The 112835-nt window shown below is 40.7% G+C and overlaps 3 protein-coding genes across 3 annotated transcripts; all 3 read left to right on the top strand.

The window, feature by feature from the left end:
* Positions 1-24185: 24185 nt before the first annotated feature.
* LOC117298712 (E3 SUMO-protein ligase RanBP2-like) lies at positions 24186-65335 on the top strand. Its single transcript, XM_033782029.1, has 35 exons — positions 24186-24349; positions 26145-26370; positions 27285-27391; positions 27830-27892; positions 28261-28422; positions 29018-29166; positions 29854-30001; positions 30444-30612; positions 31310-31392; positions 32541-32685; positions 35618-35805; positions 36274-36443; positions 37112-37235; positions 38242-38360; positions 39608-39668; positions 41222-41359; positions 42317-42463; positions 43682-43855; positions 45548-45760; positions 47509-47976; positions 48937-49669; positions 50497-50661; positions 51311-51475; positions 52237-52557; positions 53240-53338; positions 54249-54370; positions 54775-54948; positions 55687-55896; positions 58827-58958; positions 59833-61633; positions 62288-62514; positions 63021-63200; positions 63738-63966; positions 64650-64735; positions 65157-65335. The coding sequence occupies exons 1-35, from the start codon at positions 24266-24268 to the stop codon at positions 65244-65246; spliced, it is 7872 nt and encodes a 2623-aa protein (XP_033637920.1). The 5' UTR covers positions 24186-24265; the 3' UTR covers positions 65247-65335.
* Positions 65336-67261: 1926 nt separating this feature from the next.
* LOC117298711 (L-cysteine desulfhydrase-like) lies at positions 67262-70361 on the top strand. The gene is made up of 4 exons (XM_033782028.1): positions 67262-67280; positions 67390-67934; positions 68458-68664; positions 69298-70361. Exons 1-4 carry the CDS (start codon positions 67262-67264, stop codon positions 69622-69624), a joined length of 1098 nt encoding a protein of 365 aa, XP_033637919.1. The 3' UTR covers positions 69625-70361.
* A 1607-nt stretch (positions 70362-71968) lies between these two features.
* Positions 71969-110262, top strand: LOC117298710 (E3 SUMO-protein ligase RanBP2-like; the record flags this gene model as incomplete). Its single annotated transcript, XM_033782027.1, has 19 exons — positions 71969-72120; positions 72401-72470; positions 85772-87010; positions 87585-87617; positions 88277-89407; positions 90759-90923; positions 91573-91737; positions 92498-92674; positions 93357-93455; positions 96284-96405; positions 96763-96936; positions 97659-97868; positions 101927-102058; positions 102944-106702; positions 106742-107000; positions 107653-107879; positions 108577-108756; positions 109291-109519; positions 110207-110262. Coding segments are annotated over exons 3-19 (8256 nt in total), but the record flags the coding sequence as incomplete, so codon positions are not given.
* Positions 110263-112835: the final 2573 nt, after the last annotated feature.

The following is a 112835-nucleotide window of genomic DNA, read 5'->3' as shown; positions in this document are numbered from 1 at the left end:
ATCATAATTATTCCCTTTACCTTAAAGGCACTGGACACTACTCAAAATAATTATAAGCATAACAAATTACTTGGTAATGAGCGATGGAGAGCTGTTGATAGTATAAAACATTGTTTTCTCACTAAATAATTTGGATTGATTTCAAGAGCTCGACTGAGGTCTCGAAATCAAGTATCTGAAAGCACACAAGGGTGTTTTTTCTTCCATTATTTACTTGCAACTTCGACGACCAATTGAGTTCAAATTTTCACCGGTTTGTCATTTTATGCATGTTGAGATAAACCAAGTGAGAAGACTTGTCTTTGACAATTACCATAGGTGTCCAGTGTCTTTAATAACTGAACGATTGGGTGAATGTACATTTATTTTATCCGCAGAAAAAAAAGTAAACTAATTGTGTTTCCACTTTGTGGTAATTACCATCGCTGATTGTCCTTGTTGTAGCTGATCCCCAGACTAAGAATTGTTACATAAATCTAAAAGGGAAAGTCCCATACCATTACGAGACAAGCAGGTAATAAGGAAACAGACTTGAAAGTATTTAGTTACCAGTTAATGTTTGAATGCTGCATAATAAAAATCTCATTCTTCCTTTGTGTTGTAACTTCATTACTGTTTGGTATATTGTTACAAAATAACAAAATCTAATGTCGAGACATCATTGCTTGGTTTGGTTTTGGTTTTGGGGGGGGGGTTTTCCCTGCACTATTTTTAAACCTGAAGGAAAAGTTTCTATCCACTGATAACAAAGTGGGAATTTCTTTGCCTATAAATGTACATTGAAGCTGCTTTCACACGAGAAGCTAACTTCACTGCTACACATCTTTCTTCAAAGAAGCTGTTATTGTACTAAGAAAAAAAAATACACAATCCAGTAAATAATACACAATACTAATATTGTTCCCTTTTTCACCTTTTGCTATTCAGCTTGAAAATGTACCAAATGCTTACAAAGTAAAGCAAACTCGTGAACATAACAACTGTCCATGGATGTATTTATTTAATATTACAACAACAACAACAACAAATAAAAAAATAAAAAATAAAACCTCGACAGCTAAACTCTGTTAACAAAAACGGCGACATACATGGGTAACAGGGAACTATGCATGTTTTCAAATGAATGCATTCTTTGTGCATACTCTAAAATCCATTGCTGTCAAATTCAATTCCAATCCAGACCCAAAGTTATAACTTCCCAGGCAACATTTATAGTACATTATGTTTGGCCTAAACATTCAAGATGCCTTTGCAGGAGCACGCACAGCACCCAACAAAAAACCCACTGTGTGATGTCGAGATATGTCGCCCCATCCCTTTTTGATGGGCCACAAAGCTGCTCCACTCTGCACAGTAGGTACCTGGACCCAATCCAACTGCACCACATTCAAATACAATGTGCCAAAACTTATTGACATGCACCAGACTACCTGTGGTGTCCAGATGAATAAATGTATGCCTGGTATTAACCCATACACATCGCAATGTTTACAGCAAAAACACAAATCGGTCCCGTTAAAAACCATAGAGCTACATGTACACTTGAAGCTACAGACCTTTCCACGTGATTTTCAGGATAATCAAACAACAGCTGAATACAAGTACCAAGCAATAATCAACAAATGTAAATTTTGGTGGTAATCCTGTTTTTATCAAGGAAGAAATTTCATGCTAAGCAAATTTTCGTGCTTAGCAGCTCTATGAAATTGAGCCCAGGCCTGCGTTCAGAAAAAGCCCAGCAGCTCCAGGAAACTAGAACGAGGAGGTCTTGGGGTGACAGGTCTTTCTCTGCAGCAGCCCCACTTTTGTGGAAAGCACTTCCCACATACATCAAATATAGCAAAACTACAGAATTGTTCCACAAGCATCTGAAAACATACTCATGAAGGAATTCAGCGATTAACTGCCATTTCCATACTTGTCATTATTTCGCTAATTCTGTTTCTAGTTTCCAGGAAACTAGAACGAGGAGGTCTTGGGGTGACAGGTCTTTCTCTGCAGCAGCCCCACTTTTGTGGAAAGCACTTCCCACATACATCAAATCTAGCAAAACTACAGAATTGTTCCACAAGCATCTGAAAACATACTCATGAAGGAATTCAGCGATTAACTGTCATTTCCATACTTGTCATTATTTCGCTAATTCTGTTTCTAGTTTTTTTCTTCTGTGCCTTGGGTGCCATTTTAGGCAGATATGTGCACATTATAAATCTCTAATTATTATTATTATTATTATTATTACATACACATCAATAGCACCACTTTTCAAAACGTGGTTTGAAAGTGAAAGGATGGTCTATCTCAAGACATGTTCATTCTTTGCAGGGATTTGGGGTTTTTCCTTGAAGAGAAGGGGTCAGTTATTAAAGAAATTCCTGAAAAATTCTGAACATTTTCACGGGACATTGAGAATTCAAATACAAAGTCAAGAGACACAATTCAACAATTTATGAACAAAAATAGTATATAAATAGAATGTTAATTAAAAGAACAAAGTTCAATTCCGAAATTAATATTAATCTTCTCGGACCTTGTTTCTCTTTCTTTGATACTGTACCAGCAAGACTTGCACAGTCTGTTAAATCTTCTCATCTAAAGAACACAGTTCATCTAAAGAACGCAGTTCATTTACATTACACACAAGAATTGACATCATAAATGTGTCGTTACACTACAAGGTGTACAAAGTCTGTGCAAGGTGTGAAAGTTCACCTTGTTGGTTTACAACAGAAACAAGGTGGCAACAAATTTATGCATTCGTGAGGTTACACTTCACAAAGCTTGAAATTTTAAAGGATAATGTACACAACAATCGAAAGTATGAATTATACGTCCACAGAATAATGAGATGGTCAGGAGGAAACATGAATCTGGTTTGCCTGGAATGCTATAGAACAAATAGGGTCCAATTTTATGGCTCTGCTTACCGTAAGCAGGTTGAATCAGGCGCTTGCAAAAGCAGGGAATTCCACGCTTACGCCAAGCGCATTTCACGGGTGAGCAGTGAATTTTGGCTTATGTGTGCGTGTACTCTATGTTGGCACTCTTGGCTTACACAGCTAGCGCAGAAATCAAGGCTTGCCCTGCAAGCGGAGAATGGTGTGATCGTAAGCGCAGAATTCGTCGGTAAGCAGGGTCATGAAATTAGACCCTGGTGAAATCTGCTGAAAACAGTGAAAATATTGACTGGGGTTACTCGCTGTTTTCTTGTCACGTTAATGACCAATTGAACTTTATTCACACATTTCAAATGTGGGGAATGTTACAATTGTTAGGTCACACAAAGTCTTTATCCTGGTCTTTGACAATACATTGTACCAAGTTGGCCCCTGGGCTTGTTTTCAAGTTTTTCAAAATCATCCAATATAAAGGATTTTATCACATTGAAGGGTAGAGGCACACTTGGCTACAGTACACTGTACCAGCATGTATACTTTATCAGGTGTACATTGATTGTAAACAAATGTCTTTTCATGATATAGTTGAGATGATGGTCACACTACGCAATGCATTCCTTCAACACTACCAGAGTCTTTCCAATCATCTGACATAATGCGCACTACAAATATTCTCTCAGTCTGTACGGAATTCTTCAGTATGATCCTGTTATTTCATGGTATGTTCTGGGAATTTAAGAGTCATCTGGAGTTCAAAGTCATGAATATGAATTCAGTGCGCTGTTCATGAATCTTTGTTTTCTTTATAAAGGCACTAGACACCTTCAGTAATTGTCAAAGACCAGTATTCTCACTTGGTGTATCCCAACATATGCATAAAATAACAACTCTGTGAAATTTTAGATCGAAGTTGCAAGAGATTAATGAAAGAAAAAAACACCAAAAGTTGAGCTGAAACAATTATCTCTATCATTATAAACAGGCTGGGCCCAATTTCATGGCTCTGCTTACCGCCAAATCCTGTGCTTACCATAACGATTCCCCGCTTAAGTGCTAGCCTTGTAAGCGTAGAATGCCTAGTAACGTAAAGTACGCACGCGCAGAAGCCAAAATTCGCCGCTAACCCGTGAAATACGCTTGCCGTAAGCACAGATTTTCCTGCTTCCGTAAGCGCCGATTCTGTGCTTTAGGTAAGCAGAGCCATGAAATTGGGCCCTGATCATTGCCTTGGTGCCCCTTAACTTTTCTTTTTTATTGCCCTCCTTCAGATGCCCCTTACAGAAGAAAATTGCTGGACAAAGAATCGGGCCTAACTGTTATTCTTCATCCCAGAGGCAATCATTACATCAATTGAACTTCTTGAGATTGTTAAATGTTTTGTTTTATAATTTGTTAACAATGACTGCATTTTTAAAGCCATTGGACACTTTCGGTAAACAGTATTGTCCAAGGCCCATACTTCGTGTATCACAACTTATATATAAAATAACAAACCTGTGAAAATTTAAGCTCAATTGGTCATCGGAGTCGGGAGAAAATAACGGGAAAACCCACCCTTGCTTCCGCACGTTTCGCTGAGTCATGACATGTCTCGATATCGAGAATTGATATTGTTTCAATGTTTTCTCAATAAGTAAAGCATTTCAGGGAATAATATTTCAAGAGAAGTCTTTCAGCATTACCTTCTGCAAACCCTGTAAGTTATTTGTAAATCTGTGAACTTTTAACTTTTTTTCTGTTCCTGTTCTAATAATATTGATGTTTAGTCTACCACTCAACCCAAGAACAACATACATGTACGCATTCATACGCATTTAAAATGTACGCATCGCATCTGTATTGAGCCTAGATGTTCACATTCATTGTGACTATACAATGCATTCCCTACACATGTAAGAAGTAGATCGTGACAACCAGATGGTAGTGGTTACTGGTACATGTAAATGATGCAAATGAGCATGGCATTTACTACACAAGAGATAAAAATGCGATTGACCTTGATAAAGTCTGTCACAAGATGTACGTATTAAGGCTTAGTCAACTACGTAATTAAGATGTGCATCTTCAATCCTATTTGGATCCTTTTGCGGCTTGGAGATTTATATACATTTAAAATATTTGTTAATGCTGTATTATATAAATTTGGTTTTGCGATAACACCTACTTGCTAGGTAGATAATTTTTATTTTTGAGAACTTGTCTTGCTTTATATTCTACTACCACGGAGTAGATTTTCGGAATTCGGGAGTCTTCTCAGTTCTTCAAAAAAAGAACTGCCCTGCTTTTAACTACTACCTGGGCATAAGGTAGAAAATCGGCCAAGACTACTACATGTACTTTTGTTATATAAATACTTGGAAAGAAGTAAACATTAACGCTTTAAAGGTTTGACACTCAGTTACTAAGTCTTGCAGGGAAAAATAAATGCACACTAATATTGCCCTTAATTTATAATCACAACTGAACTGACTGATGTTTCAGGCAGTACAGGTCATATTTAACCTTAATATTCAAGTCCAAATCAAGTCCAAAATTACTTCTTTGGCCTGCAAGGCAAACTGTCCACAAGGTGAAAGGAAGAAAAAACGAGTGCTCGACAATCTGGGGGAGCAATCTCTGACATTCAAAACACACTCTGGGACAGGATTTAATTCCAGTTTGAATGCAGGTTGGCTAAAGCATTGTGGTTAACAGCCCACTTATGTAGGTGTTTATGGTACAAGCAGATCTTTTTCCCCCCCCCCGTTATGCGGGCATTTCATCTCAAAAGGCCAGTTTCTATTTCACTGTGGAGGCGACTAGGCTAGACGCGGGACGAGCCACGATTCATGCGTAGGACCAAGCACCCCCCCCCAACCCCCGGTGTGTATGCGTACTCGTTGCTCATTTTATACAATGGTCCACTTGGACTTCTCAAATCTGATTATTGTAGAGTAATCGAGTCGTTATCTCAATATTTAACCTTCCTCAGAATCACCCAAATGCTATGGATATGTGTGTAATCGTAGTAGTCGGCCTATCAGATGAATGAATTCAAGCGAGGATGTGTTGAAGACGAGTTGTTCATATTTTAAAATATCGCCTGAAAAGCTATAGTAGACAATAATTGGGTGAATTTTGTTGAGGTAAAATATAATGTGGGACAAAGTACAGGAAAGCATTGGACTTACATAACATGTCATTTCTCCCTTGGTAATTGACAAAGATGAATTATCAATGTGTAACTATGTTTTGTATTTTAGATTTTAGAACCAATTGCATTTTTAATACATGTGTTGTACTTCTGGATTTCTAATTATTTAGCTTGTTTACTAAGTGGTTAAATGTTTTTAAGAATTTTTACTCCCGTTGCTCTAATTAGTATTTTCTCATTTTTTAGTTTGTCTATATATCCATGTTCAGCACCCTAGAGCATATTTACATGAATAGGGCGCAGCCCCCGCTATATAAGTTTTGGTATTGTTATTAATATCAATGTTTCTGACTTAGTGAGTTGGGCGAGTTCTACAAGCCTTCAGTTACCTTTCAAAATGGCCATTATTACGTAAAAATTGGTGCGACTGGGAACCAGTAATGTTACTACATACTATTTTAGACTGGTCACTTGTCCTGCTAAGCAGTGTTTGCTTTTTTAGCTGAGCAACTGTTCTGTGCTTAACAGCTTCATTGAATTGCGTCCTCGCTGATACAAAATATTTCAAGAACACTGACATTGAACCAAGTGCAAACCAACGTCAAAACACAAACAAAACATCCCAGACTGCACAGTGGGAGTACATCATATGTACTGCTATCATTTGAAGGACACTCTAAAAGAAAGACAAGTCACACAATGACGCGCCCAACTCTCTAATCTCATTGAGAACCTCTTCCAAGAATTTTCAAATATCATGCCCTTAGGAAGATGATGTAGTGCATACTAGCAGAATGCACAGTGATGTAAAAAACAGACACAAGCTCACTGTGGGGGTTGGTTGTGCTTCATCTGCTACATTGGGATGTTCAGTGCACAGTTCATTTCAGCAGTTTGACCTTGAGCCTAAGCCTCACACAAGCACTCATTTATCATATTGTAACAGCTAACCATTTCAATTGGTTGACTATTATGAAGAAGTGGCATACATGTACATGGGTCCGATTCCATCACATCCAACATTATAGCGTTTACACTAAAAACTAGTTTGAAATGAACGTTGGTACACATTTGTGCATAAATGTTAATCCTGTTACGGTTACACGGTTTTTAACCAACCCAACATTTGGTTACACTTTAATCAATATTTGCCACCATCATCCAAGAAAGTCTGAAGGCCTGATACTTCAAGGAAGGCAACTAAGGCAATTGCTTCCATGACCCCCTGATCATTGCCTAAGTGCCCTTGAAATGATCTAGTAGAAATGTTCAATTTCCTCATAGGGTGCCCTTTACCAACAAAAAAAATGCCTCGCTGCCCTTGCCCTTTCAAAATCGAAGCATCCTGCTTTTGCCGACACTATCTGGAAAAGTTTTGAGGGACTTCAGTTTCAGATCCACAATCAGCATCCAGCTGTAATTTCACAATGACATGAGGTGCAGCACCACATAGGAGAGGTCATGGACCTGATACAGGCAGCACTCTGGGGTGCTTCCTGTAGTTCCAAAAAAAAGTACATCAGGGCCACCCGGTAATACAGAGTAACAGAGTGCGGGCCCCTCAACAGGGGTAACATGTACCATGCACATTGATTAGTTCACCTACGGTTCACTGAAAGATTTTAAAATATGTAGCGCTGGTGATCAGGTTCTGGTTTCACAGAATTGTAAGCGCGGAGTTCGGAGAGAGTCGGTGCAGGCTTGAAAAAAAACATGCATGATGTATGTACGGAAGCCATGGCCTCTGCTGCCCCTAGTCTTGGCCTTGGTGCCCCTTCAAAAGTTTCCCATTGATTTTAAGATTTTCCAATGGAAGTGCCCTTTGCAAAATGAAACTGGACTTGCCCTTTCAAAGATGAAATTCAAGGCCTGTCATTCCTGACAGAAAGGTCAAAAACTAAGATCCAAGTCTCAAGAGGTGGCATTTTGAAACAAAGCAAGGAAACTTTTAAGTGGCTCCATGAACAATAGATTTCCAGGAGCTTTTTAGGAATGGTATCTTCAGCTAAAATTAAGTGCCATCTGTAGTTCTAAATCATTGATTAAGTGCCATCTGTAGTTCTAAATCATTCCTCCTGTCTTGGTTTTTTTGTTTGTTTTTTTTATTTTTCAAGGCAGACATAAACATTTCTGAATTCTTTCAAATAAATTTCTGAAATTTCTCATCCACGAAAATTGTGATTTACCAAATTTCCTGCCATGCAATCAACTCGTTCAGTGCCCCTTCTTTTTGTATTTTGAACCTATGTCCAACTTTTTGCATGGTTTTTCAAAATTTTGCACAAACAAAATAAAGATCTCATCAAACATGCCTTGGTACATCTCAAAGTCAATAGTGTTTCTCGTTAAAGTGATAATGCCCTCGTTATGTATAATGGGTAGTATCTGTATGTACGATAATGACGTTTTCGGATACATCGCTACGACCTTGGCAGTGAAACTGAAAGAGTTAACAGGAAACCAGTCACATTATGAACAGGTGGAATATTTTCTCATGGCAACGGCTGTGTCCGGACTGGCGGGGGCTGCAGTGGCGTAGCCAAGGGAAGGTGCCCCCCCCCCCAAGATGCCACCCCACAAAAAAAGTAGAAAAGAAGAGAGACAAAAAGAGGAAAAATGTGTGTTTGTAAAAGAAAACAATGTAATAAAAGATTGCAATCGAGATTGCTCTTGAGGCCCAAAAATTCTCTTTGAGGATTTGGCCCCTTCAGCGTTTTAAAACATTTCACATGTTAAAAAAATAATTAAAGTACAACTTACACAAACTTGTATTCTATTTCTACCCACTTTTATCCCAAAAGGACTGGCAGTATGAGTCACATACCATGCGGTTGTGAACGTACATGTACATAAACCGGTGTGTGCACAATGATTCATCTGAACAAAACAGTTTGCTCTTACGTACATTATCTTTAAGTTTACTTTTTAAGGTCTTATGTTAACTTAAAGTTTTAAGCCACTTTTGACCACCTTTTGGGAGCCACATCCTTTTTTTCTTTTCTTTTATATATTGTCAATTTTATTTTTTTCCCCAAAAGGCAAAATTATTCAAGTACTTTTCGCTTTATCAGGGCACCATTCTTTTGACAATTGATCTTACATGGACATGTATGTACTCATATTCCAGACATCGAAGTTCTAAAAAGTCAGCAAATTTTGTATCCTGGCTCTTTCCTCCTTGATAGAAATAATACAAAAAAAAAAAAAAAAGTCCCTCATCCTCCTCTTTGGGAAAAAAAACCAAGACAATCAACTGGTGAATTTTATTACTTCAACGGCCTCATGTCAGCCTCTAAAGGGAAGAGTATGTTTATAGCCAGCCCCCAAGAGGAAACCAAAATCTAACCAAATTATCGTGTGAACATTTCATAGATCATTGGTTTCCTGGGCCCGATTTCATAAAGCTGTGAAGCAGAAAATACTGCTTGAGTGGGGAACCAGTCACAACAATGTAAACTTAAACAGTTTTGGCTGGTAAACTGTCTCTGTTAAGAGATACTTGTCTTTGCTAAGCAAAGTTTTGTGCTTACAGGATGTGCTTACAATATGAAATTGGACTTATTTCTCAAGAAAAAACCTGTATGAGTGTATGAATGTTTTTGTATATTTTGTCAAATTCTCTTGCATTTTGTTGGGGCAACAAAGAAGTGTGTCCAAGTGTAAAATAACAGAGAACGATTTCCCTTGTATAGCAGAGCAAAATGCTACACAAAATGTGCTACTCAAAAATCAAAATTTTTCTACTCAGTATCAGCATTCAGTGTGCAGAAAATAAGTTCACTCTAAATTGTTTTGCTACGCAAAATTGCTGAATGAAATCCTTCCCTGCAAACCTTCATGTACGTGTATGTCATTAGTTCTTTGCAGTATTTTATCTTTTTTATAATCCCTTTATTGTATAAACACAATAAAGGCTTGTGTAATTCACAGTCATTCGACTTCATCTTAGGGCAAGGTCGTTTTTAGTTTGAAATGGGCGCTCAGATTGGAAAACATCTTGTATGTTTTGTCAATTTCGTTTGCAACTTGTTTGGGGCAACAAAGAAGTGTGTCCAAGTGTTACATACATTGTACATTATCTTCATGTCTGTCATTAGTTCTTGCCAGGATTTGGTCTTTTTTTTATAATCCCTTTATTGTATAAACACTGGCTTACAAGTGTAATCCACAGCCATTGAATTCATCTTTGAGAGGGCAAGGTTGCTTTTTATTCTGAATAGAGGCGCTTTCATTGAGAAAATATCTTTGGGAAAAGTCACCAAACTGTTTGATTCCTAACTAGAATTAATCTTAGGACTTAGGACAAGTTCAGTTCCGTATTCATAGACATTAAGACGTATTGAACCCATCCTAAGTTAGGACGAGTTACTAGGCCTAACTTGAGATAGGATTAATCCTAGCGTTTCGTGAAATAGTCTCCAACAGAGGCCACACAGCCTGTATTCGGACATGATGTTCCCCCCAATTAACATCTCACTTTGGAGCAATTCTGTCTACTTAGCTGGAACTTTGCACCCAGACGAGAAATTGACGTTTGTGAGCCTTTAAAAGAATCTCAAGTCATGTCTCGGGGGCAAAGATCACTCTGACGAAATGTTGCCGGTAAAATAAAAAATGAGTTCCTAGTTTTTTAAGTGGTTCATCAATCATCCGATCAAACTGTCATTTAAATGGCACCTTCCCCGCTAGAATCTTGCAAAAAGGGGATGAGGCTCATCTTTTACTCTGCGACTGTCTAATTACACTGTGGGGATCAGGAAAGCAAAAATTAACAGGGTCGGAAACCAGATTCTTTGATGATCACTGTGATATGGAGGAGGATCGGAAGGCCTGAACATACACACTATTTTTTTTAAGCAAGTTCGTCCTAAACAAGGCTTAAAAACAACCACTCTTGGTATGGGGCTAGATGCACACGAAGAACAATTATTTAATGTGAAAAGAACTCAGGGGAGCTGAATAGTAGGAATTTATATATTCCTCTTAAAACAGTCTAAAGATTGTATGTGAACATACGCACCAAGCACAACTCTCAGCCAATGATACTTGGATTGTCCTTTGACTTCAGTGATGAAGGAGCGTCCTTTGACTTCAGTGATGAAGGAGCTTTTTAAGCTTCTAACGTCATGCAAGGATTCGCCACAGATTTTAGAGTTTTCTCCTAAACTAATGACCATCTGCCATCACAAAGAGCGATGTTTACAAAAAGTCTTTAAAAAAACACAGCCCTAGGGAAAGGTATACATTACGATGTAATGAACAGTCTTAGGCTGTGTCCGAAACAACGACTTCGGCTACAGCTACGTCTAGATCAGCGCGTCTACCAGTGTTGAAGAATAGCAGACACGCGCGATCTAGCCGTAGCTGTAGCCGAAGTCGCCGTTTCGGACACAGCCTTACTTGCATAAATACAAAACCTTTTTTTTTGACATGTTCAATTCATGTATTTGGCGCATATGGTTTGGAACAGCAGTTCAGCCATTCTCAAAGCTACCTACGCAAAGGGGGAAGCAGCAAGTTACATTGTCCCAAGGGCAAATAAAAACCTGTGAATCACTCAAAAGTATGACAGAAATCACTCTTATAATATGCAAACATTTTTTTGGAAATTTTGGTCTGGACGTACACATGTACGTGCCAAGCCTGGAGTTTCATCTTTGAAAAGGCAAATTGGCCATTTTCATTTTTTAAAGGGAACTTTCATTAGAAAATCTTAAAGTCAATGGGAAACTTTTGAGGGGGCACCAAGGCCAAGACCAGGGGCAATGGAGGCATTGCTTCTTTGAAGTGCCCATATCAGTACATGGAGGTTGTGTAACACTTTATGATTCAACAAGTGTTTCCTTTTCTCATTTCAATAAAGTATTTTTTTTAATAAAAAATACCAGAGCCAAGATGTGACTGAATTGCAACTCCAGTGGAAATATCTAATAAAAAAACACAAACTGTCTTGTTTGTACCCAGCAACTCACATTGGATTTGAGAAACAATGTTTAATTTTACACCTAGGAATTCTTTTTTAACAGGGGGGACACCTTGGGTAAAGACTGAACATTTTGTTTTCAAATAAATGTGAATCGTGAGACTCTATTCTGTGGCAGGATTTAAAGACACTGGACACCTTTGGTAATTGTCAAACACCAGTCTTCACACTTGGTGTATCCATAGAGCTAAACCTAGCTCTATGGTGTATCTCTACATATGTACAAAAATAACAAACCTGTGAAAATTTGAACTTAAATGGTCGTTGAAGTTGCGAGATAAATAATGGAAGAAAAAACATCCTTGTCACACGAAGTTGTGTGCTTTGAGATGCTTGATTTCGGGACCTCAAAATCTAATTCTGAGGTCTCAAAATCAAATATGGGAAAATTACTTCTTTCTCAAAAACTACGTTACTTCAGAGGGAGCCATCTCTCACAATGTTTTATACTATCAACAGCTCTCCATTGCTTGTTACCAAGTAAGTTTTTATGCTAACAATTATTTTGAGTAATTACAAAAGTGTCCACTGCCTTTATTAACCAAGGGTCTGCAATGAATGCTAAAAAAGGCTGAGCCAATCTCAGTAAAAATTAGCAAGTAATTTCCCTAATCACACACTACTGTACTACTGTACACATTTTGCCAACACACAGCCACTTGATTACTTAATTACTAATTACACTCCATTAATCCACTCACTGTGCTATTAATTACCCACAAGTTTCAGTCTGCCTAGCTGTGAACTTTAATTGAACTCTTCCGGACAGGATTTCCACAACAGCTTAAAAAATGCACACCACAAACGGAGCTTGGAAAATAAACAATGACATAATAGTGAAGACTTTCAAAGCTCCAGTACAAAGGGGCTTTAAAGTGTTTTACTCCGGATAAACTTTCCATTGTGGTCAAACGTCATTGCTGAAAATAGCATTCCTGGGGTATTGTGTACAGAAGGGCAGTACCACCAAGTGATAGTCATTTCAATCAGTTGTGGGTCTGTGTTTACTTTTGTCTCTGAGCTACAGCCCCAGGAAGTGGGGACTTCCTCAACAGATGACAGCTCTCCCACTGGCTCCAACCTCGAATATATTCTGCTAAGCAGTAAGCTTGGCAAATAGTTACCAGCTTTGATCAGGCCCCGAGTGATACTTCATGGAGGCAATGAAGGCCATTACCTCCATGCCCCCTAGTCATTGCCTTGGTGCCCTTGAAATGCCCTGAAATTAGATTACAATAAGCTTGGAAAACAGTTTGGATGAGTGCTTCAATAGGATGTGTGTTCTTTCCCCTTTAATTTTCTTCATCCTATTTAAAAATGCTATTTTGTAGTTTATGTGTGCTTGGTTCTAGTGTTTTTTAAATGAATGTGCAATGTTTTACTGCGTAAATTTTTAATCTTTTATCTTAAGTGCACTTCTATAGGTTGTTATTAGCTGGGATCCATGGGAGATAGGTGAGTTTTTCTGACTGAAAGGATTTCCCTGGATAAACAAGAAATAAATAAATAAATAAATAGTTACAAGCTTTGATCAGGCCCGATACTTCATCATGGAGGCAATGAAGGCAATTACCTCCATGCGCTCTAGTAATTGCCTTGGTGCCCTTGAAATGCCCTGACAGGAGAAGATTAAAATTTCCTCATAGGGTGCCATTTACCAAGGAAAAAATGCCTTGATGCCCTTGTCCTTTCAAAAACAAAACATACAGGCCTGTTTGAAGCTTTTGTTCCCACTCACAGTCACAAGCGGTGGTAGCCAGTGGGATGTCTTGGCATCTTCTGGACAACCTTTTTTCAATTCAATTTGAACAACCATGTGCTATCTTTCATCTTCAAAAACCTTTTAAACTATGTAGGACTAGTACTGGCGTGATTTTCAAGAAATATCTAAGAGACCACAGGGCAAAACTTTCAAAACCAGATGTGTTTTTACAAGAGAACCCCCCCCCCCCCCCCGAAAAAACAATAAGTATATCATATATGAAATAAATAAATAAATATACATTTAAATGAAACAAATAAATAAATATGACAATTGCACTGAAGAGTATGAATGTGCATTAAGTAAAACTTAGGCAGCTTCTTTGCTGAAAACGACCGGGAAAACCTACGTAAAATGTGAGTTTAAAATACTGAATCTGATTGAAAACCTTTTAATTATAAAGCAACTTCCATCCATTGTCCTTTTAAATCACAACAGATAGACAAACTTCTGTGCTCTCACATGCCGTTTTATTTTTCGTGATAAATTATTATAAAGGCTCTTTGCCGAATGTGATTTCAGAAACACAAAGATTGGTTTACAGGAAATGCATTAATCTAGATGAGTAAAATATCGGGTTACCACATTACGAGAACCAGTGAGCTTACCATGTCCTTAAATATTACTAGTTCGTTTATTTCAAGCCAGACATACTTGTTTATGTCAAACACAATTTCAGTCTACTTGTTGCTTGGCTCTACTACAGTATATTATAATGTGTACATTAATAGCACTTTGTAAATGGCTCAATGCATCATCACAGAAAACAACGTTTCCAACTGCTTGAAATACTGATTCACCAGATTAAAAACCTTCTTTAATCAAAATAAAAAAAATTAAAAAATTAATTACAAAGCAACTTCCATCCATTGTCCTTTAAATCACAACAGATAGACAAAACTCTGTGCTCTTATCATGGTGTTTTATTTTTCCTGATAAATTATTAAAAAGGCTCTTTGCCAGATGTGATTTCAGAAACACAAGGATTGGTTTACAGGAAATGCATTAATCTAGATGAGTAAAATATCAGGTTACCACATTACGAGAACCAGTGAGCTAACCATGTACTTAAATATTACTAGTTCGTTTATTTCAAGCCAGACATTATAATTTGTTTATGTCAAACACAATTTCGGTCTACAACACTTGTTGCTTGGCTCTACTACAGACATAATGTATACAATAATAGCACTCTGTAAATGGCTCAATACATCATCACAGAAAACAACGTGTCCAACTGCATTATGTATTATACTAAATTTCCCTTTTTTTCGCAGACAAAATTGTCAACACATAAGCAGCAAGCAATGAACCATATGGAGCCTGTACGTAGTAGAGTACGTGTAGTCTGTAGGCATAAAGTGTACGTGTAAATGTACATTCATAATGCAACCATAAGGTCATACATGCTATACACAATACACTCATCGTACACACACTTCCACAGTATGGTGCGAATATTTTCCTCTTGCGGTGTGCAATTAAATTCATATAATCATCTATACTCTACTTTAGTACACCAGCCATATGTTTGAGTTCTGGTTGTTGATGGCAAACTCAACCAGAAATGATTAAAAAATATTACTTGGGCTTTTCATTAGACTGGAAAGTTTGATGTTCGACCTGCCTGTATTTGAAGTCAACTGTATGATAATTGAAAAGACGTGGCTACCCTCATTTCTGTGCACACTCAATTTATCATGTGAGCCAATCTCTTTTTAGAGGGAGCGCTATTGTGTGTGGATGAGGTTTCCTGATAAAATTTATGATGATGACAGCTCATTAAATAAAAACCAACATATGGATCTCATATTGATATCAATATTGAAAAGTGTATAGACAAAACTTGATTGCATTCTACAGGTACAATGAACAAAAAATGGGAGTGTCACTGTTTTTTTTACCAAAATGAAAAGAAGGCTATCCTGATCACAATGACAGGAATTACAATTGTCCGCGGGATAATTACAGCAAAGAAAATAACATAAAGTGTCTTTGTAAAAAAATAAATTAAACTATGCTAGTTTTCAGTGATTTTTCACATCTAGGTTTACATACGGTAAATTTCTGTTTAATGCGTGTATTTAAGACTGACGAAGTCCAAACATGCAGTGCATTATTTCTACTTTCTAGACTTTTCTCTTTTTCTGATTATAATAAAGAAAAGGGTGGCTTTTCGAACTACATTGTTAATTTTTACTTTTGTTAATCCTGGCCATCACATTACGGTTGTTTTGTAAAAAGTTGTTGTGCCTTTATGGTTTGCTATTTGATTACTTAAAAATAATTTTCTATTTGTGTATTTATTAATTTTACTTACAAACTGTAGTGCGTATTTAATGGCAAAATAAAGAATAAGAATGTTGCCTCCAACTGTAAATCATTGTAACCATGCTACAGACATCTTGGTCATGTTCCCCGTTTCCATAACAAACATGAACGCTAACATTCATTGCGCCATAGAGTTATATATAAGAACTAGAGGGCGCACTGGCCTATATACGCGCCCCGTATGCGCGCAGGCGGCCATTTTCTAAGTTGAACAAACAGGCATTGCTTAGCCTGTGTTTGTGCGGCCAGTTTGTAAGTTGACAAAACAGCATCGCGTCAGCGTTCAATAAACACAAACTCCAACGTATTCTTCATATTCAACGCGCGTGCAGAAAGGCGCGCGTGTCTCCTTACGGTCCCGTCACGTCGCGTCGTTGTGCAAGAAGCATCACCAGTGCACCCTCCAGTTCTTATATATAACTCAAATGCATTGCGCAAACATGGCACCAGACTATTATTTCGTCCAGCCTCAGTTTGGTTACAATGAGTTGGAATGGATCAAAATCAAGATGGCCACACCGACACCGTGATAAAGGTCTATTACTGTACTAAATGAAACTGAATCTTTTATCAAACTTGGCCAAAAACTAATTTTGAAGCCAGTGTGGGGATTTTTGCTCACTTTTCACAGGGATTACTAATTCTGTGGTTACAGATTTGTGTTTACACGTAGAAAGTGTGCTTAAACCATATGGGGATAAATCCACAGCTAAAGCAAAGTTAGAAAGTGTTTAATCCGTTCGGAACACTTCAAACATGAATTACATGCTAATTTATTTGTACTTGAGTACATGAACGCACAGTGAAGCTTTCTCCTAGAGAGTAACACTTTATGTTCAATAAGTACACGAACATGAAAAATGCACGAACCAGGTACATTTATACAAAAAATGTAGACACAAACAACACACAAACAATGTGCGTACACGAACAATGTACGTACACGTAAAATGTACAATGTACATGTACAAACACAAACACATTACACTGTGCATACATCCAATTCCACATCTGGATCATTTTGACATAGCAAAAACAAAGGAGGAAAGAAATCAAAAACTCAAGTTGTTTACAGTTAATTCAGTTTCTATATGACTTGCTTAAGTGAAGAAATCTGAGCTGAGGAGTTGTGAGACATTGTACAACTGCTCTAGTGAAAAATCTTCTAAATATACGTATAGGCCTATAATATGTACAATGTGCATAATATAGAAAATTCTGAACAACTGCAGTGGTTTGATCTTATGACTTAAAATGTTCCCTTTGAGTACATTCCCTTTGAGGCAATTTGTTTTATTTTGTTTGGGGTGATTTAAAGTTATAAAATTGCTAATCAGATTGCTTGTTGTTGCCAAATGTCTGAAAGAAAAAGGTTTCCTGCTTGCATTTATATTTTGATTAAATACCTGATTGTTTCTTTTAAACACAGGGTCATTGAACCTACGTAGATTGTTATCGGTTTCGAACAAGCAGCACTGACTGATTTCCCTTGTAAAGCACAGGAAAATGATACACAGTATTAACAAACTATTATCCGCTGCTCAATACTAGCATTCAGCGTGCACAAAACAAGTTCAGTCTAAATACTTTCCTTGATGCAAAATTGCTGGGCGAAAATGTTAACTGAGCAGGATCTGCTATCCCCTAGCACCACTAAACCAACTGGTCATGCCCCCTGCACTTAGACCCACCGGTCATCGCCCTTTCCACATTGAATCCGCTTTGGACTTATAGGCTAAGCCCTTTTCATAAATCTTGGTAAACCGGAACAATCCATAGCAGAAACCTAAACTCTGACAAATGAAATCTCATGTAGTTTCAGTTCCAAAACTCAATACTGTTTGGATACAATTTCAAAACAATTGAATAATATTATGTTCAGTTTCAAAACCTAAGTTTGGGCAGGCAGTTTTATAATCTTGCATTTTTAATCCTATGAATAAGAACAGGAACCAGTCTAGACACAAATCTATTTGAAAGTAACGAAGATCAGTGTTGCAGCTAGACCAATTTTAGTGGTGGGCTCTAAATCCAATTCAGTCCACAAAGGGCTAGCAGTTCAACAACATTATTAATTTTTAGGTACGGGGCCATCATTTCTGAAGCGCAATCTGGGGGAAACCATGCTGGGCAGCACAGTGTATTTTGCTCAGAGTGTTGGGCGAAATGTGTTCGTTTTGACATAGCTGTACATGGTTCTGAGAAGGCCCTGCCTGGCACTGCCCACCGTGGCTATTACACTGACAAAGTTATAGTTAGGCCTAATGCATGAAGGACTTAATGTATCCCATGATACTGTCTTTAGGAAAAATCAGTAAAGTTTTGTACACTGATTGGTCCTTATAAAAACCATTCAGCAACTAAACAAAATTTATACAAATGAAAAATTTCAAGCCCCCTTCAAAACACCTGTCACAAAAAAATAAGAAATGTGTGCAGAGGAAATGCCCTGCATGGGATGGTTGCATATGGTGACCAGTCTGAAGTCTAAATGGAGGACCCCACTATGGAATCTCCAGCAGACCACTTTAGCAAAACGCAACCTGTGCAACCTGTTCTGTTTTCACAGGGATTCAACAGTTGATTAATTGATTCTGGAGACCTTGAATCTCACTCTCATTGTGCTCTATTTGAAAGATCCTTTTTGAGTTGATATAGTCCTTGTGTAGGGTCAAACAATGATCATCATTACTATATAATTTTACCACCAGTTTAGTTATCAAATGTACTGATGTGCAATGAAAAAGGTAATGAATGCTACATGATGATAGCCCACCTTGTTGAGCTGTTAATGGCTCCGCTTTTAACATCGGTCTCATCACTGTGGCCATTATTGTAATGGCGACAGTGATGAGACCGCGCCCCCCAGCAAAAAGCAACAAAAACAGCATTACCAAACAAACAAAATATTTATTTTAAAAAACAGAGAGAGAGGGAATTAAAAAGGGTTTCCAAACCAATTAAATGGTGATTCTACTAAAATACACTAAGCCACTTGGTAGGCCCTCATTTGATCACTAACTAATTGACTGTGTCAGTGTCAACTAATGACAGAGACAAGCTATTTCAATTCAATAATAAGAAATCCGAAGTAAAATTGTTTCAACAGTTTTACTTTATTTTATAAATTAAGCCTCACAAATTCACACGACACATTTGTCACCGACTGTTTGATTAGCCCTTGTATCTGATAACAACACCAATCTGGAACTCACTCCCGCCACAAGTTAAATCAGCCCCCGATGCCATACACCAAGCAATAAGTTTAAGTCGCTCCTTAAAATAAAATAAAATATTAAGTAGGGATAGCTGAGGAGCTTGTTGGATCCATGACAAGACAATATAGACTGCAAACTCCCTTTCATAACTAATTTTATTTCACTTTAGGTCCTTTCTTTCATCAGTGTCCAGTGAATCAGTGTTCCCCAAAATGCGATGTTTTTCAAATTAAAATTGTGAAATAAATTATAACCCTAACTAAAGTTTAGGGAGGCTAAACTCAACGAACTGTCAATGAAACCATAAAAAATATTAACGCTCTTTGAGGGCCAGACATTAGCTTTTATGTCGCTTATATAAAACAATAATATAAACACCAGTCATTAATTTATTTATAACATTGCACAAACTAGTCTGTACGAACTTCCGACGGACAAGGCCTGGGGCCAGCTGGAAACAAAATTGGTCCGTGTGTATACTGCTGTGTCTCTGCAGTCAGTCTACGTGCAAGACGGGCTGCGTAAAAAGAGCAAAACTGACACGTTTCACTTTTTAAAACTCAAGCGTTTGCCTGCATTTAGGGAATAACAACTTCAAGAACATCTGGGATACGTCGAAGTATATCAGAAACTATGCTAAAACAGTGAAAAGCTTACCCTTGTCTTCATCAAAAGTAAAAAATCTGGCCATTTTCTCGACGATCCTCAATGTTTATGCAGGAGGCGACAGCCATTTTCGTCTAAGTACGCATGAGCAAATGTTTTTGACGTCTTTAGGAGAAACTGGTCCCGAGTTTTTAGGAACATCGGAAAACGCGTGTATATCGGATACCAGTGAACTAGCCTGCGGTTGTTTCATAACACAACGTGTACTTGGTGGTGATCTGGATTTGATTAATTTAAAGGGTGATTGCCCCTGAAAAAAAATATCAATTATTTTCGAAACTTGAATCAAGTTGAAGTTAACAAATCACCTTTGTTCCAAAAAAAATAGAAAATCTGTGGGACAAATGTTTTTCTTCACAATAATACTATGGCGTTGATAGTGCTAGAGTGGGACATGATGGGAGGAGGCACGAAGGGATTGGCTGGGTGGGAATGAAAGGATTACAGGTGCTTGGAGGCGGGGTCACTGGGTACGGGCAGAGGGTAACATGCATGGACATCACCAGGTTGTGCGGAGATCTGTAATAGTAATTATTAAGAGATATACTTCAATCTTCATCGGATTTGACACACCACCTTGCATGTTTAGAGCATGAGGGGGAGGTACGGAAAATTATCTTGTTCCTGTACCTTTTCCACTACCAGCCTCTCCGATGAAGAACTATAGGCCTACGATGCTCGATCCCCGAATGTTTTTAATTTTAGGGACACTTGATCTGGAAAAAAAATATACTAAAAGTATGAACCACCCCTATTCAGGCAAGTTGAATTTGCAATAAATAAAATAACTTGGTGCAGAACTTTTTATATGGCGCATTAGTTGATAGCGCATCTGTCCATCGTTGAATTTGACAGCAGCACACATTCATGCGCCAAGAGAGTAGAGAAGACAAGTGACACTACATGTACACACGTCACGTACACACATGCATGCGAAGTGTAAACTAGTCTGGTTCCCAGACCCAAAAATCTCCGACTAGGCTCTGTCGAAAAGGCGCCCTCTATTTCAAAACGATAGATTTATTATACGCGTCGATTTACACGCATAGAAAGATGGACACAGTCGGTTATACCACAGACATCTTTATGTCTGTGGTTATTACTCCAACTTAATTATTATTAGCATAAAAACTTACTTTTTAATGAGCAATGGAGAACTAGTGAATAGCATATAACTTACTCCAACTTAATTATTGTTAGCATAAAAACTTACTTTGTAATGAGCAGTGGAGAACTAATAGCATAAAACTTACTCCAACTTAATTATTGTTAGCATAAAAACTTACTTTGTAATGAGCAATGGAGAACTAGTGAATAGCATAAAACTTACTCCAACTTAATTATTGTTAGCATAAAAACTTACTTTGTAATGAGCAATGGAGAACTAGTGAATAACATATAACTTACTCCAACTTAATTATTGTTAGCATAAAAACTTACTTTGTAATGAGCAATGGAGAACTAATAGCATAAAACTTACTCCAACTTAATTATTGTTAGCATAAAAACTTACTTTGTAATGAGCAATGGAGAACTAGTGAATAGCATAAAACTTACTCCAACTTAATTATTGTTAGCATAAAAACTTACTTTGTAATGAGCAATGGAGAACTAGTGAATAACATAAAACTTACTCCAACTTAATTATTTACTAGCATAAAAACTTACTTTGCAATGAGCAATGGAGAAATAGTGAATAGCATATAACTTACTCCAACTTAATTATTGTTAGCATAAAAACTTACTTTGTAATGAGCAATGGAGAACTAGTGAATAGCATAAAACTTACTCCAACTTAATTATTGTTAGCATAAAAACTTACTTTGTAATGAGCAATGGAGAACTAGTGAATAACATATAACTTACTCCAACTTAATTATTGTTAGCATAAAAACTTACTTTGTAATGAGCAATGGAGAACTAATAGCATAAAACTTACTCCAACTTAATTATTGTTAGCATAAAAACTTACTTTGTAATGAGCAATGGAGAACTAGTGAATAGCATAAAACTTACTCCAACTTAATTATTGTTAGCATAAAAACTTACTTTGTAATGAGCAATGGAGAACTAGTGAATAGCATAAAACTTACTCCAACTTAATTATTGTTAGCATAAAAACTTACTTTGTAATGAGCAATGGAGAACTAGTGAATAACATATAACTTACTCCAACTTAATTATTGTTAGCATAAAAACTTACTTTGTAATGAGCAGTGGAGAACTAATAGCATAAAACTTACTCCAACTTAATTATTGTTAGCATAAAAACTTACTTTGTAATGAGCAATGGAGAACTAGTGAATAGCATAAAACTTACTCCAACTTAATTATTGTTAGCATAAAAACTTACTTTGTAATGAGCAATGGAGAACTAGTGAATAACATATAACTTACTCCAACTTAATTATTGTTAGCATAAAAACTTACTTTGTAATGAGCAATGGAGAACTAATAGCATAAAACTTACTCCAACTTAATTATTGTTAGCATAAAAACTTACTTTGTAATGAGCAATGGAGAACTAGTGAATAGCATAAAACTTACTCCAACTTAATTATTGTTAGCATAAAAACTTACTTTGTAATGAGCAATGGAGAACTAGTGAATAACATAAAACTTACTCCAACTTAATTATTTACTAGCATAAAAACTTACTTTGCAATGAGCAATGGAGAAATAGTGAATAGCATATAACTTACTCCAACTTAATTATTGTTAGCATAAAAACTTACTATGTAATGAGCAATGGAGAACTAGTGAATAGCATAAAACATTGTTAGAAAGGACTCTATAAAATATATCACTGTCCTTATAAAAAACGGTACTTTTCAGACTTGGGCCTCTCTTTTATGGGCATCTGCTGAGAGCACACACTGGTTTTGCGCAACAAGGATGTTTTTGCAACTCCATGACCAAACCTGAGTAAAACAATTGCAGATTTTTTATTTTATGCACTTTGGGATGAAGCTGTTAAAAAAGGAAAAATTAAAATCATTGCTTTTGCATAACACAACTTTTGCATTATGCAACGGGCAATGCACGAAATACTTTTAAAGCCCTACAAAATAATTGGCATTTTAACAAAATGCAAACTATTATGTAGGGCTATAGTAGTCCAACATAGCTAGTGGACGTGACCTAACTAGTTTTAGCTGTTGTGCAAGTAGAAGACGGTCTCGAAATTTGGATTGAGCAGGATTCAAGGGCAGGGTGCTATCGTAAGAAGTTTGTATACAGTTTGCCGTAGGCCAGGGTGGGGGGCGGGGACACTGTGTCTACTTTTCTGGTTAGAATAGCAGAAAAGCAGAGTTTATGTTTTTTTTTTAACGCATTTTCTATTTTTCTGATTTTCTGTTAACTGGAAAGCAGGTTTTACAATTATCTCCTCTAATAATAATAATAATAATATACCGTTTTTTTATATAGCGCTTTCCATGCCCGAGGGGTGTCTTAAAGCGCTTCAGACAGTATTACCCCTGGTCACTGGGCCTTAATTCATTCCTTAAACTATGGAGGCTATTTCTACCTCCACGTTTAAACCAACTCAGCTCCCTGGGGATTATACAATCTGTGCGCAATAATATATGCGCTACTTTCTCGGCTAAATCAATCACAAGTACCATCTCTGCCCTCACACATACCAATTTACTCCTGGGTGGAGAGAAGCAAATAATAAGTGTGTCTTGCTGAGGGACACAAGTGTCACTCTAGCTGGCAGGCTGACGCTGATGCACTTGCTTTTTTGCCCCCTATCACCTCATAGCAGTAAACGTTTTGGAAAGCCACCTGACTGAAGCAGATAAATATTGTTTTCCTCGTTGTCTTGCAGTTGCTCAACCCCCCTCTCTCTTTTCCATCCTTTTTCTTCAAACTGCGTTTTGTATTATACAATTTTTTTTCAATAAATAATATCAAATTAATATTTTATTTCCAATTTTGATTTGTTTTCATATGCTAGTTTTCCTGAATCTGTTAACTTGTAGTATATACTGTATTTTTCTGTGAACGTTATTGTCTTGTATCTTGGCCGAATAAATAATAACAATAACAATATATTACTCTGCCGTTAGGCGGCCGAAAAGTGGCCATTTTGCTTTTTGCTTTCAAGGACCCGGACCTTTCTTTTTACGCGGGTGTGTAGCGCGCGCTCAGTCTACCGCCCTCTTTCTTTGAAATTTGACTGGCACGCAATATCGTGATGATTTTGAATTTCTACATATCCGTCAACCAAATGAATTACATTTTACAGTGTGAAAATCTATAAATCTCATCATGAGTCAGACGAATCGGAAGAAGTTCGAGGCCGATAAACTTCTGGAATCTGTTCGACAGAAGGCGCGAGACAACCCCCGAGAGGTAATTCTGAATTTCAGTGTTGAAAACAAAAATTCGATTCGGGAAGATTGGTTTTGCATTCTAAGTAATCAATAAAGCGTGTAATTTCGACACATGACTTTCTGCCTGTCTGTCAGATCAGATTGTGTCATTTTTTGTTGTGCTTTACCATGTTTACCACCACCATACCTTACTTACTGGGGAAAAGTTTCCGTATGGCGCCACCACTTTTTCATTCGATATGAAATAACAAAGAGTGTCATGGCCGAGTGGTTAAGAGCATCGAATTCAAGTTCTGGTGCTGATTCACCGGAGTGTGGGTTCGAATCCCGGTCGTGACACTTGTGTCCTTGAGCAAGACACTTTACTATAATTGCTTCTCTTCACCCAGGGGTATAAATGGGTACCTGCGAGGGTAGAGGTTGTTATTGTGTATGAAAAAGCCACAAGCGCCTTACAGGCAGCTCAGGGCTGTATACTCCCAAGGGAGCTGAGAAACATTACAGGGATGTTATTGGCCCCATGACCAGGGTACTAATGTAAAGAGCATTGATACGGTTATTGTGAAATGCGCTATATAAGAATTTGTTATTATTATTATTATTATCTATTAAATTTACCTCAATAAAAATGAGATATCCCTTTTTGTAAAAATGAGTGAAAAGGTGGTGACACCATATGGAAATGTATACCTTACTGGTAGGCCTACCTTAGATATTAATTTGTGTATCCCATGGTCCACTGAAACAAATCTCCCTTTTGTTTGCGAGGGTTTATCGCTCACGATCGAGTTTTTGCAAGTTAGGCTGAAGGAATCTCATAATTTTCTCAGTTTTAGACAAAAGACAAAACAAAAGAGAACAATGATTGAAATTGACGGCAGATCCAAAAATAAAGTATTATTCCACCAGTGATACAGCCACTGGTGGAATTTTTGATACAAATTTGTAATACCTAAGTCGTGGCATGGTACATCATACTTGAGAACTCCATTATTCGAGGACAATTCAAAATTAATTTCAGATTTAACATAGGCCTAATTGTTTTTTACAGTCAAGAGCAGGATTTTAACCTGCAGTTTTTAGATTTACATGCTGGCGCTCTGCCAATATCATGTTAATCCAAAGGCTCAGGTGCGAATCCCGCTGTAGTTTAATTACTTGATAATTGAGAAGTAACGGAAAAACATGGCCAGACTTGTCAGGTTTTGAGTTTACTAGCCCAAGGCTAAAATCACTGGCCTCTGGCTGGAAGTCCAGTGTCAAATTTAAGCCATGAAACAAAATATATTGTTTAATACCTCGGTAACAAGTTGTGGAGTTTGATTGGTCGAGAACCAATCATGTGCCATGCAACAAATACGCATGTACCATGGCTGCACAGCGCGGCGGGTAACATGAGTGATATTAACCGGTGTACATCAACTTGATCATTCCCACCGTTAGTCGATATCCAGCGCTTAGTACCGAAACGGCCGCGGGTTCGAGGGAACAGTGAAGAATGGTTTCTTATTTGAAGAACTGTTCGTCTGCTTATTAAACTAGATGCATATTCCGTCATTATAATGTTTGAATTTGAAGATGACAACATAACTTTGAAAAGAGGAATAATCATGTTACCAAGGTATAACAAAACAATTGTTGCACGCTGCGATTTGGGGTCCATGGGTTTTGTACACCCTCGGGGGAAAATGGCAACCTCGGCTTTGCCTTGGGTGCCATTTTCCCCCTCGGTGCCATTTTCCCCCTCGGGTGTACAAAACGCCATGGACCCCGTCACAACGTGCAACAATTGTATAATGTTTTTCTAACAACAGATCCAATTAAAGGGGTTCCACATTGCGAGTGCATTTGTTCAGGCCCAGGAGTACGGAACAGCCCTCCAGCATGCACAAAACTATATTAGCATCAAACCTAGTGATGGAAGAGCTCACAGACTTCTCGGCGAGATCCATGAAGCCCTGAAGAATGTGCAGAAAGCCATTGAGAGTTATCGTCGCAGCCTGGAACTCAATAAGACCCAGAAAGATCTTGTTTTAAAAGGTAATAATTTTCAGAAATGTTTAATCTCATCTCTTTGATCGAGAGGGACACAGTTTTTTTTTTTTTTTTTTTTTTTTTTTTCAATTGCCGGCTGGACGAGTCAGCCAAAATTGTGGATTGCCTGCAATTTTTTTGTCAATAGCCCACATGTAATTTACACACACATAATTTTCAAAACGTAAAAAAAGGAGAAAAAATTTGAAAGTGAACTTCACAAATATTGCCTTTTGGAACCATTTTATAACCTTAAAGACAGTGGACACTATTGGTAATTGTCAAAGACCAGTCTTCTCACTTGGTGTATCAATCAGTTGAGCTCAATCAGTTGTAGAAGTTGCGAGATAATAATGAAAGAAAAAAACACCCTTGTCACACGAAGGTGGATGGAGCTTTAGCCCGAGCCTAAGCCAGAGTGTAAGCCAGAGCCTAAGCCCTAGCTGTGGTTTAAAAAATTATCTTTGTGAAATTTCTCCCAATGTTTTTCACAAATTTCCAATGTCTTAAAGGCAGTGGACACTATTGGTAATTACTCAAAATAATTATTAGCATAAAACCTTTCTTGGTGACGAGTAATAGGGAGAGGTTGATGGTATAAAACATTGTGAGAAACGGCTCCCTCTGAAGTGCCATAGTTTTCGAGAAAGAAGTTATCCATGAATTTGATTTCGAGACCTCAGATTTAGAACTTGAGGTCTCGAAATCAACCATCTAAACGCACACACCTTCGTGTGACAAGGGTGTTCTTTTCTTTCATTCATATCTTGCAAGTTCGATGACCGATTGAGCTCAAATTTTCACAGGTTTGTTATTTTATGCATATGTTGAGGTACACCAACTGTGAAGGCTAGTCAGTGACAATTACCAATAGTGTCCACTGCCTTTAATGTCCTGTTTGATTTACATTGTATACACAGTTGCAGAGTTGTACTGCCGCGTGGAGTTTGAGCCCGACAGGCACCGATACTGGGCGGAGCGGGCAGAGAAATTATTCCCTGGACATCCCAAGATTTATAACATCATGGTAATTTTGCTCTAAATTTTTTGTGGGTTTACTTGGTAGTAATTAACATGTAATACTTGGAATTTGTTTTGTTTGCATTTTGTTCCAAATAATTCAGGGGTCGAAACTAAGTGTATCTTGATGGTAGTCGGAAGGGCTAGTAACCAAGAATTGCTAGTAGCCCTGATGAGATTTCCGTAGCCTGAAAAGTACATAACATCTTGAGTCACGGAACAAATTGGTCATCGAAAATATTTCATTTAACTATACCATCAGCACAGTTCATTATCGTATGTGATGTTGATTTTTGCATTATTTTTCCACTAGCCTGCCGGGTTATCAAACTGGATAAATGAGTAGCCCGGCTGTAAATCTGGTAGTCCTAGGCTAACGGCCAAGTGGCAATTTTGACCCCTGTAATTGTTGTACCTCTTATATTTTTGTCTGCTTGTTTAACAGGAGTATATATACAGGAAGAGTGGGAAGTTAGCTGAATTTAAAATGTACCTGCGGCAGAAGCTGGTGAGATGTGTTTAATTTCTGTACTTATAATGTGATCTTGTGTCTTGATTTTGTCACATTATATGGTAGACAAATCAGAGCTCTGTAGCTTGTTGCAAATTTTCTGAAAGTACCTGCTGAATGCAGTTGCTACAACGGGGATGCCAGTTGTCCGGTTATAAACCTTTATCACGGTGTGGCCATCTTGATTTTACTCCAATCCAACTCATTGTAACCAAACGAAACAATAATCTGGTGCCATGTTTGCAAAATGAATGTTATTTTATGTAATTTAATGTTTTTATCCATCCTGTCATTGTCATTGATGTGCTGAAATAATAAAAAAAGCACTTTATAAGAAAGCCACTATTTATTATCGTTATCATCAGAAATCCAATCCCAATGACCTTAAGCTGAACCTGCAACTGCTGAAAGTCTTGACCATTCTCGGAAAGCTGAAGGAAGCGCAGGAACTGTGTCTGCAGGTAGAGGGCGCCAGACTGTTTGATCACGAGACCCAGTGGTGGGAGCAAACCGTTGAGTTGTATCAGGTATGGAGTATAGATAAAAAGAAAATTGTATTACTTCACTGTAGCATCCAATTATCACATAATAATAATGAAAATAAGAACACTTACAACACGTTGGTATAGATCTGTCATGTCTTGGCGCTCATAGCGCGGAGCAAAATACAAACTAGAAACTAATAATATAGCAACATTTCAAAAACAGCATATAAACAACCACCAATTCAAAAACAATACTGTAAACTAAACCAAACTACTGTTCTGGAAGAGAGAGCAATTTGAAAGAGGGGATAGGCTACGTATGACTGCGGTTAGCGGCTTACAGTTCCTTATCAAGCCTCTTGTCTAGATAACAGCTGTTCTAATAACACTCATGAGCGAATGAATGAATTGGTTTCGATCCAAAAGTTAGATGCGGCTAATTATTCAAAGCAGAAGTACCCAAGAGTGGAATCGTCCAAACAAACTAAGAAACAAACAAACAAAGAAACAAACATGGATTTACAGAATGAGTTTATACAAAAGGGAGTTTTGCTCATTTAACCTTCCCACCCCCTCCCCTGTAAGTTAATAATCTTTCTCCCTTTTTTTCCCCTTTGGGACTTCCGGACACTGTCAGATGTTATTGGGTAATGTGAATGAGGCTGAACCATCTAACCATCACATCGGTACGTTCAGTCACCTTCTGATCAGCCTCAACAAACTAGTCACGATCAGCCTGGACACGCCTGCTACACGCGTAGATCACTCAGCTATGATTCTCAAACAGTAAGTTGACATGAGGTGGGGTGCTAGACTGTTACTTGTTTGTTTGTATGTTTGTTGGGATCTGTTTGTTTGTCTTTTTGTCTTGACAAGCTTGTCGCCATCAGCCTGGATACGCCTGCTACACGTGTGGATCACTCGGCTATGATTCTCTTACAGTAAGTGGACATGAGGTGGTGTGCTAGACTGGTACTTAAGTTTGTTTTTTGTTGTTCGTTTGTTGGAGATCTGTTTGTTTGTCCTTTTGGTCTTAACAAGCTCGTCACTATCGGACTTGACACGGCTACTACACGCGTTGGTCACTCAGCTATGATTCTTAAAACAGTAAGTAGACATGAGATGGTGCGAGGTCTCTTTTGGTCAGTTGTGGAATGTCATGGCCGAGCGGTTAAGATTACTAAATTCAAACTCTGGTGTTTCTGATCAACAGAGTGTGGGTTGAATCTCCAGCCGTGACACTTGTGTCCTTAAGCAAGACACTTAACCATTGCAGTGTCCTCAGATAGGGCGTAAAGCCGTTGGTCCCATGTGTTGTGGAACGCATGTAAAAGAACCCAGTGCACTTATCGAAAAGAGAAGGGGTTCGCCCTGGTGTTCCTGGCTGTGGCTGCTGAATGCTTTTGGTTACCCCCCAAAAAAAACATTTGTTGGATTTTTAAACACAATTCATTGATTGTCTTTTCTCCCTAGGATGGATGTAGAGATGTTACGAGCGAGTGACTACATCTTAGCCAGTCAGCAAAGCCAGGAGCAGGAACTCGCTGTTAACGTGATCCAAGAGCTGAAGGCCCAACTCTACACCCATCTGGCCACACTGATCACCAAGATGGCTGCTACAGTAAGTGTCATGTCCATGTTTAAAGGGTCTTGATACTTTTTGTATATCAAGTTTTTTTGCCATGACATGAATCCCCACCCACTGTGAATAAAGATGGATAATATGATTTAACTGTAGAAGTTTCAGCGACATTAATCGTCAAAATTTCGGTGAAAAAAAAGGTGAAAATCACAGAGCAATGTTTTCGAGAGAGTCGCGTAAATTCGTGGGACATGAGACGAAACTTTTTATTTTTGGGGGGTCTCACTTCTCAAAAACTACATCACCTCAGCAAGTAATATTTATCTGTAAAGCATGTACGTATGGACGAATGTGTTTTATCTCGTACAAAAAGTACCAAAACCCTTCAAGTGCCTTGTTAATGTTTCAGTTTTCACACTGAAACGGAAGTGTTATTGTCTGTGCCCATTGTAACAGTAATTCATGATAATTACATCCATAGAGTGTTGCCCGTTGGTCCGATGTTGTTGGCATGGTGACTGCATGCTACCTTGTCAGCGCCCACATTCCACCTTGCCGAGAGTCGACGACGACGTCTACCACCAGAGGGCAGAAGGGTAGCCTCAATGGCCGCCTGTTCAGCATGAGTCAGTGTCGCCTCAGTGAAGTTTGTAAGTATCGATCAAATAGTCTTTTTGGGGGATCTGGGCTCGATGGAAGTGGACCAACTTAGCTGAAAGATTTACTCACTCCATACACTGCTACTAGAAACCTCCGTTCTGCTAACAAAGACACCCTTGTTATCCGTACTGTTGCCACCAAAGTGTATGGTCAACGTAGTTTTCAGTTTGCTGCATCTTATTTATGGAACAATCTCCCTCTACAAATCAAACAAGCCATCACTATCTCAAGTTTCAAGACTCTTCTCAAAACATATCTCTTCAATTCATCATATACATGATTTTTCTTTTGTTCCTCTGAGCGCTTAGAGACTTTCTTTTGGAGGTGTTGGGCGCTTTAGAAAAACAGTTTGTATTATTATTATTATTACCAGTATGTTAAAAAGCAATAAAATTCAACATAAGACAAATTTTCAGTATCACCATAGTAATTTTCTTTGTGACATCACACTTCGCTTAGCAACTACGATTGATTTGCAGTTCCCAAGATGATTTTTAGACCTTTGTGAAATCGGCCCCAGGGCCCGATTTCATACAGCTGCTTAAGCAGAAAGTATTACTTAACAATTTTCTGCTACTAAGTAGAAGTGAGAAGGGCTCAATTTCATATGTAGACAGTAAACCCTCCTCTTGTCCTGCTGTTAGTTTAAAACACAATTTTCAAGTTTTGTTCTCAAAATCTCTTCAGGTCATATTTTGAATAGCATCGTGAAGCAGCAGAAACAGATCAATTGGTTGAAACAGTGTCAAGGCAAATGGTGTTCACAAGAGGTAAGCTATCCGTCTTACGGCAACATTATCTGAGTCCAATTTCATGACTCTGCTTACCACCTAAATATGCACCTACGATCACCGCTTACTGTGCAAGCGCCAAATAAGCGAAGAATGCCTAGTAACGTGGAGTATGCAGGCGCACATGGCCACATTTTCCCTGCTTAAAAAAAAAGAAGGAAAATCCAGGCCTGCCTACTCGCCATGGTTTTGTTGCAGTTTACAAGTGGGCAAGATAAGTGCCTAGACCAAACTGATTAAGGACGTTGTTGCACCGACGCGATGAAACGGCATACTGTTTAAATGATGCTAGATCAAACCACACAGCGATTCAAGAGAAAAAAACATCCAATGCGCCATATTTTTGCCTGCGTGAGGGCGCTCTCAATCACTTCCAGGGGTATATTCCGTCATACCAAAATGAGTAATTAAAGACTGGAACACATTACCACCACAGACTTCATAACCATAACGGACATTAAAGGAGCCGTTATAATCCACCTCTATAGCAACTAACAACTCGGCACAACAAAAGTGACAGAAGGCCTAATAAAAGTTTGCAAGACGAATCGTGTATACCCCCGGAAGTGATAAAAAACACTATTGACAGCGCCCTCATGCGGTCAAAAATATGGTGGATTATGAATTGATTTCAGGGCCAGCAGCAGCTTATCAACCAGGCATTTGGGTATCAGGGTATTGACCCAACCTCATCATTCCTCAGCATGGATGATAGTTTGCTTAAAGGAACTTGTTGCCTTGGATCGGTTGAGTTGGTCTTTTAAAAGCGTTTGTAACCGTTTGTTATAAAGTGCATATGAGTAGCAAGATGTTTTAAAAGTAGAATACAATGATCCACACAAGTTTGCCTCAAAATTGCGTGGTTTTCCTTTTACCTCGTTGAGTAACACCGTCGGCCAAAAACCACGCAATTTCGAGGCAAACTTGTGTGAATCATTGTATTCTACTTTTAAAACATCTTTCTAACCATATACATTTTATAACAAATGGTTACAAACGTTTGTTATTGACCAATTTGTCCGATCCAAGGCAACGTGTTCCTTTAATGTGCTATATAAAAACTGAATATTATTATTATTATTATTATTATTAAGAGAAAAAACTTCCAATTGTCAATTTGATTTCAGGGCCAGCAGCAACTTATCAACCAGGCATTTGGGTATCGGGGCATTGACCCAACCTCGTCATTCCTCAGCATGGATGATAGTCTGCTGAACGTAAAGCACAGTGAGCTGCCCAGCCTCATCAAGACGGTGTTTACGTATGATCAAGGTAGGTATTCATTTTTTTTAAATTATTTTTTTAAAGATCATATTCCAAATGAAATGGTAATATAACCATACAATAACACCACAGATTGCTGAGTAGGGTTTTTAAAACCAAAGATAATTGTTAATAATTGGGGTTCATGCTCGGAAGTTTTCGAGCTCGCATGCTTGATTTGTAAATCAGTTGGGTTGAGCGACCTAGCAATTAAAGGAACACGTTGCCTTGGATTGGACAAGTTGGTCTATAAAAAAGCGTTTGTAACCGTTTGTTATAAAATGCATGGTTAGAAAGATGTTGTAAAAGTAGAATAAAATGATCCACACAAATCGGCCTCTAAATTGAGTGGTTTTCCTTTTACTGTGTAAATTAACACGGTCGGCCATTTATGGCAGTCAAAAATTTGACTCCCATAAATGGCCGACCGTGTTAGTCGGCGAGGTAAAAGGAAAACCGTGCAATTTCAAATCGTGTTTGCATGAATCATTGTATTCAACTTTTACAACATCTTTCTAACCACATGCATTTGATAACAAACGGTTACAAACGCTTTTCAAAGACCAACTCGACCGATCCAAGGCAACGTGTTCCTTTAAGAGCACCAGACTCTAGCTCTGGTGTTTTTCTGATCAGCAGAGTGTGGGTTCGAGTCCCGGTCATGACACCCGTGTCCTTAACAAGAACTCATCCATGATGCTTTGTCCTTCAGATGGGATTAAAGCCGTAGGTCTCGTGTATTGTGTAACGTTTGAAAAGAACCCAGTACACTTATCGAAAAGAGAAGGGGCTCGCCCTAGCGTTCCTGGTCTGATCGGCAACAAATTGCGCCACCCCCACCTTGTAAACCATGACATGGCGCTATAAAGGGAATAGGTCTCATATTTCAAAACATAGCTCCATTTAACCTTGCAGGAAAATAATGCTGAGCACTTTGATATGATAAAGCCCTATACAGGCATGAGAATCTTCCGGTTTAAACCGGAATTCCGTTTTTTTTTCCTTTCAAAATTGTGGTCTCCGAGTTCGATGTGAATTTGCTATAAAATTCGGGGGGTAGGTTTTTGGGGGTATACATTTGGATTTCTCTAATCCCTCTTCTCTAGTCAGACAATGTAAGTTTACCTTTGTAATTGTTATTATCGCGGATCCCCACACGTCGTTCATGAAATACCGGCACCTAAACAATAAATTGCCGTCCAGCAGCTGGCCCAATTTACGGCTTGTTGTCTTCCTGGCATCGCGCATGCATCCATGCAGCAGCAGCGACAGATGTATAAACTTGCCTCATTCCTTGCTTCATTTATAGTGGTACGGTTCAATAATGTTGGCGTGTAATGCGCTTGCTGCTGCAGCAAAGATAACACGTGTGGAGACTTTTGAAAGTCTACTGAAAAAACAATGCACTTGTTTGCACCATGTACTGTGTACTGTGTACTGTGTACGCGCGGGTTTGCACACGAACCAATGAGCGGCGCTGCACGAATCTCAGATCGCCGGCAGGCCATGGTAAACTGGTACCTGCTATTGCCTCACAACGAAAGATACATTGGGAACCAGCGAACACACTGTACGTCCGGACGACGTGCTTTCTTCATTGGTTCTATTTCTATGTTGGGGTCTAATCTCAACCTCGTTCCAGTTATACCCTATGCTGAATAACAACCTCTTTCACAAAAACACATCGCTCTCGCCAAATATATAGGCCTATATATATTTTAAAATGTGCGTCGCCGACGGATCGTTAAAATCACAAACATTTCATTGCAAAAGAATTTCTTTTACACAACCGAATTTCAAATCAAGGACCTATAAAAATGGTTGTTGGTGAGAAAAAAAGCATTTTCAAGGGCAGAAATAAGGGATAAGATCGTCAACAAAATAAAAATATTATTACTATTATTTGTTTCCCCCTTTCTTTTTCCGGAATTGTAACAAAATCGCAGGCTAACCCAAAATTGTTTGAATTGTTTGAGCTTTACATTCCTTATTTTCCCTTAGACCTATTATAAAAAAAAGAGAGGAAAAATCACACAAAAGTAGCTCTCTTCTACCTGGAAAAATAGGTGTCAGAAATGCATCAGAGACCACCACAGAGCTTCTAAAATACCCAGAGCTCCCAGGGCCCTTAAGCGGGCACTGGACCCCGGCCGTAAGGGACTTCGCGCTGCGCGCTCGTATTGTGTGCTTTGCACACAAAAATGATGGAATATTGACATTTCCAATCAACTGAATTTTTTCCTGTTTTTTTATCATCACCCATTCTCATGCCTGCCTATATAACAACCTAGCATTATTATTATTGGCTTCCGGTGCTGCACAGACCAAACAATGCTGTGTCAAACGTTCAAGAGATTCCATCACTCCCCTTCTAAAGAAACTTCATTGGTTGGCCCGTAGAAAAACGTGTTGTATTTAAGATTCTTATCATGTGTTTTAAAGCCCAGAATAATCTTGCTCCATCTTATATGTCAGATCTCATTCATAAGCACAATCCAGTGCATACACTTCGATCATCGTCATAACACCTCCTTGCAGTACACCCTGTTAATATGCATACCTATGGAGACCGTTCCTTTGTGGCTTTGGCTCCAACTCTGTGGAATTCTCTGCCCTTGACGATCAGGAATACATCTTCCCTTGATGATTTCAAGAGTGCCTTAAAGGCATACCTTTTCTTACAATAGTTAACCATTCTTGTATTGTTGTGTCGTTATGCATGTAGTGGTGTTATTTGTCCCCTTATATTTATGTTGTTGTAGATTGTATAGTGTACTTCTTTGTAAAGTGCTTAGAGAATTAAGTGATAATAATTAGGCGCTATATAAATCGAAAGTTATTATTATTAGTATAAACATTGGTGTTGTGCAAAAACTTCAGTCGTCTCATTTTTTCCCCACAACTGTAAGAATAACACCCTATAACTTGATCGTTTTTACAGAGTCGGTGAAGGCCCAGCCCCAGAGCCTGCAGAGATTGATCTGGCTTGGTCTCCAGTGGGACCTCAGACTGGACGGTGTCTTGCCAGACCTCGGTCAGTTCCTTCAGCCGATCTTCCCTCGCCTCCTATTCAGCACACAGCGTCTTGAGAATACATCGGTAGACAACATCAGGCTGCTGGACATAGAGGTAAGCTGGACTACAGAGGGCGATAGAAGGAAATCACCCACACGATTTTTATGAACTTGCCTTTCGAGTCTTAAAAGGCACTGGACAGTCAAAATATAATACGATATTTGTGAAATTACTCAAAATATTTGTAAGCATAAAAACAACTCGGTAACAAGCAATGGAGAGCATTGTGAGAAATGGCTCCCTCTGAAGTAGCGTAAACTATGTTACTTCAGAGGGAGAGTTAATTTCTTTTGCAACTTTGATGACAAATTGAGTACAAATTTTCACAGATTTGTTATGTTATGCATATTTTGGGATACACCAAGTGAAAATACGGGTCATTGACAATTGCCAAATGTGTCAAGTGCCTTTAACCTCATTTTTGAATTATCATTTTCTGTTCTAAGACATGCATTGGACCGGGAAAAATGAATGATTTCAAGAGAAATTTTACTTGTTTTTTTTTAATACTTATTACTGTAGGCATTTTTGTACTGCTGTGTACATGTGGCCAAGACGCAGCAAGGAGCCAAAGGTCAAGGTTCACAATCCCTGCCCCAGACACTTCCACTGGGACTGTGTCGTGGCCTGTGCAGCCAGCAACAGCTAGACTGGTATAGCGCCCTCTATTGTCTCTATACTGCCAAGGCAAGGTAAATCAGCCGTTCATTCTTTGTATAAATATTGACATTAATAGTAAGAAAGACGGAGGAGGGTACATTATCATAATTATATCAAGCGATTTTCAAAATTATATTTTTGATAAAGATTTTGCCTGGTGCTGTCACCCCCCCCCCCCTCCAAAAAAAAGAGCATCAAATTCAAGTTCTGGTGGTAAAGTTAATCGGAGAGTGGGTCTGAATCCCAGTCGTGACACTTGTGTCCTTGAGCAAGATGCTTTACTCTATTTGCTTCTCTTCACCCAGGGATATTAATGGGTACCTGCGAGGGTAGAGGTTGACATTGTGCTTTAAAAAAGCCTTCTGAGCGCACGGCAGCTCGGGCTGTAAATATTACTCCCTAGGGAGCTGAAAAAGATTAAAGGAATGTTATGAGTCCAATGACCAGGGGTCGATTTCACAAAGAGTTCGTAGGACTAGTCCTAACTTAGGATGAGTCCTAGGAGATATACAAACTTGGGTTAGTCCAGTTAAGACGAGTTAAGACGAGTAACTCGTCCTACCTCAAGATAAGACAAGACTTAACTCTTTGTGAAATCCACACCAGGGGACTTACGTGAAGCGTATTGATACGGTTATAAGAATTATTATTATTATTATTAATTTCCCCTACATGGTTACTAATGTTTGTTTTTATGTAGTTCCAATGAGAGAGCTAAGCTTCGTCTGACTGTGCAAAGAGGTTTGGAGGTCATTCGCTGCAGGATGAACCACGGCATGGAGACATCGTTGCTGATACGTCTGGGCCGATCATTCAGAGAAAGGGTACGTTGAGGGCGCTATTTCACATTGTCTGAACACCATTTTGGAGACTGTCTTATCCCGTGCGGCCACGAGCGGCTGCAAGGTTTGGCCTACTTCTGGCCACAAAGAGGTCAAAGTAAAGGTCATATCTAAATTGGTCTCGGTGATTCGAGTAGCTTGCTCTGGTTTCCCCTGATGACGACTAGAGTATACTGTTGGAAACGCCGAGACTACACCGGCTCTTCTCAGAGCCAACACTCCCTCAAAATAGATATTATACATGGTTGTACCCGCAAGTTTACTATTCGGTATAGATGGGTTAGATAGATACGAGTTACTTACCACCATCTTTGATGTATTTTACATGTGAAAAGTGCACTAGAGTCACGCGCAGCGCGTACACGCGTGCACTTTTCACTTGTAAAATACATCAAACATGGCGGTTGATGACCCGTAGTGCAATCAATCTATTTATAGTTTTTTTGTTCACACCATGCGTAGAAGTGCCCCTTGCCAGAGAGAAATTGCTCTGCCCGTTCAAGAGCGAAAATCAGATGAGACGTAAAGCTGTTGGTCCCATGTGTTGTGTAACCATGTGAAAGAATCCAGCGCACTTATTGAAGAGAGAAGGGGTTCGCCCCAGTGTTCCCGGTTGTGGCTGCCGAATGCGCCATAGCACCTTGTAAAGGCCAATTAATAGTCGGTCGCGCAGTGGTCGAGCGATGGAAATCTTGTAGCGCGATAAAAAAAATACACAGTTTTTAGGCCTCAGCGATGACTATAAACTATGTCGCGCATCAAAATTTCCATCGTGCGACCATCGCGCGACCGACTATAAATCAGCCTTATCAGGTGCTACGTAACTGGGTCTCGGAATTCATCACTGCAGTAACCTATCTTTCTGAAAGTGTTTTTATACTCTGCGCCTTGAGTACCTTGTTGGTGAATCTGTGCGCTGTATAAGACTTCACTATTATTATTATTATTATTATTTTCAAGAATTACCTTTCTTGTATTGATCTTTCAGATGCAAGAAGTGAAGAAGATTAGCGCTGGGGATGAGAACAGGGAACAGTGGAATGCCTTCCAGCAGATGAGTGTCATGTACTGGCAGGCAGCCCTGGAGCACCTGCAGCTACTGGCCAGGTCAGTACCCTCGGAACAATAACTTAATTTAAAGGCCTTGACACTATTGGTAGTTACTCAAAGTAATTATAAGCATAAAACCTTACTTGGTAACGAGTAATGGGGAAAGGTTGATGGTATAAAACATTGTGAAGTAAGGTATTTTTTTTTTAGAAAGAAGTAATTTTTCGCGAATTTGATTTTGATACCTCAGAATTAGATTTTGAGGTCTCGAAATCAAGCATCTGGAAGCACGCAACTTCATGTGACAAGTGTGTTTTTTTCTTTCGCTATTATCTTGCAACTTCGACGACCAGTTGAGTTCAAATTTTTACAGGTTTGTTATTTTATGCATATGTTGAGATACAACAAGTGAGAAGACTGGTTTTTGACATTTACCAATTGTGTCCAGTGTCTTTAAAGGGTCTGGGAACTTTTTGTTGGACACAAAACTCAATTTCCATAGATTTGCATTAAACTCGCACAATTTGAAGATAATGATAGTAGAAAGCTTCCCTTAAAATATAACTTGCCGAGTTACTGTAGTTTTTGAGAAATGAGTAAAACAAGTCACACAAATAATTTCCGTCACAGGAGACAAATACTATTTCAGCATGTAAAACGTTTTTTTTTCAAAACATTGTTTTACTCATTTCTCAAAAACTACAACTCCTCAGCAACTAATATTTGAAGGTAAGCTTTATACTATCACTATCTTCAAATGTTGTAAGTTTGATTTGTCCTTCGTCAAACTTTGTTAACCAGTCTTAAAAAACAAATGGAGGCTTTTGGATGGTGCCTTTTCACAGTTCTCGCCAGTAGTGTGTGTGCTCTGACCTATGCGGGCAAAACTGAGCGTGTGCGCGCACGCTTAGATCCACCAATAAGGACTGTTATATGTGCTTCGTCAGCGACTCAAAAGTCTCCAATCGCTGGTAACTTATTTCTTCACATTTTAATTACATGTATGTAATGCTTTTTAGTTTCTGGCTTTCAAATTTGTGAAACTTGCTAGGTTCTATTTATGGCGAAACTGACCCTATAATTTAAACTTAAGATTTAAAAAGTAATTTCTTTTATAGATATTTGAAAGTTATAAGCTTTTATTTAGGGTGTTGCTGTCAATGTTAAGTTGTAGTTAATTGCAAACTATTGATCAATTATTCAAACTATTCCATTGTTATCTCACACCTAGCAGCCATGTAAAGCATTTTTGCATGAAACAAATATTTATTAGAATTCAAATAATTGTTGTTGTTACTTTTCAGGAACCAAGCTGTCCCCACACAGCAGAAGCCATTTTTTCCATACAGCGCTAAACTCATTCAGGTAAGACCACACTTTTAGAACTGGGCCTCTGACCCCAAAACCAGTCCTCGGGGGCAGATTTCACAAAGATCTTAAATAAGTCTTAAAGGCAATGGACACTATTGGTAATTGTCAAAGACTAGCCTTCACAGTTGGTGTATCTCAACATATGCATAAAATAACAAACCTGTGAAGAGTTGAGCTCAATCGGTAATCGAACTTGCGAGATAATAATGAAAGAAAAAAACACCCATGTCACATGAAGTTGTGTGCGTTTAGATGGTTGATTTCGAGACCTCAATTTTTAAATCTGAGGTCTCGAAATCAAATTCGTGGAAAATTACTTCTTTCTCGAAAACTATGGCACTTCAGAGGGAGCCGTTTCTCACAATGTTTTATACAATCAACCTCTCCCCATTACTCGTCACCAAGAAAGGTTTTATGATAATAATTATTTTGAGTAATTACCAATAATGTCCACTGCCTTTAACTATGTTTCAATCTTGTTCAATCTTAATTGCTAAGCAAAGTGTGATGTCACAACACAAATCACTATGGTGAAATTGACATCTCGTCTTAAGATGAATCTTAGTGGTTTGTGAAATCAAGCCCAGCCGTCGATTTCACAAAACTCTTCCTAACTTAAGACTAATCTTAGGACTTAGGATGAGTCCCAACCCTGCACTGTAGCATGCAGACCTTAAGATTAATCCTAAGTTAGGAAGAGTTACTCGTCCTAACTCGAGATAAGACGAGTCCTAACTCTTTGTGAAATCGACGGCAGATCCAGTAATACTACTACATGGTTTCAAGGATTGTGGTACTTTTTGTAACACAAAACACAATGTCCAAAGATTTACATTAAACTTACACTGTTTGAAGATAATGATAGTAGAAAGCGTACCTTAAAATATTAGTTGCTGAGGTGCTGTAGTTTTTGAGAAATGAGTGAAACAATGTCATGAAAATACGTTTTTACATGCTACAATAATTTTCGTCTCATGAACACTGAGACGGAAAATATTTTCATGACATTGTTTTACTCATTTCGCAAAAAACTACAGCACCTCAGCATGTAATATTTTCAGGGAAGCTTTTTACTATCATTATCTTCAAACTGTGTAAGTTTAATGTAAATCTGTGGACATTGTCACTTGTGTGTTTTGTCCTACAAAAAGTACATAGATCCTTTAATGACGCAGAGTCGGAGGTTGAGCGCAGGTCATCTTTTGGGGAAATCTGTTTGAACAGTTAATGAAGACATAGCTGGAGCGTGTTTGGTGCGCAACCTCATGTCCAACGATTTACTTCGGCAGAACGCAATATAGCTATCAGTACAAGCGCGTAATCTATCTCTACACGCGTATATACACAACCCATTGCGCACCAAACACAATTTTTAAACAGGTTCATGAAAATGTACAAACTTAAAAAATTCGCTGAAGTTACAGATTGTCTTTTATTGTACAAAATGTTTGCCTACGGCTCGGCTTTTATCGCACGGCCACAACCCCGCTTGTCGCCACTCTTTTGTTGAAAGAATCTTTCGTTTACAAAACTCTGGATCTGTATAGGAGAGTGAGATCCAGGCGTACCAGGATGACGGTACAGTGGCCGTAGCGGAGTGTAAATTTCAACAGGGTCAATTCCAGCAAGCTGTCACCATGCTGGACAAAGTGAAATCAGCAGAGGGACTCTTCCTCAAGGCTCAGGTGAATTGGAATTTCTTTGAAAATATTTCAATGGGGCACTTAAAGGTTTTTGATACAATTTGTAGATCAAGCTTTTCGGCCATGACATGAATCCCTACTCACTGTGAATGAAGATGTATGTAATATAATATGATATCAATATAAACCACAAAATAGGGAGATCGCCAACATAGATAGCTCAGTTGGTAGAGCGCCAGCACGTTAAACCGGAGGTCGTTGGTTCGAATTCCACTCTAGTCAATATTTTTTGGCTCAACCCCAAAAATAATTTAGCATGATTTAGACAAAAAAGTGAAATTCACTGAGCAATGACTTCAGTCAGGAGAGTCGCATAAATTCAATGTACATTATGCTAAAATAATTTTTGTCTCACTGAGATGAAACGTTATTTTTCTCTTTTTTGAGTAGTGTTGGTTCCCAAAAGACCCTGTGGTTTTCAGAACCAACACTATTCAAAAGAAGATTTTCTGTTACCACAAACCTCTCTTAGTTATACTTCCACCATGCAAAGTTTCAAATCCTACTTTAATTAATGCTCTTTATTCTTTTTCAAATGTTGGTGTTTTTAGATGTACGTGATGAAATCTCAAATCTCATCTTTCGGCCACAACATCCCATTGAAACAACCACTAAATTAAAACCGTTTTTTTTTCTTTTTTCTTTTTTTCAAATGCTGATGTTTTTAGATGTACCCGATGAAATCCAAATGGAGTCCAAGGAATTAGTCCGATGCTCTTATCCGCTCGGACACAACACCCCATTGAGACAATCCACTAAATTGATGCAGTTTTTTCTTCTTTTTGTTAAAATGTTGGTGTTTTCAGATGTACCCGATGAAATCTCAAATGGAGTCCAAGGAATTAGTCCGATGCTCTTATCCGCTCGGACACAACACCCCATTGAAACAATTACTAAATTAATTTCTTTTTCTTCAAACGCTGATGTGTTTTTTTTTAGATGTACTTGACGAAATCTCAAATGGAGTCCAAGGAATTAGACGTGAGCCTGAACTGCAGCTTACTGAGCCGGCAGGGTGACCTACTGGACAAAGCCAAGTGTGCACTGTTTGATACCATGGACAGCATCCAGCACCAACCCGATCATGTAAGTTCCATGGTTTGTTCGTGGCCGAGCGGATAAGAGCACCGAACTCAAGCTCTGCTGTTTCTGTTCAGCAGAGTGTGGGTTTGCTTGTGTCCTTGAGCGTGACACTTAAAGGCAGTGGACACTATTGGTAATTACTCAAAATAATTATCATCATAAAACCTTACTTGGTGACAAGTAATGGGGAGGGATTGATGGTATAAAACATTTTGTGAAACAGCTCCCTCTGAAGTGACGTAGTTTTCGAGAAAGAAGTAATCTTTCACGAATTTGATTTCGAGACCTCAAGTTTAGAATTTGAGGTCTCGAAATCAAGCATCAGAAAGCACACAACTTCGTGTGACAAGGGTGTTTTTTCTTTCATTATTATCTCGCAAGTTCGACGCTTGATTTAGCTCAAATTTTCACAGGTTTGTTATTCTATGCATATGTTGAGATACACCAAGTGAGAAGACTGGTCTTTGACAATTACCAATAGTGTCTAGTGTCTTTAACGTTAATTGCGTCTCTCCACCCAGGGGTAACTGGGTACCTGTGAGGGCAGAGACGGTTCTTGTGATTGATTTAGCTTAGTGCGCTACATATTTGGCAGCACAGGCTGTATACTCCCCAGGGAGCTGAGATGGTTTAAGGAATGAAAAGGCCCAGTGATCAGGGGTAATAATGTTGGAAGCGCTTTAAGACATGGTGTAGAAAAGCGCTATATAAAAAACCAATTATTATTATTGTTGGTGTTATTTGAGATGCTTTGTCGTGTCATGGCCAAGCGGTCTAGCGCACGGAACTCAAGTTCTGGGCCCAATTTTATATACAAAAATATACTTACCCGAATAAGGTTACCAGACAAACTATCATTCCACGTGTAGAATCTATGACTGGTATCCTGCTCATTTCTGCTTAGCAGACAATTGTTGGGGATAATTATTGGGCCCAATTCCATAAAACTGCTTTTAGCACAGAGCATTGCTTAACAAATTGCTGTTGAGATGAAAACTATTTGTGTGAAATTGTTTTACTCATTTCTCGAAAAACTTGAGCAAACTACAAACTACTTATTGTTTCTCAAAAACTACAGCACCTCAGCGACTACTATTTTAATGGAAGCTGTCGACCATCATTATCTTAAGCTGTGTAAGTTCAGTGTAAATCTATAGATGTTTGTGTTTTTGTGTCGTTACAAAAAGTACTCAAACTCTTTATTCTGATTTGTAAACTTAGCCCCTTCATGAAGAGGTACAGAAAAACCTGAAGGAGATTGACGAACAGCAAGCAGCTCTGGCCGTCAAAATTGCCGACCTCGAGGAGGAGCAAGAGGCAGCTTGTGATAACTCCCTCAACGCACTTGATACCAGTCGCAACATTAGCACCATCAGTGACATTGCTCCGTTGCAGGTAAGGGAGGGTGACTTTCAGACTTTGTGAAAGGGTTTTGGGGGTAAGCAGCCCTGTCGAGCAAAGTCACTGAGCTGGAGCAGGAGCAATAAGAAGCTTGTGACAACTCCCTCAGTGCACTTGATAGCACTTGCAACATTAGCACCATCTGACATTGCTCCGTTGCAGGTAAGGGATGATGTCCTGTGATGCAGTCACGGTGGGCGGGCCTGCCCAGGACTCACAATTTTTGCTCAGCACTCTGAGCAAAATACGTTGTGTCGCCCAGCACAGATTTTTCCCCTAGAAAAAAATCAAAATATTGTCCACTGTGCATTGATCTGAGACACAGCTAATGGTAAGGAGTATGAAATGTCAAAGAGAAATAACACTGTCCAAAGGCCATTCAACTTATTGCATGGCCCCCATAACACGAACAGTTTGGAAACCTGGCATCATGCCTGAAGCTCGCGCTTCGGCAATAATGGCTTCATAATTAAACATGGATAATTTTGTTGATCCACTCGCACTTGGTGGACTTCGATCAACTTTGATTTATTGCCCACCACTAAAATTGGTCTAGCTACAACCCTATTGATGACTTTTAGACTTTTGTGGGGGTAAGGGTGGGGGGTTGGCGGCAAGCAGCCCTTTCCCTCAAAGTCACTGAGCAAGAAGCAACCTCGGGTTTTTACCAAGATTCTTGACTATGATCATTTAACACCCGTTTCAAACACGCACCACAGAGTAGCCCTGAACCAGCCGTCGATTTCACGAAACGCTAGGATTGATCCTATCTCGAGTTAGGACGAGTAACTCGTCCTAACTTAGGATCTATCTTAAGGTCTGCATGCTACAGTGCAGGGTTGGGACTCGTCCTAAGACCTAAGATTAGTCTTAAGCTAGGAAGAGTTTGGTGAAACCGACGGCAGATAGATTAAGAGCGACTCTAGGGCGACCCAAATAAATTTTAGTTTCAGACAGGCGAACTTAACATAACATTTACATAGTTTGGCTCAAGACAAGATCGACGTCTGAAACAAAGGCGCTACAGACTGTTTCAGAGGTCGAATTTCTCATTCAGAATTTGGTTGGGCACGACTCTGGAGCGCCTGTCTGAAAAAGGTTTAAAGGCAGTGGACACTATTGGTAAATTACTCAAAATAATTATTTGCATAAAACCTTTCTTGGCGAAGAGTAATGGGGAGAGGTTGATGGTATAAATCATTGTTAGAAACGGCTCCCTCTGAAGTGCCATAGTTTTTGAGAAAGAAGCAATTTTCTACGAATTTGATTTCGAGACCTCAGATTTAGAACTTGAGGTCTCGAAATCAACCATCTAAGTGCATACAACTTCGTGTGACAATGGTGTTTTTTTCTTTCATTATTATCTTGCCAGTTCAAAGACTGATTGAGCTCACAGGAGCTCACAGTTTTTTGTTTTTTTAAGGCTAGTCTTTGACAATTACCAATAGTGTCCACTGCCTTTAAGAGAGGCTTGCGGTAATACCATCTCTTTTGAGTAGTGTTGGTTCTAAAAGGAACCCGTGGTTAACAATGCCTGTCAGAACCAACACTACGCAAAAGATAATATTTACATGGTGTTACCGAAACCTCTCTTAGTTATACTTCCAGCGTGCAAGGTTTCAACTCCTACTGACTATGATCAATTGCACCCCTTGACCTGAAGTCTTTTTCTCTATATTTCCCAAGCCTTCTGGGAACGATCCAAGCCCTCGTCGTCTGGCAGCCGAACTCCGTTCCATGAATGTATCCCACGGCCGCCTGATGGAGGAGAACACCCAGCTGAGGGGCCTGGCTGCCACCCACAGTCGCATCCTGGAGCAGAACCAGATGCTCATCGAGAAACAGAATCTACTGATGGAATCCAACAACGCCTTGATGAAACAAGTCCTGGATCTTAACGTGAGTTTTTATTTGATTTTGTTTTTACCTTCATTGCACAAATACATACAAAATGACATTGGTGCAAAAGGAAACCTCAAACAGGCACACATGCCCACTAAATGGGGACCCTTTTTCACACGTAAAAACCGAAAGACAAGGGACAAGCACAACTACAGGCAAACAAGCAAAGACAAAAAAAGAGAAACAAGCTGATTGAGAAACAGAATCTCCTGAGTTGGCACCGAATCTTATGGTATGGACACTATACCTTTATCATGCTGCCTCCATCTTGGTCATGTGCCTCGTATCGAATAACATAAAGAATGCTAATAATCGTTTTGCAAATAGGAACCAGACTATTTTGTTCTTCCAGACTCGGTTTGGCAACATTGATATTCATGGGAGAAATTCAAGATGGCTGCACAATGATAAAGGTCTGTTGGCAATTACTCAAAATAATTGTTAGCATAAAAACTTACTTGGTAACGAGTAAGGGAGAGCTGTTGTGAGAAAGGGCGCCCTCTGAAGTAATGTTGAGAGCTCCCTCTTAAAGCCATTGGACCCTTTCGGTAAACAGTATTGTCCAAGGCCCACACTTTGTGTACCACAACTTCTATATCAAATAACAAACCTGTGAAAATTTAGGCTCAATCGGTCATCGGAGTCGGGAGAAAACAACGGAAAAACACACCCTTGTTTCCGCGCGTTTCGCCGTAAATCCGTAATTCTCGTTAACGAGAATTTATATTGTTTTGCTGTTTTCTCAAAAAGTAAAGCATTTCATGGAATAATATTTCAAGAGAAGTCTTCTGTGAACCCTGTAAGTTATTTGTAAATCTGTGAACTTTTATTATTTTTTTCTGAACCGAAAGGGTCCAATGGCTTTAAAAGCACTGGACACTATTGGTAATTACTCAACATGATTATTTGCATAAAACCTTACTTGGTAATGAGTAAGGGAGAGCTGTTGATAGTATAAAACATTGTGAGAAACAGCTCCCTCTGAATTAACATAGTTTTTGAGGAAGAAGTAATTTCTCACTTATATCACTTATATATCTGAATTGATTTTAAGACCTCAGAATTAGGATTTGAGGTCTAGAAATCAAGCATCTGAAAGCACACAACTTGTGCAAAAGGGCATTTTTTCTTCCATTATTCTCTCGCAACTTCAACGACCAATTGAGCTCAAATTTTCACAGGTTTGTTATTTTATGCATGTTTGGATACACCCGGTGAGAATACTGGTCTTTGACAATTTTATTACCAAAGGAAGTTTTGAAGTTTTGCCTTTGAAGTTTTCAAATACCATATGAGCATTATAGCTCAGAACTTCAAGCCAGGCATGCAACTTCTCCTCTTGGTGACTTTCCAACTTCTCTTTCAACTTTTTGGTGAAAACACAGTTGCATGCCTGTAAAGCACAATCAGTTCCTTGTAATTCATTGATATTTAGAATGATAAGTCATTGTTAGTTAATACCTGATAACTTTGAGAGTTGATTTGTGTTCCATTGATGCTACAGTCACTTTAAAATTGCAACTAGTGATTATTATTTTTGTTTCGGTTGCATATAAATCCAGACAAAGTTCTAGGAGCTCAGTGTCGCACAATGACAAACAAGAATGAACTGTAACAACACAAAGTGATTAAGGACCCAAGGACATTCTCAAGTATTGTTTTACAAATCATGTCTCCAAGTTATGAGTATTTACTAACAATGACACATTCTTTGATTAATTTGTTTATCTTGACTATAAATCCAGACAAAGTTCCAGGAGCTAAGCACAGCGCAGGCGAAGGCACCTCCTCCCCCACCACCACCTCCGCAAGACCTCCCTGGAACCATCAACTCCAACCGACCGATCATCATCTCGGCGACAGAGTGCAAGTTCGACAGCCCCAATCTCTCCGCCCAGTTGGGGGCGTCCATGCACCCAATGATGTCCCACAGCATGGCAAGTCCCATGCACGCCGGCCCCGCCCAGATGTACCACCCGGTGTACGGGTACTACACCATGCCGCCCCAGCAGGGGTACGGGATGGGTGCCTACGAGAACGCCGGACTGCACCCCAGCTTGATCACATCCACCCCGGCCATGCATCCGGGTCAGGTTCCCAACGCTCAGCAATACTTGTATGAGGACATTACCTCGCCGACTGAGAATGAAGCACTAGGGATGGTAGGGGAAAGGCTAGTGCAGGGACAAGCCTCAACCATGCCAGAGATGCAGGTAATCAAACTCTTCGTAACTTAAGATCAATCTTAGGACCTAAATGTAGGATCCCAACCCTGCACTGTAGCATACAGACCTTAAGAATGATCCTAAGTTAGGTCGAGTTACTCGTCCTAACTCGAGATAGGATCAATCCTAGCGCTTCGTGAAATCGGCTGCAGTGCCCTTTAAAGGCAGTGGACACTATTGGTAATTATGCAAAATAATGATTAGCATGAAACCCCACTCGAGAGGTTGATGGTATAAAACAATGTGTGAAACGGCTTCGTCTGAAGTGATTTCTTTGAGAAAGAAGTAATTTTTTCAAATTTGATTTCGAGACCTCAGATTTGGAATTTGAGGTCTTGAAATCAAGCATCTGAAAGCACACAACTTCGTGTGACAAGGGTGTTTTTTCTTTCATTATTATTTTGCAACTTCGACGACCAATTGAGCTCAAAATTTCACAGGTTTGTTATTTTGTGCAAATGTTGAGATACACCAAGTGAAAAGACTGGTCTTTGACAATTACCAATAGTGTCCCGTGTCTTTTGTCCTTGGGAAAAAATCACAAATTTGTTATCAAGCCCTGAAAAGTCTTTTAGAGCCTACACTACCGTATTTGTACATGAAGGTCAGCCCTTGTACTTGATAAAATGTGCATACTTTTTCCCCCATGGACCAAATGTCATACCTGAATTTATGACAATCAAACAAAATTATTCAATAGTAGACTCTTGAAGTGAAGATTTGAAGGGAAAACAGAAATCAGCAGCCCCCCATGGCTTTTCATCTAGACAAACAATCTGGTTTCCTTTTGTTTTTCAAAGGTTTTTCTCATAGCCTTCGAGAAAGACTCTGCCAAAGTCATAACGTCGGGCCATTAATTCTTTTTTTGCGTTTTTCAAAAGCGATAAACTCTTTATCAAATCACTCCCTGGATTTGTTATATCTGTTTTAATTTTGTTTGTCCTCCAGCCCACAACTCCCCAAGCCGCTAACTCCTACCTGGGTTCTGAACATGGAATCCAGCCCCTGGCCACAAGAGCCAATGGCAGCATCCAGCCCAGAGAGCCTCTGGCCAATACACTCTTCAAGAACGACGCCTCACCGGCCCAAACGAGAAAGGAAACCCAACAACCCGCCCTAACAGGTGGTGCCAAGCTGCCATTTGCCAGCCACCCCGATACAGCGGGGCAGAAGGTAGCGTCGCAAGCTTCGGGCCAGGACACCAGCAGCAACTCTCCGCTCCTGATGGACATGCTGATGCAACCCAACAAAGCCGACGATCCCGGGGCGGGGGTTGGTGGCTCCATCACAGCAGGTACTCCTCCCCACTCAGCGGGGGCTCCGCCATCGTCGACCTCAAGCCATCATGGACTTTTCTCCGACAAGCAATCGTCTCAACTGGGAGGACCCATCCAGCAGACAACCTCTTCTCAGGATGCAGCAAGTGTATTTGGCACAGCTTCTAATGAAACCAGTGCTTCTTCTAGTGCTCCATTCTCCAAGTTTAATCTCAACCCCAGTCAGTCAGCATCTCAAGGATTTTTCAAGGCTACGTCATCGCCAGTCACCCCAGATGTCACAGCAAGCTCTTCGTTGGCGGGCGCTCCATTCAGTGGATTCAGCTTTGGTCAGATCAAAGCCCCAGAGTCTACACCCGCTTTAAGCTTTGGGAGTATGCCTCAGCAGGTTTCTGACAGCAAAGGCAAGTAATGTATTGATATTGAGTGTCCCTGAGCAAAACCCTTAACTATAATTGCTTCTATCCACCACCGGGGCAAATGGGTACCTGTGAGGGCAGACCACTGGGGCAAATGGGTACCTGTGAGGGCAGACCACTGGGGTAAATGGGTACCTGTGAGGGCAGACCACTGAGGCAAATGGGTACCTGTGAGGACAGCCCACTGGGGTAAATGGGTACCTGTGAGGGCATACCAATGGGGTAAATGGGTACCTGTGAGGGCAGACCACTGGGGTAAATGGGTACCTGTGAGGGCAGACCAATGGGGTAAATGGGTACCTGTGAGGGCAGACCACTGGGGTAAATAGGTACCTGTGAGGGCAGACCACTGGGGTAAATGGGTACCTGTGAGGGCAGACCAATGGGGCAAATGGGTACCTGTGAGGGCAGACCAATGGGGCAAATGGGTACCTGTGAGGGCAGACCAATGGGGCAAACGGGTACCTGTGAGGGCAGACCACTGGGGCAAATGGGTACCTGACCTGTGAGGGCAGACCACTGGGGTAAATGGGTACCTGTGAGGGCAGACCACTGGGGTAAATGGGTACCTGTGAGGGCAGAGATGGTTCTTGTGATTGGGTTAGCTGTAGCTATAGTAGCCAGATTTGTTGCACAGGCTGTGTAATCCCTAAGATGGTTTAAGGAATGGCGGCCCAGTGACCGGGGTTAATAATGTAGGAAGTGCTTTGAGATGTCCATCGGCCATGAAAAGTCTTATGTTATTATTGTTAAATGCGCGGTATAAGAATGTGTTATTATTAACTGTATTTGTTTTTTCTTGCGCTGCTCAGATGATGGTGTGGTACCAGTTACCCAAGAGTTCACGGCAAGCTCTTCGTCGGCGGCCGCTCCATTCAGTGGATTCAGCTTTGGTCAGATCAAAGCCCCAGAGTCTAAACCCGCTTTAAGCTTTGGGAGTATTCCTCAGCAGGTTTCTAAAAGCAAAACAGAGGAAGGCAAGTAACATTATTATATCTCTTCAGACTCCTGACGATGACTAGAACGATGAGCTAGTAGAAAACGTTGAGACCAATTATAAACTGATTCCGTAGAAGTGAAGTTATTATGCCTTCTCACACTCTGCTGCTGAACTTTGGAACAATACTCCAACTAATGTCTGTAATTCTTCTTGTGTTGTTTCCTTTTAAGAAAACAATTAAAGCTTATCTCTTTCCTAAATAGTATATTAATGATTTGTTTCTTGCTTATTTTAATTTATCCTTTTCTTAGTTATGCACTTTGATCATGTTTTGGAAAAGCGCAGTATAGACCCCTTGCAGTACACGCCGTGTACTCACATGTGCCTATCATGGGTGTCATTTTGGGTGTCAAAATCATATACAAACATGCACAAAAGAGAGTTGACACCCCAAACTACACGCACTTATTCGGAGGCGCATTCTGTTTTGTGTAAGAAATCCATAGCTCCCCCTTGCATGACGCGAAACACTACGTGTATGCTGAGGTCATGCGCATGTTTTTACGCATAGAGAACAGCTATTGTCCAATGATCTGCCTCCCGTTTGACAGTGTGACATCATGGGTCTATAAACACATTTTTTATTATTTTTATTGTTTAAATGTTTTGGTGTCTCCTTTTCTCAGATGATGATGTGATCTTCATCTCCGAAACGCTTCCTACTGCTGATCAGCGAGCCAGAGCAGAAAAACTTCTCTTGCCTCCGACTTTCTTTCTGTATGAAGATGATCCGCCCTGTCCCGGCTGCAGAGGATGTGAGGAGGAAGATCTGGCTCAGCGAGAAATCAAACGTGAGTCAAACTAGTAGGATTTGAAATTTTGCATCATTTCATCCCCAGACGTGACACTTGACATTTGACACTTGGCCATTGCTTCGTCCTTCAGATGGGGCTTAAAACTGTTGGTCCCATGTGTTGTGTAACGCATGTAAAAGAACCCAGTTCATTTATCGAAAAGAGAAGGGGTTCGCCCGGTGTTCCTGGCTGTGGCTGCTTTATGCGCCGTAGCACCTTGTAAACCCTTATAAGGTGCTACATAATTGGGTCTCAGAATCCATCACTGCAATAACTTATCCTACTGAAAGTTTGTATATATTCATCGTCTTGAGTACCTTGTTTGGTAGATACGTGCGCTATATACATGTAAAGACTGCGATATTATTATCATTATCAGTCCGCGGTAGTTTTGACCGCGTGAGGGCGCTCTCAGTCACCTCTAGGGGTATATTCCGTCATACCAAAATTAGTAATTAAAGACTGGAACACATTACCACCACAGACTTCATAACCATCACGGACATCAAAGGAGCCGTTATAATCCACCTCTAAAGCAACTTAAAACTATAGCACAACAAAAGTGACGGAAGGCCGATTAAAGCTGTTTATTTATTTGTTTGTCCATTTTAATTGTTTTTTTCTAAGTTTTACTAAAAATAAAAATTGTATGCCATTTTTGTTTACAGTGTCCAAACTTCCACATTCGATTGATTCCTCTTTTGGGATTTATTAAAGGTTTGCTTAAAGAAAAATTGAATGTCAATTTTTCCTTACAGTGTCCAAACTTCCAAATAAAGAATCAGCGCCGGCCGCTTCTGCAGCAGTTACACCTGCAGCAGTATTTGGCAGTGCTGCATCGAGTACACCCGCGGCAGTGTTTGGCGGTGCTGCATCGAGTACACCTGCAGCAGTGTTTGGCGGTGGTGCATCGAGTACACCCGCAGCAGTGTTTGGTGGTGCTGCATCGAGTACACCCGCAGCAGTGTTTGGCGGTGCTGCATCGAGTACACCTGCAGCAATGTTTGGAAGTGCCGCATCGGGTCAGAAGACATTTGGCTCACTCGCTGTTGACACGCCAAGCACCTTTGGAGCTAAAGGTATAATCCGCACTGTGCACATCTTTTCCTTTCAAAGCATCAAATTCAAATTTCTGGTGGTTATGTCAGAGTGTGGGTTCAAACAATAATTTAGAGAGCACCTTTTAAAAATGTTACAAAGCACTGTACAGTCCGGTCTTCCCTGAGCAAGATGAAGATGTTTCACTATGCTTCTAACTATGCTTTCGTCCTTCGGATGGGACGTAAAGCCGTTGGTCCCATGTGTTGTGTAACGCATGTAAAAGAACCCAGTGCACTTATCGAAAAGAGAAGGGGTTCGCCTCGGTGTTCCTGGTTGTGGCTGCTTAATGCGCCGTAGCACCTTGTAAACCCTTATAAGGTGCTAAATAATTGGGTCTCAGAATTCATCACTGCAATAACCTATCTTTCTGAAAGTTTGTATATACTCAGCGCCTTGAGTACCTTGTTTGGTAGATACGTGGGCTATATAAGACTTCGATATTATAAGATTTCGATATCACTCAGGGGTATAAACGGGTATCCTGCGAGGGTGAATTCCTCGGACCTGTATACTTCCCAAGGAGTTGAAAACAAATTTTAAAAAGTATTATTGACCAGAGCACTAGTGTAAAGTGCATTGAGACTGAGTTATTATTTATTATTATTGTTATTTCAAACTACACTGGAGAACTAAACAAAACAAGTTGTTGATTGTTTGCAGACACTAGCCAGGAAGAACCCTCTATTTTTGGAAACAAAGGCTCAGGGGTGAGTTTTGCTTCCATCACCTCCGACAATCAAGGAACTTTTGCTGGGAAAGGTGAGTTAACTTTATGCATTGTTAAAATGATTCTGGTAATGAGTTGGGTCTGTCTGTGGATGGGATGATCGTGCTACAAACAGACCCGGTCTGTGTGCACACGTACATCCACGGCAATTCCGTTTGTATTCAGCCTTCTCCTTTTCAGTACGTTAAAGTTCCCCTTTTAAGCTCTTAAAGACACTGGACACTATTGGTAATTGTCAAAGACCAGTCTTCTCACTTGGTGTGTCTTAACATGTGGATAAAATAACCAACCTGTGATAGTTGAGCTCAGTTGGTCGTCGAAGTTGTGAGATAGTAATGAAAGAAAAAACACCCTTAATACCCAAAGTTGTGTGCTTTTAGATGGTTGATTTCGAGACCTCAAATTCTAAATCTGAGGTCTCAAAATCAAATTCGTGGAAAATTACTTCTTTCTCGAAAACTATGTCACTTCAGAGGGAGCCGTTTCTCACAATGTCTTATACTATCAACCTCTCCCCATTACTCGTCACCAAGTAAGGTTTTATGTTAATAATTATTTTGAGTAATTACCAATAGTGTCCACTGCCTGTAAGCTCTGTGTAATAACAGGACATGGGGGTCGCTCGAAAACTTTGAGCGAGCTCAAAACTCTGGAGCACCATCTCGATCAAACCCGTCTGAGCCCATCCATGAAGTTGGTGAATAAACCGTAAAAAGTTGCCACTTCAAAACTTCGTTTGCACAAAGTTTGCATGTTAATTTGCACATTAGTTTAAGCCTGATCAGCTACATTTTTTTTCTTCAGGACAATGGAGAACGAGTTCAGTGTGATGGGGGCTTTAGCTAGCTGATTTTTATGGTTATTGTTTGAACAATTAGACTTATTGATTCATAATAGAGAAGACAAATTGTTTACTTTTTGTTTTTGGCACTCTTTCCTCAGGAGCAAAGGGATTTGCGTTTGCCCAGGCTGGTGCTCAGGTCTTTGGAGGTGGAGGTGATGATAACGCTGGGGGAGATGAGGAACATGACCCCCACTTTGACCCCATTGTTCCCCTTCCCGAGGTACAAAATATGATCTTTTACGTCATTATTTGTCATGTGGACCATGTGCTATTTCTAGACTGTTGTTATCTTGAGATTGCGCTGTATCTACGGCTGTTTACTGCGTTTTAATCGCATGTTTATAACTCAAAGTCAAACTGCGGGGGGCGCGTGCGGGCGGTATGCGTGGTAATACGCAGTGCGCCTCCGGGCGGTATGCGGGCTAAAGGGTTAAGGACACAAGTGTCACGACTGGGACTCAAACCAATTCTCTGCTGATCAGAAACACCAGAGTTTGAATTCCATGCTCTTAACCGCTCGATCACGACACTCCCACCTATGTGATAATGTTTGCTCTGTATGGGCCATGAGCCTTTTTTTGCGAAATTGTGCGCATTATAAGAGTTCTGTATTGTTATTTTTAGCTGGTTGATACAAAGACTGGTGAGGAAGATGAAGAGATTATGTACAAGCAGCGAGCCCGTTTGTACCGCTATGCTAAAGAGCTGAATGTCTGGAAGGAACGAGGTATAGGAGAGGTCAAATTGATGCGACATAAAGACAGTGGAGGACTAAGACTGCTGATGAGACGGGAACAGGTCGGATCGGGTTCTCCATTGGAGTTTACTTATAGTTAACCCTCCTACTCTTGTTATTATCTTTGAGGCTTTTTGAATTAGTCAAAGGGAAAGAAGTTTCTAGATCTCCTTTTCTATGTGTTATGCTCTCTGATTTTATAGAGCGATATTTAAAAATAGACCCAGCTCTCCAGTGGGCTTTTTAAAATTTTATTAACCCTCCTACTCTTGTTATCATTATCTTTGAGGCTTTTTGAATTTGTCAAAAGGAAAGAAGTTTCTAGATCTCCTTTTCCATACTTGATTATTGAGCAACTGAAGGTTTGGGTCTTTATTTTTCCTCATATAAAAACTAAAATACTTTCTGTTTTTATAGAGTACATGTATTCATAAATACAGCAGACAGTTTCGCTATTCCTGTTGGTGAAGAGCATGTCACGTGGTGGTGTGTAAACGGCTGACAAAGACAAAGCTTAGGGGGCACAAGCTCATGTACACCAGTTTACTTCTGCGTAGTGCAATTTATAGCTATTAATACCAGTGTGTAATCTATTTGTACACAGGCGTACACGAAACCCAACGCCCACAAAAGAGAATTTTACAAAAATGTACACATTTCAAAAATTCGCTAAAGAAACAGATGTCACAGGCTGCATATTATTGTAAGATCTTTTACGGCCACGACCCTGCTGGTTTTAAACAGCCGTTTAAGAACTCGTCACCACGCTTTTATTTCTTTAATATTTTCTACCTGTGTAGGTTCTGAAGCTGTGCGCCAATCATCGCATCACAGATGACATCAAGCTTGAATCCCTGAAGTCCTCTGATCGTACCTGGGTGTGGCATGCGCTGGATTACTCTGAGGATGAACCATGCCATGAGCAGTTTGCCATCAAGTTCAAGACTCCCGAGCTGGCGGCTGAGTTCAGACGAAGGTTTGAAGAGCTCCAGGCCGAGAGGAAGAGAGAGGTAATAATAATATTAATAATAAGAGGGATGTGATTTCTCCGTTTATAAACGGAATTTCGGTTTTCTTTTGAAGATAAAATTGTAAAGCCATTGGACACTTTCGGTAAACAGTATTGGCCAATGGCCCAAACTTTGTGTATCACAACTTATATATAAGAGAACAAACCTGTGAAAATTTAGGCTCAATCGGTCATCAGAGTCTGGAGAAAATAACAGGAAAAACCCACCCTTGTTTCTGCACGTTTCGCCGTGTCAAGACATGTGTTTAAATAAATCCGTAATTCTCGATGTCGAGAATTGATAATTAGGTGTTCGTGCATTTCAGCACGAACACCTATTGTTATTGCTCTGTTTTTTATTCTTCTCCATCTTCTTCTTCTTCTTCTTCACCGTCAACTCTTATCTACAGCATAACTCAAGATTCAAGCCAAACTGAACCTTGAAACTCATCAGACAATTGAACCTCAATACGAAGACGGCACAGTTTTCATTACGTCATGATGACGTCATTAGGTGTCAAATTACAAGGTTTTTAAAGTTGAAAAGAGACCATTTTCGTTTTGCTGTATCTCAGCGAATATGAAAGCTATGATGTTCAAAGTTTTCGCACCTGATAGACCAAGACTGGGGCAACATTTGAAAAGTTAACGCCAAAATCGTACGACCTTAGCATCCGGGTCGTTACCCTGGGTCGAAGTTCACCTTCGGTTTTTTTCCGTCAAAAAACAATTTTCGAGCTTTTTTACGGAATAACTCAAGATTGAGATTGAATGGAATGTTGAAACTCAACAGATAGTTGAACCTCAGTATCAAGACAACACATACTTAATTACGTCATTATGACGTCATCGGGAATTGAATTACGTTAGATCAAAGTTTAATATTTGTAAAAATCATAACTCAAAAACTATGATTCGGATTTTGACAATCTACACATCATCGGATAGATCATTAAAAGTTGGACAAATGCTTCACAGAACACGTAAAATATTGTTAATACTTCTAGTGCAAAACGAAAGTTGAAAATTTCATAAAATCTTATCGTATTCATGTTTTTAAAACTACTGATCATTTCAACGTAATTTTTGTTTCAGATTGTAAAACAGCAATCCCGCTCAATCTTTTGCACAGAAATAACAAAATTTGGACTTTTACATCAGTCGAAAAGGGACGTCAAAGCACCTGTTGACCCACGCGTTTACCCCATTTTGATCAACAACGCACGCATTGTACGCTATGCAGTGCAAGCGCGGGAATTCCCAAAAGTGCTCTCTTTAGTCCAGCGAAAGAGGGCGCTGTAACGTTTTTAGTAACATCGAGCGCTGAGTGAATCGCGGTGAATCGCAATAGTAGAGTTATAATGAACAACGTCTCACACCAAAACTACAAGTAGGAATACATTTGCATTGATGTTATAAGATACATCAGCTGAAAGGTTTTAATGAACTAGTCAGGATCTACACAAATGAAATCAGTTTAAACTTGGCTTCTTGTTCAAACCAGAGGTTGAAAATAATTGGTCAAAGAAAAATAATTTCACAACCACACATTTGATTTTTTATATATTTATACGTCATTGGGTAGGTATGTAACAACTTAAGAAACGATACACAACATTGACTATTAAACCTTGACCTCCAGTTAAACAGGAAGATGCAGTTAATTATTTGAAAAAATATTACTCCAGAACCAGAAATTAGTTGTATATTATCTGAACGTTGTCAGATAAGGCTTTGAAAAACATTACTAACGCTATAATTTGTGACCTGACAAAATTGTCTTCCGGTACAAACCGGATGTTTAAATTTTATATTTGAAAAAAATCATAACATCTGAACCATACATTGGATTTTTTCAATCTATGCATCATCTGAAAGGTCTTAATAGACTTATCACGTGCTATACAATATGCGACCCTGTTTGACCTTGACTTCCAGTTAAAGTTGGAAATTGATATAATAATGTTTGAAAAATAAAAAAATCCTAAACCACATGATTTGATTTTTATCATCTATACGTCAAAAGAAAGAACTCAAAAGACATCACCAACGCTACCAAGTGTGACCTCATTTGACAGTGTCTTCCGGTTCAAAACGGAAGTTGAAACTTTATATTTGAAAAAATCATAACTTCTAAACCAAATATTGGATTTTTACAACCCATCCATCATTTAAAAGGTCTTAAAAAACTTATCACGCGCTACATAAAAAGTAACCCCTATTTGACCTTTTATCCGATGCAAACCGGAAGTTGGTGTTTAATTTGTAAACAAATCATAACTCCTTAACCAGTCATTGGATTGATGAGGTAAAATGTTGTCACCAATTCATTCACTCACTCACCACGAACACCTTGTTTTTGTAGTAAACAAAAATTGTACATGTACCTCTAGTTGATTTAATGTTTTGTCAAAAAGTAAAGCATTTCATGGACTAATATTTCAAGAGAAGTCTTTCACCATACCCTTCTGTAAACCCTGTTACTTATTTGTAAATTTGTGAACTTTTATTTTTGTTTCTGTTCCGAAAGTGTATGATGGCTTTAAATGAAATGGAGATATAACAATATCATAACGCCCCAGATTGCAGAGTAGGGGATTTAAAATCAAAGATCTGTTAATATTGGGCTTCAAAATCTCAAGATGCAAGAGTTGGCAGCTCTGAGATTGGAGTGAGTTGATGAAGCGCCTTAAAAGTGAGAAGGATGATTTTGAAATGAACTCTGAATTGTACGGTTAGCCAGTGAAGTTGATGAAGTATAGACCTTATGCACATGACGTCATTTCAGTACGGCGACCCCCGCATTGAGGTCAAAAGGAGGTTGTCCATTGGCCAATCTATGTGCGTTTCGATTCACTGTTTGACCTCAAAGATGGCGGCTGGTTGACATCAATGCATAAGGTTTATTGGTGTGATGTGGTCGTCTTCCAGGTAGAGGCAGAGAAGGCAGACGAGGCGGTGGTACCGGAAGGGCCGAGGGGAGATCAGCCGGAGGAGAAAGACGATGACGGAGACAAGAAAGACGGGAAAGATGACACCGCTGCCGAAGCTACAGAAACCGGGGTAAGTATACGAGCCCGGTTTTCCAAAGTTAGTAACAGGGGTGTGATTTCTCTGTTTTTAGTCCCGGTTTCTGGGTTTTGAAGACCCTAACAATAGTTTATGGGTTTTTTTCAACAGTCTATCACATCCTTGCTGTAAGCACAAAAACTTGCTAAGCACAGAAAAAAGTATTGCTTAACAGAAACAGGTTATCAGCCAGAATTATACATTGAGTTTACATTGGTGTGACCCCACTTAATTTTTGGCTGAGCAGCGACAGTTTTTTCTGCTGGAGGCTTTATGCAGGCATGATAGTCTTCCTACTTAAATGCAGTGGATGTAATTATTAGCATAAAACCTTACTTGGTAACAAGTAATGGGGAGAGATTGTTAGTATAAAATGGTGTGAGAATTGGCTCCCTGTGAAATGACGTAGTTTTTGAGAAAGAAGTAATTTTCCACTAATTTGATTTCAAGACCTCGGGTTTAGAATTTGAGGTCTCGAAATCAAGCACCTGAAAGCACACAACTTTGTGTGACAAGGGTGGTTTCATTATTATCTTGCAACTTCGTTGATCAATTGAGCTGAAATTTGCACAGGTTTGTTATTTCATGCATACTTATGTTGAGACACACCAAGTGAGGAGACTGGTGTGTGACAATTACCAATAGTGTCCAGTGTTTTAAGTCTGTTTTCTGATTCAATAGCCTGAAATGTCAATTAAAGCCTGCATCATTTGTACATGTAGATCAGCCCCTGTACTAGATTAAAATGTTTCTACCTTTTCTCCAAGAACCAAATGTCATGCCTGATTATGTATTTGGGCCCCGGTCAGGGTTTTCACAAAGTGGAAAATCTGTTAATTCTTTGGGTATTTTTCTAATCTCTTTCTAGCCAACAACAGAAGAGCTGATCGCCAAGTATCAACCCAAGCCAGGCTCATGGCAATGCGATGGTTGCTGGTTGAACAACGAGGAGACTGCCACGACCTGCATCTCATGCACAGCACCGAAACCCGGTGCAGCGGCTCCATCAGCTACTCAGAAGTTGAGCACCTTGTCAAAACTCGCCGGAGCGTCCCGACAAAATGAGTCGTCCGCGACCACCAGCTCTGGGAGCGAGTTTAAATTTGGCCCTGGTGGGGGTTTCTCGTTCGGTGGCTTGCAGACTTCAGACGGTGCGAGTAAACCCACTGGATTCGCGTCCTTTGGGCCACCGAGCACCTTCTCAACAACACCCTCAGGTACTGGACCGTTTGGAGGAGGACCCGTTCAGTTTGGAACGTCCTCATCATCTGATACCGTATTGATGGCTCCTAAAGAGAAACAAGTTGCGACCCCTACCAGTAAATTTACCTTCGGAAGTGGATTCCAGAAATATGATCTTGGTGCGGCCGGCGATCAACCAAATCAACCAGTTGTGGCATCAACGTCACCCAGTGCTGGCTTTACATTCGGTGCAACGAAACTTACACCCCCTAAGAGTGAACCTGTTGCAGCTGCCCCTTCCACAGTTGCCCCTTCCACAGATGTCCCTTCCTCAGCTGCCCCTTCCACAGCTGCCCCTTCAACAGCAGCTCCCTCTACGAGCCAGCCCCAATCACTGACTCCAGTTAAACCAAAAGACAAACAAAAAGAGGTCCCTCCGACCAAGGAGGGAACAGGCTTTGTGTTTGGAGCAGCAGGTGGCCTTTTAGCACAAACTCCCAAGAGCAGTGCAGCACCAGCCTCTTCAAAGCCCGCTGAAGAAAAATCCATGGGCTTCAATTTTGCCGCCATGGCTAAAACAAAGGGATCTCTGTTCTCCTTCCGCATGGACGTCAGTAAAACTCCTCAAGAAGCTCCCGAGAAATCACCGGTGAAACCAAAATCTCCTGGAGTAGTAGTGAAGTCACCCCAGCAGCAGCCACCGTCACCAGGACTGAATAAAAGTGGAGACGACTATTACAAGGATGATGACGGGGACCACATCCACTTTGATCCCATCGTTGAGTTGCCGGAATGCATCGAGGCGAGAACCGGCGAAGAAGGCGAGGAGGTGAGATTCAGTCATCGAGCCAAGCTGTTCCGCTACAACAAGGAGTCTGCCCAATGGAAAGAGCGTGGTCTCGGCGACATCAAGGTCCTGTACAACCCAGACACCAAGAAGTATCGCATCGTCATGCGCAGAGAGCAAGTCTTGAAGGTCTGTGCCAATCACTTTGTCACTCCGGATCTGAAGTTGCAGCCGATGGCCGGATCAACGAAGTCGTTGGTCTGGATGGCGATGGATGCGTCCGAGGATGAAGTCCAGATGGAACAGTTGGCCGTGAAATTCAAAACGGAAGAGTTGGCCCAGCAGTTCAAGGAGGCGGTCGAAGCAGCTCAGGAGGACATGAAGATGGGAGGAGGAGGAGGAGATGCAGTCAAGAAAGAGGCTGAGAAAGAAAACCAAGATGTCGAAGGAGACGTTAAGGAAGAGGATGATGGTGAGACTGATGAGGAAGATGATGAAGGTGCTGAAGAAGATGAAGAGGATTACGAAGATGTAGACGACGATGATGAAGATGAATATGAAGATGATGGTGAGGAAGAGGAGGGGGAAGAAGGTGGAAACGGTGATGGAGAAGAAGAGCAAGATGCTACAGAACAAGGTGAAGACGAGCAAAATACCCCAACACAAGGTGGAGAAGAGCAGGAAGATGCCACAACACAAGGTAATGTTGAAACTTGATGGAGCTCTATTTCTTGTGTATTACCCATCACTTTTTAAGGCCCTTTTTTTATTTTTCAAAGACCAGTATTCTTGGTGAATCCCAACATATGTGCATAAAATAAAAAAATCTGTAAAATTTTGGACTCAAATACTGCCAATATTTAGTACACTTTTTTAGTAAGACAACCAAATGAAGAATCATAAATACAGGAAAACCTACGACTATGCTGGGCTGAGTGATGGCAACTTTAATGTCGAAAGACATCAGAAAAAAATATTATGTTAAAGTGACTTCGCTAAAACTTGCAGCTTACCATGAATTGAACTTGTTTCATGTGGGCCAAATCTCATATCCCTACACCAGCATCAACCAAAATCCTAAAAAACCCAAAAGTATTACAAAAGTAAACCACTGAAAATCAATAAATTAATGGGCCAGCATGAACAACTACACTCACATAATTAATTGTTATAAATCTTTTTAGTCCTACCTTAATTTTTTAAATATTTACACTTGATACTCACTCTTAAGTGTGTCAGTTTAATCCATTTGTCCGTTTGTTGTTCTAAAAATGTTCGTGTCTTTGTCTATGAAGGCCAGTTTAATTTCCCCGGTGTGGGATAATAAAGTTCTTATCTTATTTTATCTTAACAGGTGACGACGAATCTCCAACTGTTAAATCCTGTGATCCAAACATCTCAAAGGCGTTCTCGGAGCTGTTGCGCAACGCCAATGCCAGCCACGCCCAGAAACAGAAGGAGATGAGTGAGGCTGAATCCTCCCCTAAGGACGAGGAGGCGGCGGGGAGTAGCAAAGATGACAGCGTTACCGAGGAGAGAGACGATATTCACTTTGATCCGATTGTTCAACTCCCTGAACAGGTCAGTATTGAGCGTTGGTTCCTTTAAAGGGTTCAGGTACTTTTTGTTTGACACAAACGTCCTGAGATTTACATTAAACTTATGATGGTAGAAAGCCTCCCTGAAAGTATAACTCGCTGAGTTGCTGTAGTTTTTGAGAAATAAGTAAAAGAAATCCACAACAAACTTTTGTCTCAGTAAGACGAAAATTATTTTGGCATGTACATCGGATTTTACGTAACTCTCTATAGAAGACATTGCTTGGTGTTTTAAAACTTTTTTCTCTCTCTCGAAAACTTGACGACTTATGAAGCTGAAACTTTTACAGGTAAATCATTTTGCATAGATCTTCATTCACAGTAAGTAGGGATTCATGTCATGACCAAAAACTTGATCTACAAAAGGTTCAAAAGACCCTTAAACAATTAAATAAACTGTGACTCCTTCAAAATTATGCTGCCAGAGTTGTAACCCTTGCCCCTATATATCATGTAAATCAGTTCAATCTGTGATTTGTTTGTTAACAGTTGGAGAAGATTACCGGTGAAGAGGACGAGAACCAGCTGTTCTGCTCCCGTGCCAAGCTCTACCGCTACGACAAGACCTCATCCCAGTGGAAGGATAGAGGGGTCGGAGATATCAAGATTCTGCAGAATGTTAAGACGAGACGATATCGCATCCTCATGAGACGAGATCAGGTTTTCAGGGTAAATATGATTTTAATTTTGTTTTTTTTACCCATACATCGATGTGTGTTAGCACTGTTTACTCAGTACTCCCCCCCCCCCCTTTTCTGTGGGGGAAATTACAGGCATATTACTCAGGTGTAATTTGAACTTACAACTTTTGCAATCTGCGGTATTTTTAACAGGGTTAGGGTGCTCTCAATAATATTTGTATCACTTCCTGGGGTATACACGATACATCCGCACAGTTTAGCACTTGCGTTCTGTCACTTCTGTGCGCCATAGTTTTTGGGTTATAACGGCTCCTCTAAAAGTCTTATTTTCCGTGATGGATATGGTGTCTGTGGTGATAATGTGTTCCAGTCATTACAACTGTTTTGGGTTTGAATGAATACACCTCCAGAAGTGATAAAAATATTTTTGAGAGCGCACTCAAGCGGTAACAAATATGGCGGATTCTAGAGCGCTAGACCGTGGAGATTGCCAGTTAGCTAGAAGAAGTTTGAATCCTTTATTTTAGCAGCGCGCGACTAATGTACCAGTCTTTGTTATCTCTAGGTATGCGCCAATCACTACATCACCAAGGATATGGCCTTGCTCCCTAACGCGGGCTCGGAGAACTCCCTGGTCTGGCGGGCGATGGATGCGTCGGACGGTGAACCTCAACCTGAGCAGCTGGCAGTCCGCTTCAAGCTGGCGGGAACAACTCAGCGTTTCAAGGTGACGTTTGAAGAATGCCAGGCCGACCTGAGAAAACTAGAAGACGATAACAAAGGGAGTGAACAAGGTAAACTTTTACTTAAACTTTAACATTCGTTAGTTTCAAATAATATAATAAATAATAATAATAATAACGATAATAATCATAATAAAGACTTATAATGCGTACATATCTACCCTGCTGGGTGTTCAAGCTGCAGTAAACTAAAAGCAACCGAACCAAAAAAGACACAACTAAATTAGTCTTTGAAAACCTGTGACATAAGGGAAATGGTTTGAGAAGAGATTTGAGTTTGGTGGTATAAAGACAAGATCTAAAATTAAGTGTAGGGAGTTCCAGATGCGTGGTGCAGCTGAAGAAAAAGACCTGTGAGTGTGTAAACTTGAGGTCATTGAGGAGAAGCATGGAACTGCTTCGAAGATCCCTTGACGGAGTGTAAACTTGAAGTACTTCCGAGATTTAGTGGGGAGCCTTGCAGTTAAGTGCTCTTTTGAGAATGAGCATCAGCTTGAAAGTGATTCGATGAGAGGGTGGGGGGGGGGCATTGAAGTTGTTTTAGAGTTGGGTGATAAAACAGGATTTTCTAGACAGTGTCACAATGCAGGCTGCTGTGTTTTGGAGGCCTTGAAGACGATAAGTCTGGTTGTTAAGATGCAAGATTTGACTGTGTTGAGGAATAGAGAGTGTTTTAGAGTGGCATGATTATTAAATTGACTTGAGATTGTGGTTTTGTTATGTGATTAATGTAGGTGATGAAGTGTCATCGACAACTGAAGAGTCATCAAAATCACCTTCAAAAGGGCAGGATGCTGGAGATGTGGATGCAGATAAAAAGGTCAGTTTTAACCAAAATCTCCATAAATTTTCGTAGAACACACAAACCACTTAAACATGCAGCTATTTGAAGTAAGTGTTTCTGTACTCCTGATGTCCTGAATCCCGATGATGACACTTGTGTCCTTCGTGCAAGACATTTGTGTCCTGGAGTATTAAGACACTTTGCCTGCTCAGAACTATTGGGTCATTAGTGCTATTTGTATGAGCTCCTGGTAATTGGGATTTACTGATCAAAAGTGGTCTTCAAAGTAATTGTTTTGCAAAGGGTCAGGACCTGAGTAGTACTCAAGACACATCTGTCATGGGTAAAACACAAATTGAATTGACCGATAACTCCACATAACCGCAAATCTGATCAACAGTTGATTGGTTTTCCTTCATGTTTTAAAGTAATAATTTGTTTGTGTTCTCATCGCCAGCCCTCCACAGCAACATCCTCAGCCAAAGAGACAGACACAACTCCCTCCTCCTCTACAGCTGCAGGCACCACCAACCAGGGAAGCAATTGACTGCAATAAACACCATCTGGGCCAAATTTTATAAAGCCTGTTAGCGCAAAAACTTGCTCAGCACAGAAAAATTATTGCTTAAAGGGAAGGTACACAATTGCGTAATTACTCAAAACAAATATTAAGTTAAAAACTGACTTGGTAACGAGCATTGGAGAGCTGTTGATAGTATGAAACATTGTGAGAAACGGCTCCCTTTGAAGTAGCATAGATTTTGAGAAAGAGGTAATTTCTCACTAAAATAATAAAAGACTTCTGGCCAGAAGTATTTTATTCCTATCTGAAATCACACAAATTCGTCAAACAAGGGTGTTTTTTTCTTGGATCATTTTCTCGCAACTTCAATGACCAATTGAGCTCAAATTTTCACAGGTTTGTTATTTTATGCTGATGTTGGGATGTACCAAGTGAGAAGACTGGTCTTTGACAATTACCAAATGTGTTCAGTGTCTTTAAAGGCGCTGGACACTATTAGTAATAACTTTAAAAAATTGTTAGCATAAAAACTTTATACTTGGTTACTTGGTAACGAGCAATGGAGAGCTGTTAATAGACATTACACACAGAACCAGGATTTAAAGTACCTTTCTTGAAACAAAGTAAATGTTATAATACTTTATTATCCATCAGATATTGAATATTCTAAGAGAGTAGTATTCATCAACCCTCCCCCAACATGAATGGACTAATCCATTAGCCTCCTCCCATGATCCACATTTCAGTTTTGAAATATGACAACCAGCCACATTGACATTTTGATTTTGGACAAAGTTGTAATCAAGTTTGGGAAGTAACCTTTGAACTTGGAGATGCTGTGACTTCAGTCAAGAGTTACTAGACAATCATATTTTGATTTCCTGACAAAATGTTGTAATTTCCAGCTCAAAAGTACATGGCATGCACTTAAACGAGGGATTGTTAGGCCTGAGAAAAATATTGGATGTTTTGTCAAATTAAGTACACTTAAAAGTTTGAAATAGTCTGCATAAAAAATATGTAAAAAGAAGAAGAGAAACGAATTATGAATTCTGATTATTATACCCAACAAAAAGGCAGGCACCTTTGATTCAAATTTGTAAACTTTCCCCACTTATTTTGTCGAAGCCATTTCCTTGTACATTCAAAAATCTGACAGAAATAAAATAAATGTCAAAACTTTTGTTTGAAGAGGTTATTGTAATAGTTCTCTGGAACACTAAGTGTTTTTTGCCATTTATTTGATTGTAAAGAAGTCCATTTTCTCTAAGGATTGGGTAAATTGTGTCACTGACCATAAACTTTTGTTTTCTAATAAAGGAAGTAAAAGTGTTTTGTAATTGGTCACGTTGTTTTTGTTAATGATTTATTGGTTTTTGTCTGTCTGTATGGAGCTCTGCTGGCAATGGCAGTGTGGGTTCGAATCCCGGTCGTGACATTTGTGTCCCTGAGCAAGACACTTGCCTATATTGCTTCTCTCCACCCAGGGGTTAAATGGATACCTGTGAGGGCAGCTTTTCTTAAAAAAAAAAACGTTTTTACTATTATCAAACCAAAATAAAAAACCTTGGAGGTTGGACTTAAGGTTTGTGAAGTTTTAAATTCGTTAAGTTATTTCTTCAATTCTTAGGGACAAACCAGTAGCTGAAATAAATTGGTTTTACTTACAATAACATGTGAATCCCAAACACTGACTCTCATGTCGGACTTTGAACCCACCCATGGCCTTTACTGACAGCAACAATTGTACATTAAAAGTGTTATTAATACAATGTTGCTGTCAGTTGACAGTAAAAGCCATGGGTTCAAAGTCGCTTGCGAAAAAGCACACTGCGTGTGCAATGCTGGTAATCACATCGTTGTATAAATCAAAATTGGACACATTCTTATCCTGATGCAATACATTAACGAACAGGCCTGTATGTTTGGTTTTTGAAAGGGCACGGGCACCAAGGCATTTCCTCCTTGGTAAAAGGCACGCAGTGACCCTATGAGAACGTTGTAAATTTCTACTGGAGCATTTCAAGGGCACCACGGCAATGACCAGGGGGCTTGGAGGTAATCGCCTTCGTTACCTCTGTGAAATAACAGGCTTGAGCTAAAGCAATAGCATGAGAAGTTTATAGTTCTAAAGGTTAACAATGTATTGTATTTTCTTGCCCTACAGTTTTAGACAACTCTGGTGACAACACAAATCATGGGTACTGGGGCGCACCAGCGGCAGCGCCAGCGGCAGCGCCAGCGGCAGCGCCAGCGGCAGCGCCAGCGGCAGCGCCAGCGGCAGCGCCAGCGGCAGCGCCAGCGGCAGCGCCAGCGGCAGCGGCAGCGCCAGCGGCAGCGCCAGCGGCAGCGCCAGCACCATGTTGTGTATATTCATCATTTTCTTTAGCTTTAGAAACCGTCGTAATAGAGATTCCGATCCCTATTAACAGTGAGGATGACATCATCAAGTTGTACTCCGAGGTCTTAAATGACGATAAAGATATCAAACTTGCAATCGTCGACCACATCACCAGTGCTAGTGCAATCTTAATGCCAGTTAAGCGTATTGCAGAACTGTGTCATATGAATGGAGTTATGGTGCTTGTAGATGGTGCACATGTACCGGGACAAATACCTCTTCATATGGAAGATTTAGGCGTGGACTTCTATTGCGGTAGGTTATTATGCCGTATTGTGCATTTCCCTGATAGGACAACATCCGATAAAGATGTATAGAACACTTGATACGTGCAACTAAAACAGACACTTGATCCTGAAAACGGTGCAGACAAATAGATGAGTGCAGGTCGAGACTCCACTGTCTTGTGTAAAATGTGTTACATCAGCAAGGTTTTAAATTACTCAAAAGTTGTATTTTACATCATTCTTCAAAGCTGTCCTCTCAGGGAAACTGTGTACTGTTGAAAAAGACACTTAATATTATTATTGACATAAACATGTAAAACAAAATACGGTTTAACATGTCTCTGGTACTGCCAGCAAGCATCCCATCAAACCGCAGCTAGCTGCACTTGCACACTTAATATGTCTAATTCACCAGAATACCTAATTAATGCGCGTTTCAAAAGCAGAACATTTACAAATTTCAGAATTAGTAATTGTTGAATTTTGTACACCTTCTTTGCAAATATGTTTTAAAGTTACAGGTACTACAATGAGCTGCCCTTTACTTTTGTAAAGTAAGTTTCTGTCTGTTATTTTCTGGGGGGTTTTCTTCTGGGCTTTTTTTCAGGAAATCTACACAAGTGGTACTCCTCGAGGGTGTGCCTTCTTATGGGTCCAGCCAGATTACAAGGATGTTATTAGCCCAGTCACAACATCACATTATCAGAATGAACCAACCTTAATGAAACGATTCTGCTTCGTAGGCACACGGGATTGTTTGCCTTACTATTTGGCAGAAACATCAATCAAGTTCTACAATGACCTTGGTGGAATGGTAAGCATTGATGTCCAAACTCTTTCTTCAACAAACTCTTTCTAACTTTAATCTTGGACTTATCCGAAGACGTTACTAGGCCGCATTGAACCCATCCAAAGTTACGACGGGTTACTCGTCCTAGCTCAAAATAAGATTAATCCTGGCGTGAAATTGGCTGATGTACGGCTCCCTCTAAAGTGACGTAGTTTTCGAGAAAGAAGTAATTTTTCAAGAATTTTATTTCGAGACCTCAGATTTAGAATTTGAGGTCTCGAAATCAAGCATCTAAAAGCACGCAACTTCGTGCGACCATGGTGGGACAAGGGTGTATTTTTCTTTCCCGCAACTATGACGACCGATTGAGCTCAAATCAGGTTTGTTACTTTATGCATATGTTGAGATACACCAACTGTGAAGACTATGGGTGCGTTCGTTTAGCTCCCCTGGGTCGACCCTGGTTCGTGGCGTTTTTCTTTTACCAGGACGAACGTGGGTAATTATCTGCACACACTCGTCCTGGGAAAAAAAAAACGCCACACACCGGGGTCGACCCAGGGAAGCTTAACGAACGCACCCAAAAGTCTTTGACAATTACCAATAGTGTCCAGTGTTAAATAGTGTTTCTGACTGGTTGTTTCTTTGAATGGTCAGGAGGAAATAGTTGCATACAACTCAACACTAGCGAGCTGGGCAGCAGACATGATTTCCAAAGCTTTGAATACTGAAAAGCTTCAAATACCCGTTGGAATGAGAGCTCCATGCATGGCGTTGGTTGCCATTCCAGAGACGAGTCTCTATACTGCATCTGCTGAGACTTGCTCCAGGTTAATGAGTGATTTATACAAGCAAAGCCAGGTGTTTGTAGCATTCTCTTATTTCAAACAAAGGCTTTGGTGCAGAATTTCAAGTCAAGTGTACAACTGTAAAGAAGATTACATTAGACTGAGGGATGCTCTACTGGAAGTTTTACAACTTTAAGTTGGTATGATGACATTGCTCTACACTCCAAACATTAAAGACTTGAATCCAACAGTTGCGAGAGATCGGTGAGTGACAACACTTTGAAAGTGTTGAACCCAGCATTTTATATGTTAAATCCAGCATTTTAAAGTATCCAGTCAACAATTTAAGTGCCAGTTTAGCGTTTAAAAAGGTGATCCAACAATTCCAAGTTTTTTTTGTGAGAAATGTTGAATCAACACTTAGCTTGTTGATTTAACCCGTTTGCGTTGGATCAAATAAAATAAAAAACGCTGGATCCAACACTTTCAAAGTGTAGTCAATCACCGAGATATTCGAAGTGTTGGATTCAGCTCTTTAGTTTTAAAAGGACATGTATCATCGCAAAGGTCGTGGGTTCGAATCCCACTCGAGTAATATGCCTTTGATTCCGTTCACAGAACTCGGTAAAGTACTGAGTTATACAGTTCTAACACACATCGGTGTATATGGATAACACCTAAATGAACTTTAAATTGGAAACGCTCTGGTTTGATGAGCAATACATTTCTCCTCACTGGTGCAGTTAACGTCACCAAAGCTTGGTGCTTTCTTATAGGTTGTTTGTTTCAGATAATTAAGAGCACCCATGTTAGCAAATTAATTGTTTATTTTATATTATGTGTAGAGGTGTCAAACAGACCACTTAGTAAAGTCATTATTCTTGGGGCAAACTAGTCAGGTAATGTTAATGGATACATTAGATATTACTCTATATGTACACATTGTAAAAAAACTTGTTGATTTTATGTGCTAATCTCCGTTTGTGGATTTTGTGAACATCTTACCGTATACTTGTTATATGACAACATAGTCTTTGTATTCTAATTTTTCTAAAAGTTTGTGTATACTCAGCGCCTTGAGTACCTTGTTTGGTAGATACGTGCGCTATATAAGAATTCGATAATATTATTATTTTTATCATTATTAATATCATTAATGATAATCGTCGAGATTTTAATTTGTCTGGCTGTTCCGACAAGAACAGCGATTGTGATCGTCGAGATTTTTACTTCTGTTCTTATTAGTTTTAGTACTATTATTATGAGCTGAGAAGAATTTTTTTTTAAATCGTTGATGAATAGAAATTTTAATAAACCCATGGGCATTTTGTTAATAGAAAGTTTTGTTGAATGGTAGGGCGCCGTTTCACGGTAGTCGCACTGATACGGGTAACTTTAGCCATCAGGTTAGGCGGCGGGGTGTATTGTTGTGTCCTAACGATGAGCGAGTAAAATTCAACATTTGGGTGGAGGAAGCGAGTGAGGAGACTCGCTCATAGAGCCAGTTTAATTAACAATAAATAGAGAGGCGGATCGGTTGGTGAGTAGGATTTTTTTGATAACATTTTTTATGTTAAATATACAGCACATGATATGAAGTTCACGTTGTATAACCGAGGTGGAGTGCTACCTACTGTATGGGTATATGACAGTTCTGATAACAGTTCTCTAATTGTTCTAATAATAGTTCTGACAACAGTTCTGACAACATTTCTGATAACGTCAGTTCTGATAAAGAGCTCGAACAGTTTTTATAATAGTTCATAAACTTTCCAAAGCAATGGGACAGTTCTGACAACAGTTTTGACGACAGTTCTGATAGCAGTTTTGAAACCAGTTCTCATTATACAGTTTTAATAACAGCTCTGATATCGGTTCTTGTAACAGTTCTTATTAACAAGTTATTAAAACAGTTCTGATAAGAATTTTTATAACAGTTCTGATAATAAAAGTTCTAACAACAGTTGTTATAACTGTTCAGGCATGTCCTTACTCTATGGTTCAGGTGATAATCTGGCAACACAATAAGGTTAAAAAATAAACTAATAAACCTTTCTCGTAGAAAGAGTGTCCAAAGGAGCAAATCCGTTGCTCGTTACCAAATGTTTTCATGCTTACAATTAATTTGAGAAAATACCAAAAGTGCAGCTGCTCTGCTCTGAAAGTTATGAGAACAGTTCGGACTAAGCCGTACCGATTCCATAACAGCACACCTTCAAGCATGTTTGCAAGACAATGCGATAGCGGTTCGTGATGATAGCGCCCTCTACTGGCGGCGATTTGTTTGAATGGGGCGGATCGCGGAATTTTACTTTAGGGGACGTGGAAATACAGAACACGCCCCTGTAATACAGAACACGCCCCTGTTCTGTATTTCCACGACTAACAAAAGACTACCATTTACTGTTAATGACGAAAAGCACACGTACAGCTCGCATAATGAACTAAAATCCATCATGGGCGAAACCCCCCTTTGGAAGTTTGGAAGCGACTATGGACGAGTCTACTTTATTGCACACACCTGGGGATTCCCCGTTTACGGCAGCTGTGAGAAATGCGGAACCGCTGAGTTGTGTGTCAGTGATGTGTGGATGTTCTCGTGTATACGTGGCGAGTTGATCAATATACCAAAGGTTTCCTCGTGTCAAGTCCAAGGTTCAAGTCACCTCCATGAACTTCTACTATTATTTGAGTAAGTACCGTCTATTACGTGCGACAACAACATCCCCCCGTTTATCATTGAAAATGTACACATTTTGTATACACAACACACAAGAGAAATTGATAATGTTAGCTACAGCTAGGCGTACATGTATGTGGTAGTCAACACCCTGTACATATATATATTCTGCTACATCATGTGTGTGGCACAATACAGAATCTCTCATTACAGCAAGATTTGGGTTGCATAATGATAAAGTGATGCCAAGTAATGATGATTTTTGTAAATTGTATGCCCCCCTAAAATATAGGCCTCCTGCAACAAGTCGTGTGCTCAAGCAACGGTATGGGTACGGTGTGAAAATCTGGCTGCTAATTTTTGTGAGTATTCCTTTTAACTTACACTAACACTTATGTACTTAAAGGAACACGTTGCCATGGATCTGTCAAGTTGGTCTTTGAAAAGCGTTTGAAACCATTTGGTATGAAATGCAAATGGTTATTACTTATTTATTTAAAAGTAGACTATAATGATCCACACAAACACCTCGGAATTGCACGGTTTTCCTTTTACGTTGCGAAGAAACACGGTCGGACATTTTGTGGAGTCAAATTTTTGACCCCATAAAATGGTCGACCGTGTTAGTTTGTGACTAGTTGTGATGACGTAACCCTCCTGCCGACGGCAGGAGAGTTCCGTTATCGCAACTAGTTCGCGACAAAGAAGGAAAACCGTGCAATTTTGAGTCATATTCTTGTGTATTCTACCTTTAACACATCTTACTAACCATTGCATTTCATAACAAACGGTTTCAAATGCTTTTCAAAGACCAACTCGTCCGATCCAAACTCTGTTCTCATAACTTTCAGAGCAGAGCAGCTGCACTTTTGGTATTTTCTCAAATTAATTGTAAGCATGAAAACATTTGGTAACGAGCAATGGATTTGCTCCTTTGGACACTCTTTCTACGAGAAAGGTTTATTAGTTTATTTTTTAACCTTATTGTGTTGCCAGATTATCACCTGAACCATAGAGTAAGGACATGCCTGAACAGTTATAACAACTGTTGTTAGAACTTTTATTATCAGAATTGTTATAAAAATTCTTATCAGAACTGTTTTAATAACTTGTTAATAAGAACTGTTACAAGAACCGATATCAGAGCTGTTATTAAAACTGTATAATGAGAACTGGTTTCAAAACTGCTATCAGAACTGTCGTCAAAACTGTTGTCAGAACTGTCCCATTGCTTTGGAAAGTTTATGAACTATTATAAAAACTGTTCGAGCTCTTTATCAGAACTGACGTTATCAGAAATGTTGTCAGAACTGTTGTCAGAACTATCATTAGAACAATTAGAGAACTGTTATCAGAACTGTCATATACCCATACAGTAGGTAGCACTCCACCTCAGTTATACAACGTGAACTTCATATCATGTGCTGTATATTTAACATAAAAAATGTTATCAAAAAAATCCTACTCACCAACCGATCCGCCTCTCTATTTATTGTTAATTAAACTGGCTCTATGAGCGAGTCTCCTCACTCGCTTCCTCCACCCAAATGTTGAATTTTACTCGCTCATCGTTAGGACACAACAATACACCCCGCCGCCTAACCTGATGGCTAAAGTTACCCGTATCAGTGCGACTACCGTGAAACGGCGCCCTATCATTCAACAAAACTTTCTATTAACAAAATGCCCATGGGTTTATTAAAATTTCTATTCATCAACGATTTAAAAAAAAATTCTTCTCAGCTCATAATAATAGTACTAATAAGAACAGAAGTAAAAATCTCGACGATCACAATCGCTGTTCTTGTCGGAACAGCCAGACAAATTAAAATCTTGACGATTATCATTAATGATATTAATAATGATAAAAATAATTGTGACCCGACAAGATTGGTTCTTTATACAAGTATTTTATTCACAAGCACAAAAGATTACACAAAAAAAAGGGTTGATGAGTAAGTCTATAAAAGAACAGAAAAGAAAAAGATTATAAGCAAACATAAGATTATACAATAGAAATGTAGAAAATAAAAACATTAAATCAAAATAACCAAAGCAAACCTGAAACATTAAAGTTCTATGGCAAATAGCAAATGTCTCAAGCTTAAGAAGATAACTTTTACAATAGAGAAACACATTTATTATTATACCCTTTAGCCAAAGATAAAATAGTTCCTCAGTCCACCTTATTAAATATTCACGAAAACCCAAGAGTACAGTTAAGAACACTAAGTTTTAACACTGCTATACACAATAGACACAGCTGTCCAGAAAGACAAATACATACTAATGAGCTAGCAACATGGCTGTAACATAAACAATCTAGATAGTGGTTCTGGATGTAAGCCACCTGTGCAGTGATCACATAGCAATTAACTATAGCATGCCCTCACACACACAGCACAGTATTGATACTGGTCAACACAGAGTTGTGTGATGTAGCTAAACCTATGTCAATAAACCAAACACACAGCCATGAACCTTGAAAGTTCCTAGGACATTCCACAACTGGTGTACTTAATTACTTAATCTCTACATCTCTGCAATAAACAACCCATAGCATACAACACTAAGAATCTCATGTGGGGTCTATGCTAGAACCTTACACAAGAAACTGTAAATCTCTGAAGTTTCATGGAATAGAAACACAGAAATCTAATGTACAAAAGAAACAATAACTTAATCATAACTGAAAGACCTGAATGGCAAAAAGAGCAAAATAAAGAATAATAACAATTATCGAAAGTGACTCAATCAAGGTTATCCTAGCAAGAACTTTGCAATGAACTAGGTAAATCAATTAACAAGAAAAACCAATAATGAAATGAAATCCATACAACTCATGCATTTAAACTTCTCTGTGACATGCACACTAAAAGTATGGACATGGGAGAGTCTAAAACAACAAATAACTGTACACTCCATCTTCAATGAAATGTAAAGTAAAATATAATAAACCAAACTATTTCTTAAGGAAACTTGTAAAAGAACTCTTTCCTTCCTCCATATAGCAAGGTAAATTAATCCATGGAAACATTATTCTCAACTGTTTCAAATATAAACAGAGTAGAGACAATCCAAAAAGGACAAGTTTGGGCAAAACACTGGCTTAATTAGTGCTTCCAAACTAAAACAAAAGTATCAACAAATGCAAAGAACTACAATTGTATAGACAAAGGAAACTTATTCGAACCCACTTAAAATACAAGGAATCTCCTCAGAAACGGCAATAATAATAAACACAAATATGGATTGTAGTCTAGCAGTAATAAGAAACAAAGAAAGATTTGGTACTTACATAACAAGGATGGGAATAACTCTGAAAACTGGAATGGCTCTGAGACTCTTGGAAAAATGACTTGCACACACGATGATAACTTGCAATGGAATGACTTAGTTGCACAATAGCTACACTATACCTGGGGTAGAGCTGGGGCTGACCACACTGACCATACCCTGGGAAACAAGACCCTCAGCAGGTGGGCTGCTGCTAAGTCAACAATTAGTTAACTTAAGAGGGGGCAGTCACTTAAAGTGCCTGGTCACAATCTCCTCTGCTAACCTATTGGGTTCCACACCAATATTTAACAGTAAAATGACAAAAAAACGCAAAATATTAATCTTGAAGCGCAACAACAACCTTTTAAAAACTGGGTTTATATAAAACTACCATTTTGCGGTACAACGCCAATTTGTGCATTTTTTGCATAAATGAAAAGCAAAAACAAAGTCCAACAGAAAAAACGTTTCATCAGGAATCTTTTAAACAAATTTGGATACTACTCCTGATCAATGGATTCCATTCACCAGGAGTGCCGAATAATGCAAAACCAAAAATTAATAAAATACATAGCAACACTACAGTCCCTAAGATGAAGAGTTCTAATAGCTGTCTTCATAACTCCGACGTCTGGAGTGGAGTAGTAAGAGTAACCGCCTGTTGTAGAAAACCATCGATCCATCCTTCTAAACGATCGCTCAGAAGAGTAGAGTTTGCTGATATACATGAAGTAGATATAAGTCGATGACTGGTTGTCCTGGGAAGGTTGAAAGGATTGGAGTGTTTGCCGGCTCCTTGGCGAGTGGATTGTCTCAACGGCTTGCTCACAGGCTCGTCTTGAGTTGAAGTAGACTGTTGAGTGTCATCTGCGATGTCAACGATGGGATCGAGGTTAGAAACGACTGGATTGACGTTAGATACGACTGGATCGACGGAGACTGCCACCATAGCAGGCTCCGCTGCTATGTGCGTACTCTCAGGATGAATATCAGCCTTTGTCGTCTTAGGTTCCGAAGGAGAATCGAAGGAGACTGCATCCACTGCAAGCTCCGCTGCTACGTCCGTTCCTTGGGGCTGAATGTTTAACACAGGCGAAGAGGAACTAATCACGGGGTTTGGGGGTTTGGACACAGGGTAGGAAATCTTCATTACAAGAGTGGATCCGTCCAAGCTGGTCGTGTTGTCGCCCTGGTCTTCTGTTTCAGACATCGGTGAATTGACAACTGATGACTTGGGAGTCGCTTCTTCTTGTTGGTCTTCCTCGCTGGGGACAACTTCTTTAGTGTTGAGGATCTCCGTCCTGGTAACTCGCTTCAGTGGCCCAGTGCCATCAGCCAGCTGAATTTCATAAACATTCTGCTGAGGTTGTGAAACTACAACATAGGGGGTTGCCTTCCAGTGGTCCGCGATCTTGTTCCTTCCAAGGGGGTGACTTCGAAGAAGAACTCTTGTCCCGATGGGTATTCCCTTGTCGTTAACCCTGACTTCATTGCGTTTACACCTGCTGTCTGCCTTCTGTTGCATCTTCCCTCGGGCCAATGCACAAGCATCCTTCAACTTCTGTTGGTGTTGTTTCACCCACGCATCTAGATTTGGTGAAGGATTGGTCACCGTCTCTGCTAAGCCGAACATCAGATCGATCGGTAGGGTTGGCTCTCGTCCCATGTACACAAAGAATGGTGACAACCCAGTGGATGAGTGCGGCGTACAGTTATACATGAAAACCAGCTCTTGCAGGTGCTCTGTCCATCGCCTCTTCTGCTCTGACGGTAGGGTACGAAGGAGATTATGTAGAGTCCGGTTGAACCGCTCGCACTGCCCATTTCCCTGCGGATGGTAGGCAGTGGTTCGGCTTTTGATAATCCCATACACGGAGCAAAGATCTTTCACCAGCGTAGACTCAAAGTTCCTTCCTTGGTCGCTGTGAATTCTCCTTGGTACACCGTACTTTTGAAACCACTCCTTGGCAAGTACCTTCGCGACGGTTGATGCCTTCTGGTCCCGGCAAGGTACCGCGATGGAGAATTTGCTGAAAACATCGGTCATGACCAGAACGTTTTCTTTGCCATCTGAAGATTTCTCCATCAGAGTGAAGTCGATCGCAAGGACGTCTAGGGGATGTTCAGCAAGAAGGGTCCCCATGGTGGGTCTGATGTTTGGAACTGGTGCCTTTGCAACAGTACATCGCTCGCACTTCTTACACCACCTCTCTACGTCTGCAGCAATGCCTGGCCAGTAGAACCTCTGTCTTACCAATGCAAGGGTGCGCTCCTGTCCCTGGTGTCCAGCTTGGTTATGAAGAGCCGTTAGTGCCACTGGCTGTAGCTTGGTGGGCAGAATTAACTGAGTACGATCACCTTCCAAAGGATCTTGGGAATGAAGATAGAAAACACCATCCTTCTCTCGGATTCTATCCCATTTCCGTATGAGGTTTCTCGTGGCTGTCGTCTCTCGTCTCAGTTGGGTCAAGTCGGGTTTGGCTCCATGCTTCCAGAACACCAAAAGTCTGGAGATCACTAGGTCCTCACTCTGCAGTCTGGCCAATTCTTCAGGAGTGTACCCTGGGAGGGTAGTCGTTGCTGGGGTAGCCTCTACAGCAATGGCTGAGCGGACGCTTACTCGGTTTACCTTGGGTGCTGCGTCAGAAATCCCCTGGAGTGATGTAGAGTGGGTTACCTCTGGCAGGGTCTCTTCGGCATGAGCTGTCTGGCGACTTAGAGCATCAGCGTTCGCGTTGGACCTGCCAGAACGATACTTGATGTTGAAGTTAAATTGGGCAAGCTGGCTCACCCATCTCATCTCCGCTGCAGCAAGCTTGGCCGATTTAAGATATGACAAAGGGTTGTTGTCCGTATAAACCGTAAACTCTCCTCCCAGAAGATAGTCTCGAAACTTCTCCGTTATGGCCCATTTAAGACCAAGCAACTCCAGCTTCATCGAACTGTAGTTCGACATATTTTTCTCGGGTGGACGGAGACTTCTACTGGCATAGCAGAGAACCACCTTGCCGTGCTTCTGCTCTTGGGACAAGACAGCTCCCAAACCATCAAAGGAGGCATCAGTCTCGACGATGAAAGGCAGGCTAAAATCTGGATAACCCAGGATAGGAGGGGACGTCAGTCGCGCTTTCAACTCCCCGAAGGCCTTGGTGCAGTCTACGTTCCACCGTTGTCGAAAATCCTGCTGTTGACTTGACGAAGGACGTCTCCAGGCAGCTCCCTTCTTACACCCATGTTTAGTGAGAAGTGCATGGAGAGGTGCTGCAATTTGGCTAAACCGTTTCACGAACTTCCGGTAGTAGCCAGCAATTCCGAGGAAAGCTCGCAGCTGCTTCTCTGTTTGGGGTTGCTTCCATCCACCAATGGCTTCGGTCTTGGCAGGGTCAGTAGCGATTCCTTTTGCAGAGACAACATGGCCCAAATACTTGCACTCCTTCCGGAAAAAGTAGCACTTCTTGGGTTTCAGTTTCAGGCCATGCTGTCTAAGTCGTTTGAACACTACCTCCAGTCTCTCTAGGTGTTCTTTGAAGGAGCTAGAAAACACCAGGATGTCGTCGAGGTATAGAAGAAGACTCCCATAATTTAGATCTCCGAGAACAACCTCCATCAGCCTCTGAAACGTCGCTGGGCTGTTGCTGAGTCCGAACGGCATGCGGGCATACTCGTAAAGACCACCGGTGCCTGCACGGAAGGCTGTCTTCGGGATGTCCTCTTCGGCAACAGCTACCTGGTGGTACCCCTGCACGAGATCCAATGAGGAGAACATTCTCGCACCACCTAGGGAATCCAGGGCCTCGTCAATTCTTGGGATGGGGTAAGCGTCCTTCCTGGTCTGTTCGTTTAGTGCCCGATAGTCTACGCAGAGGCGTATGCTACCATCCTTCTTGCGTACGATGACAATAGGTGCAGCGTATGGACTGGTAGAGGGTCTAATAATCTTCTGGTCAAGCAATTGTTGTAGATGAGCCTTGACATCTGCCATCTGGTGTGGGGGTACTCTTCTGTGGGGCACACGGACAGGTTGGTCAGTGGTCACGGGGATCTTGTGGGTAACGGTTGTAGTGAACCCCAGGTCATCTGCTCCCTGGGAGAAAACATCTTTGTATCTACCCAAGAGCTCCGTCAGCTTCCGCTGTTCGTCACTGTTTAGTCCTGTATCTTCAAGGTCGATTTCAAAGGGCAGGTGTTCTTGCATCGGTGGCTCCGTTGTGGAAAGACGATTGGACTCTACTTCTCTCACATCTAGATGGATACCGTTGCTTGTCGCCGGGGTCGCATCTGAACTGGATTTAAGCACCCAAATGGGGGAAACGATGCCAATCCTGCTCCTAGGCTGCAGCCACACATCCTCCTCGCCTAGGTTCACCATCTTTGCTGACACGGATCCGTTGATGGGGATGGAACAGGTGTCTATCACTGCTACATTCCTGGGGAGGTTGCCATAGTTTCCCTGTACAGCCTGGATCAGAACCGCAGGGCTATGTCGGAGTTGTCGTGTCGTACAAGTTATGACCATGCTGCTACGGGCTGGAATGCAGATCGGCTTTCTCCCCTTTAACCTCGCAAATTCTAGCTTGGGTGACTGTTGTTCACCTAGCTCGAACGCTAGTAGTGCCTCGGCCCAACAGTGGTTTACGCTCCCCTTCGCTGTCTTTAGGTAGTTCCTCCCGTGCTTCTCCTCCAGTGCTGCCCTCACCTCACTTATCACGTTACAGCCGAGAAGACCAGTAGGCTGGTCCACCTTTCCAGACTCCTTTGATATGAGTACACCGACACCACCAAGTTTGACTCCACAGACGTCCATGTCGAGCTCGGTGTATCCGACATACGGCAGCTCCGTTCCATTGGCAGCATGGACTCGCAGCCAGTTCGAAACATCCTGAACTCTGGACGGCTGGGGTGTCAACTGCCTAAAAGTAGTCTCTGGTAGAATGGTGACTTCACTTCCTGTATCGATGATGAACCGGACCTGCCGACCCATCACCTCAACAATCACTTCCGTGCTCTTTGTCACCGCTCTACCAAAGACTTCCTCTCTGCTCCAATTCGCTGAGCCAGCTCTCTCTCCCTCCAGCGCCTGGCTCTTTACTGTGGAGGGTAGGCGTTTGGGGAATCTCTGGGTTGGGGCGGGTTGAAGGGCGTGGCCTCGGTCCAGGTATGGTGGGAAGTGTGGGTGGCTGTAGGGGGTGTACCTCTCGGGTCTCTTCTGGGTCTGCGACAAAATCTGGCGATGTGGCCTACTTCGCCGCAGTTATAGCAGGTCCGCGGGCCTCTGTTGACTGCCATGGGGCTGGGGGTCTTCTGGTTTGACAGGAGTAAGGACACCTGTCCACAAAGTTGGCTCAAGGCATCCTGGGTGGCCTTCAGCTGAGTCGCCTGATGGTCCAGTTGCTTCTGGAGGCTGCTGTCTACCTCGTCCGTCTTCGCCCTAGTTGCGCGGGCCTCTGCAACAGGTGGTGGTGGGGTGCTCTCCCACGACAAAACAGTGTTCCGGAGGTCGGCAAATTCTATGTCCTCCTTCTCTTGCGTGTACCGTCTCACCTCACGCCGTAGAGACGCATCTGCCAGCCCTGATGAAAATCTCTCTATCAAGATGGCGTTTTTGTTCTCCAGTAGGGGGCTGTCCTCTGAAGTGGCGGTTTCCACCTTACGGAGTAACTTCAGGAGATTGAGGGAGAATTCTTGGATGCTCTCCCCTCTATGCTGACGTCTGCCGTAGAACTCCTCCCATCGTGTGGACGGCGTCTCGTGGCATGCATATGTCAGCATAATGTGCTCTATGATGCGTGTGGGGGTACTTCTCACCAAAGGGGGGCAGAGACGTACCTCAGCTCGGGCACTGCCGGCGAGATGATCCAGGACTATCTGGGCGCCCTCTTCATCAGACATGTCCTTTGTCAAACGGAGCATGTCTTCCGCCCACTCACGGACTTCTGGATCTCTGTCGCTTGTTGGCTTTCCAGACAGCTTCGCTCCCCGGTCCCGAGGCATGACAACAATCTTGGGTGTCACAGCCTTCGCTAACTTCAGCTCCTCCAGCGTCGCTGTCAACATCTTCACTTGATCTTGCAGCGCCTCCATCCTTGTTGCGTCACACCACCAACCCTTTTTTGTGCTTGCTTACTTGTATCCTGTCTACGACGCCTGTGACCCGACAAGATTGGTTCTTTATACAAGTATTTTATTCACAAGCACAAAAGATTACACAAAAAAAAGGGTTGATGAGTAAGTCTATAAAAGAACAGAAAAGAAAAAGATTATAAGCAAACATAAGATTATACAATAGAAATGTAGAAAATAAAAACATTAAATCAAAATAACCAAAGCAAACCTGAAACATTAAAGTTCTATGGCAAATAGCAAATGTCTCAAGCTTAAGAAGATAACTTTTACAATAGAGAAACACATTTATTATTATACCCTTTAGCCAAAGATAAAATAGTTCCTCAGTCCACCTTATTAAATATTCACGAAAACCCAAGAGTACAGTTAAGAACACTAAGTTTTAACACTGCTATACACAATAGACACAGCTGTCCAGAAAGACAAATACATACTAATGAGCTAGCAACATGGCTGTAACATAAACAATCTAGATAGTGGTTCTGGATGTAAGCCACCTGTGCAGTGATCACATAGCAATTAACTATAGCATGCCCTCACACACACAGCACAGTATTGATACTGGTCAACACAGAGTTGTGTGATGTAGCTAAACCTATGTCAATAAACCAAACACACAGCCATGAACCTTGAAAGTTCCTAGGACATTCCACAGCTGGTGTACTTAATTACTTAATCTCTACATCTCTGCAATAAACAACCCATAGCATACAACACTAAGAATCTCATGTGGGGTCTATGCTAGAACCTTACACAAGAAACTGTAAATCTCTGAAGTTTCATGGAATAGAAACACAGAAATCTAATGTACAAAAGAAACAATAACTTAATCATAACTGAAAGACCTGAATGGCAAAAAGAGCAAAATAAAGAATAATAACAATTATCGAAAGTGACTCAATCAAGGTTATCCTAGCAAGAACTTTGCAATGAACTAGGTAAATCAATTAACAAGAAAAACCAATAATGAAATGAAATCCATACAACTCATGCATTTAAACTTCTCTGTGACATGCACACTAAAAGTATGGACATGGGAGAGTCTAAAACAACAAATAACTGTACACTCCATCTTCAATGAAATGTAAAGTAAAATATAATAAACCAAACTATTTCTTAAGGAAACTTGTAAAAGAACTCTTTCCTTCCTCCATATAGCAAGGTAAATTAATCCATGGAAACATTATTCTCAACTGTTTCAAATATAAACAGAGTAGAGACAATCCAAAAAGGACAAGTTTGGGCAAAACACTGGCTTAATTAGTGCTTCCAAACTAAAACAAAAGTAACAACAAATGCAAAGAACTACAATTGTATAGACAAAGGAAACTTATTCGAACCCACTTAAAATACAAGGAATCTCCTCAGAAACGGCAATAATAATAAACACAAATATGGATTGTAGTCTAGCAGTAATAAGAAACAAAGAAAGATTTGGTACTTACATAACAAGGATGGGAATAACTCTGAAAACTGGAATGGCTCTGAGACTCTTGGAAAAATGACTTGCACACACGATGATAACTTGCAATGGAATGACTTAGTTGCACAATAGCTACACTATACCTGGGGTAGAGCTGGGGCTGACCACACTGACCATACCCTGGGAAACAAGACCCTCAGCAGGTGGGCTGCTGCTAAGTCAACAATTAGTTAACTTAAGAGGGGGCAGTCACTTAAAGTGCCTGGTCACATAATAATATTATCGAATTCTTATATAGCGCACGTATCTACCAAACAAGGTACTCAAGGCGCTGAGTATACACAAACTTTTAGAAAAATTAGAATACAAAGACTATGTTGTCATATAACAAGTATACGGTAAGATGTTCACAAAATCCACAAACGGAGTTTAGCACATAAAATCAACAAGTTTTTTTACAATCTGTACATATAGAGTAATATCTAATGTATCCATTAACATTACCTGACTAGTTTGCCCCAAGAATAATGACTTTACTAAGTGGTCTGTTTGACACCTCTACACATAATATAAAATAAACAATTAATTTGCTAACATGGGTGCTCTTAATTATCTGAAACAAACAACCTATAAGAAAGCACCAAGCTTTGGTGACGTAAACTGCACCAGTGAGGAGAAATGTATTGCTCATCAAACCAGAGCGTTTCCAATTTAAAGTTCATTTAGGTGTTATCCATATACACCGATGTGTGTTAGAACTGCATAACTCAGTACTTTACCGAGTTCTGTGAACGTTTTCCCTGTTCAAGGCATCGTATAACTCTTAGGTTTGATGTTTTTTTAGTATTGTAGGCAAATGCTTTAAACTGAAACGCACACAGAAAGGTCAAGGTAAACACTAACACTATCAAACTTTTACCAAATGAAGTATACCATCTGTTAGTTGACTCCAAGAGCTAGTGTACCCCTAGAACCGTCTCACTCGACAAGAGACGGTAGCTGAACAAACCTCATAGTTCTAGGAGCATGAGCTAGTGACGTTTTTCGAGAATCTTAACTTACGGGATAGAATATGTATCGTAGTTTTAAAGGACTTGTTGTCTTGCATTGTGTTTTTTTTTTTCTTTTAATAATGTTCATTCAACCCCCCCAAACACTTTACAATTCAGTTAATTTTTTTAGGTGCAGTGAAAAACGGTTGGTGTTTGGGGCTGGATTCTGAGTAACACACAATCCATTTTCGCTCATAAGTTTCCCAGTTTCTTTTAATTTTATTTGTAACTTTTTAACATTCCCACAATCCCAAAGTTCCATTGGTTTTGGTCTTTTCAGCGCTTTGATCTTGATGTAAAGGCGCTTTACAAATATTTAGTTATGTATGTATGTATAAACATGTATTATCGTAATTAACCTTTCTTTTAGGGGGGGGGATATAATTATGTGACAAAGCTAAAAATAAAAAAAATTCAAGGCAGTGGACACTATTCGTAATTACTCAAAAAAATTATTAGCATAAAACCTTACTTGGTAGCGAGTAATGGGGATAGGTTGATAGTACAAAACAATGTGAGAAACGGCTCCCTCTGAAGTGACGTAGAATTTGATTTCAAGACCTCAGATTTTTAATTTGAGGTCTAGAAATCAACCATCGAAACGCACACAACTTCGTGTGACAAGGGTGTTTTTTCTTTCATTATTATCTCGCAACTTCGACGACCAATTGAGCTTAAATTTTCATAGGTTTGTTATTTTATGCATACATGTTGAGATGCACCAAGTGAGAAGACTGGTCTTTGACAATTACCAATAGTGTCCAGTGTCTTTAATAAAAAGTAAAAAAATGTAGCACAGGTGCATTAATCTCCTTCAAAGCTAATGGTTCAGAGGTGCACTATTAAGCTCAATGGTGACCTGTTTATCGTGACACTGTCTATTTCCAGATCAAATAATGAGATGACTTTGAGAAACATGCATTACCCCTACGTTATGATCTAATGAGCTGACAAGACTTCCATTTAACATTGAACCTTGTATTTATGGAGTGCAAACATCGACTATATAGTTGCACGCACTTTGATGTTCTTGTTCATGTCTAATCAGTGGTTTCGAGTCCTGGTCATGACACTTGTTGTGTCCTTATAAGCAAGACACTTAACCATTATTGTTGTGTCCTTCTTGATGGGCTGTAAAGCCATAGGTCATGTGTGCTGTGTAATAAAAGCAAGGTCTCGTGCGCTATGTAATACTTATAAAAAGGTTTGCGGTAACACTATGTAATATGACTATCTCTAATGAGTTTGGGTGGTTCTGAAAAGAACCGTTGGTTTCAACTCTAACTCTTCCACCCCAACTCATTAGAGATTACATGGTGTTACCGCAAACCTTTCTATATTCGTATTTCCACCATGCAAAGTTTCAAATCCTACTCTATGTAATACTTGTTAAAGAACCCAGTGACCTTATCGTAAAGAGAAGGGATTCACTCAGCTGTGTTCCTGTTCTTAAACGGCAGCATATTGTGCCACAGAAACTTGTAAACCAGTGCATGGCACTACAACAGGATTATATCTCATACTTCAAAATGTAGCTGCACATACCTTGCAGGACCAAATACTGAGTGCTTTTGGTGGGAGAATTACAAGAAGGTAGAATTGTATATTATTTGGATTTAGATATTGTTTTTGTCTATGAGGGTTATTTCTTGATCGCTCTAAACTCTTGCAAAATGATTAGCAATGGATGGTTTTGTAATGGAGGAAAGTAATTTGTATTGCTTGTGTAGCCTCTTTTGGGTTTTTAACTACAACAGAGATCTCTTTGTTTGTTCATTTTGTTTAGATGATCTTCCCAACGAGAGCATTTGGCAAAGCTCCCACTGGGTTATATGCCAAGCTGGCAACAACCAATCTCTCTCTCTGAAATTGTGACTTTTGTTAGCAATGGCAGACAAAATTTCTGACCCACCTGATGGCATCATAGTCCGCAACAAACTGGAATGTGCTATCTGCAAGAAGAGACTTAAGAACCCCAAAATCTTACAGTGTTTGCATAACGTTTGTGAACAATGCTTGCTTAATAAAGTGTCTACGGGTTATTGCTCAATAACATGCCCATTGTGTTACCAAACTACAACATCCAGTAATGGTGTCCAGAACTTGAAAACCAACTTTCATCTCATGGGACAGCTAGAGGATGCACTGGTCAAAGAGGAGCTTTTACGTGAGGAGTCACTTAACAATCAGCCAGTTTGTGAGTCCTGTGAAGTGGAGAAAGAGGCTGTGTCGAGATGCCTTGATTGTAGCATGTACTTGTGTCTTAGCTGCAAGAAGGTACATCGGCGCATTGCTATTCTTTCAAAACATACGGTTGCCTCGCTGGACGAGCTTCGTGTAGGAGTGGTCACCAAGACCTTCCGGAGGGAAAAGAGAGCGGAGGAATGTCCAAGTGATCACAGGTTCTTCTGTGAGACTTGTAATGACGTGGTCTGCAAAGACTGTCCTGAAATTGATCCAAGGAGTGGGGAGAGTATTTCTCGTGGTTGGAGAGGAGCATCTCAGCACAAGGTCGTGAAGATGGATTCAGCCGCATCCTCAAAGAGGAAGATGACCAAACAGATGATAACTAGTCTTCAGAAAGTACTTGGTGAGTACAAATCCACCCTGAAGAGCATTGCTGTCGACAGAGCAAATTTGGAAGGTCAATCAAGGGGGTTAGAGGAGCAAGTTAAGGAAGCTGTCAGAGCAATCACAAAGAAGATTAAAGAAGAAGAAGCCCGTCACGTCAAGGAGATTGCCGACATTCAACAGAGGAAAGAGAAAACTCTACAAGAAAGTGAAAAGTGTCTAGAGGCTGCAATGCAGCGCATGAGTGATTCGTTAGAAATGGCAATCAATGCCACTGACACTGCTTCAGATCAGGATTTCCTTGGCTTAGTTTCACTCATTAACAACAATCTTCACGATCTGACAAGAAAGGGACCTGACAGAATCTACAGTGGATTACCACAGTGGACATTCACCAGGGAAAACAGCGGACGTATTGGTGGTTTGATGGACCCAAGTTGTCGCTATTATAGTTGTAAGTATACGGAAAAATGTATGCAACTCTGGTCAAGATTGTTCAGATAGGCCTACATAAACTATGATTTGAATTCCCCTAAATATTTTAGAGGAAAATTACTGGGTTTTTTTACTTTAGAGGGAGCCGTCTCTCACAATATTGTATATAATATACAGCTCTCCATTGCTCGAACTACCGCGCAAGTTTTTGTGCTAACAATTATTTTGAGTAAATACCAAAAGTGTCCAGTGCCTTCAGACTTATAACCTCAATCACATAGCCCCAAAAAGGAGGAAAAAATAGGAAGAGTAGAAAAGGAGTCGGAATGAACCAAGTATTTTCTTAACCCAAAAACTTGATGGCAACAAATAACATATTGTTTTAAAAGACCCAGGCTCAATATAACAATGAAATCAATACATTAAAAAAAAGTGTTTTTATTGTTAACAGAATTATCTTTTAAACAAGGTCGACCCCCTCCTCACTCCCCCCCCCTACAAATAAACAACTACCGGTAGTATAAAACAAATTATGAAATAACTGTAATACAATTACTGTTATTGTGGCTGCTTTTGTTATTTTTGTCTATTAGGTAATCAATGGCGTGATCAGCAACCAGACGGAGGTAAGTGTTACTAAATGAATTTTCTGTTATAATTTTGTTTGCTAAGCTTTGTTCTAAAAAAAGCATATATAAAAATTAGATATAAAATCTGATTGCCATCAGCTAGCTCCATTGACAAACCACTGTCTGGAAGACACCAGCTTTAAAAATAAAGTCAATGTCACAGCCATATAAGTTCATATTCTAAATGTAGATTGAAGTGGTGCTTTCTATCAGAAAAAATATTCAGGCCTACTATAGCCCTTTTCACCCTGTAAAGCCTGGGCGACTAGTGAAATTTACTACTCAACTAGTCGCTCCTCAAATAGTTGTGGTTACGACATTAGTCGCAACTAATTTAAATTCTCAAGATGCATTGTGGCAGTGTTTGCCACAGGCGCAATATAGTAAAATTCAAGCTGAAAGGATTGAAGGACTGTGTCACTAATGTCCTATTTTGTTTTGTTATTAAATTTTGTTACTTAGTTCATTCCTATAGTTATTTACTTAATTATTATTTGCTTAAAGATTATATTGTTTCTGTACAATTTAATGCGATTTTGATTTTGTTACATTTCTATGTACTGTTTAATTTGCACAATTGTTCTTTTTATGCAAGAGTATGGAATAAACGTACTATTAAATTGAATTGAACTGTTTTTCTTATTTTACTTGTTAAGCCTCTAAAGCATCTTCAGCTGAAACAACTAGGAAATGTTCTCCATTGAAAAGGGTTCCAGTTCAACCTCATTTGCCATCAAAGTATCTCCCGAAGCCATTCACATTCTCCCCTCCAGAAGCTCCAAAGTTTACCATCACTAAAACTACAGTAAAGTTTGGCAGTACTGCATCAAGTACACCTGCAGGAGTATTTGGCAGTGCTGCATCAAAAACACCTGCAGCAAAGTTTGGCAGTGCTGCATCGAAAACATATGCAGCAGTATTTGGCAGTGCTGCATCGAAAACACCTGCAGCAAAGTTTGGCAGTGCTGCATCAAGTACACCTGTAGGACTATTTGGCAGTGCTACATCGAGTACACCTGCAGCAGTATTTGGCAGTGCTGCATCGAAAACACCTGCAGCAAAGTTTGGCAGTGCTGCATCAAGTAGACCTGTAGGACATGGAATCCAGCCCCTGGCCACAAGAGCCAATGGCAGCATCCAGCCCAGAGAGCCTCTGGCCAATACACTCTTCAAGAACGACGCCTCACCGGCCCAAACGAGAAACGAAACCCAACAACCCGCCCTAACAGGTGGTGCCAAGCTGCCATTTGCCAGCCTTCCCGATACAGCGGGGCAGAAGGTAGCGTCGCAAGCTTCGGGCCAGGACACCAGCAGCAACTCTCCGCTCCTGATGGACATGCTGATGCAACCCAACAAAGCCGACGATCCCGGGGCGGGGGTTGGTGGCTCCATCACAGCAGGTACTCCTCCCCACTCAACGGGGGCTCCGCCATCGTCGACCTCAAGCCATCATGGACTTTTCTCCGACAAGCAATCGTCTCAACTGGGAGGACCCTTCCAGCAGACAACCTCTTCTCAGGATGCAGCAAGTGTATTTGGCACAGCTTCTAATGAAACCAGTGCTTCTTCTAGTGCTCCATTCTCCAAGTTTAATCTCAACCCCAGTCAGTCAGCATCTCAAGGATTTTTCAAGGCTACGTCATCGCCAGTCACCCCAGATGTCACAGCAAGCTCTTCGTTGGCGGCCGCTCCATTCAGTGGATTCAGCTTCGGTCAGATCAAAGCCCCAGAGTCTACACCCGCTTTAAGCTTTGGGAGTATTCCTCAGCAGGTTTCTGACAGCAAAGGCAAGTAATGTGTTGATATTGAGTGTCCCTGAGCAAAACCCTTAACTGTAATTGCTTCTATCCACCACCGGGGCAAATGGGTACCTGTGAGGGCAGACCACTGGGGTAAATGGGTACCTGTGAGGGCAGACCACTGAGGCAAATGGGTACCTGTGAGGGCAGACCACTGGGGTAAATGGGTACCTGTGAGGGCATACCAATGGGGTAAATGGGTACCTGTGAGGGCAGACCACTGGGGTAAATGGGTACCTGTGAGGGCAGACCAATGGGGTAAATGGGTACCTGTGAGGGCAGACCAATGGGGTAAATGGGTACCTGTGAGGGCATACCAATGGGGTAAATGGGTACCTGTGAGGGCAGACCACTGGGGTAAATGGGTACCTGTGAGGGCAGACCACTGGGGTAAATGGGTACCTGTGAGGGCAGACCAATGGGGTAAATGGGTACCTGTGAGGGAAGACCACTGGGGTAAATGGGTACCTGTGAGGGCAGACCAATGGGGTAAATGGGTACCTGTGAGGGCAGACCACTGGGGTAAATGGGTACCTGTGAGGGCAGACCACTGGGGTAAATGGGTACCTGTGAGGGCAGACCACTGAGGCAAATGGGTACCTGTGAGGGCAGACCACTGGGGTAAATGGGTACCTGTGAGGGCATACCAATGGGGTAAATGGGTACCTGTGAGGGCAGACCACTGGGGTAAATGGGTACCTGTGAGGGCAGACCACTGGGGTAAATGGGTACCTGTGAGGGCAGACCACTGGGGTAAATGGGTACCTGTGAGGGCAGACCACTGGGGTAAATGGGTACCTGTGAGGGCAGACCAATGGGGTAAATGGGTACCTGTGAGGGCAGACCACTGGGGTAAATGGGTACCTGTGAGGGCAGACCACTGGGGTAAATGGGTACCTGTGAGGGCAGACCACTGGGGCAAATGGGTACCTGTGAGGGCAGACCAATGGGGCAAATGGGTACCTGTGAGGGCAGACCAATGGGGCAAATGGGTACCTGTGAGGGCAGACCACTGGGGCAAATGGGTACCTGTGAGGGCAGACCACTGGGGTAAATGGGTACCTGTGAGGGCAGACCACTGGGGTAAATGGGTACCTGTGAGGGCAGAGATGGTTCTTGTGATTGGGTTAGCTGTAGCTATAGTAGCCAGATTTGTTGCACAGGCTGTGTAATCCCTAAGATGGTTTAAGGAATGGAGGCCCAGTGACCGGGGTTAATAATGTAGGAAGTGCTTTGAGATGTCCATCGGCCATGAAAAGTCTTATGTTATTATTGTTAAATGCGCTGTATAAGAATGTGTTATTATTAACTGTATTTGTTTTTTTCTTGCGCTGCTCAGATGATGGTGTGGTACCAGTTACCCCAGAGTTCACGGTAAGCTCTTCGTCGGCGGCCGCTCCATTCAGTGGATTCAGCTTTGGTCAGATCAAAGCCCCAGAGTCTAAACCCGCTTTAAGCTTTGGGAGTATTCCTCAGCAGGTTTCTAAAAGCAAAACAGAGGAAGGCAAGTAACATTATTATATCTCTTCAGACTCCTGACGATGACTAGAACGATGAGCTAGTAGAAAACGTTGAGACCAATTATAAACTGATTCCGTAGAAGTGAAGTTAATATGCCTTCTCACACTCTGCTGCTGAACTTTGGAACAATACTCCAACTAATGTCTGTAATTCTTCTTGTGTTGTTTCCTTTTAAGAAAACAATTAAAGCTTATCTCTTTCCTAAATAGTATATTAATGATTTGTTTCTTGCTTATTTTAATTTATCCTTTTCTTAGTTATGCACTTTGATCATGTTTTGGAAAAGCGCAGTATAGACCCCTTGCAGTACACGCCGTGTACTCACATGTGCCTATCATGGGTGTCATTTTGGGTGTCAAAATCATATACAAACATGCACAAAAGAGAGTTGACACCCCAAACTACACGCACTTATTCGGAGGCGCATTCTGTTTTGTGTAAGAAATCCATAGCTCCCCCTTGCATGACGCGAAACACTACGTGTATGCTGAGGTCATGCGCATGTTTTTACGCATAGAGAACAGCTATTGTCCAATGATCTGCCTCCCATTTGACAGTGTGACATCATGGGTCTATAAACACATTTTTTATTATTTTTATTATTTAAATGTTTTGGTGTCTCCTTTTCTCAGATGATGATGTGATCTTCATCTCCGAAACGCTTCCTACTGCTGATCAGCGAGCTAGAGCAGAGAAACTTCTCTTGCCTCCGACTTTCTTCCTGTATGAAGATGATCTGCCCTGTCCCGGCTGCAGAGGATGTGAGGAGGAAGATCTGGCTCAGCGAGGATTCAAAAGTGAGTCAAACTAGTAGGATTTGAAATTTTGCATCATTTCATCCCCAGACGTGACACTTGACACTTGGCCATTGCTTCGTCCTTCAGATGGGGCTTAAAACTGTTGGTCCCATGTGTTGTGTAACGCATGTAAAAGAACCCAGTTCATTTATCGAAAAGAGAAGGGGTTCGCCCGGTGTTCCTGGCTGTGGCTGCTGTATGCGCCGTAGCACCTTGTAAACCCTTATAAGGTGCTACATAATTGGGTCTCAGAATCCATCACTGCAATAACTTATCTTACTGAAAGTTTGTATATATTCATCGTCTTGAGTACCTTGTTTGGTAGATACGTGCGCTATATACATGTAAAGACTGCGATATTATTATTATTATCATTATCAGTCCGCGGTAGTTTTGACCGCGTGAGGGCGCTCTCAGTCACCTCTAGGGGTATATTCCGTCATACCAAAATTAGTAATTAAAGACTGGAACACATTACCACCACAGACTTCATAACCATCACGAACAATAAAGGAGCCGTTATAATCCACCTCTAAAGCAACTTAAAACTACAGCACAACAAAAGTGACGGAAGGCCGATTAAAGCTGTTTATTTTTTTGTTTGTCCATTTTAATTGTTTTTTTCAAAGTTTTACTAAAAATAAATATTGTATGCCATTTTTGTTTAGAGTGTCCAAACTTCCACATTCGATTGATTCCTATCTTGGGATTTATTAAAGGTTTGCTTAAAGAAAAATTGTATGTCAATTTTTTCTTACAGTATCCAAACTTCCAAATAAAGAATCAGCGCCGGCCGCTTCTGCAGCAGTTACACCTGCAGCAGTATTTGGCAGTCATGCACCGAGTACACCTGCAGCAATGTTTGGAAGTGCCGCATCGGGTCAGAAGACATTTGGCTCACTCGCTGTTGACACGCCAAGCACCTTTGGAGCTAAAGGTATAATCCGCACTGTGCACACCTTTTCCTTTCAAAGCATCAAATTCAAATTTCTGGTGGTTATGTCAGAGTGTGGGTTCAAACAATAATTTAGAGAGCACCTTTTAAAAATGTTACAAAGCACTGTACAGCCCGATCTTCCCTGAGCAAGATGAAGATGTTTCACTATGCTTCTAACTATGCTTTCGTCCTTCGGATGGGACGTAAAGCCGTTGGTCCCATGTGTTGTGTAACGCATGTAAAAGAACCCAGTGCACTTATCGAAAAGAGAAGGGGTTCGCCCCGGTGTTCCTGGTTGTGGCTGCTTAATGCACCGTAGCACCTTGTAAACCCTTATAAGGTGCTAAATAATTGGGTCTGAGAACTCATTACTGCAATAACCTATCTTTCTGAAAGTTTGTATATACTCAGTGCCTTGAGTACCTTGTTTGGTAGATACGTGCGCTATATAAGACTTCGATATTATAAGACTTCGATATTACTCAGGGGTATAAACGGGTATCCTGCGAGGGTGAATTCCTCGGACCTGTATACTTCCCAAGGAGTTGAAAAAAAATTTAAAAAAGTATTATTGACCAGAGCACTAGTGTAAAGTGCATTGAGACTGAGTTATTATTTATTATTATTGTTATTTCAAACTACACTGGAGAACTAAACAAAACAAGTTGTTGATTGTTTGCAGACACTAGCCAGGAAGAACCCTCTATTTTTGGAAACAAAGGCTCAGGGGTGAGTTTTGCTTCCATCACCTCCGACAATCAAGGAACTTTTGCTGGGAAAGGTGAGTTAACTTTATGCATTGTTAAAATGATTCTGGTAATGAGTTGGGTCTGTCTGTGGATGGGATGATCGTGTTACAAACAGACCCGGTCTGTGTGCACACGTACATCCACGGCAATTCCGTTTGTATTCAGCCTTCTCCTTTTCAGTACGTTAAAGTTCCCCTTTTAAGCTCTTAAAGACACTGGACACTATTGGTAATTGTCAAAGACCAGTCTTCTCACTTGGTGTATCTTAACATGTGGATAAAATAACCAACCTGTGATAGTTAATAATAATAATAATAATAATAATAAGACTTGTAATGCGCACATATCCACCCTGCTGGGTGTTCAAGGCGCAGTAAAACCAAAACAAAACAAAAACAAAACACAAAGAAAAACAGACACAACAAAATTAGTCATTGAAAACCTGTGACATAAGATAAGTTTTGAGAAGAGACTTGAATTTTGCGGTACAAACACAAGATCGAAGATTAAGTGGTAGAGAGTTCCAGATGCGTGGCGCGGCTGAAGAAAAAGACCTGTCACCCCATGAGTGTCGAGACTTGGGTTCAATGAGGAGAAGCATGGAACTTGATCGAAGATTCCTTGATGGAGTGTAAACTTGAAGCAGTTCAGAAATATAGTGGGGAGCCTTGCCATTTAGAGCTTTTTGGACAATGAGCATCAGCTTGAAGATGATTCGTTGAGAGATAGGGAGCCAGTGTAGTTGTTTCAGAATGGGGGTGATAGAACAGGATTTTCTAGACAGTGTCACAATGCGGGCAGCAGTATTTTGGAGCCGTTGAAGTCGGGAAATCTGGTTGTTAGGTAGACTGTATAGAAGAGCATTGCCGTTGTCAAGACGAGAAGTAACAAATGTGTGTATGACCTTTTCAGTGGCACTTTTATCCAAGTACTTGCGAATCTTACCTATAATCCTGATGTGATATGATGATAAACGAACAATATTGTTGATGTGTGGCTGAAGTGTCATCGATGAATCAAAAATAACCCCCAAGTTCCAAGCTTTTAGCGAGGGAGCTATCCGAGCATCACCGATGGAGATGTATGGCACTGAAACCTTAGTTAACTGTTGACGTGACCCAAATAAAAGGAACTCTGTCTTATCATCATTTAACTTCAGGAAGTTTTGTTGTGTCCAACGTCGAATCTCTTGGATGCATTTCTCAAGTCTTGCAATAGATGCATTGGCGTTTTCTTGAGAAGATTTAAACGTGATGTATAGCTGAGTGTCGTCTGCGTACACATGGTAATTCAGATTAAAATTGAGGATGATGTCACGAATCGGTAAAGTGTACAGCGTAAACCACTGCGGGCCGAGTACCGACCCCTGTGGCACAGAGTAGTTCAAAACAACAGGGTCGGATATCGCAGTGCCAATACATACATGCTGAGTTCTATTGTGGAGATACGATTTGCACCATGCTAGGGCTGTGTCCTCTATGCCAAGGTGATTCTGGAGCTGAGAGAGAAGGATGTTATGATCAACAGTGTCAAAAGCAGCACTCGGGTCTAGCAGGACTAGTGCTGTAAGGTTACCATTGTCCATAGAAGAGAGAATATCGTTGCTCACACGGACTAGTGCAGCCTCGGTCCCATGGAAAGGCTTGTATGCTGACTGGAACACGTCGGACAGGTTGAAAGTATGAATGTAATCAGAAATACGTGATGACACTACTCGTTCGATGACTTTTCCAAGGTATTTTAAGTTTGCAACCGGTCTGTAGTTTTTAAATATCTCCTTGTCCAGGTTTGGTTTCTTGATGAGCGGCCTGATGTAGGAAACTTTGAGGCTATCGGGGAAACAACCGGAACTGAGAGATTCGTTTACAAGCTTAGTGATGTAGGGTACAAATATATCAATGTTTTGCTTTATCATGGATGTTGATACTGGATCCAGCTCACAGGATTTTGAAGGAGATTTCATAATAACCCTTTGAATCTCAGCAACAGTGGCAAGCTCAAACACAGATAGTCTACACTCTGGTTGAAGATGTGGCAATGTCTGCGGCACGTTGTAAGGGACTGATGAAAATGATGAGCGGATGTCTGAAATCTTGGTGACAAAGAATTTCTGGAACTCGTTTGCTAAGTCCTGGTTATTGTAGGTGGATGGAAGGACAGGGGTTTTGGGTTTGAGCAACAACTTACCAATTATCTTGAAGAGCTTCTTTTGAAAATTAGTTGAGCTCAGTTGGTCGTCGAAGCTGTGAGATAGTAATGAAAGAAAAAACACCCTTAATACCCAAAGTTGTGTGCTTTTAGATGGTTGATTTCGAGACCTCAAATTCTAAATCTGAGGTCTCAAAATCAAATTCGTGGAAAATTACTTCTTTCTAGAAAACTATGTCAATTCAGAGGGGGCTGTTTCTCACAATGTCTTATACTATCAACCTCTCCCCATTACTCGTCACCAAGTAAGGTTTTATGTTAATAATTATTTTGAGTAATTACCAATAGTGTCCACTGCCTTTAAGCTCTGTGTAATAACAGGACATGAGGGTCGCTCGAAAGCTTTGAGCAAGCTCAAAATTCTGGAGCACCATCTCGATCAAACCCGTCTGAGCCCATCCGTGAAGTTGGTGAATAAACCGTAAAAAGTTGCCACATCAAAACTTCGTTTGCACAAAGTTTGCATGTTAATTTGCACATTAGTTTAAGCCTGATCAGCTACATTTTTTTTCTTCAGGACAATGGAGAACGAGTTCGGTGTGATGGGGGCTTTAGCTAGCTGATTTTTATGGTTATTGTTTGAACAATTAGACTTATTGATTCATAGAGAAGACAAATTGTTTACTTTTTGTTTTTGGCACTCTTTCCTCAGGAGCAAAGGGATTTGCGTTTGCCCAGGCTGGTGCTCAGGTCTTTGGAGGTGGAGGTGATGATAACGCTGGGGGAGATGAGGAACATGACCCCCACTTTGACCCCGATGTTCCCCTACCCGAGGTACAAAAGATTATCTTTTACGTCATTATTTGTCATGTGGACCATGTGCTATTTCTAGACTGTTGTTATCTTGAGATTGCGCTCTATCTACGGCTGTTTACTGCATTTTAATCGCATGTTTATAACTCAAAGTCAAACTGCGGGGGGTATGCGGGCTAAAGGGTTAAGGACACAAGTGTCACGACTGGGACTCAAACCAATTCTCTGCTGATCAGAAACACCAGAGTTTGAATTCCATGCTCTTAACCGCTCGATCACGACACTCCCACCTATGTGATAATGTTTGCTCTGTATGGGCCATGAGCCTTTTTTTGCGAAATTGTGCGCATTATAAGAGTTCTGTATTGTTATTTTTAGCTGGTTGATACAAAGACTGGTGAGGAAGATGAAGAGATTATGTACAAGCAGCGAGCCCGTCTGTACCGCTACGCTAAAGAGCTGAATGTCTGGAAGGAACGAGGTATAGGAGAGGTCAAATTTATGCGACATAAAGACAGTGGAGGACTAAGACTGCTGATGAGACGGGAACAGGTCAGATCGGGTTCTCCATTGGAGTTTACTTATAGTTAACCCTCCTACTCTTGTTATTATCTTTGAGGCTTTTTGAATTTTCAAAGGGAAAGAAGTTTCTAGATCTCCTTTTCTATGTGTTATGCTCTCTGATTTTATAGAGCGATATTTAAAAATAGACCCAGCTCTCCAGTGGGCTTTTTAAAATTTTATTAACCCTCCTACTCTTGTTATCATTATCTTTGAGGCTTTTTGAATTTGTCAAAAGGAAAGAAGTTTCTAGATCTCCTTTTCCATACTTGATTATTGAGCAACTGAAGGTTTGGGTCTTTATTTTTCCTCATATAAAAACTAAAATACTTTCTGTTTTTATAGAGTACATGTATTCATAAATACAGCAGACAGTTTCGCTATTCCTGTTGGTGAAGAGCATGTCACGTGGTGGTGTGTAAACGGCTGACAAAGACAAAGCTTAGGGGGCACAAGCTCATGTACACCAGTTTACTTCTGCGGAGTGCAATTTATAGCTATTAATACCAGTGTGTAAATCTATTTGTACACAGGCGTACACGAAACCCAACGCCCACAAAAGAGAATTTTACAAAAATGTACACATTTCAAAAATTCGCTAAGACTGCATATTATTGTAAGATCTTTTACGGCCACGACCCTGCTGGTTTTAAACAGCCGTTTAAGAACTCGTCACCACGCTTTTATTTCTTTAATATTTTCTACCTGTGTAGGTTCTGAAGCTGTGCGCCAATCATCGCATCACAGACGACATCAAGCTTGAATCCCTGAAGTCCTCTAATCGTACCTGGGTGTGGCATGCGCTGGATTACTCTGAGGATGAACCATGCCATGAGCAGTTTGCCATCAAGTTCAAGACTCCCGAGCTGGCGGCTGAGTTCAGACGAAGGTTTGAAGAGCTCCAGGCCGAGAGGAAGAGAGAGGTAATAATAATATTAATAATAAGAGGGTTGTGATTTCTCCGTTTATAAACGGAATTTCGTTTTTCTTTTAAAGATAAAATTTTAAAGCCATTGGACACTTTCGGTAAACAGTATTGGCCAATGGCCCAAACTTTGTGTATCACAACTTATATATAAGAGAACAAACCTGTGAAAATTTAGGCTCAATCGGTCATCAGAGTCTGGAGAAAATAACAGGAAAAACCCACCCTTGTTTCTGCACGTTTCGCCGTGTCAAGACATGTGTTTAAATAAATCCGTAATTCTCGATGTTGAGAATTGATAATTAGGTGTTCGTGCATTTCAGCACGAACACCTATTGTTTAGCTCTGTTTTTTATTAGGTGTTCGGCTTTTAGCCGAAAACCTATTGTTATTGTTAAGTTTTTTTTGTTTTTTTTTTTTTTTCTCCGTCTTCTTCTTCTGCCTGAACGTTCTCCGCCAATTTTGAGAAAAACTGAAACTTGTATGAACTTGAAACTTCTCATGAACATCAACCTCGGTGAGTAGACGGCACCGCAACTTTTTTGGAATGGTGACGTCATTGATGACGTCATTACGTTAAATAAACGTGAAATAAACCTTAAATAATTAGAAAAATCATATCTTCAAAACCAAAAGAGCTACGTTCAAGATTCTTTTTTTACATAAAACCTCTTATAAAGATCTACAAATGCGGTGCACAACGTGACCCCATTTGACCTTTACTTCCGGTCGAAACCGGAAGTTAAAGTAACAAATCATGTTATTTTGGGCTCTAGAGCCTAAGTGAATAAAAATATGAAAAAATGTCCAATGCATAAAATTTTTTTAAACTCAAGAGCATTCTAAAAATATAATGTGTGACGTCATAGCTACGTCACAACGAAAATGGTACACTAGGTCGAAAAAAAAAAATTTTTTGCTATCTCAAAAAATACAGCATGTACGGACTTGAAACTTACCACGTACTTAGACCAAAGCGTGTATATGACAAAGAACAAAATTTGGAATGATGACGTCATCGATGACGTCATTATATTAAATTGAAGTTTTTTATTAAAATACTCATATCTCCAGAATCAGATATGCTACATACGTGATCTTTACACCATATGAAAGGTCATGAAGTATTAAACAAATCTTACACAGGGTGTGACCCCATTTGACCTTTACTTCCGGTCGAAACCGGAAGTAGTAGTTTGTTTTATAAAAAATCGTATCTGAATAATATTATTTTGTGTATTAATATAATAACTTAATTTTAAGGCCCTTCGACGATTCTACAAATGTTTACAGTGTGTGACCTCATTTGACCTTCATTTCCGGTCGAACCCGGAAGTATAAGTTTGTACATACAAAATTGTGTATCTTATTAATGAAACGTGGTACATTAATAATCATTACATCAATTTTGAGCTCTCTGGCAATTCTATATGTTTTGCACAAAGTGTGACCCCATTTGACCTTTAAATCCTGTCAAACCGGAAGCTGAAGTTTAATATGACAAACCTTCATTTCTCCGTCTTCTTCTGCCTGAACGTTCTCCGCCAATTTTGAGAAAAACTGAAACTTGTATGAACTTGAAACTTCTCATGAACATCAACCTCGGTGAGTAGACGGCACCGCAACTTTTTTGGAATGGTGACGTCATTACGTTAAATAAACGTTAAATAAACCTTAAATAATTTGAAAAATCATATCTTCAAAACCAAAAGAGCTACGTTCAAGATTCTTTTTGTACATGAAACCTCTTATAAAGATCTACAAATGCGGTGCACAACGTGACCCCATTTGACCTTTACTTCCGGTCGAAATCGGAAGTTAAAGTAACAACTCATGTTATTTTGGGCTCTAGAGCCTAAGTGAATGAAAATATGAAAAAATGTCCATTCAAAATTGTGTATTTTATTAATGAAACGTGGTACGTTAATAATTATTACATCAATTTTGAGCTCTCTGGCAATTCTAGATGTTATGCACAAAGTGTGACCCCATTTGACCTTTACACTATCTCCCCAGTCAACTAAACTTAAAAAGTGATGGCTCGTTAATTCAGGCCAGAAATCCGAACACCTCGAATTTGTTATCAAACAAATTCTTATGTCTAGTTCTTCTCCATCTTCTTCTTCTTCTTCACCGTCAACTCTTATCTACAGCATAACTCAAGATTCAAGCCAAACTGAACCTTGAAACTCATCAGACAATTGAACCTCAATACGAAGACGGCACAGTTTTCATTACGTCATGATGACGTCATTAGGTGTCAAATTACAAGGTTTTTAAAGTTAAAAAGAGACCATTTTCGTTTTGCTGTATCTCAGGGAATATGAAAGCTATGATGTTCAAAGTTTTCGCACCTGATAGACCAAGACTGGGGCAACATTTGAAAAGTTAACGCCAAAATCGTACGACCTTAGCATCCGGGTCGTTACCCTGGGTCGAAGTTCACCTTCGGTTTTTTTTTCGTCAAAAAACAACTTTCGAGCTTTTTTACGGAATAACTCAAGATTGAGATTGAATGGAATGTTGAAACTCAACAGATAGTTGAACCTCAGTATCAAGACAACACATACTTAATTACGTCATTATGACGTCATCGGGAATTGAATTACGTTAGATCAAAGTTTAATATTTGTAAAAATCATAACTCAAAAACTATGATTCGGATTTTGACAATCTACACATCATCGGATAGATCATTAAAAGTTGGACAAATGCTTCACAGAACACGTAAAATATTTTTAATACTTCTAGTGCAAAACGAAAGTTGAAAATTTCATAAAATCTTATCGTATTCATGTTTTTAAAACTACTGATCATTTCAACGTAATTTTTGTTTCAGATTGTAAAACAGCAATCCCGCTCAATCTTTTGCACAGAAATAACAAAATTTGGACCTTTACATCAGTCGAAAAGGGACGTCAAAGCACCTGTTGACCCACGCGTTTACCCCATTTTGATCAACAACGCACGCTATGTACGCTATGCAGTGCAAGCGCGGGAATTCCCAAAAGTGCTCTCTTTAGTCCAGCGAAAGAGGGCGCTGTAACGTTTTTAGTAACATCGAGCGCTGAGTGAATCGCGTTGAATCGCAATAGTTGAGTAATAATGAACAACGTCTCGCACCAAAACTACAAGTAGGAATACATTTGCATTGATGTTATAAGATACATTATACACCTTCAGATAGTCCATCACATAATTATAAAATGTTTACAAGTCATACATCAGCTGAAAGGTTTTAATGAACTAGTCAGGATCTACACAAATGAAATCAGTTTAAACTTGGCTTCTTGTTCAAACCAGAGGTTGAAAATAATTGGTCAAAGAAAAATAATTTCACAACCACACATTTGATTTTTTATATATTTATACGTCATTGGGTAGGTATGTAACAACTTAAGAAACGATACACAACATTGACTATTAAACCTTGACCTCCAGTTAAACAGGAAGATGCAGTTAATTATTTGAAAAAATATTACTCCAGAACCAGAAATTAGTTGTATATTATCTGAACGTCGTCAGATAAGGCTTTGAAAAACATTACTAACGCTATAACTAATATTTCAAGAGAAGTCTTTCACCATACCCTTCTGTAAACCCTGTAACTTATTTGTAAATTTGTGAACTTTTATTTTTGTTTCTGTTCCGAAAGTGTATGATGGCTTTAAATGAAATGGAGATATAACAATATCATAACGCCCCAGATTGCAGAGTAGGGGATTTAAAATCAAAGATCTGTTAATATTGGGCTTCAAAATCTCAAGATGCAAGAGTTGGCAGCTCTGAGATTGGAGTGAGTTGATGAAGCGCCTTAAAAGTGATAAGGATGATTTTGAAATGAACTCTGAATTGTACGGTTAGCCAGTGAAGTTGATGAAGTATAGACCTTATGCACATGACGTCATTTCAGTACGGCGACCCCCGCATTGAGGTCAAAAGGAGGTTGTCCATTGGCCAATCTATGTGCGTTTCGATTCACTGTTTGACCTCAAAGATGGCGGCTGGTTGACATCAATGCATAAGGTTTATTGGTGTGATGTGGTCGTCTTCCAGGTAGAGGCAGAGAAGGCAGACGAGGCGGTGGTACCGGAAGGGCCGAGGGGAGATCAGCCGGAGGAGAAAGACGATGACGGAGACAAGAAAGACGGGAAAGATGACACCGCTGCCGAAGCTACAGAAACCGGGGTAAGTATACGAGCCCGGTTTTCCAAAGTTAGTAACAGGGGTGTGATTTCTCTGTTTTTAGTCCCGGTTTCTGGGTTTTGAAGACCCTAACAATAGTTTATGGGTTTTTTCAACAGTCTATCACATCCTTGCTGTAAGCACAAAAACTTGCTAAGCACAGAAAAAAGTATTGCTTAACAGAAACAGGTTATCAGCCAGAATTATACATTGAGTTTACATTGGTGTGACCCCACTTAATTTTTGGCTGAGCAGCGACAGTTTGTTAAGAAGTATTTTCTGCTGGAGGCTTTATGCAGGCATGATAGTCTTCCTACTTAAATGCAGTGGATGTAATTATTAGCATAAAACCTTACTTGGTAACAAGTAATGGGGAGAGATTGTTAGTATAAAATGGTGTGAGAATTGGCTCCCTGTGAAATGACGTAGTTTTTGAGAAAGAAGTAATTTTCCACTAATTTGATTTCAAGACCTCGGGTTTAGAATTTGAGGTCTCAAAATCAAGCACCTGAAAGCACACAACTTTGTGTGACAAGGGTGGTTTCATTATTATCTTGCAACTTCGTTGATCAATTGAGCTGAAATTTGCACAGGTTTGTTATTTCATGCATACTTATGTTGAGACACACCAAGTGAGGAGACTGGTGTGTGACAATTACCAATAGTGTCCAGTGTTTTAAGTCTGTTTTCTGATTTAATAGCCTGAAATGTCAATTAAAGCCTGCATCATTTGTACATGTAGATCAGCCCCTGTACTAGATTAAAATGTTTCTACCTTTTCTCCAAGAACCAAATGTCATGCCTGATTATGTATTTGGGCCCCGGTCAGGGTTTTCACAAAGTGGAAAATCTGTTAATTCTTTGGGTATTTTTCTAATCTCTTTCTAGCCAACAACAGAAGAGCTGATCGCCAAGTATCAACCCAAGCCAGGCTCATGGCAATGCGATGATTGCTGCATCTCATGCACAGCACCGAAACCCGGTGCAGCGGCTCCATCAGCTACTCAGAAGTTGAGCACCTTGTCAAAACTCGCCGGAGCGTCCCGACAAAATGAGTCGTCTGCGACCACCAGCTCTGGGAGTGAGTTTAAATTTGGCCCTGGTGGGGGTTTCTCGTTCGGTGGCTTGCAGACTTCAGACGGTGCGAGTAAACCCACTGGATTCGCGTCCTTTGGGCCACCGAGCACCTTCTCAACAACACCCTCAGGTACTGGACCGTTTGGAGGAGGACCCGTTCAGTTTGGAACGTCCTCATCATCTGATACCGTATTGATGGCTTCTAAAGAGAAACAAGTTGCGACCCCTACCAGTAAATTTACCTTCGGAAGTGGATTCCAGAAATATGATCTTGGTGCGGCCGGCGATCAACCAAATCAACCAGTTGTGGCATCAACGTCACCCAGTGCTGGCTTTACATTAGGTGCAACGAAACTTACACCCCCTAAGAGTGAACCTGTTGCAGCTGCCCCTTCCACAGTTGCCCCTTCCACAGATGTCCCTTCCTCAGCTGCCCCTTCCACAGCTGCCCCTTCAACAGCAGCTCCCTCTACGAGCCAGTCCCAATCACTGACTCCAGTTAAACCAAAAGACAAACAAAAAGAAGTCCCTCCGACCAAGGAGGGAACAGTCTTTGTGTTTGGAGCAGCAGGTGGCCTTTCAGCACAAACTCCCAAGAGCAGTGCAGCACCAGCCTCTTCAAAGCCCGCTGAAGAAAAATCCATGGGCTTCAATTTTGCCGCCATGGCTAAAACAAAGGGATCTCTGTTCTCCTTCCGCATGGACGTCAGTAAAACTCCTCCAGAAGCTCCCGAGAAATCACCGGTGAAACCAAAATCTCCTGGAGTAGTAGTGAAGTCACCCCAGCAGCAGCCACCATCACCAGGACTGAATAAAAGTGGAGACGACTATTACAAGGATGATGACGGGGACCACATCCACTTTGATCCCATCGTTGAGTTGCCGGAATGCATCGAGGCGAGAACCGGCGAAGAAGGCGAGGAGGTGAGATTCAGTCATCTAGCCAAGCTGTTCCGCTACAACAAGGAGTCTGCCCAATGGAAAGAGCGTGGTCTCGGCGACATCAAGGTCCTGTACAACCCAGACACCAAGAAGTATCGCATCGTCATGCGCAGAGAGCAAGTCTTGAAGGTCTGTGCCAATCACTTTGTCACTCCGGAACTGAAGTTGCAGCCGATGGCCGGATCAACGAAGTCGTTGGTCTGGATGGCGATGGATGCGTCCGAGGATGAAGTCCAGATGGAACAGTTGGCCGTGAAATTCAAAACGGAAGAGTTGGCCCAGCAGTTCAAGGAGGCGGTCGAAGCAGCCCAGGAGGACATGAAGATGGGAGGAGGAGGAGGAGATGCAGTCAAGAAAGAGGCTGAGAAAGAAAACCAAGATGTCGAAGGAGACGTTAAGGAAGAGGATGATGGTGAGACTGATGAGGAAGATGATGAAGGTGCTGAAGAAGATGAAGGGGGCTTCAATTTTGCCGCCATGGCTAAAACAAAGGGATCTCTGTTCTCCTTCCGCATGGATGTCAGTAAAACTCCTCCAGAAGCTCCCGAGAAATCACCGGTGAAACCAAAATCTCCTGGAGTAGTAGTGAAGTCACCCCAGCAGCAGCCACCATCACCAGGACTGAATAAAAGTGGAGACGACTATTACAAGGATGATGACGGGGACCACATCCACTTTGATCCCATCGTTGAGTTGCCGGAATGCATCGAGGCGAGAACCGGCGAAGAAGGCGAGGAGGTGAGATTCAGTCATCTAGCCAAGCTGTTCCGCTACAACAAGGAGTCTGCCCAATGGAAAGAGCGTGGTCTCGGCGACATCAAGGTCCTGTACAACCCAGACACCAAGAAGTATCGCATCGTCATGCGCAGAGAGCAAGTCTTGAAGGTCTGTGCCAATCACTTTGTCACTCCGGAACTGAAGTTGCAGCCGATGGCCGGATCAACGAAGTCGTTGGTCTGGATGGCGATGGATGCGTCCGAGGATGAAGTCCAGATGGAACAGTTGGCCGTGAAATTCAAAACGGAAGAGTTGGCCCAGCAGTTCAAGGAGGCGGTCGAAGCAGCCCAGGAGGACATGAAGATGGGAGGAGGAGGAGGAGATGCAGTCAAGAAAGAGGCTGAGAAAGAAAACCAAGATGTCGAAGGAGACGTTAAGGAAGAGGATGATGGTGAGACTGATGAGGAAGATGATGAAGGTGCTGAAGAAGATGAAGGGGGCTTCAATTTTGCCGCCATGGCTAAAACAAAGGGATCTCTGTTCTCCTTCCGCATGGATGTCAGTAAAACTCCTCCAGAAGCTCCCGAGAAATCACCGGTGAAACCAAAATCTCCTGGAGTAGTAGTGAAGTCACCCCAGCAGCAGCCACCGTCACCAGGACTGAATAAAAGTGGAGACGACTATTACAAGGATGATGACGGGGACCACATCCACTTTGATCCCATCGTTGAGTTGCCGGAATGCATCGAGGCGAGAACCGGCGAAGAAGGCGAGGAGGTGAGATTCAGTCATCGAGCCAAGCTGTTCCGCTACAACAAGGAGTCTGCCCAATGGAAAGAGCGTGGTCTCGGCGACATCAAGGTCCTGTACAACCCAGACACCAAGAAGTATCGCATCGTCATGCGCAGAGAGCAAGTCTTGAAGGTCTGTGCCAATCACTTTGTCACTCCGGAACTGAAGTTGCAGCCGATGGCCGGATCAACGAAGTCGTTGGTCTGGATGGCGATGGATGCGTCCGAGGATGAAGTCCAGATGGAACAGTTGGCCGTGAAATTCAAAACGGAAGAGTTGGCCCAGCAGTTCAAGGAGGCGGTCGAAGCAGCCCAGGAGGACATGAAGATGGGAGGAGGAGGAGGAGATGCAGTCAAGAAAGAGGCTGAGAAAGAAAACCAAGATGTCGAAGGAGACGTTAAGGAAGAGGATGATGGTGAGACTGATGAGGAAGATGATGAAGGTGCTGAAGAAGATGAAGGGGGCTTCAATTTTGCCGCCATGGCTAAAACAAAGGGATCTCTGTTCTCCATCCGCATGGACGTCAGTAAAACTCCTCCAGAAGCTCCCGAGAAACCACCGGTGAAACCAAAATCTCCTGGAGTAGTAGTGAAGTCCCCCCAGCAGCAGCCACCGTCACCAGGACTGAATAAAAGTGGAGACGACTATTACAAGGATGATGACGGGGACCACATCCACTTTGATCCCATCGTTGAGTTGCCGGAATGCATCGAGGCGAGAACCGGCGAAGAAGGCGAGGAGGTGAGATTCAGTCATCGGGCCAAGCTGTTCCGCTACAACAAGGAGTCTGCCCAATGGAAAGAGCGTGGTCTCGGCGACATCAAGGTCCTGTACAACCCAGACACCAAGAAGTATCGCATCGTCATGCGCAGAGAGCAAGTCTTGAAGGTCTGTGCCAATCACTGTGTCACTCCGGAACTGAAGTTGCAGCCGATGGCCGGATCAACGAAGTCGTTGGTCTGGATGGCGATGGATGCGTCCGAGGATGAAGTCCAGATGGAACAGTTGGCCGTGAAATTCAAAACGGAAGAGTTGGCCCAGCAGTTCAAGGAGGCGGTCGAAGCAGCCCAGGAGGACATGAAGATGGGAGGAGGAGGAGGAGATGCAGTCAACAAAGAGGCTGAGAAAGAAAACTAAGATGTCGAAGGAGACGTTAAGGAAGAGGATGATGGTGAGACTGATGAGGAAGATGATGAAGGTGCTGAAGAAGATGAAGGTGCTGAAGAAGATGAAGAGGATTACGAAGATGTAGAAGACGATGATGAAGATGAATATGAAGATGATGGTGAGGAAGAGGAGGGGGAAGAAGGTGGAAACGGTGATGGAGAAGAAGAGCAAGATGCTACAGAACAAGGTGAAGACGAGCAAAATACCCCAACACAAGGTGGAGAAGAGCAGGAAGATGCCACAACACAAGGTAATGTTGAAACTTGATGAAGCTCTATTTCTTGTGTATTACCCATCACTGTTTAAGGCCCTTTTTTATTTTTCAAAGACCAGTATTCTTGGTGAATCCCAACATATGTGCATAAAATAACAAATCTTTAAAATTTTGGACTCAAATACTCCCAATATTTAGTACACTTTTTTAGTAAGACAACCAAATGAAGAATCATAAATACAGGAAAACTTACGACTATGCTGGGCTGAGTGATGGCAACTTTAATGTAGAAAGACATCAGAAGAAAATAGTATGTTAAAGTAACTTCGCTAAAACTTGCAGCTTATCATGAATTGAACATGTTTCATGTGGGCCAAATCTCATATCCCGACACCAGCATCAACCAAAATCCTAAAAAACCCAAAAGTATTACAAAAGTAAACCACTGAAAATCAATAAATTAATGGGCCAGCATGAACAACTACACTCACATAATTAATTGTTATAAATCTTTTTAGTCCTACCTTAATTTTTTAAATATTTACACTTGATACTCACTCTTAAGTGTGTCAGTTTAATCCATTTGTCCGTTTGTTGTTCTAAAAATGTTTGTGTCTTTGTCTATGAAGGCCAGTTTAATTTCCCCGGTGTGGGATAATAAAGTTCTTATCTTATTTTATCTTAACAGGTGACGACGAATCTCCAACTGTTAAATCCTGCGATCCAAACATCTCAAAGGTGTTCTCGGAGCTGTTGCGCATTGCCAATGCCAGCCACGCCCAGAAACAGAAGGAGATGAGTGAGGCTGAGTCCTCCCCTAAGGACGAGGAGGCGGCGGGGAGTAGCAAAGATGACAGCGTTACCGAGGAGAGAGACGATATTCACTTTGATCCGATTGTTCAACTCCCTGAACAGGTCAGTAATGAGCTTTGGTTCCTTTAAAGGGTTCAGGTACTTTTTGTTTGACACAAACGTCCTGAGATTTACATTAAACTCATGATGGTAGAAAGCCTCCCTGAAAGTATAACTCGCTGAGTTGCTGTAGTCTTTGAGAAATAAGTAAAAGAAATCCACAACAAACTTTTGTCTCAGTAAGACGAAAATTATTTTGGCATGTACATCGGATTTTACGCAACTCTCTATAGACGATGTGACCTATGTTTACATTCAAACCGCCCTCTGTTGACAAAACACTACATACGTCATGTTTCGCCGGGCACTGAGTTGCGTAGTCATAGTAAGATTGCGTACACTTTCTAGCTGGCTGCCAAACACAAAGGTTTTGCCCGGCGGTATGCGCGCGAATCATGTTATGGTTTTCGTGTGACGTCAGAGGTCACATCGTCTATAGAAGACATTGGTTGGTGTTTTAAAACTTAATTCTCTCTCTCGAAAACTTGACGACTTATGAAGCTGAAACTTTTACAGGTAAATAATTTTGCATAGATCTTCATTCACAGTAAGTAGGGATTCATGACATGGCCAAAAACTTGATCTACAAAAGGTTTCAAAAGACCCTTTAACAATTAAATTAAATTATGCTGCCAGACTTGTAACCCTTGCCCCTATATAACATGTAAATCAGTTCAATCTGTGATTTGTTTGTTAACAGTTGGAGAAGATTACCGGTGAAGAGGACGAGAACCAGCTGTTCTGCTCCCGTGCCAAGCTCTACCGCTACGACAAGACCTCATCCCAGTGGAAGGATAGAGGGGTCGGAGATATCAAGATTCTGCAGAATGTTAAGACGAGACGATATCGCATCCTCATGAGACGAGATCAGGTTTTCAGGGTAAATATGATTTTACTTTTGTTTTTTTACCCATACACCGATGTGTGTTAGCACTGTTTACTCAGTACTCCCCCCCCTTTCTGTGGAGGAAATTACAGGCATATTACTCAGGTGTAATTTGAACTTACAACTTTTGCAATCTGCGGTATTTTTAGCAGGGTTAGGGTGCTCTCAATAATATTTGTATCACTTCCTGGGGTATACACGATTCATCCGCACAGTTTAGCACTTGCGTTCTGTCACTTCTGTGCGCCATAGCTTTTGGGTTATAACGGCTCCTCTAAAAGTCTTATTGTCCATGATGGATATGGTGTCTGTGGTGGTAATGTGTTCCAGTCTTTACAACTGTTTTGGGTTTGAATGAATATACCTCAAGAAGTGATAAAACAAAAATTTTTGAGAGCGCACTCAAGCGGTAACAAATATGGCGGATTCTAGAGCGCTAGACCGTGGAGATTGCCAGTTAGCTAGGAGAAGTTTGAATCCTTTATTTTAGCAGCGAGTGACTAATGTACCAGTCTTTGTTATTTCTAGGTATGCGCCAATCACTACATCACCAAGGATATGGCCTTGCTCCCTAACGCAGGGTCAGAGAACTCCCTGGTCTGGCGGGCCATGGATGCATCGGACGGGGACCCTCAACCTGAGCAGCTGGCAGTCCGCTTCAAGCTGGCGGGAACAACTCAGCGTTTCAAGGTGACGTTTGAAGAATGCCAGGCCGAGCTGAGAAAACTAGAAGACGATAACAAAGGGAGTGAACAAGGTAAACTTTTACTGAAACTTTAACATTCGTTAGTTTCAAATAATAAATAATAATAATAATAATGATAATAATCATAACAAAGACTTATAATGCGTACATATCTACCCTGCTGGGTGTTCAAGATGCAGTAAACTAAAGGCAACCGAACCAAAAAAGACACAACTAAATTAGTCTTTGAAAACCTGTGACATAAGGGAAATAGTTTTGAGAAGAGATTTGAGTTTGGTGGTATAAAGACAAGATCTTTAATTAAGTGTAGGGAGTTCCAGATGCCTGGAGCAGCTGAAGAAAAAGACCTGTGAGTGTGTAAACTTGGGGGTCATTGAGGAGAAGCATGGAACTGCTTCGAAGATCCCTTGACGGAGTGTAAACTTGAAGTACTTCTGAGATTTAGTGGGCAGCCTTGCAGTTAAGTGCTCTTTTGAGAATGAGCATCAGCTTGAAAGTGATTCGATGAGAGGGTGATGGGGGGGGGGGGGGCATTGAAGTTGTTTTAGAATTGGGTGATAAAACAGGATTTTCTAGACAGTGTCACAATGCAGGCTGCTGTGTTTTGGAGGCCTTGAAGACGATAAGTCTGGTTGTTAAGATGCAAGATTTGACTGTGTTGAGGAATAGAGAGTGTTTTAGAGTGGCATGATTATTAAATTGACTTGAGATTGTGGTTTTGTTATGTGATTAATGTAGGTGATGAAGTGTCATCGACAACTGAAGAGTCATCAAAATCACCTTCAAAAGGGCAGGATGTGGATGCAGATAAAAAGGTCAGTTTTAACCAAAATCTCCATAAATTTTCGTAGAACACACAAACCACTTAAACATGCAGCTATTGGAAGTAAGTGTTTCTGTACTCCTGATGTCCTGAATCCCGATAATGACACTTGTGTCCTTCGTGCAAGACATTTGTGTCCTGAAGTATTAAGACACTTTGCCTGCTCAGAACTATCGGGTCATTAGTGCTATTTGTATGAGCTCCTGGTAATTGGGATTTACTGATCAAAAGTGGTCTTCAAAGTAATTGTTTTGCAAAAGGTTAGGACCTGAGTAGTACTCAAGACACAGCTGTTATGGGTAAAACACAAATTGAATTGACCGATAACTCCACATAACCGCAAATCTAATCAACAGTTGATTGGTTTTCCTTCATGTTTTAAAGTAATAATTTGTTTGTGTTCTCATCGCCAGCCCTCTACGGCAACATCCTCAGTCAAAGAGACAGACACAACTCCCTCCTCCTCTACAGCTGCAGGCACCACCGACCAGGGAAGCAATTGACTGCAATAAACACCATCTGGGCCAAATTTTATAAAGCCTGTTAGCGCAAAAACTTGCTCAGCACAGAAAAATTATTGCTTAAAGGGAAGGTACACAATTGCGTAATTACTCAAAACAAATATTAAAGTTAAAAACTGACTTGGTAACGAGCATTGGAGAGCTGTTGATAGTATGAAACATTGTGAGAAACGGCTCCCTCTGAAGTAGCATAGATTTTGAGAAAGAGGTAATTTCTCACTAAAATAATAAAAGACTTTTATTCCTATCTGAAATCACACAAATTCGTCAAACAAGGGTGTTTTTTTCTTGGATCATTTTCTCGCAACTTCAATGACCAATTGAGCTCACATTTTCACAGGTTTGTTATTTTATGCTGATGTTGGGATACACCCAGTGAGAAGACTGGTCTTTGACAATTACCAAATGTGGTCAGTGTCTTTAAAGGCGCTGGACACTATTAGTAATAACTTTAAAAAATTGTTAGCATAAAAACTTTATACTTGGTTACTTGGTAACGAGCAATGGAGAGCTGTTAATAGACATTACACACAGAACCAGGATTTAAAGTACTGTGACGCAACTTACCCACCACATGAGGGCGCACGACTAGCTGAGGGCTATAAAAGCCGTGAGCGCAACAGTCGGGTCTCTCAGTCAGCCCTCAGTTTCCCACGTAGTTAGTTCGTAGTTGGTGTATTCAGCACGCGCAAGGAGGATAATTAGGTAGGCACGGGCGGGGCAGACGGCGTGCTGCACGGTGGGTGAAGTCGGGCTGGGCGCTGGTCACCGGGTGTCAGGAGGCTACTGGAGGCGCAACTACGGACTGCTGTAGGTAGCGCGACGGGACGGAGCCGGGGAGCGCGCGTCGATGCACCGGCCGCCTCTAGAAGGGAGATCCGAGGACTCAGAGCCGTAGAGGGCGGGCATCTAGGGAGGCGCACTATCACGCAATTGAGGCGTACGGCACGACGGACACCCGGAGGCTAAGCCCAGCCAGGCATTACCCCACCGACAGCATTGCCTCTCATTGATGAACAGGAGGCTATTGTGATTGTAGGGATTACACTAATAATTAGGGAGGTTATTCGACAGGGGTCCAGTTAATACAAGAATGATTGCATAATAAATAGGTTGGAACAGTGATATATCTGTCTCTGTATTTTTATATTGTCTGTCCATTGTCTGTCCCAGAAGGCTGAGGCGCGGGTGAGTGTAGCTACGCGTATAGGCGGTATATTTCATCCAAAACGGACCTACCTTTCTCGACCGCTCGATTGGTAAGGGACCAGTTCCGCCACAGTACCTTTCTTGAAACAATGTAAATGTTGTGATACTTTATTATCCATCAGATATTGAATATTCTAAGAGAGTAGTACTTCATCAACCCTCCCCCAACATGAATGGACTAATCCATTAGCCTCCTCCCTTGATCCACATTTCAGTTTTGAAATATGACAACAAGCCACATTGACATTTTGATTTTGGACAAAGTTGTAATCAAGTTTGGGAAGTAACCTTTGAACTTGGAGATGCTGTGACTTCAGTCAAGAGTTACTAGACAATCATATTTTGATTTCCTGACAAAATGTTGTAATTTCCAGCTCAAAAGTACATGGCATGCACTTAAACGAGGGATTGTTAGGCCTGAGAAAAATATTGGATGTTTTGTCAAATTAAGTATACTTAAAAGTTTGAAATAGTCTGCATAAAAAATATGTAAAAAGAAGAAGAGAAACGAATTATGAATTCTGATTATTATACCCAACAAAAAGGCAGGCACCTTTGATTCAAATTTGTAAACTTTCCCCACTTATTTTGTCGAAGCCATTTCCTTGTACATTAAAAAATCTGACAGAAAATAAATGTCAAAACTTTTGTTTGAAGAGGTTATTGTAATAGTTCTCTGGAACACTAAGTGTTTTTTGCCATTTATTTGATTGTAAAGAAGTCCATTTTCTCTAAGGATTGGGTAAATTGTGTCACTGACCATAAACTTTTGTTTTCTAATAAAGGAAGTAAAAGTGTTTTGTAATTGGTCACT

Source organism: Asterias rubens, chromosome 13, assembly GCF_902459465.1.
Source record: "Asterias rubens chromosome 13, eAstRub1.3, whole genome shotgun sequence".
Taxonomy (NCBI): Eukaryota; Metazoa; Echinodermata; class Asteroidea; order Forcipulatida; family Asteriidae; genus Asterias; species Asterias rubens.
This window is presented reverse-complemented; position numbering and strand designations above follow the sequence as displayed.

Excerpts from the sequence above, each read along its gene's own strand:
- LOC117298712 (XM_033782029.1), top strand. The coding sequence starts at position 24,266 with ATGAGTCAGACGAATCGGAAGAAGTTCGAGGCCGATAAACTTCTGGAA. Across the intron at positions 27,893-28,260 it reads TGTACCTGCGGCAGAAGCTG|AAATCCAATCCCAATGACCT; the intron begins GTGAGATGTGTT and ends CGTTATCATCAG. Across the intron at positions 55,897-58,826 it reads AGGCCGAGAGGAAGAGAGAG|GTAGAGGCAGAGAAGGCAGA; the intron begins GTAATAATAATA and ends GTCGTCTTCCAG.
- LOC117298711 (XM_033782028.1), top strand. Across the intron at positions 67,935-68,457 it reads GGACAACATCCGATAAAGAT|GAAATCTACACAAGTGGTAC; the intron begins GTATAGAACACT and ends GCTTTTTTTCAG. Across the intron at positions 68,665-69,297 it reads ACAATGACCTTGGTGGAATG|GAGGAAATAGTTGCATACAA; the intron begins GTAAGCATTGAT and ends TTGAATGGTCAG.